At 46.8% G+C, this 112,749-nt stretch overlaps 5 protein-coding genes, 2 long non-coding RNA genes and 1 pseudogene across 15 annotated transcripts; 3 read left to right on the top strand and 5 right to left on the bottom strand.

Moving 5' to 3' along the window:
- The first annotated feature begins 5,046 nt into the window (after window positions 1-5,046).
- On the top strand, window positions 5,047-10,049 carry PCSK1N (proprotein convertase subtilisin/kexin type 1 inhibitor). Its single transcript, XM_057718835.1, has 3 exons — window positions 5,047-5,231; window positions 8,851-9,323; window positions 9,710-10,049. Exons 1-3 carry the CDS (start codon window positions 5,118-5,120, stop codon window positions 9,900-9,902), a joined length of 780 nt encoding a protein of 259 aa, XP_057574818.1. The 5' UTR covers window positions 5,047-5,117; the 3' UTR covers window positions 9,903-10,049.
- Window positions 10,050-11,165: 1,116 nt separating this feature from the next.
- Window positions 11,166-11,867, bottom strand: ERAS (ES cell expressed Ras). Its single transcript, XM_057718836.1, has one exon. The coding sequence runs from the start codon at window positions 11,865-11,867 to the stop codon at window positions 11,166-11,168; it is 702 nt and encodes a 233-aa protein (XP_057574819.1).
- Window positions 11,868-15,481: 3,614 nt separating this feature from the next.
- HDAC6 (histone deacetylase 6) lies at window positions 15,482-34,926 on the bottom strand. 7 transcript variants are annotated; one of them, XM_057718309.1, is made up of 29 exons: window positions 34,854-34,926; window positions 33,706-33,825; window positions 33,493-33,621; window positions 33,269-33,357; window positions 31,123-31,207; window positions 30,986-31,026; window positions 30,171-30,267; window positions 29,942-30,039; window positions 28,855-28,959; window positions 28,662-28,730; window positions 23,935-24,061; window positions 23,773-23,838; window positions 23,621-23,680; window positions 23,453-23,542; window positions 23,016-23,122; window positions 22,860-22,927; window positions 22,437-22,611; window positions 22,169-22,297; window positions 21,827-21,995; window positions 21,378-21,511; window positions 20,765-20,833; window positions 20,463-20,655; window positions 18,806-18,955; window positions 17,331-17,505; window positions 16,799-17,220; window positions 16,612-16,716; window positions 16,328-16,474; window positions 16,103-16,231; window positions 15,482-15,888 (listed from the first exon to the last, which is right to left on the bottom strand). In XM_057718309.1, the coding sequence occupies exons 2-29, from the start codon at window positions 33,793-33,795 to the stop codon at window positions 15,820-15,822; spliced, it is 3,387 nt and encodes a 1,128-aa protein (XP_057574292.1). In that variant the 5' UTR covers window positions 33,796-33,825; window positions 34,854-34,926; the 3' UTR covers window positions 15,482-15,819. The 7 variants fall into 7 exon arrangements, with proteins under 7 accessions (XP_057574292.1, XP_057574291.1, XP_057574293.1 ...); XM_057718308.1 differs by lacking the exon at window positions 34,854-34,926 and adding an exon at window positions 34,650-34,833; XM_057718310.1 differs by lacking the exon at window positions 34,854-34,926 and adding an exon at window positions 34,251-34,267.
- A 5,994-nt stretch (window positions 34,927-40,920) lies between these two features.
- GATA1 (GATA binding protein 1) lies at window positions 40,921-50,184 on the bottom strand. Its single transcript, XM_057718313.1, has 6 exons — window positions 50,106-50,184; window positions 43,560-43,798; window positions 42,692-43,069; window positions 42,443-42,588; window positions 41,784-41,909; window positions 40,921-41,337 (listed from the first exon to the last, which is right to left on the bottom strand). The coding sequence occupies exons 2-6, from the start codon at window positions 43,777-43,779 to the stop codon at window positions 40,966-40,968; spliced, it is 1,242 nt and encodes a 413-aa protein (XP_057574296.1). The 5' UTR covers window positions 43,780-43,798; window positions 50,106-50,184; the 3' UTR covers window positions 40,921-40,965.
- LOC130841799 (uncharacterized) lies at window positions 41,253-52,087 on the top strand. Its single transcript, XR_009050279.1, has 3 exons — window positions 41,253-41,477; window positions 50,109-50,351; window positions 50,868-52,087. It is a non-coding gene; the product is annotated as an uncharacterized LOC130841799 (long non-coding RNA).
- Window positions 52,088-53,845: 1,758 nt separating this feature from the next.
- On the bottom strand, window positions 53,846-54,779 carry LOC130842084 (60S ribosomal protein L5-like; annotated as a pseudogene).
- Window positions 54,780-57,985: 3,206 nt separating this feature from the next.
- GLOD5 (glyoxalase domain containing 5) lies at window positions 57,986-97,462 on the bottom strand. Of its 3 annotated transcripts, none has more exons than XM_057719372.1 (4): window positions 97,429-97,462; window positions 91,708-91,880; window positions 59,572-59,723; window positions 57,986-58,276 (listed from the first exon to the last, which is right to left on the bottom strand). In XM_057719372.1, exons 2-4 carry the CDS (start codon window positions 91,721-91,723, stop codon window positions 58,151-58,153), a joined length of 294 nt encoding a protein of 97 aa, XP_057575355.1. In that variant the 5' UTR covers window positions 91,724-91,880; window positions 97,429-97,462; the 3' UTR covers window positions 57,986-58,150. The 3 variants fall into 3 exon arrangements, with proteins under 3 accessions (XP_057575355.1, XP_057575354.1, XP_057575356.1); XM_057719371.1 differs by lacking the exon at window positions 97,429-97,462 and adding an exon at window positions 95,924-96,056; XM_057719373.1 differs by lacking the exon at window positions 97,429-97,462 and adding an exon at window positions 95,830-95,878.
- LOC130842683 (uncharacterized) lies at window positions 95,077-98,771 on the top strand. The gene is made up of 3 exons (XR_009050511.1): window positions 95,077-95,281; window positions 96,963-97,297; window positions 97,978-98,771. It is a non-coding gene; the product is annotated as an uncharacterized LOC130842683 (long non-coding RNA).
- The last annotated feature ends 13,978 nt before the right edge of the window (window positions 98,772-112,749 follow it).

A 112,749-nucleotide genomic window follows, 5' to 3' on the forward strand; every position in this document is an offset into this window, starting at 1 on the left:
CTCCATCTGCGATCTCCTAGAGAATATTCAGTGCCCTGATGGCTCCCTTGAAAGCAGCACTGGCAACATGGATGGACCTGGAGATTATTATACAAGCAAAGTAAGTCAGACAGAGAAAGGCAAATATCATATGATATCGCTTATATAAGGAATCTAAAAAAAAAGGATGCAAATGAACTTATTTACAAAACAGAAATAGACTCACAGACTTAGAAGACAAACTTGGGCTTCCCTGGTGGTGCAGTGGTTAAGAATCTGCCTGCCAATGCAGGGGACATGGGCTCGATCCCTGGTCTGAGAAGATCCCACATGCCACAGAGCAACTAAGCCTGTGTGCCACAACTACTGAGCCTGCGCTCTAGAGCCCATGAGCCATAACTATTGAGCCCATGTGCCACAATGACTGAAGCCTGTGTGCCTGGAGCCTATACTCCGCAACAAGAGATGCCACTGCCACGAGAAGCCCGCGCACCACAATGACGAGTAGCCTCTACTCTCCACAACTAGAGAAAGCCGGCATGCAGCAATGAAGACCCAAACCAGACAATAAATAAAGTAAATAAATAAATTTATATTAAGAAAAAGAAAACAAACTTATGGTTACCAAAGGGGAAAGGTGGGGGGAGGGATAAACTGGGAGTCTGGCATTGACATCTACACACTCCTATATATAAAATAGGTAACAACTAGGACCTACTGTAAAAAAACAGGGAACTCTGTTCAGTATTTTGTAATAACCTAAGTGGGAAAAGAATTGGGAAAAGAATAGGTATAGGTATACATATATGTGTAACTGAATTAATTTGCTGTACACCCGAAACTAACACAACATTGTAAATAAACTATAGTCCAATATAAAATAAGAATTAAAGAAGGAAAGAAGGAAAGAAAGGCACCACTGAAGATTTTCTTTTCAGGGTATTTTTGAGGTTGCTTTGGGGGAATTTGGGGAAGAAGGAGAGGTATCGATAGATGTGTGTGCTCACTAGACCATTTTACTACACTGTCCCAGGAGGCTTCAAAATATAGCAAATCGGAATATGTCTCTGCTGTGCTTCAGGCTCACTGGCCTTACTTCACTTCCTTGAATGTGCCATGCTGCTTCTCACCTTAGATCCTTTTCTTGTGCAGTTCCCTCTGCCCAAAATGCTTTTCCCTTATACCCATCTTCCTGGGTAACTCCTCCTGGACCTTTAGTTCTCAGCATAGATACCCTTTCTCAGAGGGGGTTTTCCCAGTCCCCCTTCACTATCGGTGGTAGACCCTCTTACCGCTGGGTACTTGACATCTCTGGTGCAGAGGCTAAATTTGATTGAGTACTGCCAGAGAACTGTCCAGAATGCCTGCTCAAGCCCAGACACTCACCAACAGTATATGAAGGTTCTTGTACCCCCACATGACTGCCAACACTTCGTGTGATTCAGTTTTCTAATTTTTGCCCATATGATGGGTGTAAAGTAATATTTCACTTTTTTTTTAATTTGCACTTCTCTAATCATTAGTAAAATTGAGCATGTCTTCATATGCCTGATAACCCCATGGGTTTCCCCTTGTGTGACCTGTCTGTTCCTATCCTTTGTCAGTTTCTCTTTGGGGTTCCTGTCTTTTTCTTGCTGATTTCCCAAAGTCACCTTTATATTCCAGATGTTTAACCTCTGGTGATTTCAGCCACAGCAAATAGATATTTGCTGTTATGTCTATTAACTTTGTGTATAGGGTCTTTCATTAAACAGAAAGTGTAAACTTTTTTTTTGGCCGTGTCACGCAGCTTGTGGGATCTTATTTCCCCGACCGGGGATTGAACTCATGCCCCCTGCAGAGGAATCGGGGGTTCTAACCAATGGACCACCAGGAAATTCCCCAGAAATTGTAAATTTTGATTATGTATACTCTCATTAACATTCTTCCTTGTGGTTTGTGCTTTTGAAGTTTTGTTCAGGAAGTCCCTCCCCATCCCTTGGTCACATAGTCTATTTTTTTCTATTAATTTATAGTATTTCCTTTTACGTGAAGGTCTTTAACCCGTCTGGAGTCACTGTTTGTATATGGTGTGAGGTAGGGCCCCAGCTAATGTTCTTCCAGTTTTCCAAACACCATCTACCTTTCTGGCCTTAGAACACATCCTAATACCTGGTACGTAAAGTCTACCTTCTTTGCTTCTCTTTTTCAGAATTGATTTAGCTCTTCACAGACCTTTATTCTTTTAGATAGATATTTATTTATTGAGATATAATCCACATACCATAAAGTTCATCATTTTAAAGTGTACAATTCAATATATTCTTTCAGAGCCTTAATGTCTTCATATGTAAAGAGAACAATTTCATCTCAAGAAATTGTCATCAGGGCTACACAGTATTATAAAGGTACTTTTGAATAAAAGGAAATTAATTGTTAAAGATATATTTACTTGAAATAAAGATGTCATATATTGCACTAAAAAAAAAGTGTACCATTCAATGGTTTTTAGTATATTCAGCCGTCATCATTATCTAACACCAGAATGCTTTCATCACCTCAAAAAGAAACCCTGTGATTATTTGCAGTCACCCCCCATTCCTTCTCTTCTCTCCTCAACCCCTGGCAACCACTAATTAACTTTCCATCTCTGTGGATTTGCCTATTCTGGGCATTTCACATAACCAGAATCATGTAATATGTGGCTTTTTGTGTCTGACCTTTTTCACTTAGCATATTTTAAAGTTTCATCCATATTGCAGCACATATTAGTGCTTCATTTCTTTTTTATAGACAAGCAATATCCCATTGTATGGATATACCTCATTTTGTCTATCCATTCATCAGTTGGTAGATATTTGGGTGGTTTCTACTTGGGGGCTACTATGAAAAATGCTGCTTTTAACATTCATGTACAAGTTTTGTATGGACTCTTTATACACATTTTGAAATAAGTTTTATTGATTTTCTTTAAAATATTCAGCTGGCATTTAAATTAAGATTATATTGAAATTATATATTAATTTGGATATAATTAAAATATTTATAATATGAAATAGTCTCATCCAAGAGCATGAAATGTGTCTTCATTTATTTAGATCATCTTTTACAACTATTAATAAAGTTTAACAATTTATAGAAGTCTTTTTTCTTTTTTCTTTTTTTGGCCATGCTGCACAGCATGTGGCATCTTAGTTCCCCAACCAGGGATCAAACCCATGCCCCCTGCATTGGAAGCATGAAGTCTTATCCACTGGACAACCAGGGAAGTCTCTCTATAGAAGTCTTATTATCCCATATATACTAGCTTTCTATTGCTGTGTAACAATATTACCACAAGCTTCTCAGCTTAAAACAACATTAACTCACAGTTTCTGTGCATTGGGAGTCAGGGCACGGCTTAACTGGGTTCTCTGCTTAGGGTCTCACAAGATTGAAATGAAGGTGTTTACTAGGGCTGCAGTCTCATCTGATGCTCGACTGGGGAAGGATCTGTTTTCAAGCTCACTCAGGTTGTTGGCAGAATTAAATTCCTTGTAGTCATAGGACTGAAAGCTTCAATTTCTTGCTGGTTGGAGGCCACCCTCAGCTCCTAAAAGCCACCCTCTATTCCTTGCCATGTGAGGTTCTCCAAAGTGGCCACTTGTTTCATCAAAGCCAGCAAGGGAGTGGGAGTTGCCTCACAAGTTGATCATCTCAACGTCATTTTTAACATAATTATCTACATGTAATCATGTACATCTGGTCACCTTTGGACACACACACACACACACACACACACACACACACACACACACTCTTAAAGGGAGCGGATTACCCAAGGATGTGAACTCCAGGAGGTAAGGATCACGGGAGCCATCTTAACTGCACGTCCATTACACCATCCCTGGGTATATACTCTTCAGGTCCCATAAGGGGATGTGTATAAGGATTTTCATTGTAAAATTGTTTGTAATACTGAGGAGATAAAAGCAGTTAGAATGAATGGATTAGATATATTCACAACAACATAAACGGATCTTTCTTTTCTTCACTTTTGATTTATGCCGTTACCATACTTTGTTTTAATTCCAACGAAAATGAATATATCTTTATTTTTTATCTGATTGTAATAGTAACACATATTGATTGAATCTTTTTTTTTCAGGCAACAGAGAAAATGTAAAGGAGAATGTAACAAACCATCAGTTATCTCTTTCTGCCACCAGAAATAACCACTGACATCTCTTTCCTAACATTTTTCCCCCTATAGATACACAAATTTTACCAAAGTTTTGTTTCCTTTGATGTATCATTTTAAGTGGCTTGAAATCCTTTTGGAACAGTATATGAGTAAAATCTATCAATGTATGTATCTATGTATCTATGGATAAACAAGTAAATACATACAACAAAATAAAGACAGAGACAGAAGGAGAGTTGTGGAGATGAAGGGAGAGAAAGAAGCAGAGGCAGGGAGAGACAGATGTGAGGGGAAGACAGAGCTATGGACACATAAGGTCAGAAAGAGAAACACAAAGCCATGGAGAGATGACGATACTGGCAAAGAGACAAGGGGAGGATAGAAAGGAGCTTTTATTGAACTGCTGAATGTCATTCTTATTAAACCTTCAAAGCCACTCTGGGAGGCAATTACTAGTAACCCCTTTATGCAGGTAAGGAGCTGCACCTTAGAATGGTGAATGACCTATGTTTGGTCACATTACCTGGATTGAACCCATCACCCCGTAAAGGCCCTAGTCCATAGGGCATCTAGAACTGTTTATCCAATGAACAGTCATATATCTCCTCCCCAAGGAGGGAGAGGCGGGGACCAGACCCCCATTCCACTCCACTGAGTCAATTTTTCCTGCCTGTCTGGTGAGGCGACAGCCAGGTCTGTTGCCCTGGCAACTGCCCTCCGACTGCCATGGCAACCGCCATCGCAGGCTCCAGCTCGCCACCTTGCCCCTTGGGCATCTCCATGGCAACGGGCGGGATGGAGGCGCTGCGGGAGCTGCAAGGCTGCGCCTGCGTAGAGTGGCGGGAGGGGGTGGGCAGGGGAGGGCAGGGTATCCCGGCGTGCGCAGCCGCAGAGCACTGCATCCGTGCCCGCTAGCTCAGGTGCTGCGCACTTGCCAGTCAGTCCGCCCGTCCGGAGCCCGGCTCGCTGGGGCAGCATGGCAGGGTCGCCGCTGCTCCGCGGGCCGCGGGCCGGGGGCGTCGGCCTCTTGGTGCTGCTGCTTTTGGGCTTACTTGGGCCGCGCCCCGCGCTCTGCGCAAGGCCGGTAAAGGTGAGACCCGGGTCGGGCACGGGGCGCGGGTGGGGAGGAGGATGCTACGGGCGAGGGTCGTTGCCCGGCCGCTGGCCCTTCATCCACTCTGGCCCCGCTTCCGGGACAGGCGGAGAGATCCGCCAGGGTGGTTTGGGATCCAACGGCCAGTCTGCGCCCAGGCCATGACTGGCTTGGTCTCTTGGGTGTGCGGGTGGCAGTGTCTGGGGCTAGTCGGGCCGCCGCGCCCTGCCCATCCCGTCGCACCGGGCGCTGGGCCTGGCCTCGCCCCGCCCGCTACCATTGGCGCTGTCCAAGGGACTAGCGCGCTTTAAGGCAGGGGATGCGGGCATCGGTGTGTGTGCGCATGATGTGATGACAGGGACGTGAGGGTGTGCTCTCCCTGTGTGTGTCTTTCACTGCAAGCGCTTCCGAGCGTCCGTACCAAGGTGTCATTGTGGGTCTGGGTGTGCAATGTGTGTGTGTGATGCTTCTGCGTGTGACTTTTCTCAGTGACACTGTGTGCTTGTGAATCCTATGGTAATGGCGTGACTTATGGGCGTGTCTTTCTGTGTGTTTGTGTGTGTCTGTGTGATCTTGTTTTTGTTTGGGAGGGAGTGGTCTTTGCATCCCCGAGTGCACATCCCATTTTGGTTCTGCTGAACTGAGCGACTAGGATTTTGTATGTGTGTTCATGAGGCTGTTCCTCCGTGTTGCTTTGTGGAGCTGTGTCATTGTGGGGAGAGGAGCCATGATGCCTCTCTCTGTGCTGCATTATGTCTTTAAGGGTGGTGCGTGTTCTTGTATCAGGATGGCCTGGCGATTGTAACTGCGTGAGCATCAGTGTGCGTGAACGAGTGCAGTGCCTTGCGTGTGGATGTGGCAGTGTTGAGTTGCATATGTGACATATCAAGGCCTGTCTGTCTAAATGAGTGTGTGTGAGGCTCTGATTGATGTGTGTGATTCCCTGGGGGGTCTGAGGGGTGGTGGGCATCAGGGGCATTTGGAGCACATCCTCTTCATGAAGAGTTCAAGGCTGTCTGTGTGAAGAATGGTATTTTTCTTAACTAAATATTTTTTATGTATGACATAGTATATTTAAACGTGTGTATATACAATGTAAGAAATAATGATAAAATAACCCCCTTGTGTACCCATTACTCAGCTTAAGAAATCGAGCATGACCAACAGTTAGAAGACCCTGGTGCCTCTCCCCACGGCAGCCCCTCTCCTCCATAGTTATTATCCTGTATTTTCTGTTAATTGATCCCTCACTTTTGTTTGCAGCTTATTACGTGTGTATGTATCTCTAAACAATACCTTGTCTAGTTTTTCCTCACAGGAACGGAATCATACTGGGTGTCTGGCTTCTGGTAGTCACTAGGGGTCACTAGGAAGTCATCAGGGCGTCTGGTAGTCACAGGCAGTCTGCAGTGGAATTCTGTAGCTTGCTTGCTTTTTTTTTCCCCCTCTACATTGGTTGTGAGATTCATCCACATTGAAGTATGTGGCTTTAATTCATTTATTTTCATTGCTGCATAATATTTTATCATCCCATGAGTATACGAGTATATCATGGTTTATAGATGCAGTCTCAATACATCAGCAACAACATTTGGGTTTCCAGCTTTCCCTTCTTTTTTTCCCTCCCTTCACTTTTATGCTATTACGAACAGTGCTGCTGTAATTTTTCATGAACTTGTGTCCAGTAGTATACGTGCAAAAGCTACTCTGGGGTGTAACACCCCAGGAGTGGGGCATAGGATATGTGCATCTTTTAAGACATTGTCAAATTGTTCCTCAAAGTTATCTTGGCAATTGAGTTCCCAGCAGCTATGTAAAAGAACTTCCATTTTTTCTACATCAATGTCAACATTTAACATTATCAGACTTTAATTTTGGCAATCTTTTGGACATAGTCTTCATAGTGTATCTCACTGGTGTTTTAATTTGCCTTTCCCTGATTACTAATGAGGTTCACTATTTTTCATTTGTTTAGTAACTGTTTTTGGTTCTTTTTTGTGAAGTACTTGATCATCAGTTTTGCCTATTTTTATATTAGTTTGCTTTTCTCCTACTGCTTTTTAGGCATTCTTCGTATAATGGACATTAATCCTTTATTGACTATTTGTGTTAAAGTGTCTTCTCCTACTCTGGTTTTACTTTTTATTTTTTATGGTGTCTTAGGATAAAAAGAAACTCTTAATTTGAATGCAGTTAAATTTATTTCTCTTTTCCTTTCCATTGTTCCCAAATTTGGATCATTTGTTGTTCCTGCACAATTTATTGAAGGAGTTGGTCCTGTCCCCACTGCTCTGCAGTGTCCCCTCTGTCGTAGCAAGTGTCAATGTGTGTGGATCTGTTTCCAAGCTCTGTTCAATCTTATTCCTTCGGCTGCATCGAATCTGCAGTTTAACTTGCCCGTTTAATTTTTAATTTCATTAAAAGTATTTTTCTAGATGTTCTAGATGTTTTTTTTTCAAATCTTCATGGTCATTTTAATGGTCATATTTTCCTCTCTAATACTTTTGATACTCTTTTATTTCATTAAACTTACTGAAATTGTTTCAAAACTGCCTGAACTGAAAATTAGTCATTGGGTAATTTATTTTACAGATAGACTTGCACACGTGCCAAATGATATATGAACACGGTTATTCATTCCAACATTATTTATAAGAATAACAAAAGATTGGAAACACCCTAAATGTTCATCAATTGGACTGGTTAAATAAACTATTATACATCCATACAAAAGGGAACCAATACCAAAGAAAGGAAGGAAGGAAGAGAGAGAGAAAGGACACGCTTAAGGTACTGATCTAGATACAGATTCCAAAAAGCAAGGTGCAGAACAGTCTGCTAGCTTTTGGGTAAAACAAGTGGACAATAAGAATCTATAAAATGCAAATATAGGTTCCTGTTTCCCACAACATTAATATAGAAAAATCCATAGCTGTCATATCTACCATCGCTACTCCTATTTAAAATAAAAACAAAAACAACAGGGCTTCCAAGGTGGCGCAGTGGTTAAGAATCCGCCTGCCAAAGCAGGGGACACGGGTTCAATCCCTGCTCCAGGAAGATCCCGCATGCCGCGGAGCAACTGAGCCCGTGAGCCACAACTATTGAGCCCATGTGCTGCAACTACTGAAGCCCACGTGCCTAGTGCCCATTCCCCGCAACAACAGAAGCCACAGCAAAGAGGAGACCGCGCACCACAACGAAGAGTAGCCCCCACTCATCACAACTAAAGAAAGCCCGCGCACAGCAAAAAAAGGCCCAACACAGACAATAAAATAAATAAATAAGTTTATATACAAACAAAAAACAACAACGACAACAACAACAAAAAACCCTGCAAAACCCCCTGGTCTTCAGCAGACCGGGGCCAAGTTCTGAGTCACCAGGAAATCGTTAGAGGTGGTGAATCTAGGGGTCTTTGGTGGTCCTAAGAGTGTCCAGAGATATTTTGGAGTCTCCTTTGGCCTTAAGGGGTGTCTACTCGTATTTGAGTGGCCACGGCGCCCTTGGTGGCATCTAGGGATATTTGAGTTCCTCGGAGTCCCCCTGGTTGGGGGGGGGGTCCCTGGCCTGACGGTCGCTGACGACCTCTCCTTCCCCACCCGTCTTTCCGCAGGAGCCCCGCAGCCTGGGCGCAGCCTCGCCGCCCAAGGCTGAGGCCAGCGCTCCCCGCCGCTTCCGGCGGGCAGCGACCCGAGGAGAGGCGGCAGGGGCTGTGCAGGAGCTGGCGCGGGCGCTGGCGCACCTGCTGGAGGCCGAACGGCAGGAGCGGGCGCGGGCCGAGGCGCAGGAGGCCGAGGATCAGCAGGCGCGCGTCCTGGCGCAGCTGCTGCGAGTCTGGGGCGCACCCCGCACCAACGACCCGGCCCTGGGCCTAGAGGACGACCCCGACGCACCCGCCGCACAGCTCGCCCGTGCCCTGCTCCGCGCCCGCCTGGACCCGGCCGCCCTCGCAGCCCAGCTTGTTCCCGCCCCTGCCCCCGCCGCAGCACTCAGACCCCGACCCCCGGTCTACGACGACGGCCCCACGGGCCCCGATGCCGAGGACGCCGGCGACGAGATGCCGGACCTGGACCCGGAGCTGCTGAGGTACCCCCACAAGGGGTGGTCGGGGCGGGGGCGGGCGCCTACATCCCAGCAGGAGGCGGGAGAGGAGCGGCGGGGGCCTGCTACACTGGGTGCAGGTGCGAACACCTAGGTCCTGGAACCCTGGGAGGGAGTTTCCTAGTCCTGGACCTAGGGTGTGGAGGCAGAGATGCCTGGCAGGCGCCCTTCCTCCGACTGGGAGGCGGGCAAACTATAGTTTCAGGGATGGGAGGCGGGGACATCGGTCTCCTGAAAGCAGTGGGAAGACTGGATGGGAGGAGGCTACCAGGTCCCCAGACAGTAAGGGGTAGCGCCGTTGTCCGGGTCCTAGGGCCGGGGCGTTGACGCACGGACACGTCCTCACTGCGTTCCGCTCCGCTCCCCTGCAGGTATTTGTTGGGACGGATCCTCGCGGGAAGCTCAGACCCTGAAGCTGTGGCTGCCCCGCGTCGCCTCCGCCGCGCCGCTGACCAGGATCTGGGCCCTGAGGTCCCCCCTGAGGGCGTGCTAGGGGCCCTGCTGCGCGTGAAGCGTCTGGAGACTCCCGCACCCCAGGCGCCAGCGCGCCGCCTCCTGCCCTGAGCACTGCCTGGATCCTGCGCGCCCGCAGGCCCAGGACCGGCCCGCCCCTGACCCCCCCTCGCCCCCATATCTCCCGCCAGCCACAGTTGCTGCCCTGGAACCCCAAGGTCCCCACCCCTGACCCCATAATAAATATGATCTGAAGCAGCTATGTGCTTGAGTGGCAGTGTCTAGGGAGCTGGTGGACTGGGTGGTGATGGCTGCCCTTAGAAGAGGGGCCCCTGCCCTCCGTTCTGCACTTTTGAGACAACCCCCGCCTGTCTCTAGGCCTCGCTTGAGAATGGGGAGCCCAGAAGGCTTTGAAGCCACTTTCAGCAGCATCTTCTGGGGGTCCATCCTCCTGAGGACCAAGGGATGGTCAAGGGGTGGCTGTTTGTGAGGCGAGTAGAGCTTGGGCGGTGCTCGCTGGCATGACCTCTTACACACAGGAGCACCTGCCTCCTGATATGGGGAGGGGCTACTGGCGGGAAGAGAAAGGGAGTGGGCTGCGGGCCAAGGGGTCAGCCCTCCCAGCACTGTCACCTCCTGGTATGGAACTCTCTGGGCCTTGAGAAAGTGTATTCATCAAGGTAGGAGGATAGGATGTATTTTGTTAGCTTGATATGTAATGTTTAAATAGTTATATAGTATAGAAGCCACTATCTGTACTCTTACCCCAGCCCTGAAGGTATTGGGAGTTGGTGTGGTGGTAACTGGTTTATGGTCGTGGCCTGTGCACTGGCTATTCCCTCTGCCCCTAGTTATCCACAAGTTTTTGCCCAAATGTCACCTACTCAGTAAGGCTTTCCTTGACTTCCCTGTCACTCTATTCCTTCGCCTGCCTTTAATACATAGCTTTATGTCGTATCTACAAGGGCAGGGATTTTTCGTGTCTTGCTTGCCTCTATATCTTTTGTACCCAAAACAGGGCCTGACACACAGGATCTCCTCCACATTTCTTGAATGAAATAATTCTCACAATTCAAGTAACATTCTCCCCAGTCTCATTCCCACCTACTTGGCATGGAGGCAGCTTTGAAACCTAAGAACACCATTGGTTTAATTTTGCACAAAATCTCTCAGCTTGATATAACATAACCAACACTATGCCCCACATTGCCAAAAAGCCCATCACCAAAAGAAAACCTCCCCAGGAGAGAGGTCCATCTATCCCCAGTACACCCACAGTGTCCCACACAGCTAGTTGCTCAGGGGGGAGGGGTCTCAAGTGAAGGAACCATCACCCTGGTCTGGGGGACGGTCCACTTTTCTATACCAAGACCTTCAGGCCACAGAGCAGCCACAACGGCACATGGCCTTCTGGTGCCGGCCTTTTTCCCCGCCTGGCCCTGCCATGGCCTCCTTTGCCATGGCCTCCCGGACCCTCTGGATCTCACGGATGAGCAGAGAAAAGGCCTCCTCCACACCTTGGCGTGTCTTGGCTGAGGTCTCCACGAAAGGGGCCCCCCAGCTCTTTGCAAGGGCTGCAGCAGCGGCATGAGCATCTCCGGTGGTGGTCACAAGGTCACACTTGTTGCCCACAAGGACGAGGGGCTGGGTGTGGTGCGGGCCCCAGGTGGCCCGCATCTGCTGCAGCTGGGCTAGAGATGAGGGGTCATCGAGGGCGAAGACACCCAGCACACCATCCCCAATCGCCACACACTGGTCACGCAGGGCCCGGTGAGTGGCTTGCCCTGCCGTGTCCAGCACATTCAGAATGCAGCCTCCGTGGTCCAGGGCCATCTCCTTCCAGTAGGAATCCTGGATGGTGGGGTCGTGGTCTTCCACGAAGCACTGGTGATTCAGCTGGATGGTCAGCGCGCTCTTTCCCACTCCACTGGCGCCCACCACGACCGCCTTGTACTCAGGCAGCTGCTTGCCAACACCCCTGGAGGGTGCCGGAGCCCTGTGGCTCTGCTCCTGGGAGCTAGGGCTCCAGGTGCCCAGGCCCAGATCAAACATGCTAGGCTTTGTTGGCAGTGCCATGGCCCCAAGTGGGCAGCTCAGGGAAGAGATGTGGACAGCAGGCCCTGCAGGTGGGAAGAGAAGAAAGATAACGGGGGTAGGAGGTTGGGAGGTTAGGTGAGACCATTTAAGGGCAAGGGGACAGCCGGGTGTCATTGAATCAACATTTATTGAGTGCCTAGTGTGTGCTAATCACCTGATGTACTATATACATTACTTATGTTTATTCTCTCACTCCCTTTTACAACAGAAACTCTGTGCAGGCAGGAACTTTAAAAACAGCTTAATTTATATACCGTAAAGTTAACCTAGCTAAAGTGTATAAGTCAATGTTTTTTACTACATTCAGAGTTGTGTGACCATCACCATAATCTAATTTCAGAACATTTCCAGTCACCCGGAAAAGACACCCCCTGCCCATTAGCAGTCCCTCCCCATTCCGGAGGGAGGGCAGGGATTTCGTCGGTTTTGATTTCGTGTCACCGTTGGACCCCAGCCCAGCACTCTGCTAGTCTTAGTTTGGGCCTAGCAACATTCCTGCCCCCAGGAGTTTACCTTCTAAGAGATGGAGACAATAAACCAAATAGGTAAGCAAATTATGAGGTCTGTTAGCCATTATCATTGGAATTTAGTCTTTATTACTTATTCAACATACAGCTATTGAGAACCTACTGTGTGGCAAGGACAAAGAGGTGGGGAAAAAACAGATTAACAAACTCTGGCTCTCAAGAATGTGACGTTCTGGTCAGGAAGACAGACAACAACAAAGTAAATAACTAAAAGATGTTTCAGCAATAGGTGATAAGCAGGCAGAAGGTGCTTGGTTAATGTTAGGCATTTCTATTATAATTTAATTTTCATTCATTAATTCGAGGACCTTCCTGCGTGCCAGGCATTGTGATGGCTGCAGGGATGGGGGGTGGGGTGGGGGGGCGTGAGGTGTGGGGGTGGGGATATGGCTGAGAACAAAATAGACTAAAGTCCCTGCCCTTGGGAGGATTAGATTCTGGAAGTGAGAAAGAGACAATAAACAAGATAAGCAAGTAAATTACCATGTAGTCAGAAGAGGATGGGCACACAGCAGGTGCTCAATTAGCGTTCACTATTAATAGCAAGTCACCATTAACCCATTCAATACACATCCTGGTCTTGGTACCAGTGTGTGGCCTCAGGAAATGCATCATAATGGCTGCAGCTCCAAGTCTCCCAAGAAGCCTTGGGGCAGTGGCCCCTGGGGGCAGGTGGTGGGTTTGAGGGAAGAGGGGGAGGGGATGGTGGTGGGGATGGTTCTGTGGAATTTTGGATCCAGCGGTCAGAGTTGGGGGGCCAGGTCCCAGGTGGGGATCCAGCTGTGGGGCCCTCAGCCCAGAGAGGATCCCTGAAAGGAGTTGTGGAATGTGCTCGCCCAGGAAGAAGGGGGCCATGATGAGAGGTTAGCAGAGGAGGGAACTCTGCTCCCTCTGGTTGGGGGCAGAAACGGGAGAAGATCTGGCTGTGAGGGCAGCGAGGAGGCCAGGGCAGTAGTGGGCGACCTGGACGAGCCGGGTGGGATTCAGGTATGTTCCGAGGGCTGGCCTGATGATTCGCTGAGGGATTGGGAGGAAGGGGAGGGAGACCAGGCGGCTGGAGAGGTGGGCGCTGTCACCTGAGGCGGGGCCAGGTGAGGGGAGCCCTCGCTCTGAGGGAGGGTCGCCGAGGCTGACGAGAGCAGTGGGCACTGGCACCCAAGCGCCCGCCGAGCCCCTCCCCCACCCCGACACCCAGCGTGGCGCTGAGCTGACGCCGCCACGGCCGCTTTGTCAACGAAGAACCGCGAAGCTCGGGGAAGTGAGCTGCGGTGACCGGCCCGAGGTCACACAGCCCACCTCAGGGCGATACGAAAATAGGAAAGTACCGTGGTGCCAAATGCCATGGGAGCGTCGTCGGGGCCCCTCCTCCACGCCCAGACCCCTTCCTTTGTGTCGCCTCCCTGACGAGGGGGGGGGCGCACCCCCCCCCCGCCCCCCAGCACAGTCCCTTCTACCTCATGCCAGGCTGGGCACACGCATCCTTTAAGCCCTATGTCTGGGAGGCTGGCCAGCATGGGGCTGGGGAGGAGACCCCCAGTTTCACCCCGAAGCCATGACCCCGTGCTCGGCCTGCACCTCCTCGTCCAGCTCCCGGCTCCCAGCTCACACCCTCGCCCAGGCCCGTCCTTACAAAGGCGGCCCTGGCCCCGGAGGATGGGATTCGACGGGGGAGGGTCCCCTCACACCTGACCTCGGCCGCACCCCCAAAGCCCTAAGCGGAAGGACCTCCCAAGTCAGTGCCGGGTGGGGCCTGGGCGGCTCGGCTCACCTGTGTCCTGGGAAGGCTGGTGGCGCTGGGATCAGAACCCGCCGCTGCTCTGACAGGACTGACAGGGGAGGAGACGCTCCCCCTAGTCCCAGGGGGGCGGGGTGGGGAGGGGGAGGGAGTGCGCATGCGCGGCTGGCCGCCCTCAGGCCCCTCCGCTGGCGCACCCCTGTCCCCCGCCCCCGGGTGAGTGCTGGGTCACTGACCGCCAGACCAGCGGGCGCAAAGGAGGTCTTTTTGGGGTGCGCTGTGAGTGCTGACCACCCCATGTGCCCCCTGAATCCTGCTGCACCTCTTCCTTACCTTATCCCCATCTGGGGCTTGATTTTGTGTTTTTAGTGTGTGGGAGGTGTGTCAGATTTTTGACCTGAGTGTCCAGACTTTGCAAAATGTTTTGTGAGGGCCTCTCTGAGGCCCTGGAGCTTGTGCTGCCTCAAGCGGGCTTTTTGGTAGCATGGAAGAGGGTTGCATTCAGTCCTGGAGGGAGAGAGTTGCAGAGGAGGGATTATTTTGTCAAGACAGAAAGAACCTAATTTGAGGTGGATGTGTGCCAAGCTGTAACATTTCTTAGACTCCCTTGCAGCTATGGCAGTAATGTGACACAATCCTGACCAATGAAATGTAAGCAGGGGTTGTGAAGCAAACAGAATCCTCCTCCAAAGAGGATGACTGAGCTGACCAGCAGCTGCCTTCCCCTTCCCCATTTTCCTCTTCCTGACTGGGTGGGGCTCTGTTGGTTATCTTGGGGTCACAGGGTGACCATGAAAAAAAGTCCAGGAAACCTCAGCCCAGACTCCTTTGAGTTTCCAAAGCAACTCTCATTATGTGGGAGAAATAAAACTCTCAAATTATCCTCCAATTCCCCACCCTTGGCCAGTAGTAGACACTCTTCCCCCCAGGAAGCTATCCATGACCACCAAATCTATGTTAAACCTGGACACCCTCCCTCCCCACCACCTCAATCAAGACAAAGACAGATGGGGGGCGGGGGGGGGCTGAGGCCTAATGAAGACACTTCATGATAGCTTTCTCACCTTCACAGCCCAGGGTATAGCTGGGACTGGCTGTGAGGCTCCTATTTCTAAGGCAGGGGCTCATTTTCTCACAGATTCCCACCATTTAATCTCTTATGGAGCCAGTCAAGCTGCCTGCTCTATTCCCAGTTAGTTTTGGGGGGCACTGGATGAGCAGGGGGTTGACCTGATAAAGACCCATACCCTCATTCCTTCATTACTCAACAGCCCTGTTGGCCAGGAGGGTGGGCTTCTTTACCCATCCAAGGTTAAAAGCTTTCTCCAGGTTTTGTAACAGCTTGTACTTTATTAGATGTGCAACCCTGCCATACCTGCCAATTGATCCCCCCTCCCTCTGAAGTATCATCTTTATATCAGGCCCCTCTTGGGGTCAGTGAACTGCCCCCCTTTCCTTCTGGGGCAGAGTAGATGGAGTCCTTTGAGCAGGCAGTGGCAGGGGGAGATCTATAACTGATTATTACAGTCCTCTTCATGAATATTTAAACTTAAATCAGTACCCTAGGGGAGTGGTAAAGGGTCTTCAGGATGGGATGGAACTTGGAATGAACTAAGGCTGGTCTTATCTTGGGCCTCAGAAGGTAGAGAAGAGGCACAAATTCTGGAATTTAGTGTGAGTGGGGGATGTCCTCCCCAAACTTGTTCTGGTAGACGATGTTCTTCACAGCTAGGAGAGCCTGAGGAGGAGGCAAGAGAGGAGAGGTAAGAGTGAGCACCCCTCTACCTCAGCCAGGAGGCTGCCCCTACTCCAGCCCTCAACCTCCCTGTCTCTTGGCCTATCCCACATGCAGAAGGGTCTCCATTCGCCCCTTACCCAATCACAAAAGGTGTGTGTGTGGAGGTGGGGAGTGTGAGTGAGTGCACACATTAGAGGGTCTGCCCAGGGCCTACCTCGTGGTGAACATAGGCCTGACAGTGGTAACACCAGGCAGACAGGTCGGCATAGCTGAGCACCAGCGGGTGTCCCGAGCTTTCATAGTGTCGGAGCATATGGGCATTGATGTAACGACCACAGTAGACCTGAGGATGGAGAGCGAGCGTTGGGTGGGGATTAGCACCCACCTGTAGTTTGCTCCTGGGCCAACCTCCACCCCATCCCCTTCCTTGGGTGCATACCTGATAGCAAGACAGACACACCCAGTTCTCCTGAGATGCTCCACAGTCCTGACAAGGTTGGGTCACATTCAGGCCTGCTTCAGGTATGGGGCGTATTGCCACCAAATGAGGACACCAGGGCAGTGGTGTTACAGCGTAAAACATGGCCTGGGGGTGGGTGACAGGCACTGAGTAAGGTAGGGACCCCATCTCCTCATTATAAGTTTCTATAGCACATGCTCCTAGGTGGAGGCACAAATGGATGTGAGAAGGAAGCCGCTGTTCTAGCCTCTGCCTGAGCTCACCTGGGCAGTACCAGCATGGTCTCCAATAACCTGCATCAGTACTAACTCATCCAAGTCCCGACCTCCAGCTGCCTCTCCCAGCAGCCCCTCCTCTTCTGGGGGCTCCTGTATGCAGAAAGATAGGAATTGTATCAGGAGGCCTGACTCTTGTCCCTTCTTCCCCCTACGTGGGTGTGGTGGCTCTTACCTGAGCCTTGTTGTCTATTTCCAAGGACTTGAGATTTCCAATCAGCTTGCTGGGGGATATCTTGGCTGTGACTGCTTGCACAGGTGGGGCTGGAGGAGTCTGGTTGTCAGTGCATGAAGGTGGGGGGCTTTGGATCACCTCAGCTCCCCCCACAGCCTCCTCCAAGGTGGTCTGGTCTAGTGTGGCATCCTCTGTGGCTGTCTCTGATGACTGGTCCTGAGTGAGCTCCATCACAGCTGTCTCTGATGCAGTCTCACCTGGAGTGGACTCTTTCACAGATATTGCCGACGTGGCCTTCCCCATGCCTGCCTCCAGAATGTTCTCTTCTGGCATGGTCATCCCCTTGGCTGACCCAGGATTGGCTGATTGGGGTGCCTTCTTGGTGATCAAAGAACTGGAGGCTCCTTCTTTATCTTCGGCCTCTGGAACCATGGGAGGGAGATCCTTGAGTGTGGATGCTACCCCTTCTCCCGCCTCTAATCCTTGCCCTCCCCTGAGCCCCCACTGCCCCCAGTTCCCCACACCCACTCACTTGTGACCCGAAAGCAGCGCCAGTATCTGCGATGCACTTGGATGGTCTCACTGATCGAGGCTAGGGCCCCTGACAGTGGGGGCCGCAGCAGGGTCAGCAGGGGTGGCGGGTCCCCAAGGAGCGAGCGGGTGCAGGCAGCCATGGACTCCGAGATGGATGTCAGGTTATAGCCACCCTTTGTTAAGGAAAAAAGGGAAAGGTATGATTGGAGGGGGGGGGTCCTCGTGGAATTTGGGAGACAAGATGTCCTGCCTCCCAGTCTCCCCTTGGGGTCCTGCAAGTATGGAGGGTGGATATTGGGGACAAGTAAGTAGAGCCCATATCTGTCAGGCAGTACCCACTCTCATTGAGGGGGATATATTGTGATGTAAAGTGCAAGTTAATAATAGCCACAACAACAACAGTGCTGACGGCAACATTAGTAAGAGCTGACGTTCATTAAGAGCTTGCGTGTGCTAGACCCTATTCTAAGCACTGAATCTTCACACACACATGTGCTGAACTGGTATAGGAACCTGCCTCCACAGTATGGGAACCCCTGGCCCCACTCATACAGAAGGCCCTGCCCTGCCCTGCCCTGCTCTGGTACAGGAACAACATTCTCTACATGAATCTCTAGCCTGACTTGGTATGGGAACCCCCTTTTCTCACACTCTATAGGAACCCCAGTCTCTGTCGTTTTTCCAGATAAAGAAACTAAGGCTCAGAGTGGTTAGATGACTTGTCTGAGGTCTTAACAGCTGGTAAGAGGCAGTGTTGAGGTTGGAACCTGGGCTACCTGAGGAAAGAGTCCATCACCTTGTCCCGCCACAAGCAGGCCTGGGCACACAGTGGAACATCTTACCAGCCAACTAATCTCCCTGTGACTTATTGTCCTCATCTGTGAAGGAGTAAAAATAACAGCACAGAAGGCTGCTGAGAGGGGAAACTAATGTATGAATAATGCATAATGAGACGAAGCTACAGCTCTTGTACAGGACTTACCATGTGCCAGGCCCCCGCCATGATTAGCCAGCCACATCTTCCAGACAAGGAAACTGAGGCACAGGGGGCACTGAGTAATTTACAAAAGGTCAGTGAATTTCCTTTGTCTCAGGATTTTGTTGGAAGTAGTTCAGGAAGAAGTAAAAAGTGAAGACTCTAGAGCCAGGCTGCCTGGGTTCAAGGTCTGGCTCTGCCATTACTAAATATGTGACCTCCGGCTAGTCACTACAGTTCTCTGTACCTCAGTTTCCCTGATCTTGAGAGGAAAACGAGGTCAGTAGACCTTTCCTCACAAGGCTGCTTTGTTAAGTAAATGCATTAACAATGCACGTAAAGTGCCAAGAAAAGTGTCTTGCACACAGTGAGTGCTCAATTAAAGTTGCTAATGCTGGTGTGGTTATTAATGCCCAGTGTGTGCCCACAACCCCAGGTGGGGACACCCAAGTCTTCCCGACCACCCTCCCACCACGGGAAGAGGAACTGAGAGTTACCTCCAGGATTAGGATAATGCGGCCATTGGCCAGGCCCATCAACAGGTGGGTGAGGTGGGCATAGCCCTCAGGCGACACTTGGTAGCCTCCCAGCGGGTCCCCCCGGGCAGCATCGAAGCCAGCTGAGACCAGCACCAGTTCCGGGTTAAACTGAGGCAGGGAGAGAAGAGACACCTGAGCATGGGGGTGGGGGTGGGGGGCATGGGCAGGCTGCAACTCAGGGAGACCAGAGACACAGACACAAGGACGAATGAAGACATGGAGATGCAATTGAGAGAGATGGAGACATGGGACCTGGAGCCTGGGAGACACAAAACCAGAGCCCTGAAAATAGGGAGGGGAGGACACAGAGACACAAGAGAGACTTAGAGACGTGGACACATCAGACACAGACTTAGAGACACGAGAAACAGAGATGTGGAGATGTGAGAAATGGACGGATGGGGACATGAAGCAGAGTTGTGAGATGTGGAGACTCATGTCAAGAGACGGTGATATAAGACAGAAAGACATGTCCTCATGTATGCACCCAAGGGTGAGACCAAGAGGCACAGGCTCCCCTCTCTGGGTCAAACATGAGACACATGTAACAATACAGGGTTTTATACACACAATGCCAAAGAGAGGTGCACACATGCTTCCATCACAGAAGATGACAATGCAAGTGCCACACACAAAAGATAGCTGCATACAGTCACACCCCCCCACACACAATCAGACAGTCTCACACAGACCAGACTATACATGGTACTGGTTACACGCGTGTACACAGTTTCTCAGAGGGAACAGGAATCCACAGCTACCCCTGCACAGACACAATCATACACATGCCACCACCACAGTCACAACAGCCATACATTCTGTGGCACCCACAGGAGGTGGTCGCCTGGCACAGGGTCACAGACACTATTTCACAGAGTTATACACACACACACAGAGTCACAGCCAACTGTGCACAATCAGACACACACACATGTGAACACACATCTGCACAGAGGTCACAGAGATGGCACTCACTTTCATCCACCCTCAGAGTTAGTCACGCACACACGATCTGCCACAGACACACATAGTTTACACACGGAGAAGGCAGTTACCTACGGCCACACACGCAGAGTCAGGCAAATATATATAGGCCACAGGAGAGAGAGATGACTGTCACACATAGCCTCCCACGTGCAGAAAGTCACACACTGGCTGTCACCGAGAGAGAGCAGGGTGCAGTGACACACAATATCACACCCATCACCCAGAGCGATGGTGGTGACAAACAGCTACCCGTGCAGTTTCACATGGGCTCCAACCCCTCCCCACCCTGCATGTGCAGCACCACAGAGATGGCAGTCACATGGGGCCACCATCACACACAGACAGGCCCTACTGATGGTGTACACACAATCCACGGACACAACCAGGCACACCCCCAGCCAAGACCACCTCCGCACACTCAGAAGTCCTCACAGTTACACACAGAAAGCAGTCACATACGGCAACTGCACAGGCATACCCAAAGGCCATCACAGAGTCACATCCCCTCCCCCAAAGGCATCACAACAGCCACCCACAGGTCCTCTCACAGGATCGGTCACCCGGAAGTCAGAAACATGCATGCCTGCTGCCACCCACACAGCCCTGTTGCATGCGTCCTGAAGCGTACCTCATAGGCAACGGGAAGGACCAGACGATGCCAGGCAGCCAGGTAGTCGGCATCACCTATGCGGGGCCCATTCCAGGCCACGTTGATGGTGAAGCCCGTGCCTGCAGCCTGACCTATCTGGCTGCTGGCGCCCTTGTCACCCATAGGAAAGAAGGTGCCATGATCATAGCGGTGCAGGGAAATGTACAGCACGCTGCGGGGACAGGGTGGGAAGGGGAGACGTGGCTGGTGAGCGAGGCACTCCGGAGGCATGGTCTGCCCACCTTCCTGACCACACCCCACCCCCTGCCCCAGCCCCTCACCTGGGGTCCTCCTCAAATATGTGCTGAGTTCCATTGCCGTGATGGATATCCCAGTCCACGATCAGGATCCTGAGGAGGGGACAGCTTCTCAGTTACCCCAGGACACTTGCCCCCTGAGGGAGGGCAGGGGCTAGACCCCTGGAGTCGGTATGCAGGGGCATTTATTGTGGGTGGCAGGACCCTGGGTCCCTGGGGAAAGTGCGGGGTGGCAGGCTTGTGGGTCCTATCAGAGTCCTAAGGGCTTCAATGTGGGCCTGAGCAAGTGCTCAGGGCCAGATCCTGAGCCTTGTGTGGGGAAGTGCCAGGGGCTGGATTGTGGGTCTTTTGAAGTCAGCACCAGAGGTTGGACGCTGAGTTCTGTTGGGATAGCCATCAGGGGCCAGAAATTCTGGAGAAGGAGACCCTGGATTCTGTTTTATAAGCACCTGGGTGTCACAATCTGGGAATCCTATCTGGGTAAGCACTGAGAGGCTAGATCCTCAGTCCTTTTCTGGAAGTGCTGGGCAATTGAATTCTTGGGTGGTTCTGGGTAACTTTGGGGGCTGCACTGTGGTCCTGCTGAGTAGGGGGCCTGCTGAGTAAGCAGCAGGCAGTGGGGGCAGGGAGCCCTCACCGCAGCGCATGCCCACTGATGGCCTGGGCATGGCGAGCAGCCACAGCCACGGAGTTGAAAAAGCAAAACCCGCAAGCAGCATCGCGCTCTGCATGGTGGCCTGGGGGACGTACCACAGCAATGCCATTCAAAACCTGGGGGAGGGGCAAGGAGCAAAGATTAGACCACCCACCCTCCCCACCTTCCCTTCCCTTTCCTCTCCTCTTCCCTCTCTCCTGTCCCACTACTTCCCCACCAGCTGCTAGGGGCCCCCAGCCCTGTAGCCCTCATCCCTCTGGGTGCACTTCCCCGTGAGCAAGGCCTCTGGTGAGCGGGGATCCCCTCCCATTGCAGACTGCTCCCCACGCCCCCTTTCCTCAAGCCTGGCCCAACTCTCAGAGCCACCTCTTTCCCCACCCCCAGGACTTCCTCTCCTGGAGCCCAAGGTCCCCTCCCCAAAGTGCAGGCACCTCTCCCGCCAGCACAGCCTCCACCAAGCGGCAGGCGGCGCCAGCAGCCAGCTGTGCACAGGCAAAGGTGCTGGGGCAGATGTAAATGGAGTCATAGTTGGCGCCCTCGCGGTACAGCTCCCGGCTCTTCATCTTCTCCGTGGCCCGCAGACGATCCACGTGCTCAGCACTAGAGGCACAGAGGTAGCACTCGAGGGGTCAGCCAGGTAACTCTGTCCCCTCCATGTCCTCTCCCCTGTCTTGCAGCGGCTCCGTGTATTGGAGAGGCAAGCCCAGGCTCCAGCCCCCAGGGCGGCTCGCATACCCTGAGGCCCCATCCCACCCCAGCCACAGGGATCTGACCTGTGGCAGGCGAGCAACTCGGTGTCGGTGACAGGACGTGCAGGCAGGGCGAGACAGCGCCTGACAAGGCCGAGCTCCTCCAGGTGGTGCATGATATGCTGGATGCGCTGAGGTGTCTCAGGGTGGTGGCTAAGAGTGGGGGAAGAAGAGGCAGGGCTTGATGCTTGAAGCGGGGGTGGGGGCTGTGTGTGGTGGGGTGGTGTGTGTGTGTGTGCGCGCGAGTGTGCGCCTCCCCCCTCCCGCTTAGCCCAGCTCTCTGATTGCACACTTGTCCCACAAGTTGTAGTGATCCATCATCTGTCGGTCATAGACCAGCCCTGTGCGAGTCTGCACCACCGGCCAAGTCAAGACTGGGAGCTCAGGGGCCAGCCATGGTCCCTCCTCCTCCTCCATCTCTTCCACATTGTTCCCCTCCACAGTGTCCTCTTCATCCAGGGTTTCGGCTGCAACAGGAGGCTACAGTTACCCTACTCCTTCTCCCCTACCCTGGATCACCATAATACCCTGGAACTCAGTTTACCTGAACCTAAAAAGGGGTGGGAGGCCTGAAACCAGGGCCCAGTGAGAGAGAGGGCCTGACGCTCCCCCACCAAGGCAGCCTAGGAAAGTCAGGGTGGGGTCTGGAAGAGAGTCTCCTCCCACAGCTTATTCCCTGCCCAACCCCCCACCCCTTGCACTCCCTGCCACCTACCTGATCTCACAAGGACCTCCCAGAAGGGCTCGAGGGCTCTCAGAGCACAGGAGAGCGACGCCTGAGCACTGGAGGGCAAGGGAGGGGAAAATGTGGCCAACGGCCCCTGAGTGGGCAGTGAGGGGCCTACTTCTTCCCCCCTCCACCTGAGCTCACCTCCGGCAGGGCACGCCAGGGAACTCCAGCATAGGGCAAGGGTCTCCCAGGAGGGTGTGGAGCGAGGCGCTGACACCCTCAGCCAGGGAGCGGAGGTTGTAGCCACCCTGGGAGAAGGAATTCACATGAGGGAGGGCAGGAAAGAACCGGATGTTACCAGACCAAGAGCAGTAATGAGTGCTGGCTGCATGTCCAGCGTCAAGGCATTTGAAGTGTGACTCCACTTCATTTGCTGGACAGTAAATTTTATGACGTGATTACACCATTGTGATGCTCATTTCACCTAAGGAAAGCTGAGGCACAAAGAAGTTGAGTGACTTAGGTGAGCCTGTCCAGCTAGTAAGTGGAAATGCTGGGACAGGAACTCCTGCCTGACTTGAAAGTTGTTCTTACCTCTTCCAGGATCCACGGGCTGAGAGAGGAAGTGAGTCACTCACCTCCAGTGAGAGGATCAGCTTGCCTCCTGCCAGACCCATGAGCAGATGGGTGAGCTGGGCAAACCCTGCTGGAGTGGCGGCCATCTCGCCCTGGGGGGACACAGAGGGTCAGCCTGGTTCTATGCGGCCCCCTTCTGCCCTCCTGCCATCCCAGTGCACCTGCCTTACCTTGGGGTCCCCTTGGAGGGCGTCAAATCCAGCAGCTACCAAGACCAGCTGGGGCTGGAACTGAAGGGGGAAGGAACCACATGAGGCCACCTACCCTCATGGCCCTTCCCTCAACATCGCCTCTGCCCCAACACACCCCAGACCTCCAGGACCTCAAGGGCAACTGGCAGCAGGACATGCAGGAAAGCGGCGATGTAGTCGGCATCTCGCATTCCCACCTGCAGACAGGGAGGTGTGATGGGGACATCCTGCCATCTGCCCTGAAGGGCAGGGGCAGGCCTCACTTTGGGGGCAAAGGGTGGGCAGACACTGACCTTGTTCCAAGGCACATTGATGGTGTATCCCTGGCCTTGGCCAAAACCTGTGGTAGACCAGTCAGAGGCCTTAAGGTGGGGCCAGAACCGACCTTGCTCGTAGCGGTGGATGGAGAAATAGAGGACGCTAGAGGCAGAGAAAAAAAAAGAGGTGAGGGTTGAGGAGAGAGTCATTCCCCCCCAGAAACCCCTAACCCACAGCTACCACAGTTTACTCAACCACTCATTCATTCTCTCATTAATTTCCCCATGAATTCTTTAATTCATACATTCATTCGTTCTTCCACTCAGTTGCCAACTTATTAATCCTCTCATGCATTCTTCCATTTATTTATCCATTAACTCACTCACTCATTCATTTGGGTTCTTACTGAAATTCCTCCCTTAGCAAACATTGCTGATCCTCTCAGTGCGCACGCAGTTCTAGCTCTGAGACCCTGAGAGCTATCAGGTCTATCCCAGCCCCTAGGGCTCCTGGACCCCATGGGGGACTCTAGATCATGCCTGCCCACCCACTGGCTCCTGTGACCAAGATAGTGACAGCAGGACAAACCCTGTGACACTGGAGGCCCACAGGGGCATGTGGCTCTTAGCTGGCAGGAGCCAGCTGAGGCTGGAAAGAATGCCAGGCAGGGCTAGTGAGCTTAGTATTTTCCATGAAGGAAGTGGGAGACTCAGGGGCTAGGGGTTAGGAGGGGTGGGACTTGGTTCTATATGTGGAGCTGGAGTGGGGATGCTGGCTGGGGCTCTATGATGCCAGTGAGGGGACAATTCTTTCTCTCCAATACCTTACAGGCCACGTCTACTACCTCCTCTATTTTCTAGGTGAGAAACTGAGCACTCAGAGCAGTGAGGGGGACTGACACAGAACAGATACTGAAAAGACACACCGGTATGGTATATTCTGATAGTAATAAGCCAGTGGGAGGGGTTGATTCTGACTGAGGTGATCAAAATGAATAATCTCTCATCCATGCTTCCATCCATCTGTTCATCCACCCCCTGCCTTGTTCCAGAAAGGATTTAAGGCAGCATTTTTCCCCTTTTTTAGGGAAATGCAAGAAATAGTGGTAAGCAATGAATCTAGACAAACTTAATAGTCACATTTTAGTAAATGTTGATAATGTAGTTGTGAAATTAAATGCAATTGGTATACAAGGATTTTAGAAATTGAAGAAAACTATCTTGGAATTGGGGGATAAAGTCCATGTGAAAGCTCTGGTTTTGAGTAGATGGAGGATGATTTACTTTTGACTCTGACAGATAAACATACGGTAGAAAATAAATATTATCATTGGGGAAAGAAAGGAATAAAGAAAAGATCTGAAGAAAGTCCACCCAACAAAAGAGCCACCAAATCAACAAACAGAAGAACTAACACCCAAGGAAATTAAATTTATAAAGTAAGTAGAGGAGATTTTAAAATAAATTCAACTGACTTCCAGTAAAAGAATGGTGGACTGATAGCACAGGTTTACCTCCTCATTCTCCTACAATCCTAGTCAAAAGATAGTAATTTTAAACAAGTATCAACTCAGGAAGACAGAAGGTGGGAGAAAGGATGTTAGATAATTAGACACTTCAACAAATCTCTGGAAAGTAGTCTAAGGCTACAGGGGTCCCAGTGGGCCCTCTCCCATGCTGAACAGATTGGGACAATCTGAGGTTTCCCTTCTGGAGAAGTCAAGCACAGACCAGGTCAATGCACACAAAATCAATTCTGAATAGCCAATTTACTGAATAACCAACTCACTAAATTAACTTGTTCCCTTTAACTGCTAAGCTTTAGTTTACTAAAAGAATTCTTAACTTTCTTAGGCATAATAAGAATTCCTTAATATTCCTAATATCATTAATATTAAGGAATATTAACAATAATATAATATTATTAATAACTATTAATTATATATTAATAATGTATCAATTTATTATTATTAATATTGCTTAATATCATTCTGTTTTAATAAGTGCATTGGAGGCAACAGCTGTGTTATTTTTTGGATATATGACTATATGCATAGATAGGAAGAATTGTGAATTCAATGCATTCTTCCTTATGAATAAAAATGTATAAATGAAAAAAAATCTATCCATGACCTTCAATCTCCTAGCTCCCCATCTCTCAATCTCTTAACCCCATCAGGTGGGCCTGGGTGGAGACAAATTGGATAGTCCTTAAAATAATATTATGAATACAAAGAGAACAAGTAAACTAAAGCTTAGTAGAGCATAAACACAGAGAGGAAGTGCTCTTGGAGCTTAAAAAAAACGCATAAATACACAATTCAACAGAAGGACTGGAAGGTAAAGTTGAGGATATCTCCCAGGCCCCAGAGCAAAAGGAAAAAGAGACAGAAAACATGAGACAAAAAGTAAGAGACAGGGGCTTCCCTGGTGGCGCAGTGGTTAAGAATCTGCCTGCCGGGACTTCCTAGGTGGCGCAGTGGCTAAGAATCCGCCTGCCAATGCAGGGGACATGGGTTTGATCCCTGCTCCAGGAAGATCCCACATGCTGAGGAGCAACTAAGGCTGTGAGCCACAACTATTCAGCCCGTGTGCCGCAACTACTGAAGCCCACATGCCTAGAGCCTGTGCTCCGCAACAAGAGAAGCCACTGCAGTGAGGAGCCCACACACCACAATGAAGAGTAGCCTCTGGACGCCGCAGCTAGAGAAAGCCTGTGTGCAGCAACGAAGACCCAACACAGCCAATAAATAAATAAATAAATAAATTTATTTATTTAAAATAAAAAAAAAGAATCTGCCTGCCAATGTAAGGGACATGGGTTTGATCCCTGGTCCGGGAAGATCCCACATGCCACAGAGCAACTAAGCCCATGCGCCACAACTACTGAACCTGTGCTCTAGAGCCTGTGAGCCACAACTACTGAGCCCATGGGCCTCAACTACTTAAGCCCATACACCTAGAGCCCATGGTCCGCAACAAGAGAAGCCACCGCAATGAGAAGCCTGTGCACCACAATGAAGAGTAGCCCCCATTCTCTGCAACTAGAGAAAGCCCACATGCAGCAACAAAGACCCAATGCAGCCAATAAATAAAAAAAATAAATAAATAAATTTATTAAAAAATAAAAAGTAAGAGACACAGAGGATCAACCCAGGAAGTCTAACATCTGAGTAACAGACCAGAGAGGACACAGTAGAAGAAATCATCAACAATCTAGTAGAAGAAAACTGAAGATTTATTTTTTTTATTTTTTTATTGGCACACGGGCTTAGTTGCTCCGCGGCATGTGGGATCTTCCCGGAGCAGGGATCAAACTCATGTCCTCTGCATGGGCAGGCAGACTCCCAACCACTGCGCCACCTAGGAAGCCCCAAAACTGAAGATTTAAGAAGGCATTTGTCTTCAGATGTAAAATGTCTACCACTGGTAAGCAGTATGAGGGGCAAAGTGAAAATTCAGAATGCCAGGCATAAAGAGAAGAATCTAAAACCTTCCAGAGAGGAAAATATACTGAAAAGGAATGAAAATCAGACTGACACCTACACATCTGTCAGCAACACTGAATGGTGGAAAATAATAAAGTAATGTCTGGAGAACAAACAACCTAGATTAGATAATGGGCCACAGGAGCTCAGGAACCATGGGACAAAGAATTTATGCAGTCAATTCAATAAAGGCTGGATAAAACAACTATTTAGTAGTGTCTGCAAGAAGGGTAAGGTGGTTCTCTTTCTGGAGGGATGTCTGGCAATAGATCCTAGACTTTAAAGCACACTGACCCTCTGATGAGTTGGAAATATACCCTACAGATATACTCAGAGGAATGAGTTAGAAATTTATCCTACAGATATACTCAGAGGAGTATTAAATTATATATTTACCTGACTATTCACTGTAGAATTATCTTTATAGCAAAGACTGGGAAGACCTATAAATGTCCTGGGGTTAAATGACCAAAGGTACAGCCATATAGTGGAACACTGTACAGCCCTTACAAAGAACGAGATGTTTTTCAGAGGCACTAACATGGAGAGGTGTCCACACCATACTGTTAAATGCAAAAAGCAAGCTGCTGAAGAAAATGTAGTGGTAGTATGTTAATAATAAGAATAATGATGAATATTCATACATCTACAGGAAAAATTCTGTAAGGATCTAACTTAAACTATCAAGTTACTTCTGAGGTGATGGGGATTACAGGAGACTCACTGCTTTAGACATTTTGGTATTTAATTTGTTTGTTTGTTTGTGTTTTGGCTGTGCCACGCGGCTTGCAGGATCACAGTTCCCCCATCAGGGACTGAACCCTGACAGTGGCAGTTAAAGCCCAGAATCCTCACCGCTACGTCACCAGGGAACTAACTACCTTTAATTTTTTAAAGAAACAAAATTTGCAGTATTGTCATAATCGGAAAACATAAAGTAGTAATTTGAGGTTCATTCCAGCTCCAGGGTAAATTGGTGAACGAGATCTCCAAATATTTGTAGGCTCAAATCTCATCTCTTTAACTTCTTCTCTGTATGACCTCTTAACTTGTAAGTCTCAGTTCCCCGATCTGTAAAATGGGGAACCCAACAGTCCCTGCCTCAGAGTGAAATTAAGAGACAGCAGACACACAGAGGGCAGTACTGAGCCTGTTCCCAGGGCAGGTCTAAAGAATGTGAATGCTTTCCCTTCCCTCCCGGGCCCCTTCTGGTTGGGACTGTAAAGGTAGGGGGTGGCTGGGAGTCTAGCATCTAGGGTGGTACTCCGGGCATACCTGGGGTCTTGATCAAAGGTGAACTGTGTCCCTTGACCATGGTGCACATCCCAATCCACAATAAGGACCCTGTGAGTGGGAGAGATGGGGGCACTATGTAAGAAGATCAAGGAGCATATGGGGGAAGTGCCAAGACCAGGATACCCCACCTCGCACCACCCTCATCACACCCGCACTGCTGCTTGCTGCTGACCTCTGAATGCCATGCTTCTGTTGAGCATAGCGGGCAGCCACCGCCACATGGTTGAACATGCAATACCCATCCATAAGACTGTGCTGGGCGTGGTGTCCAGGAGGCCTGGGCAGGGCAGGGAAGGCCACAGATTGCTGGTGGTGAGGGGGTCCTCCTCTGCAGAGATGGACTCTTCCCTGCTCTCTAATCCTGGACCACCAATTCCCCCAGTGCAAATGCCTGCACATCTGCCAGGAATTGGGGCCCTCAGACCCTCACCCCCAGTCTATTCTTCTCTCTCCAAAGGAAATTTGATAATGCTCATTAAAATGATCAATGCATACACCCTCATACCAAGTCCTTCTGCTCCAGGGGACTTAGTCCACAACCTATATAACAAAAAGGGTGAAATAACATGTTTATAAATGGATGATATTTGCTGCAGCATTTTTTGGAAACAGCAAATGATTGGAGAGAACCAAAATGCCCAATGGTAGGGGGCTGGTTAACTTACTGTGCATTTGTATAATGGCATTCTACATGGGCCTAGGCTATACACTGTTAAGAGAAAAGCTTTTCAAGATATATTAAGTGAAAAATGCATGATAAAGGGAGTATGTCAAGTCCTACCATAATCTGTGGCTGAAAAAGGGGAGGTAGGAGAAAAGCTACATCTTCTGCGTTTCATCACTTCTGGGATGCCAATGATGATAAGATGTACTGTGATTTTACATGCCAATGACAAAGCAGAAAATGCTGCCAAAGGAAGTCTGAGACACCATTGTTTATAAGATGCATCTGGATTTCAAGATGTTACAAATATGAAAAAATATACATCTTAGAATCAACAAAATATGGTCTTTATTCCATGAATGGTGCAGACCATTTCTGGGAGGACACATGAGTCATTGGTTACAGTGACTACTTCAAGGAGAGGAAGCAGGTGTCTGGAGATGGGGGTGGGGAGGACTTTTACTTGTCCCTGACCCCCAACCTTTTTTAACATTTTATTCTTGAACCATGTGAATATATTACCCATCCCATTACCTTTTACATTTGAGAAAGGATTTTTTTTAAATGTAAAAAGCCTAATGCTAGTGGGTCCTACCTGACGATGGCCATGCCGTTCCGGATCTCAGCCCCTAGGACTGCATCCACCAGCCTGAGGACGGAGCCTGAGGCCAGGCAGGCGCAGGTGTATGAGTTCTGGAGAGACAGTGGGGAGCCAGAGAGGGAGTGAGGGAGAGAGCAGCCCTGTCCACCAAGGTGGGGTGGATGTGGGGATGGGGGACCCCAGGATTGCCACCACCCTGTGCCCTCATAGTTCTCATCCATACCGGATGCAGATAAACTGAGTCATAGGTATCTGCTAGGACGCGAAGATCCCCCTCATTCATGTACTGGGTCGACTCCATCAGATCAATGTATTCTAGACTGGGTACATAGATGCAGGATGGGATTCAGGGGCCCGCCTCCCTCCCTGGCCCTGAACCAGGGTCCTATTCCCTTCTCAGCTGAGTCCTCCATGCACCAAATCCCTGGACAAGTCAGGCCTCCTCAACTGTCAATTTGGGGACTAGCTGGGATATAGCATACCATCTCTGCTTCTTCCCCAGCCTGCCTCATTTCCAGTAATATCCCTTGCCTTCTGCTCTGGCCACACCAAATCCTACCTCCAGATCTTTGACCAGACAGTTCTAGCTGTCTGCACCTTCCTTTCCTCAGCCTTCTTCTTCATCGGACTCATACTTTTTCTCCTCTTAAAGCTCAGCTCTGCCAAGCTAACTTTCCTTGAGCCATACCACATCAGGCCTCTTACTCTGGGTTCCTTCAGACCCTTGGAGGAAGCCCCAATCACTCTGTCCATATATCCATCATCTGTTTACACATCAGATTATAATAACAAAAAGAGCTCATCAGGGACTGATGATATGTCAGGTACCATTCTAAGCACCTGACATATATCTAACCCTCCTAAGGAGCTTATGTTTACTAGCCCAGAAGTTACAGGTGATGACACTGAGATTCAGAGAGGCTCAGTGATTTGCCCAAGACCACACAGCCCATGACATTCCCTCCCAAAGCATCTGGCCTGCCCTGGTTGGCCCAGGGCAGCCTCCTCCCCATCCCTACAAGGCTCCCAAGCCTTCACCTGTGAACCAACATCAGCTCCTCCTTTTCAGCAAATCGGGCCTGGGGAGACATAAGGAATAAAGGGCCAAGGCTCTGGCTGTGCCCAGGTCCCACCAGCTGCTGCCCTCTGCCCAGGATGTCGGCTGGGGAACTCACCTGAAAGGACACACAGCGATCCACAAGGCCCTCCTGGATCAGCTGCTCCTTGATGGCATGGAGCCGCTCAGGGCCTTCAGGGAAGCTGGGTTAACAGAGATACAGATATAGATACAGATACATGACACTGGTGAGCACCACATCTGCTTCTGCACAGCTTTCCCATCCACCCTTCCACAGCTGCTGACGCATGAAATTTTAGAGTCATCCCTGGCGCCTATTGGCTCCATTCTCACAATATATCCAGAGCCTGGCCCTCTCCTATCACCCCCACTGCTGCTACCATAACCTCTCACCTGGGCTATTGCACTCAGCTGGCCTCCTGGCTTCTGGCCTTGCTCCCCCAACAGTCTTTTCTCTGCACAGCAGCCCAGACGTTGGTTAAAATTCAAATCAGGTCACATCCCTCCTCTACTCAAAACCTTCTCCTGGCTCCCATCTCACTCAGGGTAAAAGCCAAAGTCCTCCCCATGCCCCAGAAGGCCCTTGACAATCTGCCTCATCGCCTCTCTGACCTCAATCTCCTACTGCTCTTCTCCTCACTCTGCTTCTCCTACACTGGGCTCCTTCCTGTTCTTCAATCAAACCAAGTACGTTTCCGCTAGCTCTTCTGCCTGCCCAGGACAATCTTCTCCCAGATGTCTCCATAGCTCACTCCCTCACCTCCTTCAGATCCTGCTCAGATAGTGAGCCCTTCCCTGATCATCGTATTTAAAACTGAAGAGTCCCCTCTACTCCACTTTCTGCTACTCTCCCTCCCACTTCAGTGTTTCTCCACAGCACTTCTCTTTCTAACACACTTTATCATTCACTTTTTGTTTGTTTACTGTCTGTCTCTCTTCTCTAAAATGTAATATCCACGAAGGCAGGAGTTTTGTTTGTTTTGTGTACTGCCTGCCCCCAGCGCCTCAGATGGTAGATATGTATTCGATAATGAAGCCTTTTGCCATCCTGAGTCTTCCATTGGGATAGGAGAGATAGATACTAAACTGGTAAACACATAAGTATAATAATGGACAAACAATGGCATGGGCTAGGAATATCTTGAAGCTCAGGTGTGGGGGAAGGGGAGTGGCTAAGCAAAGCCCTCTCGGAGGGTCTCCTTGAGATGTGAATGTTAACTGGGAGAGAAGAAGGTGGAAATGAATCTCTGGAAAAGGGACTGGCCAGGGCAAACACCTGAGATGAGAGAGTGCCTGGCATGTTGGAAGAACAGCAAGAGGAACAGTGTGCGTGAAGTGAAGCGTGGTGAATGAGGGGGAGGATTGGCTGCTGAGGTCACCAAGGTGACATGGAGCCAGATCACGTGGAACCTTAGAGGCCAGGATGGAGAATCTGAACTCTACCCTCAGGGCCATACTCTGCCCTTGAAAGACTTTAAGAGAGAGAACCTCATCTTGTACATATTTTTTTTTTTTTTTTTGGCGCACGGGCTTAGTTCCTCCATGGCATGTGGGATCTTCCTGGAGCAGGGATCGAACTCGTGTCCTCTGCATTGGCAGGTGGATTCCCAACCACTGCACCACCTAGGAAGCCCCTGTACATATTTTTTTACACTGTTGTGTGAAGAACAGGCAGCTGGGGTGAGGATGGAAACAAGGAGACCTCAGTAAGTCTAGGTGAGTGATTGATGGTGGTGGCAGTGGAGGCGGCAAGGAGAGGTCAGATACTGGATACATTTCAAACACAGAGCCAGAATAATTTGGTGATGGATTGTAATGTGTGACCAAATGGGAAGTGTAATTCTTCTGTTTTAGCACACACATCCCTTAGGAAGTTTTCTTGGAACCCTGGATACTAGTCTAGGGTCCTCTATCAAACAGTCTTGGAAGCCCTGGTCTTAGGTCCTCCTTCATTAAACACCTCACACTGGTGATTGCTGTTTAGTGACCTGCTCTCCTGCTCACCTGTCAGCTCCCTGTCTGTCTTGTCTGACACATCTGTACCACCATCTCCGGCACACAGAAGGCACTCAATAAATGTTTGTTAGCTAAATGAAAACAACCCATTCAAGCCTGAACCCCGTCTCCCTAAATCATCTGCTTCTAGTCTCTAGGCTAGAGTAAGACAGGATTTATTCTTGCTAATGGGATCTAAGTGTATGTATTTTTGTGGTTTGGGTATGGCCTGGAGGAGCCAGCCTCACCTGTCATCCCAGAGGCAATGGAATTCATTTAGCTGCTCATCGACCACCAAGCCAGTGCCAGACAATGTCCTGGCCTCCGGGCTCAGATTCTGCAAGGAAAAAAAATGGGAAAGACTGATGCATTGAGGGCCTGAGTCAGAGGGGACATCCCACACTGTCCAGGATGGAGAACCTCAGAGTTTTGATTGTCACAGGAGATTAAATTACAGCCAGGCCCCTCTCACCAGCCCTTGCAGCCCCACGACTAGGTCTTGCTCGGCTTCTTGACTAAGCTTCTTCATTCTGCCTTTCTTCTTTACCTCCGCTAGATTAGGGCTGGAGCGGAGAGCGGCAACCTTTTTAACACCTCGCTTCTGCCAAACAGAGAGAAGGGTCAGAGTCCAATGCACGGCCCGATACTCCCCCTCCCCCTCATCAAGGCAGGTCTGGGGCCTCACCGAGGTGACGCTGGAGTCGTGGGGCGGGGAGTGGGGACTGTGCCTACTCCGCTGCCTGGTTGTGGTGGAATCCTGGCCGGTGGAGGACATGGCTGGGGAGACTTCACCCCTGACGCGGTCCTGTGATGTGGGGGGGGAGGTAACTGTGAAGGGGCCAGAACGCCCTTAAGACCCCACATCCCAGCCCCTTCCCAGGCCCCGCCCCCTACGCTAGTCTCTATCCCTTAAACAGTCTATTCCCCACCGCCTTCTAAACTCCGCCTCTCAAGGCTCTCTCCCAGCAACGGCGGTGTCCATTCTACCTGGTCCCGCCCATTTCACTAGGCCCCACCCCTTTAACACTATTCTTTCTCTTTTCAAAGTCTTGTCCTTTCACAGAGCTATCAAGCCCTGGCTCAGTCCGTTCCAGAGCCTGCCCTTTCCAGTTAATCACCGCCCCTTCCGCAGCCCCATTCCCAGACCCTTTCATTCCTCAAAGCCTCGCCCAGACCCCACCCCTTCGCAAACCTGCCCTTTCCAGCCAGTCTCCCGGGATAATCACCCACCCTTTCACTCAGCCAGACCCAGCCCCGGCCCCGACTCCACCCTTAACGATACGCTTAACTCCACCCCTTATCGGGCCGCACCGGCACCTTCAACTTGGCTAGATCCCGCCCCTAACGTTTCAAAGAGCCCAGCTCCTCAGGGGACTGCCTCTTTCCTTCCACCAGGCCCACCCCCTTCCTAGGCCCAACCCCTAATACTTTATCAAGTCCCTTCAGCCAGTTCCGAGCCGCCTCCCGCTAGCCTCTCCTCCTTCCCGCCCGGGAGCAGCCCCTCTCTCAAACTCCGCCCTTGGCTCACGCCTCCAAATTCCCGGCGACCTATGGGGCCGCGGGTGCCTGAGCGCCTCTTTTCCGTTGGGCCGGGTCTCTCTACAGCCCGCCCCGATCCCGCGAACTCACAAACGGCGGGTCGTTGCGTCAGCGCGCGACGCGGGCCGTGCTGCGCCTGCGTAAAGCGCGCGCCGGTGGTTCGACGAGGCGCTCGGGCTCAAGTTCGCCCCTCCCCCAACCGCCGCCGCTGTAGTCCCGGCGGCCACCGCCGCCGCCGTCCCTCTGTCCCTGTCCAGTTACCCCAGGAGCCCTCCGGACCCGCGCCAACTGTACCGTGCGATGACTCAAGAGTGCAAGCAAACAAGCAAGGGCGTTGGGAAGGGGCGTCTTCTCTCCTCTCAGTGGCTTCCCGCGCGACGCGCCGTGATGACGTAGCGAGGGCGGGCTGGTGGTTGGGCCTGGAGCGCGGTGGAAACTGGACAGGGCGGCCAAAGTGGGAGTGGTGGTGATGATAAATGTGGGGATTTTCTGAGTTCGTATTCACTAAGGTGGTACACAGGAAGCACTCACCAAATGTTAGCTATTAGTATTCTGCCGCGAAAATGAATGTTGGAGCGGAAGGAGTCTTAGTAGAGGCAAATAATTGTGATGATAGCAAGTTTTATGGGAAGGGCATTGTGGTGAGCCACAGTTCTGAGGTAGTTCCTTAAGGCTGCTTTGCAGATAAGGAAACTGAGGTTACGCGACTTAGCCATGTGACCTTGGGCAAGTTACTGAACATCTCTGTGCTTCGATTTCCTCATGTAGAAAATTGCGGTAATATTAGTGCCCGGAGCCAGAATGGACCTCAGGAGGGGAGTTTTTCTTTGGGCGGGGTTTCTCCTTGTCGGCCCCCTCCACAGGGTCACCTCTGCTCCCAAGCTGTAATAGGAAGTATGTGCCTAGGCGGAGTTGCTCCCGTGCACCACCCCAGCTCCCTCCTGCCCTGTGTCTAAATGTCAGCCCCGCAGGAGGCCGGTTTGTCCTAATCTCCCTCTCTCATTCTTCACCATTTCCTACCGGGCTGTAGGCTGGGGTGGGAGAGATAAGCGGTCTGGGGTTCAGCATCGCTGACTAACTAACAGATTGACAGCCCCGCCGCCCAGTAGCCGGGCCCTGTGACCCTCTTGCAAACCCCAGTTCCAGCCTTCTCTTCCCTTCTCTTTTTCTACTAGAACGTGGTTTTTTTTGTCCCAGTGGGAAAGGGTCACAGCCCGAAGACTTTTAAACCTCCAGATACACCAAAGAAAACGTGTACAGTGATACACACTGAGGAACATTCTGAGGTGGTGATGCCTGCAAAGTAAAAGAGTAGGAAGTCTTGTGAAGGCCAAGGCCCAGGCCCATTTTTTCTGTATAGTCAGAAGAGAGGTTCCTGTAGAGGAGAGGTTGGCAAACTTTTTCTATAAAGGGCCAGATAGTAAGTATTTTAGGCTTTGCAGGCCACATACCACTGCTGTGGCATTTTCTTTCCTCCTCCCCTCCCCTCTTTCCTCCCTTCCTTTCTTTTCCTTCTTCTCTCCCTCTCCTCCCCTCCCTTTCCTTCCCCTTTGTCTCCTTTATTTTCTTTCTTTCCCTTAAAAAATGCAAAAACAGGCTGCAGTCTGGCTTTGGCCTGAAGGCCATAGTTTGCTGATCCCTGCTGTAGAGTGTCAGTCTTTGGTTTCCATTATCTGGCTGGGAGTCTTTTACAGGATGAGTGCAGAGGTTCCATGTTTCCTGAGGAGAGGTATTCCTTTTGTGTGAGGTCTGAGGGCAGGGATTCATGGACAAGGTCATGTCATTTCTGGTGTTCTTGTACTGGGTCAAGCAAATGTTCCAGGACAGAGTGAGGATAGGGATTCCTATAGTTTCTATAGTGTTGTTCCTCTACTGAACTAAGCAGGGGTTTCTATACAGGACAGACCAGTTGTTTCTAGGGAGCTCCAGACTAGGGGTTCCTATACAAATTCAGGATCGGGCTCCTTAGACTGCATTATGACAGGTTCCTGTGAAGAGATTAGATAGCCCAGTTCAGGATGGGCACACGGGTTTCTGTACAGGTTCAGAGCTGTGTTCTTATAGGCATTAGGATTAGGTGTTCATGTCCAGATTCAGTCAAGAGATTGGCATTAATTGGGCTAAATTATGCTAGCTGCTGTAAAACCCAGAATCTCAGGGGCTTCACAAATACATGTTTATTTCTTACTCATACAAAATCCATTGTGAATATTTATTACTGGTCATTCATGGACCCAGGAAACTTCCATTTTGCAGCTCTGCTCTCCTCTGAGCCCTTGGAGTTCTCACTATTCAGCTGGTAGATGGGGGAAGAGAGAGTGGGAGATTGTGTGAGATTCTATGGGCTGGGCCTGGAAGTGTGATGTCACTCTGCCCACACTCCATTGGTCAGAGCTCTGTCACATGTCCACCTCTAACTGTAAGGGAAGTTGGAAAAGTGTGTGAGCTTAGGAAGAAAAGGGACAGGTTTGAAGAGCCTATAGCAGTGCCTGCTACAGGATTCTGTAGACTCCATAGAGCTATGCTGTCCAATGTGGTAGCCCCTAGCCACCGGAGGCTACTGAGCTCTTGAAATGTGACTAGTCCAACTTGAGGTAATAAATACTACAGTACTACATGATCTGAGGTTGGTTGAATCCACAGATGTGAAACTGCAGATGTGGAGGAACTGAGGATATGGAGGGATGACTATAAAGTTTTACACGGAGTTTTCTACTGCATGTGGGTTTCACACCCCTAACCCCCTCTCATTGTTAAAGGGTCAACTGTATTTAATTATATTGGGTAAAGTAAAATATATCATTACAATTAACTTCACCTGTTTTTTTTTCCATTTTTGCTTTTTAATGCAGCTACGTGAAAATTTAAAATTACATGTGTGCCTCAAATTGTATTTCTTTTGGACGTCACTGCTATAGAGAATTCTCTTTAAAGTATCAGCACAGGGGTTCTTGTGTAGGTGTAGGGGTTTCTCTATAGGGTCAAGTTAGTGTCTCTTGTTTGGGGTCACGAAAATGACTCTATTATCTGGTAAGGCAGGTTTGTAGAAAAATATGAGGATTGGAAACATTGTAGAGTGAGAGGGAAGAATGTGAAGACATTTTTTTCTTGTGCGGATTAAGATTAGCTCTTCCTTTAGAGGCCATAAGGGTGGTTTTCTGTAGAGGGTCAGGCCAGAGGATCACAACATACTCAGGCAAGGTATTTCTGCATGGGATCAGAGCTAGGTTCCCAGAGACGCGGATCAAGTGACCCTATTAAGGTTTAGGCCTGGGGTTCTTGTACAGGCTCGGGACAGGTGATCATGGTGATTCAGATTCTGGATTGTTTAGCAAGGTCAGAGCAGAGGTTTCTGTGCACTACAGGTGTTTTTATACTGGTTCATTTCTTGAATGTCTCTTAAGTCAGAGGTTCCTATTGAGTGTTAGAGCAGGGTTTTCTGTACCAGTTTAGGACCTAAGTTCCTGCTGGGACTCAGAGGGTGGTCCCATTCAGGGTCAGGACAGAGATCCTGTGCAGAGGTAGGACACTGTCACCTTCAGAGATTCAGGTTAGTGTTTCTTCTGTTGGGTCAGGACAGTAGCTCCTATACAGGGTGAGAGTGGGGCTTCTGGGACAAGCCCAGGGCAGGGGCTGTCATAGAGAGTCACAGGGCTTCCTGCGCAGGGTCAGGAAAGTATTTCCAGAGGGGAAGGTTAGGAGTTCCTGTAAAGGATCGGGTCAGAGATTCCTATAAGTGAGTCAAGTTAAGGATTTCCACTGAGAGTCAGGAAAAGGTTTTCTGCAGAGAATCTGGTCAGAAGTTTCAGTACAATTGTAGTCAAGGCTTCCTGTAGAGGGTCAGGGCCATGGAGCTAACATAGGATGAGGACGGGAAGCCCTGTACAGTGTCTGGGACCCCCTTGGGTCCGGTGCCGGGTGAGGCCATAGGTGCCTGTATCGGATGAGATATGGGCTTAAAGTAGAGGGTCAGGACAGGCGTCCCTGACACAGAATCAGGAGACGGTTTTCTGTGTAAGTTCAAGATGGAGGTTCATCATGGGTTCCTGTGTGCTCTGCGGGGTGTGTCATGAGATCAGGATTGTTGTGCAGAGTGACGCCAGGAGTCACTGTCAACCGTGGAGGCAAGGGCTTCTACACTCAGTCTAGATTTTTCTGCACTCACTAGATTTTCTTGTGAGTGAAGTATTTTAAAAATGCTACCTGGAGGGCACCGCTCCAGTAGAGTATGAGGACAGAGGTATCCTGTCCAAGGTCAAGACAGGATTCCTATAAAGAGACTGAGGCTTGGGGAGACGGTCAGGACAGGCATCTCTTTTAGGGGTGGTGCAGGAACTTCCTTACATTGTGAATTCAGAGATTCCTAACTGGAGTGAGGCAGAGGTTCCTCCTATGCAAGGCGAGGGCTAATGTTCCTATCTGGAGTTAGGATGGGTTTCCTGTTGATAATTAGAGATAAGATTCCCTTAGAGTTCCAGAACTAGCTTCCTTTACCAGGCTAGGGCAGCCGTTCTTATAGGGACTGAGGACCAGGATTCCTGAACAAGGTGGGGCCAGGCACATTTTCACACAGGTTCTGAGAGGGGTTTCTGTTCAAGACGAAGACAGGGGCTCCTCCAGGATAAGAGGGCTGGGGTTCTGTGGGGCAGCCAGGCAGGAGGCTTTTGCAGGGCCAGGGCAGTTCCAGACAATCCCTGTAAGGAACGTGGACTTCTGTGATTCTCGAGTGGGCTAGTGTGGTGACACGCTGAAGGGGTGCTGTTCTGTTGAGGACAGCTGCTCACCCATACTGTGTTCAGGATGTGCGGGCCCACAGTCCCCACCTCTGGGGCTCCAGGGGGAGAAGCTGTAAAGAGAAGCAGCCCAGTTAAGTGTGAGCAAGAACTCACTTTGGTGGGGGGAGGGTTGCCCATCTAAAACCCACTCCTTAAACTCAGTGTAGTCAGGGGAAGTTCTGAGTCTCAGTTTTTCATTAGTAAAATGAGCATGAGTGTACTTTCCTCAGCCTTTTTTTTTTCCTTTTTCAGGTATTCATGAACTAAAGCAACTGAGCAGCCTCTCAGCCATTGCTGACCCAGAGTAAGCTCTCAGTTAAAGGTGCTGCTTGCTGTTAGGAGCCACTGGGAAGCCTAGACCACGGAGCCTGGCTAACCCTGTGCCATCAGTTATGTGGCCTCAGGCGAGCCACTTAACCTGTCTAGCTTAGGGTGTCACCTAACTGGGCCCCTGCTTCTGTGTAATGGTTTGTTAAATGAAAGTACAGATTCCACTTTGGGGGGAGCAATTCACCCAGGTGAGTAGGTGCGTTGGGGAGAGAGATGGTACTGTGGGGAGCTCCCCGACCTTCAGGGTGTAAATATCACCCCCAGAGGCTATTTTGTCCTCCTAATCTATCCCTCTCGTTCTCTACCATTTCCCACAGGGCTGCAGGCCGAGCTGGGCCAAGAGAGATAAGAGATGAGTGACAGGAAGGCCCATGGACAACCTCATGGTCCCACACTGGCCTTCTGACCTTCTTGACAGCTACCATTCCTGCCCCACCCGTTCCCCCCTTTCCTGTCCTCAGCATGTCTAATGTCCCTTGGAAGAGGGTCCCTTGCTTACACTGACTGAAACTATACATGTTGACACTTCCATAAATAAGTGTACACAGGGCTGCTCCTATTGTCAGCCACTTATGGACACTGACATGGCCACATACAGACAGACTTGCACAGAAATACTGTCATCACCAGACCCACAGAGATATCCTGACACACAGACCCTCACGGTCACACCGTTATGCCTCACACACTGTCACACAATCGTTCTTGTTCAACTTTCCACAATGTGTACGGACCTACTTCTGTGCCCAGTGCGTGTGCTGTCATGTTGTCTCGGAGATCACCCTGAGTAGGGCACAAACCCATGTGTTTGCTCAGCACTCGCTGTTGTGGGCGTGCTTCCACGTCCGCTCACAGTCAAGTGTGCCCGGCCTCTCACAGGCACCTGGAGTCGCGCACACCATCTCGTACAGCCTCATCCCCACTGCCCGTTGCACACGGGCTCTCACCATGACGTGTGGGTGCACATGCTGTCTCATAACAACCTGGACGCTGTCACACACGGTTTCACATGCACTGTTCTGTTGTGTAGTGTCACGTGTCATCTCACATGGTCACACATGGCAGCTGCACACTGTCATCAAAGAATCACAGACACTGATACACAACCCCCACCGCTCTTCTTTATTCAGTCCCACACAGACGCACACCTCCAATTTCACGACTCTGGTGGTTTTATTTTACAAAAGCTTTGACTATCCAGGCCGAGGCTTGTCTGGGGCCCAGAGGGTTGGGTTGGACAGACATCTGGCTACAAGAGGGGAGAGACACCAACCCCTGCCCTGAGGCCATGCTCTGTGCCCTCATGAGCTGAGTGGGGCCACCACAGTGGTGGTGGTGGTGGGGGGCACGGGGCCTGCGGGGAAGGAGCCTGTGGGTGAGCCCAACAGGGGTCCTGGGAAAGGCATGAGGTGGCTAACAGGCCCTGACAGCACCACGGGGCCCAGGCCTTGGTAGAGATGGGCAGTACCAGGTGGGCCCAGTGTCAAGCCTGAGGCCACCTCCCCACAATTCCCACTACTGCTGCCCCCAGCCACTACCATGAAGCCGCCAGCTGGTCCTTCAGCTGCTCCTGTACCCCCTAGACTTGATCCCCGTTTCTTTTTTCCTTTTCCAGATGCTTTGCGGTTTCGAGTCTGGATACCATCCTTCCGCATGGTCAGTGGTCGGTTCACCTGCCAAGAGGGAGGCCATGGGTGTTTCCTAACTCCACATCTTGCCTCTATGTCTCCTCCAGGGATGCCCTCTCCACTCCACTTCTTAAGAAGAGGGAACTGGTTCAAGGACTGGGGAGTGCGCCCCTGGTGTGGCACAGGTATTGTCCTCCAGAATCCTGAGGTTGTGAGGCCCTGAGCTTGGGAAAGCCTCTCAGGCTGATGGGAGCTGCCCCTGGTCTAGGGCTGGAGAGTGGAAGTTAGCTGATGGCCAAGGGAGGAGGAGGGAGGAGGGAGCAGGAGGGAGGAAGGAGATGAAGGAGTGGAGGAGGGAGGGGTGGGGAAGGTAGAGGGGGAGTGGAGGAAGAGGGAGGAGAATAACAAATAGAGAAGGGAAGGGAGAGGGGAGGAGGGGGAGGAAGGGAAATGGGAGGAGAGGAGGGAGGCTCCGAAGGGCCCCAGGGCACCTGGTGTAGCTTGTAGTAGAGGCCACAGGCATTGCATACAGGGTCCCCACTGGCATTTCTCCGCCACAGCGTGGTGGTGGTTGTCTGGCAGTTGGTGCACTGGGTACCTGCCCGTTTGCTGACAATCTGGGGGAGAGAGAATGTGAGGATCAGCACCCTGGTGGGTGGAGGACCAGAAGAGGTGAGGGTCAGGTTGAAGGCAGGGTTTCCTACAGGCCTAGGGCAGGGGGTTCTGTGTGGGTGAAGACAGGGCTTCCTGACCGGGATAGGGGCTTTGGGTATTTATGGGGGACTACACCAGTAGTATCCAACGTTGGCCATCCATTGGAATCACTTGGGGAGTTAGAAATAGTCCCGATGCCAGGGCGGCATCCCAGACCAATTAAACCAACACATCTGGGGAGGACCTCAGGCCCTAGTGGTTTCAAAGTGCCCCAGGGTGATCCCGGTGTGAAGCCGAGGATGAAAACTGCGCTGCAGGGAGAGGGTGGGGTTCAGGCTTGCAGCCTATGAGGACAGGTTGAGGACAGGCGGTCCCATGCAAAGCTGGCTTCCTGTGTGGATAGGGAAGGGGTGGGGGATATGGGTTCTTGTAGAGCATGAGGACTGGGATCCTTGCACAGGGTGAGAGCAGCAGTGGAGGCCAGCCTGGGTCTTACCAGGCGCTTCTTGGGCCGGATGAGGGGCCTGTTCTGCCCATTCATCTTGTGGTAGAGGCCACAGGCGTTGCACAGGTAGTGGCCCGTCCTGTCCCGCCGCCACAGCGGGGTGGCCGTTGCTCCGCAGTTCACACACTCTCTGGCCTCTGGTGGGGTAGACAGAGGGGAAGAGGGAGCCAGGCTCAGTCCAGCTTTGCCTTGGACTGCCCCGCCCACCTCAACCTCCCAGTCCCTTTTTGAGAACCTCACCACAGGGGGTTAGGGGCAGAGTTCCACGAAGCTTGGGGGAGGAATAGGCAGCTGGATTGAGGGGGCTCCCAGTGGGAGAAAAGAAGGTACTGGAAAAGTCAGGGCCCCCATAGGCACTGCTGGGGACAGGAATTGATGAAGGCAATGCAGGCCCCAGTGTCAAGAGGTCTGGACTCAGCCGCTCTGTCTTTAAGGTCTCCAGGAAGCTGCTGCTGCCTTTCCCATCCAGATCTTCTGGGGCCTGGGGAGGGGAGTCCTCGCGGGTGGGGCACACAGTCGAGGCAGGGTAGAGCCCAGTCTTGCCATAGGCCCAGCCAGCATATGGTGAGCCCCCTGGGATCCCCTCCATACAGTTGAGCAGTGGGTACACCTGAAAGACTGTTGCGGGGTATGGGAAAGAAGGAGGAAAGAAGAGGAGCAATCAGTGTAAAGTCATCCTGCTTTCAGGGTCTAATGATGCCCAAGGGCCCCAACATGGTGGCCAAGTTTCCAACCTTTCTACAGGTGACCAGACAGCTGCTGGCCGTTGGGTGACTCCTGGTTCCTGAGCCCCACTGGTCACTCTGGCAACTGAAATAACCTCCAATCGTTTCCAAATGGGCTTTGAGGATGACTTGTTGGGATTTGGAGCCCCATAGATCACTTGGCAACTCAGGCCACCACCTACTTCCAACATTGCTTTCCAATATGGCTACCCCAAGATGGCAGGTTGGGGAGCATTGGCATTCCCAGGTCTGGACTTAACTAGGGGTCAGCTTTCGGCCATTTTCAGGGTGATCTCTTGGTAGGATTCTGCCCTAGCCAAGGGTCTCCAAGGCAACCCCAACAACACGGAGCCAGTGCCAAGACAGCTACCCAAAGAAGTTACCTGGGGAGTGTCTGTAGGCCTCAGCATCCCTGTAGTAGGCCAGTGCAGCAGCTGCAGCCGTAGCGGTGCTGGGGGCGGTGGAGGAGGCTGCTGTATCCAAGCCCTCAGGCCCAGAGGGGAAGAAGACCCCTGATTCTGGTGGTGAGGACACCAAGGCAGGGTCCATAAACTGGGGCAGGGGCTCGGAGGTCCCCAGGGCCCCAAGGCCAGGGAACTCCATGGGGCCTTTGGGGTTTGACCTGTGAGCACAGGAGGCATCCTCAGACACAGAAGCCCTCCTCTCCTCTCTCCACCCCTTCTTTCCTCTTTGCTCCCTCTCCCCACTCCATCCCCTCAATCCTCTTATCCCCCCTTTCTATCTCCCTAGTACCCTCCTCTTGCCTCCTCTTCCTCTCTCCCCTCCCTCATCTCTCCCTGATCTTCCACTCCATCCTCTCATTCCCCATCCTGCCCCTTTCCCCTTCTTCCTCATTTATCTTTCCTCTCCTCTCCCTCCTCTGCACCTCCTCTTCCTCCTCTTCCCTTTCTTCTTCTCTCCCTCCCCCATCTCTTCCTCCCTCCTCTCAGCTGCCCTTCTTTCTCCTCCTGTTCCCCCTCTTCCTTCTCTTTCCACTCCTCCCGCCCTCCATCTTCTCTCTTCTTCCCCTCTTCCTCTCTCCCTCCCCCTCCTCCTTTTCTCCCTGGTCCCCCTTCTCTCCCTCCATCTCTTCCTCCTCCTCCTCCTCCTCCCCAAGTCCTTTTCTCAGCTACCTCCCCCTTCCCCTTTCTATGTGTGCTTCACTCCTCTGTCCTTCTCCTCCTTGTCCCTCCTCTCCCCTCTTTTGTCTTCATCCTTCTCCTCTCCCTCCCTTTTTGCCCATCTCTTTCTCTTTCTTCTCATTTTCTCCTCTCCTCCTCCTCCTCCACTTCCTCTTCTCCCTCTGCCCCACTCTTTTCCCCCTCCCCCTCTAGAAAAGTCTAGGTGGGGTGGGCTGGGGTGCGGAACCAGAGTCTCTTGAACTCCTTGGTCACCGCCACAAACCTTGGGGTTCACCCTCCTGTGCTCCCCAATTTCATCCCTATCTGTTTCATCTTGTCTTCTGACTTTCTCAGAAACCCCATGGTTTCCGGCTTGACTCTCCCCTCCCCCACCTCCGTTGGGTCTGCAGACAGAGGGCCCCCTCAGTTCCTCCCTGCTCCATGGGGGGGGCCAGTACCCCCACTGCTTATCTCTGCCATCCCCGCCCAACTTTTGAAATCACCCCAAGGCCACTGGCTTCCTCTGAGGAGGGGGACAGGTGGGAGGTGTTCCCTCTGCCCATACCCTGTCCCCTGGGGAGGTCTGCCATAGTTCTGCTATCAAGTTCCTTCAGTCCCCACCATCCTCAGGCCTCAGTTTCCCCATCTGCTGGATAGGATAGGAGGTGGTGACAGGGCTCGAGCTAAGACTTAGGAGAAGGAAGCTTGGTCTCTCTGCCCCTTTGCCTCTGTCCTTCTCTGTGTGTATCTCTGTCTCCCTGTGTGTCTTTTTCCCTGACCCTGTTTCTTCTCAAGTCTGGCTCTCTGTATTTTTCTCCAATTTTTCCATGCTACCACAATACATCTTGCTGTCTCTTTCTGTGCTTTTATAAATGTCTAATGTTTTTCCCCTCCCTTTCTCTGTCTTCCCATGTCTCTGTCTGATTGTCTCTCTCCATCTTTATCTCTCTTTTTATTTCTCTGTCTCTTTCTTTGCTCTCTGTATCTTTTTCTGTTTCTCTTTTTCCCTTTCTATACATCTCTCTGAATGTCTGTACATTTCTTCCACTCTGTCTCTTTCTGCTTGTTTGTCTCTTCCTTAGTCTCTCTCTCCGCGTCCTCTGGCCTTATTTCCATGTCTGTCTGACTGTTCCCGTACCCCTGACCATACCCTCCTGCACACAGCCCCAGATGAGGAGCCAAGAAACCTACCCCTGCCCCTGACTTGCCCTGCGAATCTGAAGGCCTTGGTCTCCCTGTCTGTAGGATGAAGTGACGGATTTAGAGAAGACCATCTTCCCCTACCTGTGTGATCCATTGTGTAGAGAGGCTAAGAGTTGGGCCCAGGGTTGGGGGTTGTGCTGGGAAAGAGATGGGCCTGTCAATGTGCCCATCACCCACCTCCTCTAGGCCCCAGGGCACCTGCTGTCTCTCCCTAGGGAGAGTGTCTTGCCTCCTCATTTTCTCATCCATTTCTTTCTTCTCTGTCTCGCCATGATTCTGTCTGTATCTCTCTCTGCATTCCCGTCTCACTCTCCTTTTCTGTTCTTGGGTCTCCCTCTCTTTCCTGTCTCTCTCTCTTACTCTTTCTTTGAGTCTCTGTTTTTCTCCTTTCTCTTCATGTCTCTGTCTTTTGCACCCTTTCTCTCTCCCTCCATCTCTCTTTGTTTTTTCCTCCCTTCTCTCTCGCTGTTTGTCTTTTGCTCCTTTTGTCTCTATCTCCACTCTTCCTTTATCCCCTCATCCTCACCTCACCCCCCACCCCAGTCTCCCTCCAGCCCCCCGTTCCTGCACCTTGTACCTTGGCAGGTCCAAGACTGCCCACCCCTCCCATGGCAGGGGCCCAGCCCCCCCACCCCCAGTTATCACTCTCCGGACAGAGATAAAGTTTATCTCAAGGCTGGGGGATATGAAAGCTCCTTATCAGCTGCCCCACTAGAGTAAGTGCTGCCCTAACAGGCGGCAGGCAGCAGGCCGGCACCCTCAACTCTCCCTTGGCCCAGCCCCTCACCCCAGGTAACGTCCCTATCCCAGCCCTCAAGGGAGGGTCCCTTGGGACTGAAGGGAGCAGAGCTGCGATATGGGAGCAGATGAGTCTTGGGAGAGTTTGAGGTGGAGTTTGAGGATTAGGTATGGGGTTGAGGAGTCAGAGGTTTGGGGAACAGCTATGGAGTTTGGGGTAAGCAAATACGGGTTTGAGGAGCAGAGAAAGGTCTTAAAAGGTCACATTTTGGGATCAGCAATAAGTTGGGAAAGCAGAGACAGGGTTGGGGATCAGAGGCAAAGTTAGAGAGACAAAGATGAGAAGTTGGAAATGTAGTTTAGGGGTTAGGTGTGGATTCCGAGAGTCACGGAAAAGTCTGAGGGTCCAACGGTTTTGCTGGAGCAGAGATGGAGTTTGGACAGGCAGGCAGAAATGTGTCTGATGATTAGAGATGGCTTATGGGAGCACAGGAGGAGTTTGAGAACTGAGATGGAATTGGAGTACAGAAAGATCTGGGGTCAGAGAGGACACCCGCGGGGACAGAGAAATATTTGGGGGCTAAGATGGGGTTTAGGGAAGGCAGACATAAGGATTCATGTGACAGAACAGATTTGGGGGGTTGACTTGGTGTTTGGAGTGATGAAGACATTTTGGTGCATAGGCAAGGGGTTGGGGGAGAGATGGTTTTAGGGGATCAGAGAGAAGGGAACAAATACGGGGTTTGAGAGGCGGAGATGGGGGTAAGAGTGTGGAGCTAGGGTTTGGCAGGCCAGAGACAGGGTTGGGGGGTCAGAGAGAGAATTGGGGGCAGAGACAAGGATATTGAGTAGACAGAGCTTGGGGAGCAGAAATAGGTGTGAGGGGACAAAAGTGAGCCTTTGTGGAGAATTCGGAGACAGAGACAAGTTTGGGTGAGTGAAAGTCAGATTGGGGGCAGAGGTAGGATTTGGCAGGATGAAAGTGTGTTTCAGGGGGCAGAGATGGGGTACGGTGGGCAGAGTTAAGGGATTGGGGGAGCATGGATATCTTGGAAGGAGTGGATGGGAGTCAGGGCAGAGAGAGGTGGGGCTTGAGGGGTAGATTTGGGGTAGAGATGGGGGTTGGAAAGATAGAGCTGGCCTAGGGGAGCTCTCAAGGGATTCAGGGGTGGTAGATACTTTGGGGACCAGTGGTGGGTTGGGGAGCCTAGAGCAAGCTGGGGGAGTAGCCTTGAAGTAAGGGGCAGCAGGACCAGGGTTTGCCTTGCTGGGGGCTCTTGAGGGGCTGAGACTGACCTGGGCTGGTTGGTGCGGAGGGTTCAGCTGCTTTGGGGATGTGGCGAGCTCAGTGTGATCCCAGGGGGTGTCCTGGCTGGCCTTGGCCTTTGAGGCTCCCTTCCTCCTTCCCTCCCTCCCTCCCTCCCCTCTCCCTCCTCCCTCCTCCCCAGGGAGTGGCTGGTGCCCCAGTGGGTGGGGCAGGCCAGGGGAGGGGGCGGGCCCCCTGCTGGTGGGGCACCTCTTGGGCAGTGGGGGCCTTCCTCCACCCCACCTGCCCACCCCGTGGATTCTTGGACCCTGTTTGACTTGGGCTTCTGTGGACTTCAGTGTCCTGCCAAACAAAATGGGCTGAAGCCAAGATAAAGTGAAAATAGCAGATATGGTTTCATGACCCCTCTGGGCTTTTCAGTGAGTGTTTGTAAAGTCCCTACTGTGTGCTTAGCCAAGCGTGGGCTGGGCCCTTTTGTATGTGTCTTCCTGGCCAAAGGGAGAGGAGGGATGTGACTGTACCCATTTTGCAGGTGACAAGAATGAGGCTCAAAGAGGTTTGGTGGGAATTTGAATCAAGATGTCCATGGGGCACCTTCAGGACCCAGGCCCACCCCGGGGACCAGGCCAGGACTGGCGGGAGGCAGAGGCACATTCACTCAGTGCCCCACTTGGGGCTTACGCCAGCTCCGGCCTGCCCTGGGGCAGCAGATAAGTCTTATCAGATGGAGGCCAGCGTGGCTGTTGGCTCCGCGGTGGTAACAGGCTGTCTTGGGATGGGGGGGTGGGGCTCAGTGGGGGCACCCAGGGACAGCGGCCTCAACTTCTTGCCCGCCATGCGGCTTTGGAGGCGGGAAACAGGTGGGACTTGGGGTTGGTTCCTCTGCGCGCCCTTGAGTAGGATAGGGTGGGGGAAGGGAAGGAGGATTGAAGGAATAGAGAAGGGAGAGAGACAGAGAGACAGAGAGATGGGAATGGGGATATGCAGATAAACAGAAAGAGACATAGAGCTGGGAGGAGGCAGAGAGAGGACACAGAAAGGAATGAGAGACAGAGAGGGGTGAGAGACACACAGAGAGAGCCGGAGACAGTCAAGGACGGATAGAAAGAGAGGCAAAGAGAACGGGAGACAGGTAGAGATGGACAGAAGGCAAAAGATAAAGCCTGAAAGTGATAGAGGCCAAGGATACAAGTGGAGAAACTGAGAAGGGAGACCAAAGATGATGCAGAGAGGGGGACAGAGACAGAGATTCAGGAACAGGGAGTCTGAGAGTAAGTCCATGAGACCCCAGGTAGCAGCCTGGAGTGTGCCCTGGGCAGCTGATGCCAGGGTGGGTGGGGTGGGAGGGGGCATGGATTGATGTGGACTCGTGTGGCCTGTGGCTCTGCCCTCAACTTGCTGAGAGGACCTCCAGAGAGTCACTGGGCCCCTGCTCCTCAGTCCCCACCTTCTTGCCCTGTCCTACCTCCTCCAAATAGTCACAATGGTGACAACAACCAATGTCTCACTGCTGACACAGACCTGTGCCTAGCCTGTTCTGGGCACTTTCCCCGTGTAAAATCATTGAGCACACGTGTACACAGTAGGTGTCCAGCTTGGGTTCTTGTAGGACAGGGGCTGAGACTAACCAGTCAATGGCCCTGGGACTCCATGGGACAGGGAGCTCCCCTGACCACCCATTCTATAGATGAAGAGACTGAGACCCACCAAGAGCAGAGGGCAAGGATGGAGCCCTGAGTAAGTAGGGTCTGCTTACTTACTGGCCCACCCCAGAGAGAGTTTGTCATCCTCATCTTACCCCTCTGGGCCTCAGTGTCCTCATATGCAAAATGGGAGATTTGAGGAGGAAAGAGAGCAAGGCCATTTATTGAGCTCCTGCTCTGTGCTCCACTCTGTGCCAAGCCCTTGTCAGTAAGAACAAGGACAAAGACTCCTATGACTCAAGTAGTGATCGTTTCAGGACATCCACTGTGGAGCCAGCCCACCTTCATTTATAGGCTGCCCTCACCACCGACTGGTGTGTGGCCTTGGGCAAGTTACTGTCCCCTCTGGACCTCAGTTCCTCATCTGAAAAGATGGGGTAATAATAGTGGCTACTCCACAGGGTGATTAGGGCAACTAAATGAGATTTAATCCATTAAGTGATTTTAACCCATTTGATTCTGAAATCTCAATAAATGTTAAGTATTCTTATTTATTCATTGAGTACCTGCTATATACAAAGGATAGTATTTGGCCCTTTTTTATTAGCACTACTACTAATTCTAGTACTAATGCTGATAACATGCTGACACCAAACCAGTACTAATTCTAATTACTAATATTCTAATATTGATACTGGCACTAATGCTAATTTTAATAGTGACAGTAATAATACTAACTCTAATCTAACAAGAGTACTTTATTAATATTAATATTAATTCTAGAACTAATAATTGTTCACTTTAATTCTATCGACATCTCTAAAGGTAATAATAATAATAATTCTGATACTAGTGCTTTTCCCGGCACTGCTATAATAACAGCAGCAGCATTGTTTGCGGAGCCACCCCAGGCACTGTGCTAAATGCTCTCCATGTACAATTTTATCCTATTCTCACCAGGTCCTTGTGGTGTGTGTATAGTTGTCCCATCTTCTACATTGGGAGTAGATGCAGAGAAACGAAGATGTTCGTCCAAGGCCCTGGGTTCTTGTCTCAGCTCTGACTGATTTGCTGCATGATTCCTGGGCAGGCCACCCTCTGAGCCTCAGCTTGTTTGCCTGAAAAATGGGTATAATCATAGAATCCACCTCAAACGTTCTTCAGAGGCCACTCAGCACAGGGCCTGCCTGCATGCCATAAATGGTGAGCTCTGTAGTGGTAACTCTCCTCATTCTTACTATTACTAGAAATAGTGGTTGCAATATTGGAGTGAGGTAGGGGAAGCCCCCCCCCTTGGGAAGGGCAGACTGGAGGCATGTCTCAGACAAGGGTTTGGCTGTTGGACTCACAGTCCATTTCTTCATAACTGGAGCGGAGAAAGGGCTCAGGAAGGGAAGTAAACGGTGGGGAGTGGGGGCCTCAGGGCTCTGCCTCCATCAAGAGCCAAAACCCTGTGGCTCTGAGGCCAGGCCTCACCCCATTCCCTCCCCCATCCCTGTGGAGGGGGCACAGGCCCAGAAGCCTGTGGTGGCAGTTCAGCCAGCAGGGAGGCAGCTGGGAGTGGGCAGATAAGGGAATCGGCAGGGCCAGGCCAGACTTTGGGGGAGACCGACGAGGGCGGGGGCAGGGGTGGGGGTGGGTGTCTGGGCCAAGCATCCTTTCCACCAGGCCTCCATTTGAGACTCAGCCCCAACGGCCTTTCTTCCCCTCTCTTCCCAGAAGCCTTCCCTGACTGGTTCCCTCCCTCCGGGCCTCTTCTGGAGCTCCAGAGCTTGGTCCAAGCCCATGGCATTTGGTCTATTCTTGTCTCTTCCTGTCTCTTCCAGAATGTGGAGTTCACCAGGGCTGGGATGGAGCCTGGCTCCCCTCGGTGTCAATAGCACCCGGAAAAGCTTCAACCAAAGTCTGCTAAGGAGTCAAACATTTGCCTTAGGACCAAACTATTTTGGTTTTTAGGAGAAAGTATAAAGGATACTATAACAAGCATTCACCTTTGGCAAACATTAATATTTTTCCCTATTTACTTCAGATCCTTTTTAAAAGAAATATGGTATTACAGATACGGCTGAAGTCCTTGAACCAATTTCCTTTCATTTCCCTCTCTCCTTCCACTACCTTGAGTTTGGTGTTTATCTTCCTTGTATTTTTATTCCATTACTACATATGTACATACCCATAAACAACAAATGATACTTGGGGGTTTGGGCCTGTTTTTGAACTTTGTGTAAATGGAATCATACAGTATGTGCTTCTTTTGCTCAGCATAATATCTGACATTCATCCACGTTGTTGTGTAGCTCATTCCTTTTTTATTGAAATATAATTCACATACCACAAAATTCACCCTTTTAAAGTGTACATTTTGGTGGTTAGTACCTTCACAAGGTTGTAGAACTGTCACTACTTTCTAATTCCAGAACATTGTCATCACCCCATAAAGAAGCCCTTTGCCCATTTAGCAGCCGTTCCCCTTTCTATTTCCCCCTCCCCACAGCCCCTGGCAACCACTAATCTACTTTATGTCTCTATGGATGTGCCTGTTCTGGGCATTTCATATAAATGGAATTATACAACATGTGGGCTTTTGTGACTGGCTTCTTTTACTTTACATAAAGTTTTCAAGGTTCATTCATGCTGTAGTGTGGATCAGTACTTCATTCCTTTTTAGGGCTGAATAACTTTCCATTATATGAAAACGCTACATTGTGCTATCCATTCATCCAATTAATGAACAGTTTTGGCTATCATGAATGATATGATATGAACATTCATGTAAAAATTTTTTACATAGACATATGTTTTCAGTTCTCTTGGGTGTGTATCTAGAAATGGAATTTCAGGGTCCTGTGGTAATCCTCTGTTTAGCTTTTTGAGGAAATGCAAAAGTGTTCTCCATAGCGGCTGTATGAAGGTTCCAATTATACACATCCTCTCCAACACTTGTTATTGTCCTTCTGTTTTTTTTAAGATTTATTTTATTATTTATTATTTTTATTTTTGGCTACATTGGGTCTTCATGGCTGTGTATGGGCTTTCTCTAGCTGCGGTGAGCGGGGGCTACTCTTCATTGTGGTGCGCAGATTTCTCATTGCAGTGGCTTCTCTTGTTGCAGAGCATGGGCTCTAGGCATGTGGGCTTCAGTAGTTGTGGCTCACGAGCTCTAGAGCACAGGCTCAGTAGTTGTGGTGCACGGGCTTAGTTGCTCTGCGGCATGTGGGATCTTCCTGGCCTAGGGATCGAACCCATGTCCCCTTCACTGGCAGGCAGATTCTTAATCACTGTGCCACCAGGGAAGCCCTTTGTCCTTCTTTTTGATTCTAGCCATCCTAGTAGGTGTGATATGGTATCTCTTTGTGCTTTTGATTTCCTTAATGATTAATGACGTTGAGCATCTTTTCATGTGTTTGTTGGCCTTTTTTTTTTTGGCCACACCGTGTGGCTTGCAGGATCTTAGTTCCCCAACCAGGGATTGAACCCAGGCCCTGGCAGTGAAAGCACTGAGTTCTAACCACTGGACCACCAGGGAATTTCCAGTTGGCCATTTGTGTATATTCTTTAGGGAAATGTCTATTCAAATCCTTTCCCATTTTAAATTGGGTTATTTGTCTTTTTTTTAAATTAATTATTTATTGGCTGTGTTGGGTCTTCGTTGCTGCCACATGGGCTTTCTCTAGTTGTGGTGAGCAGGGGCTACTCTTTTTTGCGGTGCGTGGGCTTCTCATTGCAGTGGCTTCTCTTGTTGCGGAGCACGGGCTCTAGGCGCATGGGCTTCAGTAGTTGCGGCACACGGGCTCGATAGTTGTGGCTCATGGGCTCTAGAGCACAGGCTCAGTAGTTGTGGTGCACTGGCTTAGTTGCTCTGAGGCATGTGGGATCTTCCTGGAGCAGGGCTCAAACCCGTGCCCCCTGCATTGGCAGGTGGATTCTTAACCACTGTGCCACCTGGGAAGTCCCTGGGTTATTTGTCTTTCTACTTTTGAGTATTAAGAATTCTTTATATGTTTTGGATGCTAGACCCTTATCAGATATATGATTGCACATATTTTCTTCTATTTGTGGGTTGTCTTTTCACTTTCTTGAGAGTGTCCGTTGAAGCACAAAAGCTTTTAGCCTTTTTTTTTTTTTCTTGGCTGCGCCATGCAGCTTATGGGATCTTAGTTCCCTGACCAGGGATCAAACCTGGGCCCTTGGCAGTGAAAGCACAGAGTCCTAACCACTGGACCACCAGGGAATTCCCGAAAGCTTTTAGTTTTGATGAAGTCCAGTTTATCTATTTTTTCCTTTGGTTGCTGTGCTTTAGGTATCATATCTAGGAAACCATTGCCTAATCCAAAGTCATGAAGATTTATGCCTGTGTTTTCTTCTAAAAGTTTTATAGTTTTAGAGCTTACATTTAGGTCTTTGATTCATTTTGATTTACTTTCTGTATATATTTAGTGTAAAGTAGGGGTCCAGTTTAATTCTTTGCATGTGTATATCCAGCTGTCCCAGCACCATTTGTTGAAAAGACTATTCCTTCCCCCATAAAACTGTCTTGGCACACTTGTCAAAAAATATATTGCCCATAGTGTATTGGCCATAATATAAATTTATTTCTGGACTCTCAATTCTATTCCATTGATCTATATATCTATCTTTTTATATTATTATTATTTTCTTTCTCTGAAAAATCTTCATAGAAATTGTGGTTTGGTTTATTAACTCTCAGTAACCCATTCCTGAGCTCTAAGGAAGCTTGCCTTCTTCTAAGCTACCCGATCTTTCTTCTGGGCAAGTGACATTTTGGGACGGTTCCACCTCTTCTTTTTAACTTCTTTCTTAGGCTTCTTCTCATACACTGGATTCTCTTGTATTGCAGCATGAGCTTTCTTATACATCTCCTCCATCATGTCTGGAGTTACATTGTTCTTTATGTATTGAGAGAAATGTGTTTTGTAAGCATCTTCATCTTCTTCAGTCAGGTAATGCATATCATCTGCAACGTCCTGCCCCATGATGTGCTTTCGGTATACCTCAGCATTGAATTCTTTGCTTTCTGAATCCTAACCGGGGAACTGGTACTGGTACTGTGAGGGATAGACAAGCCTCCAACGACAGCTCCCTTCAGGGCCCCAAAAACTTTATTCCCAGTAGTAGTCCTGGCAAGCCCTGCATCCAAGTAACAGGGGAAGGCACCCGGTTGACCATCAATGCTTTCCACATTGTATTCATCTCCAGTCACCTCGACTTGGCCTTCGTAAATTTGTCCATACTAAACCTATTAAGAAGCCTGCGGGCCAGCAGCAGGCCAGTACAATACACTGCAGCATAGTTCATCAGGCCAGCCTTCACACCATATTTTGGGAGTTTGTGAGCATAAGCTGCACACGCTATCATATCTCCTCCTATACGGGCACAGGCAATCTGACAAATGATGTCTCTGTTGGTTACCCGAACTATCATTCTGTATTTGGGTGTGTTGTACTTATTTTTATCTTGGATTACCAATTGTTTCCAAGCATAGTAGTCAGTTTTGCCCTCTTGCCGTCTTCTAAATTTCACTTGGTATCTCTTGAAGTAGGCCTTATTCTTGACAACTTTAGCAAACCCCATCCTCTGGAACAGAGGACTTAGCTGCCACTGAGCTGCAGAACCAGCCTATATATCTATCTTTAATGCCAGTACCACACAGTCCTGACTGCCAAAGTTATGTGGTAAGTTTTTAAGTTGAGAAGTGTGAGTCCTCCAACTCTGTGTTTCTTTTTCAATATTGTTGTAACGATTCTGGATCCCCAGCATTTCCACTTGAATTTTAGGGTCAGTTTGTCAGTTTCTGCAAAGAAGTAAGCTGGGGTTCTGATAGGGATTGCACTAAATTTCTAGGTCAATTTGGGTAGTGTTGCTATCTAAACACTGTAAAGTCCTCAATTCATGAATATGTGATGTATTTAAATTTATTTAGGTATTTAATTTCTTTCAACAATGTTTTATAGTTTTCAATGTACAAGTCTTGTCCATCTTTCGTTAAATTTATTACTGTTTTCTTTTTCTGATGCTGTTGTAAATGGAATTGTTTTTGAAAGATTTGTGGATTGTTCTTTACTAATGTATAGAAATATGATTAAATTTTCTATGATCTTGTATCTTGCAACCTTGCTGAGCTTATATACATAATGGCTTATATATATCATGGCTTTGTTGTGGATTCCTTAAGATTTTCTGTATATAAGATCATGTCATCTGCAAATAGAAATAGTTTTACTTCTTTCTTTCCAACATGGGTGCCTTTTATTTCTTTTTCTTGCCTAATTGCCATGGCTAGAACCTCCAGTACAATGTTGAAGTGCTGAAAGGGAACATCCTTGTCTTGTTCCTGATCTTCAGAAGAAAGTTTTCAGTCTTTCACCATTAAATATGATGTTAGCTGTAGGTTTTTTGTAGATGCCCTTTATCAGGTTGAGGAAGTTCTCTTCTGTTCCTGGTTTTTTAAGTGTTTTTATCATGGAAGGGTGTTTAATTTTGTCAAATACTTTCTCTGCATCTATTAAGAAGATCATGTGGATTTTGTCCTTTATTCTATTATTATGGTGTATTACATTAATTGATTTTTCATATGTTGAAATTCATATCTTGCATTCCTGGGGTAAATCCTACTTTGTCACGGTGTATAATCCTTTTATATGTTACTGAATTCTATTTACTAGTATTTTGTTGAAGATTTTTGCATCTATATTCATAAGAGATATTGGTCTATAGTTGTCTTTTCTTGTTATGTCTTTGTCTGGTTTTGGTATCAAGTAATGATGGCCTCATAAGTTCAATCCCTTTTATTGCCATGTAGTAGTCCATGGAATAGATATACCATAATTTGGTTAACCATTCATCTGCTGATGGACATCTGGGTTGTTTTCAATCTTTTCCTTATTACTGTAAACCTGCAACTCATAAACTCATATGTCTCTCTTTGTGCACACACAAGTGGAAGAGTTTTTTCCTGGGGCAGGGGACATCAGTCTATCCATCCATGCACCTATCCACCCATCTAGCCATCCACCCATCCACCTACCCATTCATTCATCCACTCATTTGCTGCCCTTCCTTCCTTCTTTCCTCCCTTGCATTCTTTCCTCCCTTGCATTCTTTCCTCTCTTCCATTCTTCCCTTCCTTCCTTCCTTCCATCCATGTTCTACCTCTCTGCATATAACATCTGGGTCCAAGGCAAGCTGTTTTGTAAAAATAGGCAGGAAACCTGCTACAGCTTTTGGCAAAGCCTTTGTGTGCTGAAACTCACATCCTTAACCATCCTCTATTCCCAGCATTTTGGGGGCTCCCTGGGAGTTTACTCATAGGGCATGGCTGAACTATCACCTGGATACTGTTTAGAGACCAGAGTTCACAGGACTAGAGGCTCCCTCACCTCCAAGAGATTCTCATATGTACTCCTTCATCCATCTCTTATTTGCTTGGGGACCCATACTCTCCCCTTTCCTCTTTGCCTGCCTCATTTGCTGGTTCCTCCTCTTGTTTCAGAACTCTAAATGTCCTTGGGCCTCTTCTCTAGTTGACATTTTCTCTCTTGGTGAACTCATCCAGTCTCTGTCTTCAGAGTGTCTCCAGAATCTAACCATTTTTTTAATCACCCCCCCCCCCTTCCAGCACCAGCATCACTTGCCTGGACCACTGAGTAGCCTCCTCTTCCTCAGGTCCTCCAGCTTCTGCCTTCAACCCTGCAGTCTGTTTTCCTCACAGGAGCCAGAGGGAGCTTGTTAAATCCTAAGTCAGGTCACAGCCCCACTCTGCTCCCTGTCTTTTGGAGTAAAAGCCAGAGTCCTCTCCATGGCCCGTGAGGCCCCACACAATCTGTTCCCCCAACCTCTCCCACCTCACCTCCTGCTGCTCCCCCTCACTCACTCTGCTCTGCTGCACTGGCCTCCTTGCTGTTCCTCGCACACACCAGGCCCCTTCATGCCTCAGGGCCTTTGCACTGGCTGTCCTCTCTGCCTGGTGTGCTCTTCCTCCAGCTATTGGCACAGCTCCTTCTCTCATCTCTTCAGGCCTGTGCTCAAATGTCTGCTTCTTAGTGAGGTTTCCCCTGAGTATCCCATTACACGTTGGAAACTGCCCCAGTGATTTTTATCTGTTACCACTTTCCCATATTTTCTTCTCGAAAGCACTTATCATCCTCTAACACACTTGATATTTTCCTTACTTAATTTTGTTTCTTTTCTGTCTCTCCCACTAGAATGGCAGCTCCACAAACATAGATATGCTTATCTTTTCTGTTCACCACTGTCTCTCCAATGCCTGGAACAGGGCCAAGCACACAGTAGGTGCTCAATGTATGTTTATTGGTTGACTAAGTGAGTGGTGGGGGAAGGGGACAGAAACAGGGGGAATTTGTTCTTGTCCAATTTGTCTACTCTGTCAGGAGCTGAGCGTCAGTTGAGATGAGTCTGAGCATACCAGATCCAAAGGTAGAAAGTGCCACATTCCCAGCGGGTGAGACTAGCTAAGGCACTCCAGGAGGAGGTAGTATCATCTGGGCTGGTCCTTGAAGGCCCCATGGGAATCACAGAGATCTTGGGGTTCAGTCCAGCCAACGTGGCACCACTTGGAAGGAGTGAGGTCAATCAAAAAGGACGAAAAGGTGGGCTCACTGACAAGGAGAAATCTGTCAGGGGCCTTGAATCCCAAGGCAATTACCCTAAATATTTTCCTAAGCGATGTCATACCCTGGTCACTGACCCCCAAACAGCACAGAGACCTCACGTCCTAGACAAACGCCCATACATAATGCTGAGACAGTAATAATGAAAAGCTCATATTAACAGAAAGTTATTAGTTTATTGGATGGAGGACATTCAGATATGTTGTTTTCAAACACGCCTCAGATCCCACAGCAGGATGTGTGAAGTGCCTAAGTTCTCAGTCCTTAGAGGTTTCTGGGCCTGGGTGAGGGTTTGCAGGAAGGAAGGGAGAGGGTGACATAGCAGGGGACAGGATGGCAGAGAGCTAGCCTCCATCATGAGGAGATATAGTTGGACACCTCAATCAGGTTTCTGTCAGGGTCTTGGAAGTAGATGGACATAATGGGCCCTTTTGCCCCAGTTCTGGGGACTGGACCCTCCTCAGTGGGGATATCACAAGCCTGAAGTGGGAGGAGAGAACAAAAGTCATTTGTCACAGTCCATGTGTGAGACCAAAATTTAATTCTTTACATTGGCCTAGAAGACCCCTGTATCTTTCTTACTTCATCTCCTACCATTACCCTCCCTCACTCTGCTCCAGCCACTTACCAGCTAGCTGTATGACCTCAAGCAGAGTACCTAACTGCTCTGTAACTCAGTTTTCTCATCTGTTAAATGGGGATGATAATGTACCTAGTGTTATCTAGTAAGTGGCAGAGTCAGAATTCAAACCCAGTCAAGTCTGGGCCAAAGTCCATACCCTTAATCCCTATGCTTTATCTGCTTTACTTCCAAACCAGACTTTTTCTCTGGTATTTTCCAAAGGAGTCCAGGTCAGTTTGCACAAAATATATTTAATACCTCAATCTGTGTTCCTCAAAAGGAGAACCAATGACCCTTTCACATGAAATCATTTTAAGTATTACAAGGACACTCAATTAAATAACGAGTCAGAAATTATTCCTTCTTCAATCCTCTCAATCCTTCTGATTATACAAAGAAGAAAGTCTCTGGTGAATGTGAAGTCCTTGGCACCTCCCTTAACCATTCCCCAAATCTAACTTTGTCAGGTCCAGAGAGTGAGGGGAATGGAAGTGGCTGGAGTCTAATGACATCGTGATGCCTTTAGAGCTATTTGTGTGTTTTTTTTAAAATTTATTTATTATTTTTGGGGGGGTACACCAAGTTCAATCATCTGTTCTCATACACATATCCCCGTATTCCTTCCCTTCCTCGACTGCCCCCCCCTCGAGTCCCCCCCACCCTCCCCGCCCCAGTCCTCTAAGGCATCTTCCATCCTCGAGTTGGACTCCCTTTGTTATACAACAACTTCCCACTGACTATCTGTTTTACAGTCGGTAGCATATATATGTCTGTGCTACTCTCTTGCTTCGTCTCAGCTTCCCCTTCACCCCCCGCCCCCTCCCAAAGAGCTATTTGTTTTTATAGTTACCTCCCCTTTATGCCAAGGTGTAATGGGTTTTCGTTTACTTGGTTGAACATTTTCTTTTTTCATAAATGTATTTATACAAATAGAGTTTAGGTATAATTTTTTGTCACAGGGTGATGTAAATTTTTCTTTTAAAATACATTTGTTTACAGGGAAATATGATGTCAGTAAAAATAATGAGTAAACAATTGTGTACAGACCTTATCTGGATGTGATGAAATGTGTTATGTCTGAAGTTTGAGTCATGCTTCTGTTTTCACTGCATCTGCAGCAGCTTTCTCAAAAGAGGATGGAAGTCTGACTCACCTTGAGGTGCTGGACCATTTCCTCCAAAGGCATCTCTGTGATCAGGCATATATCCAGGGAGCCAGGGACTGGGTGAGCAGCTTTGGGTTCAAATTCCTTTCCCACCTCATGGAGGTTCAATTTCTGATCTCCAAAACACAGTGCTTTCCGGTCTGTGGGGAGAGAAAACAACCTGGAACTAACCCTCCAAAAGGAGTGTGAGGCAAAGCCCCCTACCCCAACAAGGTTAAAAAAAAAAAGTAGAACAAGGCTTTTGATGAAAAACAGCAGCCAGTTGGCCCACTCTTGTCTCATTCCCTAGAGGCAACTGCTTTCAACGTGTATGTGTTTCTTCTGGGAGTTATTTCCATACCTTCAAATAATGTGTTTATACTACCCATGGCAGAGACTGCAATCTGTCTACTTAACATACATCTCCTCCCCTTTTCTTTTAAACACAAACCCAAGTTTCAGTGGGATCTATTGTGCACCCAGGTTTAAAAGCCTACCTTTCCCAGCATTCCTTGCTGGGTGGCCGTGTAAGACCAGACAATGAGATGTCAGCAGAGGCTGTGAGCAGAGCTTGTGGGAACCTCCCCACCCCACTGCTTTTTGCCCACTCACTTCCTCCTTCCAGCCACTGCCCAAGCCCTGTCTGCCTACCTCTGGACTGATTGTTGAATGAGAGAAAAAGAAAACTCTATTTTATTCAAGCTGCTGGTAGTTAAGTTTTCTCTCACATGCCTCCAAATGGTCCCTAACTGATGTGCCACTAGTCCTTGATTTGGCAACTTCACACATTTGCTATCCTTCCCCTGCTGTGAGAAATGAGAGTTTAGCTCATCCACATTACTACCCCTCCCAATAGAATTCTGTCATTGGTTTTGGCTCCTCTTTTGGTTCCTTTACAATTTAAAAATAACCCACTTGCCTCTTTATGCTTTGATGGATGAACATAGTATTTCATTGGCCCAACTATCTTCTTCATCCTGCCTCCTTCTCCTGTGCCTCTCAACTTCTGCTGTTTTTTTAAAAATCATTTTTATATTCCTTTCATATCACCGTGACGGATACTACATCCATTCTATCAGAAAATGACTTTATTTCACTTGAATGATAGTTCAGCTGAGTATAGAATTTGAGGTTGTAGGTTATTTTCCCACATCCTTTTAAAAAAAAAGTTTTTAAAAGTACCTATTTATTTGGCTGTGCCAGGTCTTAGTTGCGGCGTGCAGGATCTTTTTTTCAGTTGCAGCATGCAGGCTCTTAGTGGCAGCATGCATGCGGGATCTAGTTCCCTGACCAGGGATTGAACCTGGGCCCCCTTCATTGGGAGCGCAGAGTCTTAATCGCTGGATCACCAGGAAAGTCCCCCCTCAGCCTTTTAAATATGTGGCTTTGTTGTCTTCCTGAATCTGGTATTGCTGATAAGAAGCCTGTTGTTAATCTGTTTTTCATTCTTTTTATAGGTGATGCATCCACCTTCCACTACTGCAGCTCTTTTCTTGATCCTAGATGTACTGAAATTTCACTCGTGTGCCCAAATAATGGGGGTGGAGGCATCATATGCCTCACTATCATTGTTGGCCCACAGCAAAGACCTTCTCTAGTTTTATTTGTATATTTAATCTTTTTATCTCCATTCTTCATTCCTGTCCTCATCCTAGGCGATGATTATAATGTGTTTGATGTTCATCCTTTGGCTTCTTCATTTTTCACTCAGCATGATCGTTTAAAGATCTGTGTGTCTTGCTGTGTATATATTCAGTCTGATATTGCATAATTCTATTTTTATGCATACCATTCCATGTTAGTTTTACATTTTTTACCCTGTTTGTCATTCCATGGGCCCTTTCAATTTAAGACACATTCAGTGTCTCCGTATCTCCCACTTTTGAAGTTGTTCCAAATTCTCAAGGATTGTAGTCAATCTCTGGAAATCTCCTTTTTACCTTGAATCTCTTTTTCTTGGGTCCTTTCCTTCTCCTGATTCAAACTGGATGGATTGTTTTCTAGGTATCTTTCTGGATCTTCTTCTTGGGATCCACTGTGTCCTGACTTTGATGTCTTTCTTATTCCTGGATTGATCACTTATTTTGATATAGCATATTCTCAAGTAATTTTCAAAGCAAGTAGGCAAAGTTTCTGTGTCTTTTTGTGTCTAAGAATGTTTTATTCTACACTTACTTTGATTAATAGTTTATCTGGTCACAGAATTCTAGGTTGAAATGTTTTCCCTCAAAATCTTTTTTTAAAATAAATTTATCTGTTTATCTATGTATTTATTGGCTCTGCTGGGTCTTCGTTGCTGCACTTGGGCTTTCTCTAGTTTAGAAGAGCAGAGGTACTCTTCATTGCAGTGCACGGGCTTCTCAATGTGGTGGCTTCTCTTGTTGCGGAACACAGGCTCTAGGAGCACGGGCTCAATAGTTGTGGCTTGCAGGCTCTGTAGCACAGGCTCAGTAGTTGCAGCGCACGGGCTTAGTAGCTCCGCAGCATGTGGGATCTTCCCGGACCAGGGCTCGAGCCGGTGTCCCCAGCATTGGTAGGTGGATTCTTAACCACTGTGCCGCCAGGGAAGCCCCTCCCTCAGAATCTTGAGGTTGTTCTCCAGTTGTCTTCTGGTCTCTGACTCTTGAGAAATCTGAAATCTGCATATTTCCTTTCCCTTTGTAGTTGAACTACTTTTCTTTTGAAGCTCTCTGAAAGCTTCTAGAAGCTTTGTTTTTATTTTGATGTTGTATAATTTCATAGGAACATATCTAGGTGTCAGTGTGCTAGATACTCAGTTAACCCTTTCCACATAAAGACTGGAAAGTTCTCTTGCATTATCTATGGTAATTTCTTCCCTTCCTTTTTCTCCATTCTCTCTCTGGAAGTCCTACTATTCAGAGTTTGGAATCTCCTCCATTGATCCTTTAAATTTTTCTCACAGATCTCGGGGGTGTGTGTGTGTGCGTGTGTTGGAGTTTTAAGTTACTTTTTAAAATAGTATAATCAAGTTTTACCCCACCTGCAATTTGGCATTTGGGGAAGTGGTTACCTTGAAAGTCATGACCTCCATGCCCAGGATCTTGGAATAAAACATAGTGGTGTTTTTGATGCTCTTTACTGTCATCACAATGTGGTCAAGTCTATGGGTAAGACATGGGGAAGGGGTCTGACTGTTGTCCCTCCATGACTGAAAAAAGAAAAAGAGTCAGAAGAGACCACACTGCCACTGGTCACACTCATGTTTCCTGTGTTTCCTTCTCCCCACCTCCCCTCACTTCCCCAATGAATATACTTCCTTCTACTCCCATTTCAAGGGGAAAGTCCTGGAAGGAATCTTCAGCACTTATTGCTCCTGTGTGGATTCACAAGAGTCTGTGTGTCTGCCATGACCACTCTCCACAGTTTTCTTGTTCTTTTCCTCCTTCCAGAGGGATAGAGGTGAAGATAGGGGAGTGGAGACCAAAACCAAACCCTCCCTTGTTTTCCCTTGAGCTGGAATTCATCTCTTTTGTAAGAAATGATAAGACACAGAGGAAGCCCAATCCCATGAGTACAAGCCCTCTATTGGCCAGTTTAACCCAGTCCCCTCCTTTCTCACTCCACAGTTAAGATCACAGAGGACAGGACAAGTAGGGAGCATCTCAGATGCAATAAATGTTTCTGGGCACGTGTGCCTACAGGTCAACCTTGACACCCAGTGGGAGTGCACACCAACCCACCCCTCACTTCCTGCCTTCAGCACACCTCCCACCGGATCTTTCTCTTGATTCACTTTCTTTTTTTTTTTTTTTTTTTTTTTTTTTTTGCGCACGGGCTTAGTTGCTCCGTGGCATGTGGGATCTTCCTGGAGCGGGGATCGAACCCGTGTCCTCTGCATTGGCAGGCAGATTCTCAACCACTGCGCCACCTGGGAAGCCCCGATTCACTTTCTTTAGTAATTTGTATTTTTACATTACATCTGCTACAGGATTATAAGATGCCTGTGCACCATAAATTGCAGAGTATAGTGGTTAAAAGAACAGATTCTGGAGCCAGATGGACATTTAATTACTCTCTGTGCCTTGGTTTCCCCTTCTGGAAAATGGGCATGATTTTATGTGTGTTTTATAGGACTGATGTGAACAATTAAAAGAAAATAGTTGGGGGGAATTCCCTGGTGGTCCAGTGCTTACGACTCGGTGCTCTCGCTGCCAGGGAACCTGGGTTCGATCCCTGGTCAGGGAACTAAGATCCCACAAGCCAGAGGGCGTGGCCAAAAAAAGGGGGGAGTGGCTTAGAACAATGCCTGAGGTAGCAAGTACTATAAGAGTTAACGATTATGATGATGATGTCGTGGTCATCTTGTTAAAAATCCAGACTCTCTACCACGACCCACAATCTCTAAGGCCTCATCCATTGCTCTTGAACTCCAAGCCACATTGTCCTTTTGCCTGTTCCTCATAAAGGCCATCCTTGTACCTTTAGCCTCAGAGCCTTTTTAAAAAATTAATTTTTATTGGAGCATAATTGCTTTATAATGTTGTGTTAGTTTCTGCTGTACAGCAAAGTGAATCAGCTATGTATATACATATATCCCTTCTTTTTGGATTTCCTTCCCATTTAGGTCACCACAGAGCATTGAGTAAAGTTCCTTGAACTATAGGGACAGGTTCTCATTAGTTGTCTATTATACACATAGTAGTGTATATATGTCAATCCCAATCTCCCAATTCATCCCACCCCACCCCCCTTGGTATCCATACGTTTGTTCTCTACATCTGTGTCTCTATTTGTGCTTTGCAGATAAGTTCATCTGTACCATTTTTCTAGATTCCGCATATATGCATTAATATACGATATTTGTTTTTCTCTTTCTGACTTACTTCACTCTGTATGACAGTCTCTAGGTTCATCCACGTCTCTGCAAATGGCACAATTTCATTTCTTTTTTATGGCTAATATTCCATTGTATATATGTACCACAGCTTCTTTATCCAGTCATCTGTTGATGGATATTTAGGTTGCTTCCATGTCCTGGCTATTGTAAATAGTGCTGCAGTGAACATTGGGGTGCATGTATCTTTTTGAATTATGGTTTTCTCCGGGAATATGTCCAGGAGTGGGATAGACGTGTCATATGGTAGCTCTGTTTTTAGATTGTGGATTTTTTGTTGATGGCCATTCTGACCGGTGTGAGTCTCAGAGCCTTTTGCACATGCTAATACCTGTCTCCCTGATTAGAATATGAGTAGAGATTTCTGTTTTGTTTCCCACTGTGTCCTAAACAATTAGCAGATGTTCAATAATATTTGTTCAATTAATAATGAATATCTACTACAATAATTAGGCCCAGTGCCTGGCACAAAGTCTGACTTCTATTCTATTCCATTCCACTATTCTATACCATTCCACCCTGTGCTATTTTATCCTGTTCTGTTCTACTGTGTTCAATTCCATTTCAAACCATTGCATTTTCAACAATCGATTTCACTTGAGGCCAAGCTTAAAAAAATATTGTGCTTTTCTATTTTCATGACTGAAGGAGTCATTAGCAAAGTTCCTGAGTTCTGCTGTCCTCATGGATATAGAGGGTCCATATGAACACAGAAGCAATGGGATGAGAAAATGACTGACATTTGGGCTTCATTGAAAATAAAGTCGTATGTTTAAAAAAATCTTATTAACCTTTTAATGTCTGTAGGATTCGTAATAGCACTCCCTTTTCAGTTGTGATATTGGTATTTTATATTTTTTCTCTTCATTTACTAAGAGAAAAAGCAGAAATTACTAATAGTTTATTAATCTGTTCAAAGAACCAATTTTTGACTTTATTGATTTTCTCTGTTGTATGTTTGTTTTCCATTTTACCAGTTTCTGCTCTATTTTTATAATTTCCTTCCTTCCACTTTCTAAGGGTTCAATTTGCTGTTACTTCTCCAGATTCCTGATATGGAAACTTAGGTATTTGATTTTCAACTTTTCTGATCCGTAGGCATTTAGAGCTACAGATTTCCCCTAAGCACTGCTTTAGCCGCATACCCCAACTCTCATAAGTTTTTGGGAATCAACTCAACCTACTCCTCCCATTATTCAAGGCCTTGCTAGCTCACATTCACTCCCCGGATCCTGCTTTGCAGATGCGGAGCTCCATCCTTGCAAATTCAAGGATAAGCAAAGCTGGCTCTCTTAAGGAACTGGAAGAAGGCCCATGTGACTTAGAATCCAACAGTGAGACAGGAGGAGGAGGGAAAGTCAGGGCCAGATCATGCAGGGTTTTCAAGGTGAGATTAGGGAGGTTGGTTTAGAAAAAGATGACTGAAGAAAACTGCACAACCTAAAAGTTGCAAGTTATGTTTTATTTCAGGACCTTACTGAGGACTGAGGACTGTAGCACAGGAGACAGCCTCTCAGATAGCTCTGAGGAACTGCTCCAAAGAGGTAAAGGAGGAGCCTGGATATATAGGAGTTTTTGCTGAAAAAAACCTCAAAAACCTCACATAGCCAAACATCAAAAGATTACTGCTAATCACAAAAAGCATACATCCCAAGTTAATGATTTTAGTGCTTTATGTATGGGAAGATACAAGAGTCTGGGCTCTTTGAAATCATTTCTCAGATGTGCATCTTAACTATCTAGGGCTAGGGCCGGTATCCTGTTTTTCTCTGTCCTAAATTCCCCCAGGGTGCACCGTTGGGAGATGGCTGCAGTGGCTGATGGCTTGAGGGAGGGCAACATTCATTGTTTACTGGAATGGCTGGCAGCATTCTCTTTCCACAAGCAAGACAAAGTAATCACTTAAGGTTACTGTATGCCAAGCCTTGTTCTAAGCACTACACAAAATATAATCCGTTTTGTTCCTCACAACAACCATATCTGTATATATGTGTATTATATATGTAAATATATGTAAACTAGAGTGTCCAAAATATGATATTCTCCCTCCTGCCTCCTCCACAAGGAAGGCTTCTATCTTTCTACAAAGTCCCCTTCAAGGTCTCCTTGAGGGTGCCAGGGGCCCGAGGAATTCTTCTAGCAAACCTCAAGGTCAGCGCCGGTTCCTGGCCGCTCCCCACCCCACCCCATCCTGATGGCCCTGGCTGAAGTGGCTCCTCGAACCACCCCGAGGGAGCCGAGCAGCAGCCCACTCCTGCAGACGTGCTGACAGCTGACTGTGTGTTAGAGCAGGGACTTTCCGTGTCCCTCTGCTGCCCTCTGCTTGTCTTTGAAAGAGGAAGGAAGAAAGGACAGGGAAATGGATGAAAGCACACTGGGATAGCCTGCATGAATGGGAAGCAGGTTACCAGGCCTGGCTGGGAACCCGCAGCCTTGGTGCTAATACCCATGCCCCAGACCCCCAGGGGCCACCCTGTTCACCTGCTTCTCCGAAATCCTGCTCCACATCCTGGCTTGCAGACTGGAGGGCAGATGGCGCAGCTTGGTAGGCTTCCTTGCCCCCCGGCCTCCAGACAACCCTCTGGCTCAGTGCCTGGAGATTAAGGGGCAGGAATGGGAGGGCCACGGACTGGGGACTGCTGGACAGAGGTAGGTGGTGCAAGTATAAGGACTCTGACATAAAACTCAGGGCCTTGAAAGTAAAAGCTTAAGGTGTGTCTTAGCCAGCTCAGGCCACCCTAATATAATACTGTAGACAGGATGGCCGAAACAACAGAAATTTATTTTCTTATCATTCTGGAGGCCAGAAGTCCAAGATCAGAGTGCCAGCATGGTTGGATTCTGGTGACATCTCTCTTCCTGACTTGCAGATGGCCACCTTCTTGCCATGTCCTCACATGGCAGAGAAAAAAGAACAAACTTTCTAGTGTCTTCTCATAAGGGCACTGATGCCATCACCAGGACTTCACCCTCATAACCTCATCTAACCCTAATTACCTCCCAAGGCCCCTAATACCATCACATTGGAGGTCAGGGCTTCAACGCATGGATTTGGGGGGACACAAACATTCAGTCCATAATGAGGGGTTACTTTGTAGTAACATAGAAAAACCACCCATCTGGAAGTTTTGCGGGGACCTTTATTCTAGGGTGTGAAGCCTCTGATCTATTTAAAGGTGCTCTGTGGTACAACATAAACCCCCACCATTCATTTCACTCTGCAACAGTTATTGGCTAGAAATGGACATTTACAAGGTTTTCCCAGTTGTTTGCTCCTCCCAGCCTTGCACACACAGCTCTGTGCATGTGTGTGCATGTTCGAGTTAGAAGTGGGGTTGCTGGGTCAAAGGGTTCATTCATTCAACAGACACCTAATGAATGAGGTCTGTGTACCGAGCATTGTTCTAGGTTCTGGGGAGACATCAGAGAAAAAGACAGACAAATGTCCCTGACCACGTGGAGCTCACATTCTAGTTGGGGAGGAGGGTGTCCAATTTTAGATGTTTCACAAGGTCCTGGAAGGTTTCACTCTCATCAGTGGTGCCTTTACTGGCTTCTCTACCGCTCTTTGTGGGGCGGGGTCTGCAGCAGGAGGCTGTCTGCCTTGGCCTTTGCCCTCTACAAGACCTGCAGGGGCTGAGGCTGGGACTGTCTATCTGGGGATATGGGTGTGCGTGCGTGTGGCTGAGGAGGGGGATGTGGAAACTGAATGGTCCACTAGAGAGAGTGAGGGAGTAGGGATAGAAGAGGCCACTTTATGGTGTTGGAGGGAGCTAGGGACTAAGTGATCCCCCACATCCCCCCAGGTCACACCCACACAGGGTGTACAGGAATGGCAGCGCTGAGGAATCTAGTACTGTCTCAGAACATACCATTGGGTGGCTGCTGTGTGGACACTCCTAGGGCCACACAGACTGATTTGTGGACACCCTTGGTGTCACAGAGACGGGTGTGGGTAATCCTGGAGTCACACAGGGTGGGGTGTGAACACTCCTGGGGCCACGTAGACAGGAGTGTGATGTCCATATGAGGCAGCATACACTGCGGACAAATGGGGGTTTGGGGTTTCCAGAAGTCACACACACTGGGGAGTGGACACTCTTGGAGTCACACGCACTGGACACGGCACACTTTGGGGATCACACAGAGTGGGGTGTAGACACCTCTAGGGTCCGATTGGCTAGTTTTGTCAACATGGTTACAGTCAAACAAACTAGGGTGTGGATGGTTCTGGAGTCAAACAGATTTGTATGTGGGCACTTCTGGGCTCACACACACTAGCGGGTGGATACTCCTGAGTCACCCAGAGTGGTTAATGGATATTTATAGGGTTACACACCCCAGGGGTCAGTTAGCCTGGGGCATGGACACCCCTCAGCTTAACAGATTGTAGTGTAGAGCCTCTTGGGTCACTCAGACTGGGATGTGTGCTTCTGGGATCAGACAGCCTAAGATGTGGGCAACTGCGAGATCACATAGAGTGGGTGTGGACAGATGTGGGCACCACAAAGATGGGGGTTTGGGCACTCCTGAAGTCACAGGAGTGGAGTGTGGACAGATGTGAGGTCACTCAGAGGTGTGAACACTCCAAGGGTCACACGTGCTGGAGAATAAACATTCCCAGGGTCACACAGAGAGCGTTTGGGACACTCTGGAAGTTAAATACACTGGAAAATAGACACTCTTGAAATCATGTATGTTGTAGTCTGGACATGCCTTGTGTCGCACAGACTGGGGTATGAGCATCCATGGTGCTCCACAGAGGAGGGAACAGTCCTGGGGTCATAGTGAATGAGGCAGGGACAGTGCTATGGTCACATAGGCCGTGTTGTAGACACCACTACAGCCTCAGTGAAAGGGGTATGGACATTCTCATGGTCAACGAAATGATGAGTCAGCACCCTGGGGCTAGCGACTGAGGCGTGGACACTCCTGCAGTCACACAGAGTAGTTGATGGACACACCTTGGCATAGACTGGGGAGCGACACTGCTGAGGTCACAGGCTGTGGTGTCGGTGGCTCTGGGGACACACACATGGGTATTTGGACTCTAATGGGGGTCACACCTATTGGGGAATGGACATTTGTGGAGTTATACACATTGGAGAGTCAACACTCCTAGGGTCACTCATATGGGGGTTTGAACACTCATGATCATACAGACTGGGGTGTGGACACTGCTAGTGTGACACAGCTTGGGGGGTGGGCATTTCCGGGGTCACACATAATGGTATTTGGACAAACTGTGGTCACACAGATTGGGGTTTGGATGCCCCTGGAGTCACACTCTGGGGTGGGGACACCTCTGGCATCACACACAGTAGTGTGCGTGCTCATGGTGTCACAGAATAGGGAGAGGACCCTGCTGGGGAGCGACTGGGGAGAGAATGATGCTGAAGGTGTGCATTCGGGGACCACCGATGAAGAAGGGAAAGTTCAAATACCAGCTGTTCAAGGAGTTAAACAAGGAGCCTATTATATTGAGGCGGCTCTGATGCCTTGTAGCCAACTTGAGCCAGAGTCAGTGCACTTGTATCCAAGAAATCAAAATTTAAGAACAACCAGTCACAAACAGCCAACTGGGTTTTCCCAAATAAACACCCTCTTCAGCTCTAGCCAATCAAATAATCTCGCTTTGCTTCTATTATGCATCTACCCTATGAAAGCCTTGCCCTGAGCTCCTGTTGTGGAGCACTCCTAACCACTTCTGAGCGCTGCCCAATTCCAATGTTTGCCCAAATAAACTCCTGAAAATTTAAATGTGCCTCAGTTTATCTTTTAACACACGTAAGCCACACACATGACAGGCTCTAGAATGTGTGTTTCACTTTTAATCACCACGTAAGACCCACAGACTGCCTCTTTTTGTCCATATTGGGGATGCCCGAGGAAGGGAAACATCTATAATCTATTGCTTGGAAGGTCTGCAGTGCCTGTGACTTGGGGCTTCTCACACTTATCTTCAGAGTTTATCTTACTGTTTCTTTATCTGTGAAATGGGGATCACTTATTTCCCACCTACTTTGCCAAGACATTTTGAGGATGAAGTGAAATTCTCGGGTTAAACCTCTTTGTAAAATAAAGCACCTGGCCTAAGACTTTTCCTAAAATTCAAAGCAGTGAGCTGGCTGGTTCAGTGGCATGGGGCAAGGATCTGGGAGAGTGGACACTAAGTTTGCAATCACGCATCTAACTGTGTGACCTTGAACAAGTCACTTGCTTGCACCAGCCTGAGATTCCTAGGGATAACACCCGTCTGACAGGGTATCACAGCAACAGTTGGCTGTCCCCAAAAGTCATACTTTACTTTCCCTAATGTTGAGCGGTTGCAAAGTGGCTGCCCTGTCGGGAGCCGTCTGGACAAGCCAATGCTGTGACAAGGTCACCAGGCTCCAAGGAGGACCGCAAGGCGAGAACTCCTTGGAAGGGCATTTAGGAGCAGGAGGATCGCAAGGCGACCGCTCCGCAAGGGCAGGTCCCAGACCATCTCCACCCACTGTACAGTCTGCTCTTTGTTTCTTTGTGATACTGTGCTTACCACCCACTTCCCCTCCCTGTTTCTATGTCCCCAGGAAAGAACCAGGGTTTGACACATTCTTTCTCCGTGTCTGCCCCACCAAGTCCCCTCCCACCACCCCTTCCTGGAGAAGGCGGGCACCTCAGGCTACTAAATGCTGGAGAAAAGGGAGGGGTGGCTCTTTTTGTAATGCTTATGATTGCTGCAGGCATAAGTATAGACAGAGACATTAGGCATAGGTATGGGTGCTAAGGGCTATAGTTTGCTTAGATATAAGATTAAGAAGTTATTTACATATGCTTATCTCAGAGTTACAGGGTTTGGAAGCCGAACCTGATGAAAGAAAGAAACTGGTAGATGCTGAGGGACAATATGCTCTGCCATAAAAGATTTTTTCTGAGATATGTTCACTATATAAACACACAAAGCTCTGACAATAAATGGAGAGATCCTGCATAGCTGACACAGGCCTCCCTGTCTCTTCCTTGCGCCGACACCACTCATCCCTTGGGTACTCCTGGACCCGCCAGAGCTGGACTTCGGCACTGCCCAACCAGAAATTACACTTCCCACCCCTCCTTGCACCAGGATGGGGTCATATGACCAGTCCCGGAACTTGAGCTAAAATGATGTGCGTCCTTAACCAACAGTGGTGTTTTCTCCATTTGCATTTGTCCATGTTTTGGAGGTCTATAGCCCCAGCAGAGAGTGAAGCCACAGTGTACAAGGAGCCCAGGGTCCTCAGCCACCACATGGAAGTCCACCTATCAATCAGAGACGCTCACATTAGTCTGTGATGTGTGTGAAACCATTGACATTATGATGTTGGTTTGTTGCTGCAAGAGAATTAATTTCTGAACACACACACAGTGTTGTGTGTATCAAATCCTCTGTGGAAATGGGCTTTGCAAGCTGAGGAGCCCATGGACAGGGGAGCCTTCTTCCAGGAGGGCCTCCTGACTTCTAGGAGCTGTTTGTCCTTCCTTTACAGCAGGCAGAGGTCTGGCCAGGATGAGGGGCTGGGAGGGCATTTGTATCTCCAAGCTGGACACTGGCTCCACTGCCAGGGGCGGAGGGACCCTGGACATAGGACCCTGTTCTTCAGAGACCCAGAGGTGAGTGAAGCTCTGGTGCTCTGTAGCTTGGCTTGGCTTTAATAATGGGCTTCAGGGTGTGTATAGAGTTGGTAGAATTCAGCCATAACTTTCTATAGATGAATTAAATATAGCTTTGATTTCACTAAATGTCTCCAACAGTGGATTTCTTCTCCTTAGAATGAAGGCACTTTCTGTTGTTGTAACCAAGACCCACCATGCTCCTTTCCCCCAGTGCTGGCCTCATTGTTTCTCCCAGGACAAAGCCCCTGGGGCTAGTGGGGCAGCATCCAGGGTTTCCCAAACCATGCAACCTTCAGGGCTTTTTGATGTTCCTATGACACAGGCCCACACAGTGTGCTGGGACAGTGCTGGTTTAGAGGGTGTTATTTCTACCCAAAAGAAAATGCCTGTTGGAATTCCCTGGCAGTCCAATCGTTAGGGCTCTGTGCTTTCACTGATGAGTGCACAGGTTCAATCTCTGGGAACTGAACCAAGGTCCTGCAAGCCGTGCAGCATGGAAACAAACAAACAAACAAACAAACACAAAAAAGAAAAGAAAATGCCTGCCTTTCCACCAGTTCCAGATATTTAAACCACATAGGCTCTGTAGCTCAGTTTCCTTGCCCATAAAATGGACATGCTAGAACCTAGCCTGACCATCTCAAAGGATAGTTAAGAGATTATGTGAAAAGGGTCTTTCTCAGTAAAGCATTCTTCTCCCTGCAAGTAACAGAAAGCCCTATTAGAGTGCCTTCAAGTGAGAGGGGTTTATTTCCTCCCATTATCAGAAAATTTGAGGTTGGCAGTCACAGGCTCAACGATATTGTAAGCAGGGTCGAATTTTTCCTTCTCTCTTTCATCTTGACCTTCTTTAAGCATGCTGACTTTTGTCTTCATGCTTGTTGCCTTGTGGTCCCAAGATGGCTGCTGCATTTCCAGCCCTCACATCTGTATCCAATGCAGGAAAATGGGATCAGGATAAAGGCTTTCTCTTAGTGAGGCATTGTCCTTTATTTGAGAGGGACAACCTTCCCTATAGATTATCCCTCATATCTCATTGGCCAAAAGGGCATCAAATATCCCCCTTCCCCAATTTATAACTCTCCAAAGGAGGCAAAATAACTATGACTGATTTTGATCAATCATAATCTGTTCCCTTGGTCTGGGGGAGGAGCTTATCCTCTTTAGGGACAGGGGATCTCCATCTACCATCTGAAAAGAGTGGGAATGGGGTCATAGAGAGAGAGGGAATGGGGGTAAGGACAGTAGGGGAGGCAGTGGGAAGCATCTTCCATAGAACCACAGAGTGGGAGGCAAGATGAGTCGAGCTCTAGCCCCAGTTCTGCTTTGGAGTTGCTGTGTGGCTTGAGTTTTGTCCCTTGCCCTCTCTGGGCCTTGGTTTCTCTTCTGTACCAGAAGGAATTGAGTTCCAAGGTTTCAAAGGACACACCATGTGTTGGTGGCCCTGTAGACTTGACCTGGACGTGAGGCTGGGCTGTGGAATTCACTACATGACAGCAAAGGTCCACTGAGTCCTTCAGTGGGGAAGGTCCAGAGGCTACTTGGCTCATCTTTCCTTCTACCTGGCAGGGGCAAGGATCTCTCCTCCTTCTGGGATCAAGGTCATTTTGGTTGTCCTTGAAGAGGTCATTCTGAGTGTGTACACGGGACTCCTGGGGCAGAGCAGGGGCTCACATCTGGGTCCAGTTTTCAGCTTCCAGCTTCAGTTCTGTTACTGATGTCATAGTAGGTGACCTTGAAAGGTCCCTGGCTCTCTCTGTGCCTCAATTTCCCCATTTGTTCAGTGATGAGGTTGGACAAGATGGTCTCTGTTGGACTTTACAGCCCTAAACTGCTGAGGCTGAGTGGGTTCAAGAAAGACAGAAGAAAAAGATAAGGTCTGCATTCCTGGGACCATGGGAGAGCTCCTCCTACAGGAGGGGAGCTGGAGCTGCCTTCAGTGGTAACACCCTGATTGCAGCTGAAGCTTTGATGCTGATGCCCACTCAGAGTCCCTACCCCTGCCTCAGAGTCCTTGGGGAAAGAGCAAATCCTCTGGAGGCCCTTTCAGCCTCCCTCTGTCCACTGTTTCACTGCCACCTGTGAGCAGGGCTCAGTCAAAGCTGTTCTTCCGGTCTTGAGGCTTTGTCTCCATAGCTTCTCTCTCAGTAAAACCGGAACTTTTGTGGATGGCCTGCCCCCTCCTTCCTTTCCTTTCGTCCCTTTTTATTATTTATTAGGTATCTACTGTGTGCCAGCTGGGTGCATTGGTGCCACGTGCTGGGGATACAACAGGGAGCTCCAAGGACCTGCTCCTGTTCTCCTGGAGCTCAGAATCTGCTGGATGAGTCTGCAGCTAAGCATTAATATTCCTCATTAGGAGTGTTCTAAAGAGGGGGGGAGGTGGCAACCAACAGAGCCAAAGGGGGTATACTGGTTTCCTAGGGCTGTTGTAACAAACATGGTGGCTTAAACATCAGAAATTTATTCACTCACAGCTCTGGAGGCCAAAAGTCCAAAATCAAGGTATGGGCAGGGCTGCAATCCCTCCAGAGGCTCTAGGGAAGAATCTATTTATTGCTTCTTTTAGCTTCTGGTGGCTGCCGGCATTCCTTGGCTTGTGGCCCCATCATTCCAATGTCTGCCTCCGTGGTCACAATGCTGCCTCCTCTGTGTGTGCATCTTCTCCTCTTCTGTCTATCTCAAATCTCCCTCAGCCTCCCTCTTATAAGGACACTTGTAGTTACATTTAGAGCCCATCAGATAATCAAGATAATCTCCCTGGCTCCAGATGCTTCACTCAATCGCATCTGCAAGGTCTTTTTTTTTTCCATGTAAATGAACATTCATAGGTTCCAGGAATTAGGAGGTGGATAACTTCATAGGGCTATTAGTTAGCCTTCTGCAGTTGGGGATGCCAGGAAGGAGTCCTTGGGGAGGTGACATCTCAGTTGAAATCTGAAGGATAAGGAGTTAAAGAATTATGAAAAATTTAAATGTAGAGGATGTTATGATGAAAAATTTAGCTGAAGTTCAGCAGTTTTTTACATTTTGCATTTATGGCAGGCAGAATGATGCCCCATCCCCCAAAGATGTCCACGTCCTAATTCCCAGAACCTGTGAATGTGTTATGTTACATGGCAAAAAAGAGAATCAAGGTTTCAGATGGAAATTAAGGTTGCTAGTCAAGTGACCTTAAAATAGGGAGATTACCTTGGATTATCTGGTGGACCCAATGTAATCACAGGGGTCCTTAAAAGTGGAAAAGGGAGGCAGAAGTGATACTTATGATGGGAGAACTCAGCTAAAGTTGTTAGTTTTGAAGATGGAGGAAGAAGGCTAGGAGCTGAGAAATGCAGGGGCCTCTGGAAGCTGGAAAAGGCAAGAAACAGACTTTCCCCTAGAGCATCTAGAAGGGGACGCAGGCCTGCTGACACCTTGATTGGAGCCCAGTGAGACCTGTATCAGTTTCTGACCTCCAGAACTGTAAGATACTAATTTGTGTTGCTTTGAGCCATTAGACTTGTGGTGATTTGTTACAGTAGCAATAGGAAACTCATACAACATCCATTTATTTTTCTTCTGTTAATGTAATTGAAGAGAAATTCAACGCCTTTTACTTCAACTAAGATATATAGTACAAGCCCATTTGTATAAATTGCTTTTATTTCTTTCCTTCTCTTTGACTCTCTGCCCTCACCAATCTTGCCTTCTATCTGTGTACATGTGGAAAAAGAACATGGCAAGAAAAATAGTTATTTCTTGGTAGTGGGATTTAGAGTGATTAAAAAAAAATAGTTTTCATCTTTGTGCTTTTGGTTTGCATTTTTTGTAATGAGCAGGCATTATTATTATTTTTTTAACCAAAACGATAAGGTCATGATTATGTATGTTCATTGACAAAGCCATGACCACCACTGAGCAATCTGCCCATCCCAGGTGAGGGCTCTCCAAAGCAAACCAACATAGCCCAGATCTAGCTTACTCCTTCCTCCTCTTCCCCTGTCTTAGACAAATAGATAAAATTCATCTCTGGCTGTTATGGGCTGAATTATGTCCTCCCCAAATTCGTATGTTGAAGTCCTAGTCCCCAGTAGCTCAGAATGTGACTGTATTTGGAGATAGGGCCTTTAAAGGGGTGATTTAGTTAAAATGAGGTCATTAGGGTGGGCCCTAATCCAATCTGATTTATATCCTTTTAAGAAAGGCAGATTAGGGCATAGATAACACAGAGGAAAGACCATGTGAGGACACAGTGAGTAGGAGGCCATCTGCAAGCCAAGGAGAGAGGCCTCAGGAGAAACCAGCCCTGCCAACACTTAGGTCTTGGACTTTCAGCCTCCAGAACTGTGAGAAAATAAATTTCTGATGTTTAAACCACCCATCTGTGGTATTCTGTTATGGCAGCCTAAGCAGACTAACACACTGGCGTTACCCACTACTTTGCTCCAAAGAAACAACTTCTGTGTGATAATAATTTTAAAATATGTTCAGAGAGAACTGATTTAATTCCTCAAAGATACTTCATTTTCACTGTCTTGTAACCTCCCAACAAACCTGTGAACCTGTGACAGATCAGAATGGTACTTATGACTCCTCATTTGACAGAAGGAAAAACAGGCCCATGGGGGATGCATGACTTGGCCAAAGTCACACAGCCAGAATGCGGATCTCCTGACTCCAGTTCTGAACAAGGCACACAAACACTGAGATCAGGTGGCCAAGAACTCCATCTTCCTGTCTAGGACATAGCCCATCAAATCACAATTTTCTTCTGGAAGAATCATATTTGATTTTGGCCCTGATCTCTAAGATGGCCCCATCCTATTGTTCAGCGAGACTTTTAAAAAAAAATTTATTTTATATTGGAGTATAGCTGATAAACAATGTTGTATTAATTTCAGGTGTACAGCAAAGTGATTCAGTTATACATATACATACACATATATCTATTCTTTTTCAAATTCTTTTCCCATTAGGTTATTACAGAATATCGAGCAGAGTCAGAGAGCCTTTTATAAGTAAAAAAAAAGCGTTGAAAACATTTTTTAAAAATTTGCTAATGTTAATTTTATGGACACAAAATCAAACTGAACCCTTCCTGGCTCTCCCTCATTAACTCAAGGTTATTAAATTTTAATGGATTAAAAAAATTTGTATTAATTAGAATATGGCTCAATTTTCTTTATAACTTTATTTATTTATTTATTTATTTATTTATTTAATTGGCTGTGTTGGGTCTTCGTTGCTGCACACGGGCTTTCTCTAGTTGCAGCGAGTGGGGGCTACTCTTCATTGTGGTGCACGGGCTCCTCATTGCGGTGGCCTCTCTTGTTGCAGAGCACGGGCTCTAGGCATGTGGGCTTCAGTAGTGGTGGCACATGGGCTCAACAGTTGTGGCACACAGGCTTAGTTGCTCCACAGCAGGTGGTATCTTCCTGGGGCAGGGATTGAACCTGTATTCCCTGTATTGGCAGGCGGATTCTTAACGACTGTGCCACCTTTGAAATCCCATGGCTCAATATTAAAATGAGGATCCAGCTGCCAATATTGCCATTAGGGCTTTTTTTGTTTGTTTTGGCCACACCACCTGGCTTGAGGGCTTTTAGTTCCCCAACAAGGGATTGAACCCACACCCTCAGCAACGGAAGTGTGGAGTCCTAACCACTGGACCACCAGGGAATTCCTTAGGGCTTTTATTTAAGTTGAGAAAATATTCACCAATCATACCTGGGCTTCACAGCCAAATGTCTGTGCCATGGTGAGGTTAGGGGGCATGTAGGGCCCTGGGGCATCAAGTGAGGTCTAAGGGGCTGAGGTGGGAGCAGGCCATGCAGAGAAAGCCTCCAGGACCTGCCTGAGAGCCATTGCTCCATGTTGGGTGTGAAGAATGGGGGAGCTAGTGTCAACCTCCTAGCTGGTATTTGGCAAACACTCACCTACATTTCTCCCTGACCCCTTCATGTTTGCAGAGAGCCCTGTTGGCAGGGGGAGGTGTAGATGGAGTCAGGGGTGGCTGCCCCAGTATGTCCCAAACTCAAATGCCTGCAGGGCTCAGCATATTCATGAATGAAGCTGGACAGGCAATGGGCACAGGGGGCATTGGGGACCCCATGCCCGATCTAGAGGGGCAGCCACTACTGAGCTCCCATCCATTGCTGCTGTACAGGTTATCAGAGCTTCCAATATCTTAACAGAATCCAGATACTGCAGTTTAGTAGAGAATCTTTTTTTTTAATTAATTAATTTTTTATTTTTGGCCACGGCGTTTGGAATCTTCCCGGACCAGGGATCAAACCCGTGTCCTGTGCATTGGCAGGTGGACTCCCAACCACTGTGCCACTTGGGAAATCCTAGTAGAGAATCTTTTACTTTTTAATTTTCTTTAAAAAAAAGATTTATTTTATTTTTATTTATTTGGTTGCACTGGGTCTTAATTGCAGCTCACGGCCTCCTTAATTGCGGCATGCAGACATCTTAGTTGTGGCATGCACGCGGGATCTAGTACCCTGACTAAGGATCGAACCCAGGCCCCCGGCATTGGGAGCATGGAGTCTTATCCACTGCGCCACCAGGCAAGTTCCATCTTTTACTTTTTAAAGGTTGTTTGGTCCTAGTTAAATTTTTTTAAAAATCCTTTGCAGCCAGTAGACTAATGGACAAAAGATTTGAACTGGCACATTACAGAAGAGGCTGCCCAAATGCTCAATAACCATGTGGAAGATATTCAACCTCATTATTCATCAGGGAAAAGAAAATTAAAACCACAAAGAGGAACGTCACATCACATCAGATTGGTAAAAAAGAAAAAAAATTATTTTATTTATTTTTTCAGCCACGCCATGCAGCATGTGGATCTTAGTTACCCGACCAGGGATCAAACCTGCGTCCCCGGCAGTAGAAGCTCAAAGTCTTAACCACTGGACCGCCAGGGAAGTCCCTGGTAAAAAAAGCAAAACATTTTAATGTAATTCTTTCTATACTGTTGGTGGGAGTGTAAAATGATGCGACCACTTTGGAAACCATTTAGAATTCTTTAGGAAAGCTTAATGGGATGCATCCTCTATGATCCAGAAATGACACTCCTTGATGCACAGTGGATAAACAAATTGTGGAATATCTACCCAATGGAATACTACAGTGATGAGGATGAACAGATTACAGCTACACGCAACAACGTATATGCATCTCATAGACATGATGTTGAGAAAAAAAAGCAAGACACTAAAAATACATAGTATATCCTGTTCAAAACAGGCAGAACTAAACTCTGTTGTTTAGGTTCACAGATGTGAGTGGTAAAGAAAAAGAAAGCAAGGAAATCATGACTACAAAAGTCAGGGGGATGGTTCTGTCTGTGGAGAGGGGACCATGCACTAGGGAAGTGGCCTACTGAGGGTCTCTGTGGTCCTGGCCATGCTCTATTTCAGGGGCCAGTGAATACAATCCGTGGGCAGTCTTGCCTGCTGCTTGTTTCTGTACAGCCCTGAGCTAAGAACAGTAAAAGTTTTTACTTTTTTAAATTATCAAAAAAGAATTAAAACATTTTTGTGACATGAAAATTATATGAAATTCAAATTTCAGTGTCCATGAATAAAGTTTTCTTGGAACACAGCTACCTTCGTTCATTTACCTACTGTCTATGGCTACTTTCACGACAATGACACAGTTGACTGGTTGTGACAGAGACCATACTGTGTCTCGCAAAACCTAAAATATTTACTATCTGGTCCTTTACAGAAGAAGTTTGCTGATATCTTCCTGCTCTATTTCTTAACCTAACAGGCAATTTTGTTGATGTTTACTTTATACTATAGTGCAGTATAAATCTTATGAAACACATTGTGTGTGTGTGTGTGTGTGTGTGTGTGTGTGTGTGTGTGGTGTCTGGGCCCAAGGCAGGGTTGCCAGGCATCCTATATATACAGGGCATGTCCTGTATTTATTTTGTGCTATGTCCCTGCATTGCCTTTGTCAGGATACCCCAAATCCTGTACTTAGCTCTTTTTTTTCAATGAATTACAAAAACTGGAAAGTTGGACCTATTTTTCTGCCACGGTAATTGGTTCTTAAATCACTAAAATGACAACACTACCAAAAATCGTACCTCCCCAAATAAAGATCTGAAAAATCTCTTATAGTTGCTCCTGCAGGTTTGGGGGAAAGAAGACCGAAAGGGGTGACTGAGAATTAAAAAAACACACTGAAGAAAGGAAAAGACTGTTTTGTGGCCAAAGTCTGAATCACCATTTAGAGATAACTTCAGATCTGTGCAAGTACTTTGAAAGTCAGCCAATCAGGGATAGCCTCACTCCAGGGACTACACTTCTGAGAACTGGCAAATCAGTGACAGGCACAAGCTTCTAAAAGTGGGCAAAAGATCTGAGCAGGCAAATTACAGAAGAGGGTGCCCAAATGTCCAATAAATGCGAAAGACGTTCAACCTCATAATTCACTGGGGAAAAGCAAATTAAAACCACAGTAAGGAACATCACATAATATCAGATTGTTAAAAAAAAAAAAAAGAAAAAAATTTAAGCTAATTTTTTTATACACTGCTGGTGGAAATGTGAAATGATTCAACCACTTCAGAAAAACATTTGGAATTATTTAACAAAGTTTAAAATATATGCATTTCCTGTGATCCAGAAATTCCACTTCTCCAGGCACACTGGAGGAAGAAGGATAAACAAATTGTGAAATACACCCAGTTATCCCTGGGTGACAAACGCCCAGTCCAAAGAGTCAGCCAATGAGAAACCCTCCTGAATGTCAGCCAATCAGAGACAACCCCACACTTCCAGACAACAGCCAATCAGCGACAGCTCGCTCCCGCCGCCTGTTCTGAAAGTCGAAGGTTGACAGCAGCCTTACTCCAGCCAGCACAAGAACGTGCTGCAAGTCCGTCGGTGCCTCCACATTCCTGCTTCTCTACGTCTGCCTAAACACCCGGCTCCGCCGAACCTTCTCAAAACCCTGGCTTCATTCTGGAAATCTGCGCCTTACAATTTGCAGCTCGCCCTCACAGGTAAACGTGAAGTTCGCCTTATTTGCAGCAGTTATCGAGTACAATTTATTGTTAGTTTGCAAGTTCACAGCCCTTCCAGGGGCTCACAGTTGATTATGCATTCCGACGTGTAGCAGACGCGCTGTGAGATGATCAAATCCAATCTTTACAATTCTTGTTGTGGTTGCTATTATCAACTTTGTGTGTGTGTGTGTGTATGTGTGTGTGTGTATTTAAACCCCCAAACACTAAAACCCAGCTGTAAATTTTGTGGTGAATTTACTAAACATTAGACGTATTTTTTAAAAAGAGGAAAAAGTCCTTTTGAAATTCTTTGAGCTGAATCGAATTGTTCATTCAGTATCAAAAATGACAGTTATGAACCAACATAGCGCCGCTAAGTACGAGATGTATAATTTCCCCAACTAGTATCAAAGAAACTGATCAAATAATAATCCTTTAATTAAGGGATCCAGATGAAGAATATAAATTAATCACAGCAGAAGTTGTCATGGCCGTTCACCTATATCGTTATTAAATTTTCAGCTCAAATCACTGCTTGAATGTACGGCTACCAGAAATATCTTCTGACTCCGAAGCTACAAGCTAATTTTCAAGTGCTGGGGTGAAATCCACTGCAATAATAAAAAATGTAATAGCTCCATTTACTATTACAGATATTATGAAAGATCTAAATACCTCACCTTTTTTTTTTTTTTTTTTTGGTATAACAGTGAATGCAAGTAATCACAATGAAGAGGAAAAAAAATCCCTTTGCTTATGCAATGTTTTTCTCATGAAAAAGTCTTGCTAATTAGGCTATTTCTAGTAAAATCCCTTCCAGCTGAGAATTCAGAAGCAATAGAAAATTTTTTCAGCCGTTCTCTTATTGAATTAGGAGTTAATGAGAAAAATTGTACTGCTTTTGGTGCTGGAGACTTTCCATTTTATTGATATTTCCCGAGAACTATTTGGTTTCATTGATTTTCTGTTTTCAATTGTATTGATTTCTGTTCTTATCTTTATTATTTTCTTTCTTCAGGCATACATTTTATAGTTTCTTAAGTTGGAAATTTAGGTAATTGATTTGAGACCTTCTTTACTTTTATAAACATGTCAATGCTGTTAATTTCCTTCTCATCACTACTTTAGCTGCATCCCACAAATTTTGATTTGTTCTATTTTCATTTTTATTCAATTCACAATAGTTTCTAATTTCCCTTCCAATTTCCTCTTTGACTCATGGGTTATTTAGAAATGTGTTGTTTAATTTCCAAATACTGGCGGATTTTCCATATATATTTCTGTTATTGGTTTCTAGTTTAATTTCATTATGGTTAGAGAACATGCTTTCTGGGTTTTAATTCTTCTAAATTTGTTAGCTTGTTTCATGGCACAGAATATGGTCTATTTGGTGAATTTGAGAAGAATTTGTATTCTTCATGTTCATTATTGGTTGGAGTACTCTATAAATATCAGTTAAGTCAAATTGTTTGATAATGTTCAAGTCTTCCATATCTTGCTTGACTTTCTGTCTACTTATTCTCTTTATTACTAGAAGAGTAATATTGATGTCTATTGATGTCACCAATTATAATTGTGAATTTGCCTGTTTCTCCTTGCATTTCTATCAGTTTTTGCTTCATGTATTTTGAAGATTTGTTAAATGAATATACATTTAAGATTGTTATATCTTCTTGATGAATTGACTATTTTATTATTATGTAATGTCCCTCTTTATTCCTGATAATTTTCCTTGTTCTGATATTTACTTCCCTGATATTAATATAACGTTTCCATCTTTTTTCCATCCTTTTACTTTTCACCTGTCTGTATCTTTATATTTAAAGCAGTTTATTGTAGAAAGTGCACAGTTGGATCTTGTTTTTAAAATATGTATATATAATCAGAGAACTTCTGTCTTTGAATTGACGAGTTTAGACCATAGGGGTCACAAACTATGGCCTGTGAGCTGACTGGCTGTTTTTGTAAATAATGTTTTATTGGAACACAGAAAACACCCATCCATTTACTATTTTTTTAAAGGTTGTTTGTTTATTTATTTATTTATTTTTGGCTGCATTGGGTCTTTGTTCCTGTGCATGGGCTTTCTCTAGTTGTGGTGAGCGGGGGCTTCTCACTGCAGTGGATTCTCTTGTTTCGGAGCACAGGCTCCAGGCGTTCAGGTTTCAGCAGTAGTGGCACGGGGGTTCAGTAGTTATGGCTTGCAGGCTCAAGTGCTGGCTCAGCAGTTGTGGTGCACAGGCTTAGTTGCTCCTGGGCATGTGGGATCATCCCAGACCAGGGATCGAACCTGTGTCCCCTGCATTGGGAGGCAGATTCTTAATCACTGTGTCACCAGGGAAGTACCCCCATGCATTTACTATTGACTATGGCTGCTTTTGCACTACAGCAGCAGAGTTAAGTAGGTGTGAGAGAGACTGGCCTGTAAGCCTAAAGTATTTACTATCTGGTCCTTTAAACAAAAGTTTGCTGACCCTGGTTTAGACAATTTTCGCTTAATATGGTTGGATTTAGGGCTACCATTCTATTATTTGCTTTCTGTTTCCTCTCTCTCTTTTGTTCTTATGTTTCTCTTTCTTGTTTTCTTTTGGATTGTTTGAATACTTTTTAGTATTCCATTTAAATTTTGTCTATTGAAGTTTTGGCTATATCTCTTTGTAATAATTTTTAGTGGTTGCTCTAGGGATTACAATACACATACCTAACTTTTCACAGTCTTTTTAGTGTTGATATTTTACCACTTCAAGTAAAATGTAGAAGTCTTGCAACCATATAGCTCCGTTTACCCTACCCCTTCTCTTATACTGTCTTATGTATTACATCTATATACTCTGAAAACATCAACAGACAATAACATTTTTGTTTAGGACAGTCATTCATATTTTAAAGAATTTATGAGGAGAAAAATAGTCTTCTACATTTACCCAGATATTTACCATTTCTGTTGCTGTTCCTTCATTCCTGAAGTTCCAAGTTTCCCTCTGTTATTTTTCTTTATCATTTCTTGTAGAACAGATCTGCTGTTGACAAATTCTCTTAATTTTCTGTCATCTGAGAATGTCTTTATTTTGTTCTCATTTCTGAATGTCATTTTCGTTGATTGGAATTCTGGGTTGCCTTACTTTCAGTACTTTAAAGATGTTGTTCCATTGTCTTTTTTTAAAAAAAATAATTAAGTAATTTATTTATTGGCTGCGTTGGATCTTCGTTGCTGCGTGCGGGCTTTCTCTAGTTGCAGGGAGTGGGGGGCTACTCTTCGTTGGGGTGTGCAGGCTTCTCATTGCAGTGGCTTCTCTTGTTGCAGAGCACGGGCTCTAGATGTGCGGGTTTTGGTAGTTGTGGCTCGCAGGCTCTAGAGCGCAGGCTTAATTGTGGCGTGGCATGTGGGATCTTCCCGGACCAGGGGTCGAACCCGTGTCCCCTGCATTGGCAGGCGGATTCTTAACCACTGCGCTACCATCGGGAAGTCCCCGATGTTGTTCTACTGTCTTTTGGCCACTATATTTCTCATACATGTGAGAATTTGGGCTTTGGGGGGATGTGGGTTCAGAGTTTAAGGTTTCTGAACTTTGTGGAAGTCTTCGTCAAATATATGAGACCTCATAAGTCTTATGGATCTAAATCCCATCACGTGAAATCTTTGAGCCATTTGGCAGATGTTACCAAGTGTGAGGTCTTTGATGTTTGTGTGGGTCTCAGTTACAAGAATGAGGTCTTGTATTTATTTCTGGTATTTCCAGAGCCTGGGGTTTCTAAGGTATTTTTGTGAGTGTGTCATGCCATGGTGTGACGCCTTTAAGGTGTTTCAGGGTCTGTGTCCTGACGTGTGAGGTCTCTGAGCTGTTTGGGGTCTGTGTCCAGGGTGCGACTCCCCAGAGCTGTTTCAGCCTTTGTGTTCCAGGGTGTGAGGTGTCCAGGCTCTTCAGATTCTAAGCTCAAGGTGATATCCGTGAACAATTTGGGATGTGAAATTTCTTTCCCTTTCAGAGATGTCAGTCCCAGGGTGCGGTGTCTCTGTCCTATTAGTGATTACTTTCTTTTGTAAAAAAATTATTTTATTATAGTTTATTTACAATGTTGTGTTAAATTCTGCTGTACAGCAAAGTGATTCAGTTGTATTCTTTTCACATTCTTTTCCATTATGGTTTATTAGGATACTGAATATAGTTCCCTGTGCTATACAATTGGAGGACATTGTTGTTTATCCATTCTATATATACTAGTTTGCCTCTGCTAATCCCAAACTCCCAACCCATACCTCCCCACAAGTCTGTTCTCTATGTCTGTGAGTCTGTTTCTATTTTGTAGATAAGTTCACTTGTGTCATATTTTAGATTCCACATAGAAGTGATATATGGTATTTGTCTTTCTCTTTCTGACTTACTTCACTTAGTATGATAATCTCTAGGTCCATCTGTGTTGCTGCAAATGGCATTATTTCATTCTTTTTTATGGCTGAGTAATATCCCATTTTGTGTGTGTGTGTGTGTATATATATATATATACACACCACATCTTCTTTATCCATTCATCTGTCGATGGACATTTCTTGGCTATTGTAAACAATGCTGCTGTAAGCATAGGGGTGCATGTATCTTTTTTTTAAAATAAATGTATTTATTTATTGGCTATGTTGGGTCTTCATTGCTGCATGTGGGCTTTCTCTAGTTGCGATGAGCAGGGGCTACTCTTCGTTGTGGTGCGCTGGCTTTTCGTTGCAGGGGCTTCTCTTGTTGCAGAACACCAGCTCTAGGCGCATGGGCTTCAGGAGTTGTGGCTCGTGGGCTCTAGAGCACAGGCTCAGTAGTTGTGGTACGTGGGCTTAATTGCTCCACGGCACGTGGAATCTACACAGACCAGGGAGCGAACTCGTGTCCTCTGCATTGGCAGGCAGATTCTTAACCACTGTGCCAGCAGGGAAGTCCGCATGTATATTTTTTTTGTTTTAAATAAATTTATTTATTTATTGGCTGTGTTGGGTCTTTGTTTCTGCACACCGGCTTTCTCTAGTTGTGGTGAGTGGGGGCTACTCTTCATTGTGGTGCATGGGCTCCTCATTGTGGTGGCTTCTCTTGTTGCAGAGCATAGGCTCTAGATGCATGGGCTTCAGTAGTTGTGGCACATGGGCTCGATAGTTGTGGTTCACGGGCTCTAGAGCACAGGCTCAATAGTTGTGGTGCACTGGCTTAGTTGCTCCGTGGCATGTGGGATCTTCCCAGACTGGGGATCGAACCTGTGTCCCCTGCATTGGCAGGCGGATTCTTAACCACTGCGCCACTAGGGAAGTCTGCATGTATCGTTTTGAATTAGAGTTTTATCAGGATATATGCCCAGGAATGGGATTGTTGGATCATATGGCAACTCTACTTTTAATTTTTGGAGGAATCTCCATACTGTTTTCCATAGTGGCTGCACCAATTTACATTCCCACTAACAGTGTAGGAGGACAGGGATTACTTTCTTGATTGTGATGTCCCTGTCCTATTTGGGGTCAGTTTCCAAAATTATTTATGGGAATGTGTCATGAGGTAGGACATCTCTGTTCTCTTGGTGGGTTTCTTTCCCAGAGTGTGCGAGCTCAGAAATGTTTTAGAGGCCTATGTCTAGTATATAAAGTCTATCAGGTTCTCAGTACCTGTGTCTGGAGATCTGTGAGTGGTTTGGGATTCTTGCTCTTAGTGTGCAAATTGTCCAAGCTCATGTGCGTCCTGAGTTCCATGATGTCAGGTTTTTGAGTAATTTGGGTTTTGTTTCCGGGCATGAGGCTTCTGATCTTTTTGGTGGTTTCAGTTGCAGAGAGTGATGTGTCTGATGTATTAGGGTCTGTGTCCAGACAGTGAGGTCACTGAGTTGTATCAGTGTCCCTTTTCCCAGATGTGTCTATGTTTTTTGAGTGTCTAAGTTCTCTCTCTCTGTTTTTCTTTTTTTTTTTTTGGGGGGGGGTTGCATTGGGTCTTCATTGCAGTACGCGGGCTTCTCAGTGCACTGGCTTCTCTTGTTGTGGAGCACAGGCTTTAGGCATGTGGGCTTAGTAGTTGTGGTGCATGGGCTGAGTTGCTCCAAGGCATGTGGGATATTTCCTGACCAGGTATCAAATCCATGTTCCCTGCATTGGCAGATGGATTATTTTTTCTTTTTTTTTTTTCTTTTCTTTTTATTTTGTATTGGGGTGTAGGTGATGTATAATGTTGTGGGGTTTTTCAAGGGGGGAGTTGGCGGTTTTCAACAACGTGTCTCACTGATACATAGACATATATGTGTTCTTTTTGGGGTCCTTCTCATATAGCTTATTACAGTGTTTTGAGTAGGGTTCCTTGTGCTATACAGTGGGTCCTTGTTGATTATTATATAAAGGCTAGTGTGTATATGTGAATCTCAGCCAGCTCATTTCTGCCTGCCCGCCTCCTTTCCCCTTTGGTAACCAGAAGTTTCTTTTCCAAGTCTGTGAGGCTGTTTCTGTTTGGTGAAGAAGTTCATTTGTTTGCATTTTTCGATTCTACCTGTAAGTGATATCATAGAAGACTTGTCTTTCCCTGTCTCACTTCCTTCACTTAGTAGGATCATCCCTCCTTTTTTCCTTTTGGCTGGAAATGGCATTCTTTCCTCCTGCTTATGGCTGAGTAATATTCTCTTGTGCACATGGACCATGTCCTCTTTACCCGTTCATCTGTCCTTATACGCTGAGGTTGTTGGATGCCTTGGCTATTGTACATAGTGCCGCCAGGATCACTGTAGTGCAGGCGTCTTTTAAAATTTTATTTTTCTCCTGATCTGTGCTCTGCTTGGGTTGGCTGGGTCACATGCTACCTGTGTGTTTAGTGTTTTAATGAACCTCCATACTGTTCTGCATACTGCATTTCCCAATGTACACCACCCCCACTCCACCCCCAGGGTAGGAGGGTTCCCTTTACTCTTCTCCACACCCTCTGCAGCTTTTATTGTGGGTTTTTTGATGACAGCCATTCTGACCTGTGTGAGGTGATACCTTGCTGTAGTTTTGATTTGCATTTCTCTACTACTTAGCGACGTGGACCTCTCTTCGTGTGGTTTTCTTGTCAACAGGGTGAGTACAACTTACCTCTCAAAATTCGCAGACGGATTCTTAATCACTGAACCACCAGGGAAGTTCCAGGTGTCTGAGTTCTTAAGTACAAAGTCTCATAGACTATTTGAGGTTTGTTTCTAGGGCCTGAAATCTTTGATCTATTTCTTTATTTAACTTGTGTGCCAAGTTGTAAGGTCTCTGAAATTTTCCAGGTCTGCATCCAAGGTATGAGGCCTTTATGTTGTTGTGAATTTTGTGTCTCAGGGTTTTAGGGTATCTGAGATATTTAGGGGACTTTGTTAGGGGGTATTAAGTCTCTGTACTGTTTTGGAATCTTTCTTCGATGGTGCGGGGTCTCTGAGTGTTTGGATGTCTGTGTTCCTGAGTATGAAGTCTCATTAACTGTTTAGAGATCTGTTTCCAGTCTCAGGTCACTGTACTATTTTTGATTCTGTGTCTTGTCCCAGGGTGTGAGGTTCCTGAGTTGTTTGGGAACTTACACGCAGGATGTCACCTTTCTGAGCTATTTGGGGCCAGTATCATAGGGAGCAGGATCACTGAAGTGATTATGGTTTGGGGCATGAGGTTTGTGTCACAGCTCTCTGAGCTGTTTGGGTGTGAGATCTCAGAATACTTTGCAGGGCCATGCTCATCTTATGTCTTGGAGCATTTTTTCCCCACCTCCTTTCCCATTTGCTCGCCATTAACAGTGTGTCCTTTAGACCAGGGGTCCCCAACCCCCAGGCCGTGGACCAGTACCAGTCAGCTGCCTGTTAGGAACCGAGCCGCACAGCAGGATATGAGCGGCAGGTGAAGCTTCATCTACTGCTCCCCATCGCTCTCATTACCGCCTGAACCATCCCTCCCTGACCGTGCAAAAATTGTCTTCCACGAAACTGGTCCCTGGTGCCAAAAAGGTTGAGGACTACTGCCTTAGACAGTCCCTCCTGCAGATATATGTGTGGCACCCTCATTCTGTTTGTGTCCAGGCCTCTGCATTGTTTTGTGGTCTATGTCAAGAGCGTGAGGTCTTTGTCCAGATTTTTAATGTAAATCTCAGGTGGTGAGGTCTCAGCTGTTTTGGGGTCTGTGTTCGTGGTATGAGGTATGTGAGCTATTTGGGGTTCATGCCCCAGTGTGCAGGTTTCCTGAGGTGTTTTGGTGTCCACGGGAGTGAAGTCTCTGAGATGTTTGTAGGAGTCTGTGACTGCAGGATGAGATCTATGAACTAACTGGTCATCTATGCCTCATCATGTGAGTTCTCCAAGCTCTTTGGTGCTCTGTGTCCAATGATGTGACATCCCTGAGCTATATGGGATATGTTTCCAGTGTTGGGGTCTTATTCGGTCTCACATCCAGCCCATACTCCATGGTATAGAATGAATCACCCTTCCCAGCCAGTTGTGTGCTCCTCCCATTCTTGTGCACACAGACCTGTGCATGTGTATTTCCTTAGAATGTTGCAGAAAAAAACTGATCCCACGAGAAACCAAGCACAACACTTGGAGAGTTGGAGAACTCAGGTTAATTGCACCGGCGGACCCAGATGAGCTAATGCTCCAAAATTCTGGGGCCCCATTTCAGGGGAGTCGTCTCCTTATATAGGTTAAAACATACAGCTATAATTGGTACAAACTGATTGGCTACAAATTACTACAGGTCATGGGCAGCTACAGAGCACAGGAGTTGCCAGGGATTACACACATGGTAGGGGGTCCTAACAGGAACTTGTAGGAGCCGGACATTCCATTCCTATCAGGACTAAGGTCCCAATTTGCATTCTCATATTGGTTGCAGGTTGAAGTTAATGGTCACTTAACAAGTCTATGTGCAAAGGGTCTCAAACAAAGGCTTGGGGTGGGTGCCTGAGAGCGAGACAGTCTTCCCTTATCTGATCACTCTTAGTAATTCATATTATTGTTTAACAGAGAGTGGCGAGCAGGTCTTTGCAAGATAGAGGAGAGTAAGCAATTACAAGTATGGAAGTTTCAATTTCCTCATCATTCCCCCCTCTTGACGCCCTTTAAAGTTCTTACAAGGCGTCAACTTCTTGGTCATCCAGGCCCAGGGGCTGGTAACCTCTCAGGGCTAGGAGGTGTGCGGTGCTCCCCCTACCCAAGGTGGCTTCAGCTAGGCTGGAAATTATCCTCATGAATAAGGGAAAGAGGCAAGGTAAGAGGAGGCAGGTCCCAAGGAGGAGTAGAACTATTTCCACAAGAGTTTTGAATCCTCCTAAGTAAGAGAACCATCCCCCAAATAGCTCTGATATTCCATCCCTTCCAAGTCTGGATTGGGGCATGAGCTATTTTAGTCATCTTGTTGGTTATTATTATTTTCTATAACCTTGCCCTTATCATTATCTGTAGACAACAGTTACTGAGACTGAACTTCCCATAGATGCCCCCTCTGCAGCCAGTAAGTAATCTAGGGCCAGATGATTCTGATAAATAGCATTACGCATCTTGGTTTGTTGTTTTATCAATAAATTAAGAGCCTTGGCCATTTCATTAGTAATGATTTCAACTACCGCCTGAAGCCGAATAATTCTGTTAAGCATGTAAATTGGGGTTCGGAAGCCCCAGGACCCATCTTCTGCCCAAGCCGATGTCACCATGTAGGGATTTAGTGCTTTTCTGGATATGAAGAGATGCAAGGGTTGGGCTCATAAAATCAGCTCCTGAAAATATCTAACTATCTAAAGACCTGTTCCACCCATCCTCCAGAGCAAAGTGCCTCATTTCTGGTCTCCACTCTGAATTCCCTTCAGGGGATGTGGAAGGTCAGTAGCTGCAGCAGCACAAGGTGATTTAGTCCTTGTACAGGCAGATGGCAAGTTCCAATTTGTAGTTGACAGGGGCCCCTCATGGTCATAAATTCGACCATGTTTTGGGAGGCATTGTATGACCATTTTGTCCCACGGTGCTAGGAAAGCTCATTCCTAGGTCTGATGAAGATCTCGCCGATAGGCTACTCAATGTGCCAGTACTGGGCTAGGTCTGTGTAACAAAAGCCAAAGCTCTCTGGACCACCTGTATTCCTAATCTGTTATGGTCCAGGAAAAATTCCCTCTTGTTGCATCTTCCCATATCCAGAGTTACACTATTACAATCATTGATCACATACAGAACTATATATTTGATCAACTGCTTCATGTAGCCTAGTCATCATTATTTTTGTTGGTGGTCAGTCACACATTTGGTAATACGAGAAGCAATAATGTTGAAAAGCAGGCAAAATACAAATAATATAGCTAGTAGCATCAATAGAGTTACTTCCCACGCCAAACCAGTTTTGAAGAGGTCAAGACTTCACAGTGGGTTGCAGAAATCTGAACAGATATTAGTAATTGGCCAGGCAAGGGGATCCCTGAACAGGACTATAATTTTTTTTCTTTTTTTTAGAGCAAACTTCCTAAGGGCCATCCAAATAGAGCCTTGGAGGGGAGAAACCCACCAAGGCAACCCAAAAGTACTAGTCATAGGTAATTGGCCGCAAACCCAACAATCGGATTGATTTTCAAAATTAGCATAGGATTGTGCCCATGATAGAAAAACATTTGAAAGGTCCAAGAAGTCAAGAAAATATTATAAATGTTCATACGAGTCAGGTCCAGCATCTTGGGCTAGCTGTCTACTTCTGATGTCGGCTTCTTCTCATCCTAGTGTGAGTGTAGTTTCTCCTTTGATAAGTGTCCTTCCGTCTAGGTTGCAGGTTGTCCTTTAAATTACGTCCTTTTAGGATCCATAATCCCCAGGTTGCAGGTTGTGGGGCATCTGGTTTTCATCCAAAGATAGATTACTGAGATAAGCTTCAGAAACAAACTTAGAGTGTCCTTTTAAAAACTTAGTTGGATTTTATATTACTATAGTGCAATAGCAAGGAACTTTCCAGGGAGTGAATCTTAGTAAACACAGACCTCCATCAGCAAAACTGGCACTTAATATTTATTGAAACATAATCTTCTCTCTAAAATTACCCTCATTTTTACCTAATATAACCAGATTAAGGCTAATTTGTTTGCAAAATAAGTCTGGTCTCAAAAGAAACTTGGCCTGATAATTTATGTAACTATAATTGATCTTATAGGCTTTTTGCTTTGCTGAATCTTTTATAAGGAGTCTCAGACTGGACTTCTAAAAGACCTCTCAGTTCTAGGAAGGCCACGCCAAGGGCTTATCACAGATTTTTGCCTAACAGATGTAGGTGAATTCCTCCCTTTTCAGGTTTCCCAAAATACCTTGCGTCTTCTATACCTGTTAGTGAGGTAGCCTTCCTAATTTATCTGATAAAGCTGCTGAGAACCTAAGAGTTTCCAATGTCTGGAGGGAATAGATAGAGAGAAAAGATAAATGTTTCAATCCTGCTTATAAAGGTATAATTTACCAAATTACTGTAAGCCATAATTACTTTGAAGGGAAGGTTTCTTACACCTGGAAAACACAGATTTAAACCGGTAATTTTTAGATAGAAACCATAAAACTTATAACCATATTCACCAGTTTTCTCAGTCCTTTTGTAACATTCTTTTTGTTAACAGCTTACGAAGCCATCAGGTTTCTCTTTAGGATTCTTCAAATTTTTTTTTAACCCCTTTCAGCATTATGGTCTGAAAGTCAGAAACTTGTATTTATCCAAAAATCCTTTTTATAAATCTTCTTGAAGAGGAAGCACTTTCCAAAGGCATCAGAATAAAACCAGAATCGTCCTAAGACATAAGGCTTAAGAAGGCGCGTTTAAAATCTGATTGCAAGGTCAATCAATTTGGTTATTGTTGTGTCATACAACATTTTAAGATAATAACTAGAATTATAACCGATAACATTATACCAAGACATATCAGAATTTTGGGAACTCCATATAATTCTTAGAATATCTATATTAATAGATTAAAATCTAACATTTATTACTTCTTACGTAATTTAATGTATCAAATGAACCTAGTTTATATCTCTCTTTGGGATGTTTCAGGGGCCCTTTGAAGCATCTCAAAGTTAGCTATAGGTGAAAAGGATTTCATCAGAATTTGTTTTAGGAAGTTTTGTCCAAAATACCCAAAAAGGGTTTAGAACACTCTGTCAGATAGGCTCACAGGTAACTGAAACAATAGTTAGTCACTTAGCCAAAGTAACAAGAACAGATCACTTAAAAGGTAAGGAAACCTAAAATCTTTTATCAAAAGGCAGTTCAAGGGGCTTCCTAGGTGGCGCAATGGTTAAGAATCCGCCTGCCAATGCAGAGGTTCGATCCCAGCTTCCCAGCTCCAGGAAGATCCCATTTAAAAAAAACAAAAAAAAAAGGCAGTTCAACATTTAAAGAAAACTTGTCCTCTTAACAGAGAAAAGCCAAATTCAAGTTTTGCACCAGCTTATTTTCCAAATTAATTTATTCAACTAAATTTATCTAAACAGTCAATCCTGATCATGCACAAAACTTTTTTCTCGGGGTCCACTTTCCACAAACCTTATCATTTTCTGTATCATTACTTTATCTCCCATTCAGTCACCTGTAAGTCAGACCTACTTTCTTTTCTCTTAATAAAATGGAACTCCATTCCTCAGGTCTTCTTTACTGAAAATATACATCTTACTTTCCTTAAGCAACCATGAACTCTCTTGTGACAGCATTCTGTAGATTGGTGAACATAAATACCAGTGATATTTTCTAAAAACATTTGCTTTCTTCCCAAAACGTGGCACCAAGCATATTTATCAATAGTCCTAAATATCTTTTTGTCTCTCTGTAAAAGGAAGCCAATGTTTAGTAATTTATGTTTTAGTATCTTATTTTATTTGGGAATGATCCAGCTAGTCAATAAGCTCTCATCACTTAATTTAGGGCAACTCCAGAATCTCAAGTTACCAGGATCTGGAGAGACTATTTTAAGTAGATATTCCTAAAGCATAATTCTTGACAGGGTTTATCTAAAAGCTTTTATCTCGTTTATATTTTCTTTCCTCAGAAGTTTTTTTTACATCAGGTTACTTTCCATGCTGACAAATTTATAACAGATATAACAAAACTTTATTTAGCTTATATTACATCTAGGCACAATAAAAATTTATATAAAAATTACACTTAATGTTGATGACTCTAAAACATGTCTATATTAATCAAACCAGCAAGCTTAAGCCGTATTCAATTTTAGATATCAGTTTAGTACTGAATTTTCCAGAGTTCATGAACCTGAAATTCATTCTGGTCAGATTATTTTCTATTTCTGAGTATTTATAAGTGCTTAATAATAATTTTTAAAGGCAATTAGAGCTCTTTTATGAATTCTTTTGGCAATACCATACACCTACAACGAAAATATAGATACATATGAACACACAAACAAACACAGAGGCCTCATAATTCTCATTCTAAAATTTCAGTACTGAGTCAGGTACAACATAAAAGCCATCAGTCACAAGGGGTCGGATTTAAATTGGCTTCTAGCAGATGGAACAAATCGAGGTCACCTATCTAGGTGGCTAAACCCTTTTACTATTTGCAGAAAAGACACTTAGGATTTCTATTTATCTTTGGCAAGTCAAGTTTTAAATTATTTTATTTTAATTTTTTTGCATTCAAAAAGATAGCAGAGAGACGTGTTCCTTAGATGACCAGATAAGACATTTACTTCTCAAAGGTACAAGCAAGTTCCTCCTAAGATGACTTTGTCTCCCCTTTGTTGACAAGTGTAATTTATTTCTTTGACCAGGAAGGAGAGGGGCGCACACGTAAAGGGCCTTGTCTTAGGGCCTAATAACCTAGGTAGCGCTGATGTCGCCACTCCTGGAAAGCCCAGTGTTCCCAGACAGACAGCACGATTACGTGCCTCCCTGAAGATGGCCCTAATCATTAAATGTCTCAGGGAGACAGGGCTGAAAGGAGGCGGTCCCTTGTAATGGGGTTTGCAGAGGAATAACTTCAGGTGGGGCTCCGGAGGGGGTCTGGGGTGGTTGACCCTCTCGAGGGCACTGAGCAGGCGGAGGAGCAGTATGTGTACTCCTCGCCTAAGTGAAGAGCCTGAAATCCTTGGGGAATCAGGGGATTATGAAGGAAAGGTGACAGAGGAAGGCAGCCTCGTAATGAGAATCCAAATGTATACAAGAACACATCAGAGTGTACCGCTCCACACGGACCGGCCCAGGGGACCTAGAGAGAGGTGCAGATCTGTCTGGCAAAAGAGGTAAGTCTTTTGGGTAAACCTAATTCCTCAATAAGTCGGCTCAAAGAGTCAGCTGACGGAAGGGCAGAGTGAGCCTTAAAATTTTAAGAAAACTTTGGCAGAGGGCTCCAGGGCAAAAGGGCCATTTGGACATGCACAATTGCTAAATCAAATCAGTAACCAATTCCCCCCTGTGTCAATGACTCAAAGACAAACAAGGATGGGTGTCCCCTCCGAGGAGAAGGCCATTCAGGTGCCCACCTGGCTGTGTCCCCATGGGGAGCTTAGGTGCCTCTTAGCTTTGGCGGGTGGTATAGAGTCCCACTTGAATCTGACTCGTAGAGAGGGACTGGGTCCCCCAGAGACGGATACCACTCTGAGCCATATGAGGTCACCACGGAACCGCAGGTTAGGGCCCACTCGGACTCTGTAGCCACGAAGGCCGTGGAGCCACACAATCGCCCCGGAACGAGGACGAACCAGGGCACTCACTCACACACACATTCACACCAGAGTCTATCACAGTTCCTCCCCTCTCTGGGAAGGTCCCTGACTGGTGGTCTTCTTACTGAAGACCGTAGGAGGTGATCAAGCTCCTCTTCCGTCCGGAGACGGGACCTGACTGGGTTCAGTGCCTGGGCTTAGTGCCCCCGGGAATCTTACCTGGTCCTGCGACCAATCCGGGTGAGCTGGTCCGCCTCTCTAATGAGTCCGGTCGGGCCCGGCCGTCCGGAGAGTTGGAGCTCCGGTCCGACAGAGAACCCGGAATACCATCAGGTGGCATGCCTCCTCTTTCGTCTCGGAGCTCCTTCACCCCGACCCAGCCGAGCCACCGGTCAGGCGGCTCAAGGGGCCGGTGTGGTTGGAATCTCGCTGGGTCCTCCAAAAATATTGCAGAAAAAAACTGATCCCACGAGAAACCAAGCACAACACTTGGAGAGTTGGAGAACTCAGGTTAATTGCGCCGGCGGACCCAGATGAGCTAATGCTCCAAAATTCTGGGGCCCCATTTCAGGGGAGTCGTCTCCTTATATAGGTTAAAACATACAGCTATAATTGGTACAAACTGATTGGCTACAAATTACTACAGGTCATGGGCAGCTACAACAGCACAGGAGTTGCCATGGGTTACACACATGGTAGGGGGTCCTAACAGGAACTTGTAGGAGCCGGACATTCCATTCCTATCAGGACTAAGGTCCCAATTTGCATTCTCATATTGGTTGCAGGTTGAAGTTAATGGTCACTTAACAAGTCTATGTGCAAAGGGTCTCAAACAAAGGCTTGGGGTGGGTGCCTGAGAGCGAGACATTCTTCCCTTATCTGATCACTCTTAGTAATTCATTTTACTGTTTAACTGAGAGTGGCGAGCAGGTCTTTGCAAGATAGAGGAGAGTAAGCAATTACAAGTATGGAAGTTTCAATTTCCTCATCAAGAACACATATTTAGAAGTGGAACTGCCAGGTCAAAGGAGTCATTTATTCAACAACCCCGCCTTTGAGCACCTACTGTGTATGGGGCACAGTTTTAGGTGCTGCAGAGACACAGGGAAACTAGAAATCCACATACACCCTGGTGGTACCGCCATTCTAGTGGGAAGAGCCGTCATTTTTTATTTTGATAGATGCTGGCACACAAATTTACACTTCCATTAGTGGCATCAGAGGAACGAATGCCTTTTCTTTTTTTTTTTTTTTTTAGAACGAATGCCTTTTTATGGGCCAGAGTTCTGCAACAAGCGGTCGGCTCTCAGCGAGATCATCGGAGTATGGGGCTAGAATGGTCTCTTGAGGGAAATGTGAGAGGGAGGGGGATGGTACATGGGTAGGGGGAGGAAGATATGAAAGAGAGTCTATTTAGTTGTTTTGGCATGAACCAAAGACTGAATGATCCTTAGGACATTGACATGAAACAGCCTTTTTGGGGTCTCACACACAAAGAGCCTGAGGGCTGGGAATGAAGAGTTAATGATGAGACACTGCAGCTCCGGGACACACCATTGCGCGATGCAGAGATGGAACAGTCCGCTCTGGGAGGTACCACGGGGGTGGGGGTGGGGGTGGGGGGTCGTGTATTTTGGAAGAAACCACTGTATGTGAGGGGACACGAAAGATCCCGCGGGTACATCGGCCCCTACCCCAGACGGAGAGAATGGCGATGCACTGACCGGCCTCGGCTCCGGGGGCCAGGGTGGGGGGAACCCCACCCTCAGCCTAGAGCCTCCACCTATCTGGAAGCCGCCATCTGGTCCAGCCTGGGTTGGCTCTACCGATTCTAATCAACAGCGGGGGTGTGGAGTGGGGAAGACCGCAGAGCGATGATTGGCTCCTGGATGAGTAGGGCGGGATCAAACCCTTCCCTCAGTCCTGATTGGTCGCCGCGAGATTGCTTACCCAAGCTCTTCCAGGGTACCGAGATTTTCCGGAATCACTTAGGGGCTGCGAGCTCTGTCCTCCGGCTCCGGGCTGCCATTGGCTACTGGTTCGGCGCAGGCGCTATGGTTCCCGACTTGGTGTTCGGGGTTGCTGAGGCAGGGCTTTGGCTACTGGAGACTGTGGGTTCGAATCCCATTTAGGAACTTCAGTTTGCGCACCTGTAAAAGAAGCTGGCATTATTGGCTGGCACAGAATGTGTCGGGTAATCTTTTCTATTCTCTTCTACCTGTTCTTTCTTTTTTTAAAACAATGTTTATTACGTCCCATTATATTGATTTCAGGATTCACTCACCATTCACAACAGCACTGAGAAAAATTCTTCTCCAGCGTTCCTGACATCGTTGTATCAGGCTGCCGTTGTAGGTCTGAGTCCTGCAGAGAAGATTCAAGGCGATCTCATGATCCTCCTCCAAGCCATCCCCTCCTCCCCGCGGAGAGGATGACTTGGAGGTTTCCTGGCCCCTCTGGACCAGGCCTGACTCGGGATGTGTGGTGGTGTGTGTGCAGGAGTAGGGTGAGGGGTTGGGCCATAAATGACTAGAGAGCAATGCGTAATTTTATGCTCTAGGTTAGAGGAGTGTGTGGCAATTAAAGGAGAATTTTGAAGGGGGGCAAGACTTAACTCAAAGGAGTAAACTTTTTAATGATGGGATTTTAAGCATCAGGCGGGAGAGGTGTTTGAGTGTAAGTGAGTAGGAGGAAAGTGGTTCTCAAGTCAGTCAGCTCATAAAGTAGTTATTATATGCTGTGTGCAATTTGAGGAATTGTGTCCAGAATGTGAAATCTCATTGTTTGGAATCTCAATTCAGGGCATGACATCTATGAGCAGACAGTGAAGTCTCTCAGCTGTTTTGGGGGTCTGCGTCACAGGGGTTTAGGTCTTCCAGATGTTTGTGGATCTCTGTCCCAGGGTGTGAAGTCTCTAAGCTGTTTGAGAGTCTTTGTCCTTGGGTATGCCTGGTTTTTTTTTTTCCCTTAAAGTTGAATTTCATTTTTGTTTTTTGGCATTTCTCTGACTACAAAAGGGGCTTAATATTGTTTTTTGAGCTTGTAAAACGATGTATATAAATTTTATAAAGTCCCTTTTATGTCCTTTGATCTTTTTTCTTTTAAAAAGTTATTTTAAAATCATTTTAGACTTAGAGAAAAATTGCAAAAATAGTGCAGAGTTCTTGTATACCCTTTGCCCAGCTTCCCCTAAAGAACTTACATAACTGTAATACAATTTTAAAAGCAGGAAATGAATGATACAGTTGTTCATCAATTTGGTGTGTGTCCAAGGTGTGAAATATCTGAGCTCTGTAGACCCAGAGCTCTCTTGAGGTCTGTGTCCCATGCTGTGATATCTCTGTGCATTTGGTGTTTGTTTCTATATGCTAGGTTTTTTATCTTCTTGGTGGTCTCTGCTGCAGAGAATGATGTCTTTGACTTATTAGGGGTCTCTTGAGGGCATGTCTTCTCTGAGCTGTTTATGCTTCTATATTCAGGGTGTGAGATCTTTGAGCACTTTGGGAGTCTATGTCCAAAGCTGTGTGTACACTCAATTACTTTTTATTGGTCTTTAATCAGAGATTCTGAGGTTGGTAAGTACTTTTGGGTTCTGTATGTAAGGCAGGGTTCCTCAACCTCTGCACTATTGACAGGGTGTTTTTTTTTTTTTTTTTTTTTTTGGATATTGCTGAAATTTATTATGTAAGTGAAAACAGACCACAAATCTTCGGATTATGATATTCTAGATGAATTTTCCCCAAATCAAGAATAAGTGGATATGTATAGCATAGGGAACTCTATTCTGTAATAACCTATATGGGAAAAGAATCTGGAAAAGAATGGATATATGTATATAACTGAATCTCTTTGCTATACACCTGAAACTAACACAACATTGTTAATCAACTATAATCCGATATAAAATAAAAGGTTAAATTAAAAAGATAAACTGTGTGAAAGAATAAGAAAAAAAACCTCTGTATTTTAAGCCAGTGTGAATAGATTTGTTATTCATAGCAGAATTAAATCAGCCATTAAACTTAAAAAAAATAATAAAAAAATAAATAGGAATACACTAAAAAAAATAACTGGATAAATAATACATTTTTCAATTGAAATATAATTGACCTGGGCTTCCTAGGTGGCGCAGTGGTTAAGAATCCGCCTGCCAATGCAGAGGTCACGGGTTCAATCCCAGCTCCAGGAAGATCCCACATGCCGCAGAGCAACTAAGCCCGTGTGCCAAAAAAAAAAAAAAATATATATATATATAATTGACCTATAACACTATGTTAGTTCCAGGTGTACGGCATAATCATTCGCTATTTCTATACATTATGAAATGATCACCATGCCCTACTGACATTTTGGATTGGAAATTTTTTTTTTATAAAGTTATTTATTTATTTATTGGCTGCGTTGGGTCTTTGATGCTGCACACAGGCTTTCTCTAGTTGCGGTGAGTGGGGGCTTCTCTTCATTGTGGTGCATGGGCTCCTCATTGCAGTGACTTCTCTTGTTGTGGAGCACGGGCTCTTGGCACGTGGGCTTCAGTAGTTGCGGCACATAGGCTCAATAGTTGTGGTGCATGGGCTTAGTTGCTCTGAGGCATATGGGATTTTCCTGGACCAGGGCTCGAACCCATGTCCCCAGCGCTGATAGGCAGATTTTCACCACTGCGCCACCTAGGAAGTCCCTGGAAAACTCTTTATGGAGGGCATTGTAGGATGTTATATTCATTTGTTAGGGCTGCTGTAGAAAATAGTACCGCAAACTAGGTATCTCAAAAAACAGAAATTTATTTTCTCACTGTTCTGAAGGCTAGAAGTCCAAGATAAAGATGTCAGTAGAGTTGGTTCCTTCTGAGGGCTGAGAAGAAGAATCTGTTTCCATGCCTCTCTCCTAGCTCCTGGTGGTTTGCTGGCAGTTTGATGTTCCTTGGCTTTTGCTGCATCACCCTGATCTCTGCCTTCATCTTCACATGGCGTTCTCCCTGTGTGTGTGTGTGTTTGTGCCCAAACTTAACCTTTTTTATAAAGACACCAGTCATATTGCATGAGGGGCTCACCCCACTCCCGTATGCCCTCGTCTAACATCTGCAATGACCCTGTTTCGAAATAAGGTCACATTCTGAGATCCTAGGGATTAGGACTTCAACACGTGAATTTTGAGGGGACACAATTCAACCCATAACACATGTTTAGCATAGAAAGAAAGGAAAGGAGGGAGAGAGGGAGGGAGCAGCCCCCAACATCCAGAAGCTGTCCTGACACTCACAGGTAGGCTATGTTATTCTCTTATTAGACATAAACAATCTCACAGAATACTAACCTCAGACAAGGTTATTCTGAGACCATGCTAAAATGAGACAAAGCAAAGCCACTTTATAATGTTGTCTAAGCATAGACAAAAACAAGTTCGCTATGCCACCCACAAGATACCAAATATTCTCCTCTCTTGGTTAAAATGAGTAACTGCTACTCCTCTTATCAATTTCAGCTTTATCCTTACTCTAGTCTGGCATCCCCATGGATTTAAAGGTTTGCTGAGATACCCAATCAAAATTGCCCTCACTTTCTGACAGCATCCAATCTAGAGTGAACCCCCACTTCCTTAGACCCTTCCCCAAACCACTCAACTGAAGCCCAGATTCTATGACCAGTTCTTTTGAACACCCTCTTACCAAGATGTCCTATGGTTCCTCACTGCAACGAGTAATACACCCAACTTGTTTAACTACAGGTATGTTCCAGGGGGTGAGGGTCTTTGGCTAAAGGGCACCGACAAGCAGCATCCCTGACCTCCACCCACTAGATGGCAATAGCACTTCCGCCCTCCCAGCCTTGACAACCAAAACTGTCCCTAGATATTGCCGCATATTCATTCTCTGGGTGCTAAGATATGAAGTGTTTGAGCAGTTAGGGGTCTTTGTCTGAGGTTTGTGTTCTCCAAGAGATGTTTGGGTCTGTGACTCAGGATGTGAAGTCTCTGGTTTGTCTCAGGGCCTCTGCCCCAATGTTTGAAAGCTCTGAGCTTTTTGGGGTGCTGTGTCAGGAATGAGTGACCTCATCATATACCAAAATCCAGACATGAGGTGTTTGTGGCACCCCCTCCATCCCTGGCCACATGCCAGTTTAGAAAGGCGGTGAGAAGTGGGGGTCCCGTGATTAGTTATGAACTCCTTCACATGGATTCACGGCAAGCCTGGCTTCCTCGTCTAGATCATGAAATATAGGTGGTCAGCTTCCTTCAGAACCTCTGTCTTGCCCTTCATTCTGGAGGTCACAAGGTCTCCTTTGACACTCTTTGTGGAGATCATGCTGTAGGGAGTTATTTGTTGTGTCTCCTGACACCAGCCCCAGAGTGGAGACCCCAGTCTCTCAGGATGGACATTGCTCAGATGGATGTTGGGGTCCATCTCCCCTCAGGCCTTGTTCACACCCAGTACTACCAGTTCACACCCAGAACACATGGTTTTTGGAGCCATGGTTTTTGGAAATAGGGTAGACCCTATTTCAGAGTCTGGAACCCCCAAGTCCTGGTTGGATGGTAGAAGAGTCTAACTTTTTGTATCATCTTTCTAAACCTTAATTTGCTGAGGTTTTACAAGACTTCTCTGAGTCAATAGGACAGTGTACAATCCACACACCTACAATCCCCTGACTTCTGAAAGCTGAGGGAGGGATGCAATCCAGGTAAGTGCCATCTCTGGCCAGGGGCCAGTAAGGGTCTGAGATTGTCTCAGTTGGAATGTAGGAGTAACGTGCACGTATCATTTACTATAAATGTGTGTTGGGTTCAAGAAAGAGTAAACACTGTTCAGAATTGCATCTCCATCTCTACGACATCCACAGTTTTACTTCAGCTGTTCTCTTGAGAACAGACATAATAGGTTGTATACCATGAAGCAGGGGTACACAGTGAGGAAAAAACATTGTTCCTCTTGTGAAAACTAAGTCTGGTTATAAGAGAGACGGGTTTGTGCATTTATGCAAGAGACAGGGTCTGAGGGGGCGGGTGCAGAGGCTCAGTGAGTCAAAGAAGCCTGAAGAGAAATTTTCAAAACAGTTTGAACCAAATGAGAATGAAAATAAAACTTACCAATTCGTGGATGCGGCAAAGCTGCGTTTACTTAGAGGGAAGTTTAAAAAGCATTTTGGCTTCTGCCTTGCTCTGTTTTGGATCTCTTGCTCTAATGGAAGCCAGCCACCATATTGTGAGGACACTCAAGCAGCCCCTTGGGGAGACATCTGTACCACAGAACTGAGGCACCTGAGCTAAAAGCCAGCACTAACTCACTAGCCATGTGAGTGATCCAGCCTGGAAGTGGAGCTTCTGCCCCCACTCCAGCCTTCAGATGACTGCAGCCCAAGAGACCCAAAGCCAGAACCATGTAGCTAAGCTGCTCTTGAGTTCCTGACTCCCCCAAACTGTGTGAGATAATTAGTGTTGACCATGGTTTTAAACTGCTAAATTTTGGGGTAATTTGTGGTGTTTCTGAGCTCTTTGAGAGTCTCTGTCCAGGGTTCCAAATTCCTGAGTTTTTCCTGACCTGTGTCCATATCTGCATGTTTTGAGCATTCTGTGTTTCACATTTTTAGGTCTCTGGTATCTTTGGGTTCTCTCCCTATGTTTTATTTATTTTTTATAAACTTATTTATTGTTTATTTATTTATTGGCTGTGTTGGGCCTTCATTGCTGCGCACGGGCTTTCTCTAGTTGTGGCCAGTGGGGGCTACTCTTTGTTGTGGTGCGCTGGCTTCTAATTGTGGTGGCTTCTCTTGTTGAGGAGCACAGGCTCTAGGCACGTGTGCTTCAGCAATTGTGGCACACGGGCTCAATAGTTGTGGCTCACGGGCTCTAGAGCACAGGCTCAGTAGTTGTGGCACACGGGCTTAGTTGCTCCACAGCGTGTGGGATCTTCCCAGACCAGAGCTCAAACCCATGTCCTCTGCATTGGCAGGCGGATTCTTAACCACTGTGCCACCATCCTCTCCCTATGTTTTAGATCTCTGAACTATTTGTGGATCTAGGTCCAAAATTATGGGAGTTCTGGGCTGTGTTTCTGTTCATGTCTACAATGTGATGATGTCTCTAAAATACTTTGTACTTGGGTCCAGGATTTGAAGTCTCTGAGCCTGCTAGCAGTCTGTGTTCTGGATATGAGGGCACTGAGGCGTTTGGGAGTCTGTGTATCAGGTTTCACAGCCTTGAACTCTTTGAAGGACTGTGTACAGGCTTTGTTTCTTCTTTGAGGTATATGGATTTTTAATTCCTAGAAAGAGGTATCACCAAGGTGACTAGAGTCTGCATCCAAGGCACTGGGTGTCAGAGCAGTTTGGGCCACTGAGTTCCTGGATATGAAATTTCTGTGGTGTTTGAGGGTCTGTGTCCAGATATTGATATTACTGATTTTGAGGGCAGGGGAAATCTGTGTCCTTGGACTTCAGCTCTCTGAACAGTTTATGGGTGTTGTAAGGTTCCTATGCTGTTTGTGGATGTATGTCCCAAATGTGTGGGATCCCGGACATGACTGTGACTGAATGTTGCAGTGTATGAGGTCTCTGTTCATGGGTATATATACCAGGGTGTGAGGTATCTGAGCTCTTTGAGTGTATGTCTGAGATTATGATGTCTCTCTGATCTATTTGGGTGTTTGTTTCCCAGGATGAGAGATTTCTGATTTGTTTGTGGGTGTATACTCCAGGATATGATCTATTTGCGTGTGTATGTTCAGGGTATGAGGTTTTTGCTCTGTTGTGGGTATATGTCCAATGGTATAAGGTTTCTGATCTGCTTGTGGGTATATATCTCAGGGTATGAGGTCTCTGATCTGTTTGTGGGTATATTCACCAGAATGGGAGATCTCTGATATGTTTGTGGGTGTCTGTCCCAGAGTGTGAGGTCACTGATTTGTTTGCGTATATGGGTTTCAGGATCTGAGATCTGTGATATTCTTGTCACTGTAATTACCAGTATGTGAGGTATCTTTCATGGATATATATCAAGAATGCAAGTCCTCTGATATGTTTGTGGGTTGAATGAACCTGGTTGTAAGGTTTCTTTTTGTTTGTGGGTTATGTCTCAGTGTGTGAGGCTTGTGAGGTCTTTTGAGTGTAGGTCCCATGGTGTGAGGTCTCTGATTGGTTTGGGCGATTATTTACTGGTTTATGACCTTTTGAGGGGTATGACCTTTTTTTGTCATTGTATGTTCCAGGATGGGTCTGTGACTCTTTGTCATTGTATGTTCCAATATGTGAGGTCTCTGACATGGGTGTATGTTAAAAAATGTAGTCTTTGACCTATTTGTGATTATAAGTCCCTGTGTGTAAGGTTGCTGATTTATGGATTTAATTCCTAGAGTTTGACATTGCCAATTTGTTTGCAGGTATATGTCCTACGATGTGATGTCTCTGATCTTTTTTGGGGGTGTATGTCCCTTGATGTGAGGTTCTCATCTATTCCTCAGCGTGTTTCCCCAGTGAGAGAGGTAAGGTCTCTCACCTGTGTGAGGGTGTATGTCCTGTGATGTGAGGCCTCTAATTTGTTTGTAGGTATATTCCCAGGATACGAGCTCTCTTCTCTTTTGAGTGATATATTCCAATTTGAGAGGACTCTGCTTCATTTCTGAATGTTTTTCCCAGTATGTGAGGTGTCTGATCTGTTTGTGGTGGATACTACAGGATTTGAGTTCTCTGGTATATTATATATGTATGTCTCAGGTTGTGAGGTTCCTAATCTCTTTGTGGGTGTACATCACAGAATGGGGGGTCTCTGATCTATTTGTGTGTGTTTGTCAAGGGTATAAGGGCTGATTTGATTGTGCATTTATGTCTCAGGATGTAAGAACCACAGCTGTTTGCAGGCATTTGTCCCAGGATGTGAAGTCTCTGATCTGTTTGGGTATGTTTGTCCAGGGGTGAGATTTCTAATCTGTTTTAGGGTACATATCCAAGAATGTAAGGTCTCAGATATCATTGTGGGTCTAATTCTCAGGATTTAAGGTCTCTGATCATTTGTGGGTTTCTCTACTTTTTAATGGGTGTACATCCCAGGCTGTGAATTCTCTGATCTGCTAGGAGGATTATTTCCCAAGATTTGAGATTTCTGATTTGTTTGTGGGTACATACCATAGAATGTGAAGTCTTAGATCTCTCAGGGTGTATATGTCCAGAGAGTATAAGGTTTGTGACCTCTCTGTGGTTGTGTTTCATGGTATGAGGTCTCTTCTCTGTTCATTCCTATGTTTCAGTATGTGATGTCTGCTCATGAATTTTTTCAAGGATGTAAGTGCTCTGATCTGTTTGTTTTATATTCCAGGACTTGAAGTCTCTCATCTGCTTGGTGGTGAATGTCCCAGAGTGAGGTGTCTGAGCTCTTTGTGTGTGTCCCAGGGAGGGAGGATCGTGACGGGTTTGTGGGTGTATATTCTGAGGTTTCTGATCTGTTTAGAAGTGAATTTCAGCAAGTGATATATCATAACTCTTTATGAGTGTATGTACCAGGCTGTGAGGGCTCTCACATGTTTGTCAGTATATGTGCTGGTGTGAGAAGCTAATCTATTTCTGGGGGTACTACCCCGCACATGAGGTCTCTGAACAGTTTGTAGGCTTATGTTGCAGGATTTGAGGTCTGTGATTTCTTTATGGCTATATTTTCCAGGTTTTTAGGTCCCTGGTCTATCTGTGGGTGTATATATCAGGTGTGAGCTCCCTGATTAGTTTGTGGGTGTGTGTATCCCAGGATATGCATCTATGCGTGTATGTATCCCTGGATATGCATCTATGCGTGTATGTCTCTGTTCAGCTGAAGACTGGCCCTCAACGATATCCATGTCTCAATCCCTGGACCCTGTGACTGTGTTAACTTTCTGGCAGAAGGGACTTTGCAGATGTGATTAAGTCAATCACCTTAATGCTGAGAGTTTATCCTGAATTATCCAGGTGGGCCCAGTGTAACACTAAGGTCTTTATGTGTGGTGGGCAGGATGGTAAGAATCAGAAATAAGGACTTCCTAGGTGGCGCAGTGGTAAAGAATCTGCCTGCCAATGCAGGGGACACGGGTTCGAGCCCTGCCCTGGGAAGATTCCAGATGCCATGGAGCAACTAAGCCCGTGAAGACCCAACACAGCCAATAAATAAATAAATAAATTTATATAAAAAAAAAGAATCAGAAATAACATTGTGACAACGTAAGCTGTCAGAGAAGGTGATGTAATGATGGAAGCAGAGTCAGAGAAAGAGATATGACAACTGAAGCAGAGAGAAAAAAGATCAGAGACATGTGAAGATGAAACACTGCTGGCTTTGAAGATGGTGGAAGGGGCCATGAGCCAAGGACTGTAGACAGCCTTTAAACTGGAAAATACAAGGAAGTGCATTCTCTCTTGGAGCCTCCTAGTGGAAGGTAACTCTGCCGACAGCTTGATTTTATCTCTGTAAGACTCAGTTTTGGGTCTCTGACCAACAGAAATGTAAGGTAATAAATGAGTGTTGTTTGACGACACTAAGTTTGTAGTGATTTGTTACAGCAGTGATAGGAAATGAACAGTGTCCTGGGTTGTGATGTCTCTATCTGGTTGTAAGTGCATATCCCAGGATGATAACTCCATCATCTGTGAATGTGTGTCTGTTGGTGTGAGGGTGTGTGTCCCAAAACCTGTGGTCTCTGAGCTGTTTGTTGGTGTATGTCTCAGAATGTGAGGTCTCCAATCTGTTTGTGTCCTAGGATGTGAGGTCTCTGAGCTGATTCAAGGTATATGTCCAGTATATGAGGTCTTTTTTTTTTTTTTCTGTATCGTGGCTTGTGGGATCTTAGTTCCCTGACCAGGGATTGAACCCGGGTCCATGGCAGTGAAAGCACTGAGACCTAACCACTGGACTGCCAGGGAACTCCCATAGTATATGAGGTCTTTAAGATGTCTGTGGTTTGCATTCCAGGTTATTAGGTCTCTGGTGTGTTTCAGAGGTATTTCTTTTTTTATTATTATTAATTTATTTATTTGGTTATGCCAGGTCTTAGTTGTGGCCCATGGGCTCCTTTGTTGTGGCGTGCAAACTCTTAGTTGTGGCATGCATGTGGGATCTAGTTCCCTGACCAGGGATCGAACCTGGGCCCTCTGCATTGGAAGCGTGGAGTCTTAACCTCTGCACCACCAGGGAAGTCCCTCGGAGGTATTTCTGATGATAATGAACTTTCTGCTTTCCTTGATGGTACATCTACCAGAACATGAGGTCTCTAATCTGTTTAGTTATGAATATCCAGGGTGTGAGGTTTCAAAGATCTTGTTGTGAGTGTATGTCCCTTGGCTTGGATCCTCTGATCTCTTGTGAGTACCTGTCTTTGTCTATGAACTCTCTGATCTCTTTGCGGGTATATGTCACAAGATATTCGTTCTGTGATCTATTTCTGGCTCTTTGTCAAAGCATGTCTGATCTCTGATGGGTTTGTATCAGTGTGCATTCCAGGATTTGAGATCTCTGATCTAGTTGTGGGTGTCTAGTTGTATATGGTCTCTGATGTGTTCTGCCGTATATCCCATGATGTGAGTCCCCTGATCTGTTTGTTGGTATAGTTCTCAGATTGTGAGATCTCTGATCTCTTTGAAAGCATAGATTGCAGGGTTTGAAGTCTGTGGTCTCTTTGTGGTTACATGTCCAGGTTGTAAGGTCTCTAATCTGTTTGTTGAGGTGTATCCCAGGATGTGAACTCTCTGATCTTTGAGGGGGGTGGGGAGGAGTGTGTGTGGGGGTGGGGGAGAGGTACATGTCTAGTGGTGTGAAGATTCAGATATGTTTTCTGGTAAATGAACCAGGTTAAAAGGACTCTGATGTGCTTGAGGATGTTTTCCTAGATGTGAGTTTTCTGATCTGTTTCCAAATACAGGTCCTAGGATGTGAGGTCTCAGAGCCCTTTGTGGATGTACATCCCAGGCGTGAGTTCCCTGAGCTGTTGGAGGTTGTATACCCCAGGGTGTTAGATCTCTGATGCTTTTGGTGTTATTTGCAAGCGTATGAGATTTCTACTTTATATGCTCAAACATATAACAGGATGGTTATTGTCGGGAATGCAAAATAATGACACTAGCCAGGTCAGATACAGTGATCTGATGATGAAGATGTTTGTCGATGTGTGTCCCAGCTTGTGAAGTCCTTGAGTTGTTGATGGGAGAATGTTCTAGGGTATGACATTTATAATTGTTTGTGCATATGTATCTGTAGTTGGGCAAATAATAGACCCCAGCAAAGGGCATGTGACCAGGGAGCCTTAATTGGGGAGGAGATATAATAACAGAAGCAGAGTCAGAGATCAGAGAGATTTGAAGGTGAAGCACTTATGGCTTTGCAGGTGTAGGAAGGGGCCAGGGACCAAGAATGCAGGCAGCTCTGGAAACTGGAAAAGGCAAGGAAATGGATTCTCCCCAGTGTCTCCAGAAGGAAGACAGCTATGTTTACTCCTTACTTTAGGACTGTAAGACCCATTTTCGGGTTTCTGACCTACACAAATGTAATATAATTAATAAATTTGTGTTTTTTCATGACACTAAGATTGTGGTGACTTGTTAGCACAGCAATAAGAAACAAATACAGTGTCCCGGGCTGCGATGTCTCTATCTGGCCGTCCAAGGATGTGAACTTCACAGTGTTTGTAAGTGTGTGTCTGATGCTGGGGGTCTCTGATCTGTGTGTGGGTGTGTGAACCAGGGCAAGAGGTCTCTGACCTGTTTGAGGGTGTGTGTTCCCCTAAAATTGTGAGCTCTGAGGTTTTTGTGGGTGTGTGTCTCAGGACATGTAAGCTCTGATCTGTTTTTGAGTGCGTGTCCCAGGACGTGAGGTCTCTGCACTGATTTCTTTCTTTTTTTTTAAATATTTATTTGTTTATTGGCTGCGTAGGATCTTCGTTGCTGCGCACAGTGAGTGGGGGCTACTCTTGGTTGTGGTGCGCAGGCTTCTCATTGTGGTGGCTTCTCTTGTTGCAGAGCATGGGCTCTAGGCGCACAGGCTTGGGTAGTTGTGGCATGTGGACTCAATAGTTGTGGCTCTCAGGCTCTAGAGCACAGGCTCAATAGTTGTGGTGCATGGGCTTAGTTGCTCTGCAGCATGTGGGATCTTCCCAGGCCAGGGATCAAACCTGTGTGCACTGCATTGGCAGGCGGATTTTTAACCACTGTGCCACCAGGGAAGCCCTCTTTTTAACTTTTTATTGTATATTGGAGTATGGTTGATGAACAATGTTGTGTTAGTTTCAGATATACAGCAAAGTGATTCAGTTATACATACACATGTACCTATTCTTTTTCAAATTCTTTTCCCACTTAGGTTGTTCCATAATATTGAGCAGAGTTTCCTGTGCTACACAATAGGTCCTTGTTATTTATTTTATTTTATTTTATTTTATTTTATTTTATTTTATTTATTTTTGGCTGTGTTGGGTCTTTGTTGCTGTGCACAGGCTTTCTCTAGTTGCGGTGAGTGAGGGCTACTCTTCCTTATGGTGCTCGGGCTTCTCATTGGCTTCTCTTGTTGCGAAGCACAGGCTCTAGGCACACGGGCTTCAGTAGTTGCAGCACACGGGCTCAGTCGTTGTGGTGCATGGGCTTAGTTGCTCCTTGGCATGTGGCATCTTCCCAGCCAAGGAATGGAACCCATGTCCCCTGCATTGGCAGGCGGATTCTTAACCACTGCACACCAGGGAAGTCACTATCCATTTTAAATATAGTAGTGTGTACATGTCAATTCCAAACTTACTAACTATCCCTCCTCCCCACCCTTCTTCCCTGGTAACCATAAGTTCCTTCCCTAAGTCTGTCTGCACTGAGTTTGTGTGTGTGTATGTGAGGTCTCAGATATCTCAGATATAACTGTGAGTTATGTCTAGATTGGTAGGTCTTGGATGTTTCACAGGTATTTCCGAAATAGGAGATTTCTTTTTTTTAAAAAAAACTTTTATTACAGTTAACAGACAATAAACTGCATATATTTAGAGTGTACAATTTGGTATTTTTTTCTTATTGGTAATGTATATATGGCAATCCCAATCTCCCAATTCGTTCTCCCCCCAACCCTGCCCACTTTCCCCACTTGGTGTCCATATGTTTGTTCTCTACATCTGTGCGAAATAGGAGATTTCTGATTCATTTGGTGATGTATGTGTTACACATACACACACACACACGCATACATACATATATATATGTATGTATGTGTATATCTACATACCAGGATGAGTGGTCTCTGATCTAGTTTGGTGTGTATATCCAGGTGTGAGGTTTGAAGCTCATTATGGCTGTATTATATATGGCTTGAGGTCTCTGATCTTTTTGTGGGTCTGTGTCCCACGAAATGAGCCCTCAGAACTCTTTGTGTTTTATGAAGATGTCAGGTCTACAATCAGCCTCGAGGTGTTTTTCCTAGAATGTGAGGTCTCTTCTTTGATTGTGGGTGTGTATTGCAAGACTTGATATCTCTGATCTGTTTGTGAGTGTATGTCTCTGGGTGCAAGGTCTCTCTTCTGTGTGTGGGTACATTTCTCAGAGAGGTCTCTGTTCCGTTTTCGCCTTTCTATCTCGGTATTTGTTTCTGATCTCTTTGTGTGTGTATGTCAAGGATATGAGCTGTCTTCTGTTTGTGGTTATATGTCCCAGTTTGTGAGGTCCCTACCCTGTTTGTGGGTAGATGACACAGAACGTGTGCCTCAATCCTTTTTTGGATGCATGGCCAAGGGTGAGAGGTCTCTGACCTCCTTGGAATTGTATGGCACTGAATGTGAGGTCTTTGAGCTACTTATGGGTATACATCTCAGGATGGGGTGTTTTTAATTGCTCATGGAGGTATATCTGGGGTTGGTGGAATAAAGGTCCCTGAAAGCTGCCCATGTCCTAATCTCTGGAACAAGTTAAAAAGTCCTTTGTAGATGTGATTAAGTAATCATCTTGAGATGGAGGAGCTGATCCTAAATTTTCCAGGTGAGTACAGTGTATAATCACAAGCCTCCTTATAGGAGGGAGACAGAGTAGCCAGTCAGAGAAGCAGATGTAATGACACAGAGATCAGAGAGAGAGATTTGAAGATGAAACGCTGCTGGCTTTGAAGGTGGAGGAAGGGGCTACGAGCTAAGAAATGCAGGCAGCTTCAGGTACTGGAAAAGGCCAGGAAACAGATTCTCCTCAAGAGCCTCCAGAAGCAACGCAGCTCTGCCAACAAGTTGAGTTTAGCCCTTTGAAACCCATTTTTTGGCTTCTGATCTGTGGAAACATAAGGCAACGAATTTTTGTTGTTTTAAGGCACTAAGATTGTGACTTGTTACAACAGCTATAGGAAATGAACACAGTGTCCCGGGTTGTGATGTCTCTATCTGGTTGTCGGTGCACATCCCAGGATGTGAACTCCACGATCTGTTTGTGAGTATACGTCTGATAGTGGGAGGTCTCTGATCTGTGTGCGGATGTATGAACCGTGTTAAAGGTCTTTGAATGTTTGAGGGTGTGTGTCCTAGAACTTGTGGTCTTGTAGCTCTTTGTGGGGATATGTCTCAGGATATGAGGTCTCCACACATTTTTTGTGTGCGCATGTCCTAGGATATGAGGTGTGTGAGCTGATGTGGGGAGTACATTCCAGCATGTGAGGTCTCTGAGATGCTTGTTGGTTGCATTCCAGGTTGTTACATCTCTGATATGTTTGGGGGGTATTTCCGACAATATGAGGTTTCTGATTTGTTTGATCTTATGTGTACCAAGATCTCTGATTTATTTAGGTTTGTATATCCAGAGTGTGTGGGGTCCAGAGCTCTTTGTGGGTGTATGTCCCTTGACTTGAGGACTCTAATCTGTTTGCTGCTAAGTTTCTTAGCACGTGAGCTCTCTGATCTGTTAATAGATCTATATTGCAAGACATGAGGTCTCTCATCTCTTTCTGTTTTTTTTTAAATAAAATTATTTATTTTATTTATTTTTGGCTGTGTTGGGTCTTCGTTGCTATGTGCAGGCTTTCTCTAGTTGTGGAGAGCAGGCCCTACTCTTCGCTGCAGTGGCTTCTCTTGTTGAGAAGCACAGGCTCTAGCCACG

This window comes from Hippopotamus amphibius, chromosome X, assembly GCF_030028045.1.
Source record: "Hippopotamus amphibius kiboko isolate mHipAmp2 chromosome X, mHipAmp2.hap2, whole genome shotgun sequence".
NCBI lineage: Eukaryota > Metazoa > Chordata > Mammalia > Artiodactyla > Hippopotamidae > Hippopotamus > Hippopotamus amphibius.

Excerpts from the sequence above, each read along its gene's own strand:
- GLOD5 (XM_057719372.1), bottom strand. Across the intron at positions 58,277-59,571 it reads AAATGGTCCAGCACCTCAAG|GCTTGTGATATCCCCACTGA; the intron begins GTGAGTCAGACT and ends CTCCCACTTCAG.
- GATA1 (XM_057718313.1), bottom strand. The coding sequence starts at position 43,779 with ATGGAGTTCCCTGGCCTTGGGGCCCTGGGGACCTCCGAGCCCCTGCCC. Across the intron at positions 42,589-42,691 it reads TCTGCCCCTAACCCCCTGTG|AGGCCAGAGAGTGTGTGAAC; the intron begins GTGAGGTTCTCA and ends CTACCCCACCAG. Across the intron at positions 41,338-41,783 it reads TCTACTACAAGCTACACCAG|GTGAACCGACCACTGACCAT; the intron begins GTGCCCTGGGGC and ends CCCTCTTGGCAG.
- PCSK1N (XM_057718835.1), top strand. The coding sequence starts at position 5,118 with ATGGCAGGGTCGCCGCTGCTCCGCGGGCCGCGGGCCGGGGGCGTCGGC. Across the intron at positions 5,232-8,850 it reads TCTGCGCAAGGCCGGTAAAG|GAGCCCCGCAGCCTGGGCGC; the intron begins GTGAGACCCGGG and ends GTCTTTCCGCAG. Across the intron at positions 9,324-9,709 it reads CTGGACCCGGAGCTGCTGAG|GTATTTGTTGGGACGGATCC; the intron begins GTACCCCCACAA and ends GCTCCCCTGCAG.
- ERAS (XM_057718836.1), bottom strand. The coding sequence starts at position 11,867 with ATGGCACTGCCAACAAAGCCTAGCATGTTTGATCTGGGCCTGGGCACC.
- HDAC6 (XM_057718307.1), bottom strand. The coding sequence starts at position 33,795 with ATGTCCTCCACCGGCCAGGATTCCACCACAACCAGGCAGCGGAGTAGG. Across the intron at positions 30,268-30,985 it reads GAGCTGATGTTGGTTCACAG|TCTAGAATACATTGATCTGA; the intron begins GTGAAGGCTTGG and ends CTATGTACCCAG. Across the intron at positions 24,062-28,661 it reads ACCTTTGATCAAGACCCCAG|CGTCCTCTATTTCTCCATCC; the intron begins GTATGCCCGGAG and ends CTCTGCCTCTAG.